Below are 142,864 nucleotides of genomic sequence, written 5' to 3'. Positions count from 1 at the left end.
AAATCCAATGGAAAAATCCCACTGGCTTGACTTCCGGGTTGGCCTACAAAAAATACGTCAGCCCTGCAGCACCCTGTTGTCTGAAGAAATGATCATCAGTCTTTGTCTTCCTGCCTCCACCTCGTCCTGCAGGTCTGGAGATCACGTGGGACGGTGACAGTTTCGTGGAGGTCGTGGCTGCCCCCCACCTGCGTGGACGCCTCTGCGGCCTTTGCGGCAACTACAACGGCCACAAGCGCGACGACACCATGGGAGGCGACGGCCACTTCAAGTTCGACGTGGACGAGTTTGCCGAGTCGTGGCGAGTCGAGGGGAACGAGGTTTGCTCCCAGCAGCATCCGCCTCGACGTCCGGCCTCCTTCCTGTGCCCCGGCAGCGTCAAAGTCAAGTTCCGCGCCCACCGGGAGTGCCAGAAGATAAAGTCGTGGGAGTTTCAGAAGTGCCACCGTGTGATTGACTTCGCCCCTTTCTACAGGTCAGAGAACAGAGTCTCACTCTGACACTGAGATGTAATAAATGTTCTGAAAATGTTCATTTATTTGGTTCTAGGCATGAACCTGAAGAATGGAAAGACGACACAACAACCCACCCATGTCCAATAAAGTGTATCATTTATCGTCCTGCTCTCTGTAGGTCGTGTGTGACAGACATGTGTGAGTGTCCGGTCCATAAAAACTGCTACTGTGAGTCCTTCATCGCCTACAGCCGAGCCTGCGAGAGGGAGGGAGTCCCCGTCCTCTGGAAGGCCGACACCGCCTGTATGGGTGAGTGACACCACTCATGATTACAATCTCATAAAGACGCGGTGTCACACATGAATATAATATCATTTAAAGTTACCTTACAGACCACAGATAAGTCTAGTAATGACAAGATAATAGTAACAATCATTAGTCCAGATTCACATCAACATTATTACAACTGATTGATTGGATTTTTTTCACCTTCTCTTCCTCCCTTCAGCCACCCAGTGTAAACACGGCGCGGTGTACGACACCTGCGGACCGGGCTGCACCAAAACCTGCGACAACTGGAACGAGATCGGACCGTGCCACAAGCCCTGCGTGGCCGGCTGCCACTGCCCCGCCAACCTGGTGCTGTTCCAGGGACGCTGCATCAAACCCACAGCCTGCCCCGGCCGGTGACCCTTGTGACCCTGGGGGGAGGTGGGGAGGGGGGGGGGTAGGTGGTTAGGTTGGGGACGGTCATTTATAGTATCACAATTAGGGCGCCAAACAAACCGAGGAGAGTTTGGGAGGACGCAAAAAGGGTTACAAATTGACAGATCAGATGCGACACGGTACTCAGGGTCCAGATCTATCTGACGTTAGAGATACAAGCTAAGGTGATAGTACCGGAAACTCCGTGGATGGGAGGCTGATCCTCGCATGTACTGTCACGATACCAGTCACCGCCACCGGAGGCGCTAATATCAGTCCTGTAGAGGAAGAACTGAACTCCCAGGAGAAAACTCAGGGGCCCTATTTGGAGATTTTCGACCTTCTGAGGAACATTTGTCCACGCTGCCATGGACCCTCAGGAAACTATTTGGGCCAGTGGACTCCAGCTGGAGCCAACACGGCGTCCAAATACCTCTCACAGACTCTCTAAAGTGAGAAACTGAGCATCTGCATTTGGAATAAGGAGATTCAAAGCGGAGAAACTCTCTGATGCATCATATCAAACTTCCCTCGTGTTCCATCATTTCATACTGTAAGCTAGCCAGATTTATATGAAAGACAGACAGCTTTTATATTATTATTGTTCTAATTATTATTATTATTATTATTATTATTATTATTATTATTATTTGTCGTTGATGTTAATTTATATATCGGTCGAATGACATGTCGTAGCAAGAGCCAGAATCATGAATATAATTGCGTTATAAATGATTTAAAGGGAAACAAAAAGCTATTTATGTATTTGTTGTGTACTTTTGTGTTACTGTTTGAAGAGAAATGCCCAAATGTGACTCAGTTGTTGCACCATCGCAGGGAAAAAGTACTGTATTGTAATATGCTCCGTGTACAGGTTGTTGTGGTTCGTATCAAACTGAAGGTGTTCAACTAAGCATATGTTTCACTTGACGATTAATTATTTAAGACCAGCAATATAATCTTTTATCGAAGTTCATTTCTGAGTGCTGTCTTTACTTTCCTCAGTGTTAAAACTTTTAATAATTGTCAAAGAAGACCCGAAGGTTGCTGGTTCAAATCCCCAAAGGAACTGGAGGCATCTGGAAGGCATCTACTTGTACCTTTGAGCAAAGCCCCTTGTCCTTTAATTTGATGATAAGAAAAAAAAGGAAACAACGAAATTCTCAAAATAATGTTTATTTTGCAGACTTTTCTCTAACCTTTGCTTTTATCTTGTGAAATACTGTTTTTCTCTTTCAGGCCTCTGAAAAGGATTCAAATTAAACAATCTGAGAGGTGGAAAATCACTCTTCAATTGAACTGCTTACAACCTACAGACATGCAAACTCTGACGAGGGGTTACGAGGAAATAGCTACGTTCCAAATTGCATATATATTTTTTTACTTTTAGTACAGACTGTTGCTGTCCTTACAAAGTACGTACTGTTGCATGCAGTATGCATACAATTGGGACATACTACTTCCTCATAACATACGCCTTGAATGTTGACCCTCTTGCTCACCGTGCGTTCCATTGACCTCGGAAATCAGAAGTCGGAGCAGGGAATGACGTCACACCGACGTTGACCGCTTTCCAGTACAAGTCAGGAAACTTAATGGGGTTTGCTCCAGCCAGGTTAGCCATTGTTAGCTATTGTTAGCTATACCAGTTGATAACAATGCATTACTCCTTTGTGCATACAAACACTGTAGCAACATGTCCAGAGATAGAAGTTGGCAGTAATGTATGTACGACTGATTTAATGAGACACAAATAAGTGCTATAAACAGGATATAACTCCAGCTTTTTTGCTGTTGATGTGTGCAGAGGATTGTGGGTCAGAATAGCCAGAAAAGCATGCTGGCTTGCATACTGGCTTGCATACTGCAAAATGTGACTGTATGTAGTAGGACATCCTGGTATCTTTAGCATACTGCATTTGACATGCTATGTATTTGGACATACTAAATATTTTTCTAGCATATTAAATAGTATGATAGTGTGAGCGTTGGAACGCCAAGATAGCTTCATAATAATGCCTCTGTACATCCACACAGGTGTTTTTAGTTAAGCTGGCTGATTAGTGGGCATGTATAGTATAGAGTGACATCTTCCTGAGTCTCCTGTTATCTTAAGGCGGGACAAATTACACCTTTATCATTCTCATTGGTAGATGAACAGAGGTCTAACCAACCCGAGCAGATGTCTAATCAGCCACAGTAAGTGAAAACACCTGTGTGGGTGTCCAGAGGCTTTGAGTGTTAGAAGCAAAAAGAAAGTTGGAAAACTCTGCCCTAAAGTTTCAAGGACCAGTTAAAGGTTGTTTTTTTTTCCTGCAGCTCCAGTTGAAAATATTGTAAAGCTGTATTGAAGATTATTTTGACATTCAGTGTAGAGAGTGGCAGGAAATGTGTGGAGAGACAGAGTTCAGGATGACATGCAACAAAGTATCCCGGCTAGAGAATTGAACCGTGGACATTGTGGTTATGTGGTATGTATTTAATTTACTTTCGGATTAACTTTATTCATGGACGACAATTGGAAGGCTCTCTACCGTCATTAGAAGCTTGTAGGAGTGAACACAAGCTGACCAAACTCAGTTCTTGTGGCCCCCATGTGACATTGATACGATGCTGTAATCTCCGTTATTAACGGCCTGTAAATTAAAGGGTTACCGAAAAAGTTATTCCTCCTTTTTCGTTCGCTTTCCTACGAATGTGCAGCAACACGTATCAATTTCCACTCATGACATGCATAGTCTTTTCAAAATTCACAGAAAACAACTTCCTTAGGTTTAGGCAACAAAACTACTTAGTTAAGTTAAGAAGGAAAAGATTGTGCTCTGGCTTAAAATAACTCTGTTACGGAAGTTAAGTGACAAATAAAGCAACGTTGACTTCTGGTTTCACAGGGGACATGAACGCCGGTCTCCTGGGTGAAAGTCCGGTATTTTAAGATCCACCCATCCACCCATCAACCCCAATCTCTCCTTACGTTCACTCTTTATATTTCCTGGTTCACAATTAAATGAATTACCCATAAATTGATTTTGATTGATTGATTTGATTGTTTGCAAACATCATGCTGTATAATCGTCGTACAGTCGTATGCTCACTACTTCCCAAACACATGCCCCTTAGCTAACATGTACGGCACTTTGTATGCGGATGTTTTACTGGAGTCAAGTAGTCGCTTTCAGTCCAAAATGGCGGAAGCGTAGCTCTGCTGCTGGTCACTTCTTATCAATATACGTTCTTTGCGAGGGCCGTATATTCTAATGAGCCTGCATGGTGACATAGGAAGGGCAGCCAGATCTGAATGGCTTGTTGAATCACATTTTTTTTTTATCTAGGCAGCCCACAAAAAACTGACTGGGTTGTCATATTTCACAGTTTGTGGGTTGGTACACACTCCAGATACCCAAATGTACAGTAGTGAGTTTTTCACGATATGTCCCCTTTAAGACAAAAGAAATTAGAGTTATCAGCACTCAATATGAAAAAAAAAAAAAATTCACACAATGAAGAGCAAAAACATCCATTTAAATACATTTGCACACTTTTAATACACTTCAAATTTGTACAAACATATTTCACATAAACATAGCACTAAACAAAAACATGAAAACTAAAGAACCAAATACAACAAAGTCCATTCAACAACACAAGTGTGTTTCAGAGGGAATACCAGAGAGGAAAATGAGACTGAAGTGCCTCTAGCTGATGGTTCATTTCCCATGTAGAAGAATACATAGTGAACTGGTACTTTGTGGTAAAAGTAGGATTCTTAAAACTGTTCTGGTTTTGAGTACTGTGTGGTGGGTCAGTAACTATTTACAGGCATCTTATAACTCACAATCGTCTCTTTTCTGTTCTGTGAGCTCATAAAGCAAAGATGAACGTCGTCTAAAGACACTTTGGAGAAACACGGCTATGATATAAAACAACAAAAAAAACAAAAACAACAACAACAGATACCTCTTGTACGATAGCAGATAATTTTAGCAATATGTTTCCCAAACTGAATATTTGACGTGTGATTGAAGGGTTTCATTCCAAAATGTTACACCATTTCATTTTTTTAAATGTATAATGTTCATTAGTAAATATTTAGAGAAAACACTTTCATACTTTAATTCAAGTATATTTTTCCCAGTGAACATTTCCAGGAGCGGATGTCCAATGAAGGATGCAGGTTGTGAGATACAGATATTTTGATATTTTTGTGATGCAGATGCCGATCAAGCACAATGATAATCAATTCTTTAAGTTATTATTGAATTAAAAATGACAATTTTGTTGTTGTTCACTAGCTACTGCTTCTTATATGTGAATAATTGCTGGCTTTCTTAGTCTTCCATGATGGTAACTGAATATTTTGAGTTTTAGACTGTTGGTGAGGGTGCTCTTTTTTTTTTACTATGTTCTGACATTTTTTAGACACACTAATCAATTAATAAAGAAAATGATCAGCAGATTAATGGATGATAGGGGTGGTGTAACGATACATCGATCTGGATCAATTCTATGATTAACGATCCAATATCATCGATGCAAAGTGAAAACATCGATACATATCGTCATTTTGAAGGTACGCCTTTATTTTTAAATTCTTCACCACTAAAAAAAACAAACATTTGCACTTAAACATGAGAAATGTGGCACATTATAGTGAACAACAGGGGGTCTATTTTTTATTTAAAAAGACTAAATTTTTTTTAATTTCAATTTCATTTAAATGCCTGGAAGAGTCCAGTAATAAAATTGTCAAATCATAATTTAGTTGCTTTTGTGAGTTAATATAAATGTAACTAATTGTGTTGAATATATATGAAATATGATATCGTCTCATATCGACCGCAGGCCTCTGAATTGAATCAGATCGAAATTGTGTCGTGGCAGACTTTGTGATACCAGCAAATATATCGTTGAACAAAACATTTATATATCGTATCATGATGAAACTTGTGATTTATACCCCCTAGTCTATAATGAAAATAATTATTAGTTGCAGCCTTACATTCTGTACACTCTCGAGAACAAAGTCCTTGCTACAAATAAACTAAAGATGTCTTCGTTGATCAGGACTCTAACAACAGATAAGTTGTCTAATTAATAAGGAGGAAACATCCTTTTAAATTTGATGTTTTGTAATTACAAAAAGTTTTTTACCAATCCTCGAAAATGATCATCCTTTGGAGTTTAAATTTGTCAGGATGAAAAAACATAAATGCTGAGATGAAGTCTTGGCATTTTGCAATGAAACTCTTCAGTAATGTTTTTGACCGTGGGTTTGTTGTGTTGCATTAATAATGATATACTGTTACAACCAGCACCAAATGATATTCACCAACACCAGTGGCTCCTGCAGGTAAGAGGAACAATCACTGACTTCAATACTCGTACACACAAAAAGCAAAATGAATACATTTAGCCGCCGACATGACACTGTTACACTGTTAACGGTTCCTGTTCTCTGCACGTGATGAGGGGCAGTTCAACTCTTTGGCATTTTCAGAAAATGACACATTCACCTTTATTTCCAAACTGAGATGCTGTAAGGCATGGAATGGTCCTATAATATAAGTATTATATGAAAATGTGGGATCAAAAATAAGATATTCTCTGTTCGATTGAAAAATGACATGACTGACAAAACAAACGTGACACAAATTGATTCTGAAAAAACAACAGGAAACTAAAGCTCCCTTTTCCAGAGTTAATCCTGTATAATTTGAGTTTCAGGTGTTTTTTTATTAATGGATATGTGAAACTGTAATCACCATCTTTGATTAACTTGAACTGATTAATGACTATGGGGGGCTTTAATATCAGTAATTCTCTGAAAAACGACTATGATACTGTAACCGGTTATACTGTGAGTCAGTGGGATTTACTATGACATGGACGAGAGCGAAGGAAATAATGACGGAGAGATTCCAACACACAGCTGAGAAAATGCATTAGCAAATCACTAACTCCTCCTCTTGTTTGATGCAGGGCATGTAGTGTTCAGTCAAGCTGCTGCCTTCTATTTCATTTGGTAACACGGCCAATAACAGCCAATACTCATTGTTTTTGATTCTCCAGCTACTAACTGACCGTATGTTTGAGTTTCTCATCTCTCATCAACAACTGTAGCCAGATATTTCTCTGAGGATCTGGAGGAGACCAAACTTACATTCAACTGTTTTCTAACACATTATAGCCATAACAACATTATTAGCTGATACATATCAGGTCTGTGTTTCTGTGGTCTTTTGTGCCCCCTAGTGGTAAAAAGATAAAATCACAAAATGCAGCTTTTAACACATTATAATGTGGCCCTAGATGCCAGAGGTTTAAATCAGATTAGAAACTAGCCAAATCTAAATAAAAGGTTATGGATTATTATAAATTGATGTCACTAAATGTCTAAACTGAACTCATACTGCCAAAACCTTGAAGTGAAATCATTCCAAAACTGCAACCTAAAAGTTAATTTAGGTCTCAGATAACTTCTTCCTTCTTGTCATCAAATCCCAAGAAAAGACCTTTTAATTCATTTCTAATAAATAAAAGTGAGATTCATAACTAAACCGTTTCAAACGATTATGAAGTTGAGATTAGGAAAGCACAGAGTACAGGTGATTGTTTTGTGCTCCACGCTGATCTCAACACACTAGATAAGCAGATGACTAAATGGATGTGTTTTTTCTTTGATTCCTTGCTGATGCGCAGGCTGCACAGGTTATCTGTGCAATTCTGCAATTTTTGTATTCATAGCAAACTGATAAAAACATGACAACGATGTGGAGAAGCTTCCCGCAGACAAGACTCTTCCTTGTCTTACCATAAAGACAAAACCCAACAAAAAACAGATGATACAAATAGATAAAACTAGCTGCTCTAAGTACAGAAAATATGTATGTGCACTCTAATATATAATCTTCCAAACCTCTCAAGTAAAAGTTTCTTTTACTAAAGTCTCGCTATACAAAACAAAATATACATCTAATAAAAAATACACTCTTAAAGTTCCAGGCTGGCCAGCTTTAAGGAGATACTAAAATTAAATCCAAAATACAGTCAAACCAAGATATACAGCTGGGGTCAGCTATCACAGCAAAGGAACAAGCGAACCAGGCAGAAAGGAGGATGAGGAGGAGTGTGGAGAGAGAGGGAGAGACTGACCAACAGAGTTCAGTCGTCATCACTGTCGCTACCCGACTCGCTGAGCTGGAGGTCGTTTCCTGTGAAGACAAACAGGTTAGAACATTGTTTATTGACGAGTTTCCTGCCATAATTGGAGAAATACTGACTCAGAGAACTGAGGTGGCATCTGGATGTCCACCACCAGCCTGAACACTGATGTGTGTTTACATGCTATGTAACTGGAAATGGGAGAAATGTTTAACTCATGTATGCCCTCCCTTCCCTGCCTCGCGCCCGATACAGGTTACGATACTACGAGGTACTCACGGAGTGTGTTCATGAGCTGGTTGTTGCCCTGCTGCTGCCGGTCGGCTCCTCCGTTGGCCATGGGTAGGCGGCTGGGTGAGGTCTGGCTGAGCGGTCGGGGGGCGTCGTGCTCGCCGTCGCTGCTGTCGTCGCCGCTCCCCGAGGCGCTGGCTGAGTCGGAGGAGCTGCTGCTGCCGCTGCTGCTCATCTGCTCGATCACCTCCACCTCCGCTCGCAGCTCTGCCAACAGCAGGGGGCAGCGTGGAGTCAGCAGGGTTCACATCTTTTTTAAATGTTCCATCCCTTCCTTACTCATCTTTTCATCCTAATATTTGTTAAAACATCATACGTAGGGCGCAAAAATTAATCGAATATTTAATCACGATCACGATTTTGACTTCCCACAATTAAATGAAGATGATCGACTGCCATATAGATATTTAAAATGTGTGCTTCACTCAAAGAAACCACACCACTAGATGTCTTCAAATGCTACACACTGTCCCTTTAAAAAATGTCCTTATATCTGCTAACAAATGTTTATATAGTGTTAATGTTCCATGTGTTATGATTATGTTGGGCTCTGGTCGTGGCTGGAGCTCTTTACCTCTCTTGATGTCATCGAGCTGAGGCTCTGGGGAGGGATTATCTTTAGAAGGAGATGGAGAGGTCTTGACCCCGGCTCCGGGTTTGGTGGGGGCCCGGAACTGAGCGCTGGGCTGGCTGGGCTGGCTGGGCTGGCTGGGCTGGCTGGGCTGGCTGGGCTGGCTGGGCTGGCTGGGCTGGCTGGGCCGAACCGACTGCTGCTCGATCCGTGCCTGGATCTTACTGCTGCCCTCCGCCCTGAAACGTACAAACAAAGACGATGTACCTACTGTTAGTCCTTTCTGAGCTTCAGCAGCTCTTCTTGATCTAAATGGGTCTTAACTGCAGGAATGTCCTCTTGGGGGGAGATTCTGAAAGTTTAATTTAAACGATTGTCTGTACCCCAAAATACATAGACTACTTTTTTTTCCCAGCAAATCTCTGTTGAAATCAGTGTAGTAATATTCAACATCCAAAAGATGGAGCCAAAGAAATCTAACAAAATACACAGACAATATAAAATTCTGACGACTAAAAAGTTGTGAATGGAATTGGTGAGACCAAACAAGATCTTTGACCTCTCACCTGGTTTTCTTCACTTGGATGCTGCTGCTCAGCTTCTCCAGTACAAACTCCCCGGTGTCGTGGTTAATGATGAGCACGCAGTCCTTCTGGTACGGACGCTTGTTTCCTTTGAATACCGTCATCGGAGGCGTGGAGCCCTGGAAGAACAACAATAGTCTGAAATTGAAATGTTTCTTTATCATAGTGATTGATTATAAGTGAACATGGAGTTCAAACATCAATCTTTTTAATTCACAAAACAATAAAATTCACATAATTATTTTCAAAACATTTCTATTTGCTTGTTTTTGGGGATTTTCTCTATTGCAATTAAAGTTAATGGGTTGGAGAAATAGTTTAGGTGTCCGGTGAATTTGTAACCACTTACAGGGGAAGAAAATAAAAGATTTCCTGCTCTGCTATCTTTACAGAAAGACTTTGCTCAGGCTGGTAAACAATCAGTGACCCAGAGGACGACAACAACAGACAGTCTCACCGGAATGTGAGGTAACGTGATGGTAACTTCTTCTCCTTTCCCAACTTGTAGCTCTCCCTCGCAGCTTGTGTCGATAGATGCTGGTTTGAAGTCATCTGCAAAGGAAAGGTGTTGGGTAGATGTAAATCAAGAGGACAAAAAACAAAAGTCCAATGCAGAGCAGCAGTGTAACTGGGTCAGGTGCTGGTCAAATGTAGACAATGCAAAATAACCCAAAAATGAAGAATGGGCTTGCCACGCATTTTTTAAAGTTTCTGGATAAAACTGCATATCTATTGTAACTTGTCAGATGTCAGACCGCAATGTCAATCCGATAATGATGTATCAGCCACTATTCTCTTTTTAACATGAACACAAACATTTTTTGATAAGAATTGTGACCATGATATATACTTATAGGGACATTTTGCAATTAAAAATAAACTCTGATGGACAAACTATGTAAAAGCATCCCTGTTCAAAGTCCATAGAAAGAGATCATATGACCACACCTGAGGCAGGGAGGATAGAACAAACGTTCCTGTCTGGAAAGGAACCGCCTCCCTCAGGTGCAATCGCTTCCACTCAATCAGAGGCTATACACTCACCGGCCACTTTATTAGGTACACCTTGTACCTAATAAAGTGGCCGGTGCTAGTACCGGGTGCTGCTGTAGCCCATCTGCTTCAAGGTTGGACGTGTTGTGCGTTCAGAGATGGTATTCTGCATACCTTGGTTGTAACGAGTGGTTATTTGAGTTACTGTTGCCTTTCTATCATCTCCAACCACTCTGCCCATTCTCCTCTGACCTCTGACATCAACAAGGCATTTCCGTCCACACAACTGCCGCTCACTGGATATGTTCTCTTGTTGGGACCATCCTCTGTAAACCCTAGAGATGGTTTATGCGTGAAAATCCCAGTAGATCAGCAGTTTTTGAAATCCTCAGACCAGCCCGTCTGGCACCAACAACCATGCCACGTTCAAAGTCACTTAAATCCCCTTTCTTCCCCATTCTGATGCTCGGTTTGAACTTCAGCAAGTCGTCTTCACCACGTCTAGATGCCTAAATGCATTGAGTTGCTGCCATGTGATTGGCTGATTAGCTATTTGTGTTAACAAGCAATTGAACAAGTGTGCCTAATAAAGTGGCCGGTGAGTGTATATGCTGCTTTCCTCCCTTTCTTCTCTCTTTTTGACTTCCAAAGTGATGTGTGTGGATTATGATTCACTTTACTATTTTTTCATGACTGCACTTATCTGTGTGTGTTTTGTATCAGTATGTATAAAGGCCTGACTGTTTTTGTGTTCAAGGCTCACTTGCCACAGCCCACTCATCAGGTGGCTGTGCTTGTGAGTCCATCTGCAGATCATTCTTATTAATATATGCTTTTTTTTATTACATTTACTTGAAAGACAAGTTGGTTTGTGTTTTGTTTTAACAGAAACTGCCATCACACTCACAAACAAGAAGAGGGGATTATGTTTTTTTAATTTCTATATCAAGCTACTGGTCCTTATTCATGCATCTTGTACATAAACCAGTGTCCTGTCCAAAGTGCACATCAAGCAACTTGTAAACAAGTATAGGCAGTAATGGCATGAATCAACATATTTGTGTCCAAAACCTGCAGTTAAGCACTAATTAGATAATTCATACGACACCTTCTCACACAAAAACACATCTTATACTGTATATGTTCTTAATATATGTTATTAATATGTCTTTGTACAAAGTATTTCCTTTTATAATTGTAATGTAAATGTAATATAACGTTTGTGCCAGTATAACCGGCGTGACAACAAACATCTTGATCGTGATAAGGAGCAGTACGCCCACTTTACTTATCCACAACTCGAGTTGCATTAGAGTACACAGTCGCCTTACAGCAGGCAGTGGGTGTGACGATATCTTTCTATGCAAATGACCACATTCACCACATAATCACAGACTCACATCTGATCGTGTGGAAGGAAGACTTCGGCCTCTTCTCGAAGCTTTCTCCGAGCTTCAACACATGCTCCTCTTTGTCCAGCAGCGGATTCGTGCTCCCGTTCATTGCTTCTTTACACGTGTTGAATATTCACATTTATGTCAAATATATTCCTTAAAAATCCGAGTTTTGAGGTGCAACTTCAGGGCCGATTAGAATAAGAAGTATAAAATAAACAAAAGTTAGCCTGCTGGTAGCTAACACGTTAGCAAAACATCCCTTGCGTCACTTCCGGACACTTCCTCTTTCGCTTTTTTCGGTCCGGCTATCAAATGTCACCGACAATTAATTTATTTATGAATGAATGACTGAAAGACAGATACAAAAATAATAACAAGCAAAACAAGAGTATTAGTGTCCGAATGGGAGTAGGAAGAAGTAAAACTTATATTTCCCTACCCCTTTCTCACTTCTCCTCTAATAACTCACATATCATAGAATAATAATATAATATAATATATAAATTATCCCAGATTTATTTACATCCTAAATTAAATATATGAACAGCATCCCAAGTTTATTTACAACCCACCTATCCATCCGAGGTTAAAAAATAGATATAACCAACCCTTATCACAACTCTACCTCAACCATATATATGTTTATATATGTTTGAGTATATATATATATATATATATATATATATACATATAGGTATATATATATACCTATATATATACACATATAGGTATATATCTCCCAAAAATATCTTTTTTGTATAGCTTTTTAGTGTGATTTATATTTGGTGCTTTGATAAACCCCAGAAAAAAGAAAAAAATTCTTGACCAAAACTGATAAATTAATGGACAGTCCCAAAATAAATGCAGCAATGTACCATCATTTGATTTACATTTATCACAAATTGGAGACACGATGATTACGATGAAATATTGAAAAGCTTTTTGAAAAATTTACTACACATCAAATTAGATAATTACGTGATGATGTGTAATGTATTTTAATTCAGTAGAGCAGCGGAACCAATGGAAAGAAAAGGAAAGAAAAGGAAACAAATAGCACGGACGAATTTCATTCACGGACAGCATGGACGCCAAATGTGGACACAAATGCAACCAGTCGCACGTTTTTTAAAACTTTGTTAATTTTAAGGTATTTTATAATCAAAATAACTTAACTTGTAAAGAATGTTGTTTCCCATGAATTAACCAGTACATAGTAACGTTACTGGCAGAAACTGGGAGGAAACAGAGGCTCTAAAAGCATCATGTCTTTGTCTAAGAATGAGAGTTGCCATGGTGATGTTAAAACAACTCCTCCTGAAGAAGATGACACCTCCAGAGGTTTATCAACCCAGCAGGAGGAGCAGCTGGACAGACTCAGAGGAGATGAGAGGACTCCTCTGGTGTCCGACTTCAAACTGATGAAGTTGGAGAAAGAAGCTCAGAAAAACTGGGACTTGTTTTACAAAAGAAACACCACGAACTTCTTCAAGGACAGACACTGGACCACCAGGGAGTTTGAAGAGCTCAAGGCCTGCAGAGAGGTGAGGAAGAGAGAGAGTAACGTCACACCTGTACAAGATCATTGGCCAACCTGTGACAGCCGACTTTCAAGCAGATCACAATAAGAGGATGCTCAGGCTGGCCAACAGCATCTCTTCTGATCCCTTACATCAGGGCTCAGCAACCTTTACGATCAAAAGAGACATTTTAGGAAGAAAAAAAAAGAAAGAAAAATCTGTGTGGAGCCGCAAAACATTTGCAGTGAAGTATGGGGCCACATTGAGGGAAAACAAATCAGAGATTTCGAGAATAAAGTCACAACTTTAAGAGAAAAAAGTCGTAATATTACGAGAATAAAGTCAAAACTTTAAGAGAAAAAAAGTTGTATTATTACAAGAATAAAGTCATAACTTTACGAGAAAAAAGTCGTAATATAACGAGAATAAAGTCATAACTTTACAAGACAAAAGTTGTAATATAATGAGAATAAAGTCATAACTTTACAAGAAAAAAAGTCATAATATTACAAGAATAAAGTCATAACTTTACGAGACAAAAAGTCGTAATATTACAAGAATAATGTCATAACCTTACGAGAAAAAAAGTCATAACTTTACGAGAAAAAAGTCGAAATATTACGAGAATAAAGTCATAACTTTACAAGACAAAAGTTGTAATATAATGAGAATAAAGTCATAACTTTACAAGAAAAAAAGTCGTAATATTACAAGAATAAAGTCATAACTTTACGAGACAAAAAGTTGTAATATAATGAGAATAAAGTCATAACTTTACAAGAAAAAAAGTCATATTACGAGAATAAAGTCACAACTTTATGAGAAAAAGTCGTAATATTTACCATATTCTATGGTAACAGTTTGTCTATTGTATGTGTACTTTTTCTCAAACTGAGCTGCCTATGGATGCAAAATGAATTTCAGTGCAAACTGACAATAAAATTGTATCGTATCGTATGTGCATGAGGAAACCAAGAACACTAAACGTTGCATCACAAGAGACCAACATGTATCGGATTTCGTCCTGTTAAATCCCACTTGTTTTTATTTTACCATAAGAGTTCTTTTAAGTAATGAGTTGTATAACTGTCATTTCTTCTTGTGGGTTAAAATAGCTCTGATGCATATGGTTTTTCATGTTTCGGAAAAAAACATCTCGCCAAACTTCATTCAAAAATATGCATTTTTGTGAGACTTTGCTCATCCACAAAATTACAAACTTGATGAACATAACATGAGATATAGCAAAAGCGTTAAGGTCTCCAGATAAATTCGGCATATAAATAATCCATCAATCAGCAATATAGTTCCTTACATTTCCAACTTACACATACCACTGTGAATTTTGTGGAGGAAAGCTGGAACAGTTACAAAAGATCCATTTCTCAACTTGCTCCTTTCAAAACACAGTTGGCAAAACAAGTTTCAATTCTGGATCAAAGTGTTACTACTCAGGCTCCCATCATTTGGAGCTGTGCAGGGTCAGACATGACTAAACTGATATTTGTGTGGTCATTTGTTAGTGATGTCTTTGTCCTGCCTGGTTTGCAGTTTGAGTCCCAGAGGCTGGTGCTGCTGGAGGCCGGCTGCGGTGTAGGAAATTGCATCTTCCCTCTGCTGGAGGATGACCTCAACATCTTTGTTTACGCCTGTGACTTCTCACCGCGAGCTGTTGAATTTGTCAAAGTAAGATATCTGTCCATCAAATCTATATCTAATATTTGTTTCACTTTTGACAGTCAAATGAGCTCCAGGCTCTTGTCTAGTGACACGTAGCTTAACACTCACTGAGAAGTCTCATACTGCTGGCTGATGACCAGTTCTGCTGGATGATTTGATGTCTTAATAATGACACAATGCTGTAATGATAATTAAAATAAAACCACTTTATCTGCCTTCTGTCGACAGCAAAATCCTCTGTACTGCCCTGAACGCTGCTGTGCCTTCCAGTGCGACTTAACTAAAGATGATCTGAGGGAAAACGTGCCCGAGGGCAGCGTGGACGTCATCACTCTCATCTTTGTCCTGTCGGCCGTCCACCCTGACAAGATGAAGCTGGTTTTGCAGAACATCAGCAGGGTAAGTGCATAGACAGCCAGGGGGGAAAACTCACTCTGGGGTTCCTTCGGAAAAAAGTTCTTAGTGACGTTAGGAGTTTTCTTCTCCCTAAAATACACAATCACATATATACATGCCTAATATACACACAATCTAGTGTGTGTACAAATAAATGTTTCGGTAGCCCACAAGCAGGTTCAAATGGTGCATGTAACATATGTGGCTTTAAGGTGCTGAAGCCCGGAGGCATCGTCCTGTTCAGGGACTACGGCCTGAACGACCACGCCATGCTCCGATTTAAAGCCGGCAGCAAGCTGGGGGAGAACTTCTACGTCCGCCAAGACGGAACCAGGTCATACTTCTTCTCTAAAGGTCAGTAAATTACTTCCGGAAAGTCATTTGTATGTTTGTTTGTGTCATTGAGATAGATAGATAGATAGATAGATAGATAGATAGATAGATAGATATTTTAACTACTTAACAGACAAAAGTGGAGAGCTTGCAACTAGCAGTAAGCTCGTCTACACTTACTTCTAGAGCTAACAGATCTTTGTCTGCCTCAGGGGTGGTGTATATGAAAATAGTATAAAGACAGCTACCTGCAAGTTCTTGATTTAATTATTCAACAGTTCACATATTTACTATGTGAATTTTACAGCTGTTTTGTAAATTGGAAGGACACAGTGACGTTTTCTTTTCTGGGTGTGAATCTTCTATTCATATTTCTTGATATTTATGACAGCAGGAAAAACCTCAACCTTCCTTTTGTTTCCTCATTCTGAAGTGTCTTTTTTCATCTTCTTCCAGAGTTCCTGGCTGAGCTGTTTGCGGAGACGGGCCTCCAGTCTGTTTCTAACGACTACGTCCTGAGAGAGACGGTCAACAAAAAGGAGGGGCTTTGTGTTCCCAGAGTGTTCCTGCAGAGCAAATTCACCAAGCCCGGCCTATCGCAGAGCTCCTGATCCGTGACTTGGACTGTGTGTGTCACCTCATACATCGTGTGGACAAACATGACACAAAAAATGTCTGGTTGACATTGGATAGCAAAAAAATATTATATTCCTTGCAGGACTTGGTAGCCTAAACGTTACCGAGGTGGCTTTTGGCTGCTGTTTCTGAATCCGTCAATTCATGAGGAAGATGCAGCCGATTAAGGAAGATTAATAATGCCTTATTGACTGATGTATTTTGCTCCTTCACCAACAGATGAGGACAGTGTTGCACTGGAACTCTTACAGGTGGAAATATGTGGAACTATATGAACATTGAGCCTGATTGTTCTGTAAGGACCTTAGCTGGATGAATAGTGAATCTCAGTGAGTGGTATTCAGTGATGAATCAGTTTCAACTCATTTCGTAGCCTTTGTCAAACTTTGACCAACCTGCATCACCAGGAGAAGTTCTCTTTGAGCCTTCAAACTTTCTTTCTCCTGTGAACAAACAGGCATTTTGATTACCTCCAGTATAATTTCTCTACCCGTTAATTCCCCTGTTAATGGGATTATTTTGGACGAGATGAGTACTTTTAATTTTGTATAAATTATTTTTTTTAAATTTCGCCACCTTTGCCTCTCTATATTTTTTTTTGCAAAAAGTGTTCACCTGCATTGTGTCATTTCACATTTTGTCTAAAATATGCTCACAGTGTTACATCCTGATTATTGTCCTATTTTAAAATAATGGTTAACTCTAAAAAGTAAACCACAGAGGCAGATAATAATCTTACATATATCAACATCGTGACTTGTTCAAAATAAAGATATTAAAATTTTAGGTGGTTTCCAAGTGTCTTAAAATCATACGATGATTGTCAGATCTGATCTCAAGCTGGTCTTTTTCCTGGACAAACTTTAAAGTAAAAACAGAAATTACAGATGTGCGTTTTTTCATGATACTCATTTTGGCATTTATGTCTTTATGTGATAGTTTACTGCATAGAAACAGACAGAAAACATCAATAGGAGGTGTTGTGGTTCTATGATATGTGTCTTAACCATTAGGCTACTAGGATGTTTCTACTGAATATCAAATGTCACTTCCACATGGTCCATACTAAAAAGACATTCAAAATCAACAGCAGTATTTTACAATTAGTAGGTTTGTAGCCATCAGCTGATAATATTTCACTAATGTATTAGCAAATTATTTTTTCATAAGAGTAATATATTCAGTATATATGGCAAGTTTGACATTACACAAGTCATCCAGAGGAGTGTGCTGTTTGTTCGCGGTGCATACAAGCTTAGGTTAGCTGGGAAGGCAATGTAGAGAATTATCCATGTTGTGTCCTTTTATCAGTCTATCAGACACTATCAGTGACTCATGATGATTATTCTTCATAACCTTCCTGTACAGTCAGTGGGCTCATAGCAGAGCCCCGATACAGTATCAGAGACTAATGGCTCCAAAATACAGTAACAATGCTCATTTTGAGGGCACAAAAAATTTCCTAATCAATAAATTGTTACTCAGACATTTTCTGTCCGCTTATGGAGTGACATTTCATTCCATAACTATCCGTCAGATATACTTGCAGTACCAATTTATGCATTGATGTCAATTGTATCGATGATTTTGTATTTTGATTCAAACATCCGCTGGTTAGAAGTCTTTCAAAATGCTAGTGAATGAAAGTAAAACACACAAATGTTGCTACAACCATCCATTAGCAGGATCCCTTGTGAAGTAAATGATTTGACAAGAACATAAGGTTTACATTTTGCCTTTTTGAAGCACACAAACGCCAACAAGCAGCATGTCTCTTGAGCAGAAAGCCTGCAGTTTCTGTGATACTGTATATAAACACTGCTGCACAAAAGCCTAAAAGAAAAAGCAGCATCCTCCGCTCATTGTTTGAGGTGATCTTCGGCCAAACCCCAGTTAGCCAACTGGATCAAGCAGGTGAAGGTTATTGTAACTGTTGGTGGTTAATTCTGAAAACGTTAATACATGGAAGACAATTGAAATTGTTAAACAACTGAATAAGGAATTATTTACTTTTTCACAGAAATACAAGGGATGTACTGTTAAATGAGACCATGTGGTGTGAATCGGTTGAGGCTCTGTGTCGAACATGCTCTGAATATGGCTTCCTGTTCAGCGAGTCTGTCACCCGCTGTTCACCTTCTGTGCAACACTTTCAGCAGAAAAGCACAAATAGAAAAGAAGGTGTGAAACTATCTCATAGAGAGATAAACACAACAGAGCGAGTTGGCAGTACCTCTCAGCACTTCTTAGAAATGCTATTTGAGGTTTGACCAAGTGCATTTTAAACATGTTATGAAAGATTTACATTGTAAAACAACCCAACATGTACATTTAAAGTAAGCAACCTTGTTTGACATTTATACGGAAGGTAAAAAGTGTTTTTCTTTAAATTAGAACTCACAGTGGGGTATTCAATATATCATAAACTCCTGTAAAATCTAATGCAAGTCAATACAACATTATTAAATCTGTATTAGGGGGACAAAGGGTTCATCTTAGTGCAATCTAACAACATGCCGGGCTGATAATTCAAAGGAAACCAAAGTCATTAGGATACAAATTTATCTGAACCACATTTTGTGCGAATCCATCTAGTAGACAATGTTGCGATATTTCACTGACGCTAGAGCAGGGTTATAGTAAACTAAAAACTGAAACTAAAGCCAAAATAAGCAGTTTATAGTAAACTGAAACTGAAAATCAATATGCTTTAAGAAAAACTAAACTGAAATGACATTCCCTGGTTAAAAAACAAATAAATAAAATAAAAATGAATGTAAATTAATTTCAGTTTTAGTTTTTAATAATGTAGTATTTAATATATTACTACCGAAAAAAGGAGATGGCATGAATTTCCGTCAAATTTCGTGACATTGAACCATATAAATTGAACAGACTTGACATTCAAGGACATGGCGCTATGCTGCAACTGCTTCACTAAAGTAGCGCAAAGGCTAAACATTAAACATGATGGCCATTCCTACACGGTTCTCCAACCATGTATTTTGTATGTATATGTAGCTACATACTTCTGAGACATTATACCTGGCCCGAACAAAAACAAACTAAAACTAAAACTAAATATATAAAAACTAAAACTAACAATTTTGAAAAACTGTAACTAAACTAAAACTAGCAAACGCACTCTGAAAACTAACTAAAAATAAACTAAAATGAAATTGAAAAGTCAAAACTAATATAAAATGAAAACAAATTTAAAATTTAAAACTATAAATAACCTTGTGCGAAAGGAAACAAATGGATCCACTTATGACCATGAATGTTTTTAAAAAATGTCCTGCTTAAGTTCTGGACCAAAGTGGTGGATCAACAGACTGACATTTCCATCACTAGAGCCACGCAGCGGGTATAGATACAAATTATTATTCTAATCTCCCTTAATGTAAAACTGGAAACTCTTCTCAGATCAGGGTCAAAGGGACAAACTGTTTATGAAACATAATTGTGAAGTTCCAACTAACTGCACTCAGACGTCCTTTTACACAGATAGAAAACCACGAACGAAGACATACCTGAATACGTGAGTGTTAGTTTAAACATAGTTTCGAAACCGTACACTGTAACTGATGCAGTTTCCTGTCCTGTGGTTTGGCCTCTATAGCCAGTTAGTGTGATGAAAAACAAACATATGTTTCAGTTGTTATGGCTTTTCAACAGTTGCAATCAATGATCGTGTGCTGAATTAAATGATTTGCACAAATAATAAAAAACATTGGTTCTCAATCAAAATTACTACAGCAAGTAAGGACTCATCATGTTTTGTGGGGATTATCATCATTGGTAAATGTGATTTGAAAATCTGAGTTTGTGGCTTTGTGCTCTCAAACAGTAGTGATGAGGAAATTGAATGAGGGCGGATTGCTCAGAGTGCTACAAACAAGTTGCGGCCTCGATACAAATGTTGTTGTTGATGGTTGCTGTGGCTTTTCACACCTTGACACAATCAGCTATTATGCATCTGATCAGTATCTACACAGGCAAATCAGCAGGTACTTAAAGAGTTTGTTTTCTCCGTTGAATTGTTGTTGCAGAAGCTCTCTCCACACTCGACACAACAGCCCAGTGACATAATCATTGTATATATAATATTATTATTATTATTATTATTTTGACTTTGGGCACAGAGCCAAATCATTTTGCAATCCTGTGTTTGTCCTGATGTAAATTAGGGGTGGGCAATATGGATCAAATCCTGTATGTATTGTGTAATACATCCATCCATCATCATCATACATCATCTGCAACCGCTTATCCCGTTTGTTACTGGTCACAAGAATGACTATTTTTGGCTAATTCAGCATTTTAGATTCCTGACTTATCATTATTAATGAATGGTAAATTGATAGTTAACTAAACTTGAGTTTATAGTTATTTTACTGTTAACAATGAAATGCTGATTAATAATGTTTACTAATTATTAGTAATGCTATAATTTATGTTATTTTATCAGTTTGTGTACTATGAAATATTAAGTTTATAAATTATATATTGTACCATAGCTGATAAGAGATAACAATTATATTCTGACTACATTAGTAAACTATTATTCACAGTTTATTGTTGCACACAGTATAATGTTTTATATACTATCTAAATATTAATATTGAGTATATAAACATTATTTGGGTGGCTATTGCTACTGATGTTATTTTATAATGTGTGCAACAATAAACTGACAAATTATAGCATTACTAATAATTAGTAAACATTATTTATTATCATGTCATTTTTTTAACATTAACAGTACTATTAACTAATGTTTAATTTATTAATGATGGTTATTATAAAGGGTTACCAAGCGGGGTACTTCATTACATTTATTCAAAATCTTACAAAAATACAATATTCACAAAATAAAACAACCTAATGCATACATGGCAAAATATCTGATGGTTGACACATTTATACTGTTTTGCAACATACATATCATCATATCACCCACCCTAATGCAAATATCAGTATATCCGAATTGGGATTCATGTTTCTGTTCTGCCAATAGTTGGCACTGTTAGACATTATTATATAAAGTGTAACAGTAAGAAACGGTCTGTTTCCAGAACTATTTAAAATCCAGCATGCCTCTATTATTAATATGAAATAATTTCTGAACCAGATGTTTCTTCCCTGTTATTAGAAATTTTAATAATCAGCAGATAACACAATTTGATGAAGATGTTAAATGAAGTATTAAAACTACTGCTTGGATTGTTATATGCTAAGAAGTCACTAACTTATACTTAAGTAACCTTAGTTGTCTTGGCTAACGTCTAGTCATATTGTCGATCTTTGATCTGCTGACAATAGATGATGAAACATAAAAAGACCAAACAAATGTTGCTTTGAAAAAAAAAGACATTGTTAAACTTCATCATTGTTCAATTTATTTCATTCACTTATACAGTAAAATAGAAGAAAAATTAAGTTTGTCTCAAGATGCTTTTGGAAAGTAGAGCCTGGTGCACTCAACTTGTTGGAAGATTTGATTCCTGTGTGAGCAGAGCCTACTCAGTCAGATGATCAACCTGCAAGAGAACATAACAGAGCAGAACAAGACGTCAGTGAGCATCTATAGTATAGAGTATAATAGAGTATAAAATTGCCTCCCTTCCACGGTATCTAGTTAAAGGAACAGTGTGTATATCTATTGGCAGAAATGGAATATAATAATAATAAGTATGTTTTCTTTAGTGTATAAATTAACTAAGAATGAGCCGTTTATATCTACATGGAGCGGGTCGTCTTCATGGAGCCGACCGCCATGTTTCTATAGTAGCCCAGAATGGACAAACCTAACACTGTTAACTTTTCCTGCTTTGGCCGGAGTCGATGGCGTTACTCGCTCTGGAGTTAACCCCCCCGTCACTCCACTCAGCCGCCGGGAAACATGACACAGGAAACCTCTACTGGTCTTAAGGAGCTGAAGCATTTATTCATGCACAAACTACAACTGTCTCGTGCTCCAATAGCTCACTTGTGGAGCTAGTGGAGCACAAGACAGCTGTAATCTTACTAGCCCACTTGTTCACCCTCACACATTCGCCACCGCTCTCTCTCTCTCTCTTGCTTCACCACTCACTTCCCACGTAAACACTAAACACTGGCTCTCCTCCAAATGAACTACGTAACTCTTACAACAACTGGCCCTAGATAGGGACATTCGTGTTTTCACATCGGCCACCGTAGTTCTCCTACACGTTTGGCAAATCCAACGCTTGGTCGCTAAATCCAACACACTGTTCCTTTAAGAAAGATAATATACATTCTACAGGAGCAATATAGAAAGTAAATGGGATTCATCCTCAGGGGAACATGAATGCATGTGCAAAATTTCATGGCAATCCATTAAATACTTGTTGATATATTTCAGTCACAGTACCAAAGTGGTGGACAGGCCAAGCTGTAACATGGTTTAATACCAGTGTATTTTACTATTTCCCTGTTTCAGATGAATTGCTTTTTTAGAGCCGACAAAATTGTATTCATGAGCCGAGGATATTGATGTCAAAACATAGTCTACTTAAAGTTCAAAGTTACATTAATGAGAGATAATGTAATGTTCCTCCTCACGACAATACCTTGGACAGTGATGTTGATGTAATGTCCCGGTGATGTCTCTCCACTATCACATCGAGCCTGGCATTGATATAGGCCGTTGTCCTCTGGTGTCAGGTTGAGAATCTCTGTCACGACCTGTCTGCGTCTCCGGTTGTCATCAGAGACCGTCTCGTTTACTGTGGTGAAGTACTTGCGGGGGTCAGTCAGCTCAGTGAGATTATACCATCCAACACGCAGCAGACTGCCGCAGAGCTTAAAGTCATATAATGCAATGCAGGATAGTTTGACTGATGAGCCTCTGGCAGGAGTGATGTGTCTGTTGGTGATGGTTTGCACCTCTAAGGTATCTACAGCACAAAGGAAACAAAATAGTTATTAGGCGGTTTGCAGCTTCTTTTAATCTTACAAAATCATTGATTTACTTTAAATAGATTAAAGGAATTGTTCAACATTTTGGGTAATACACTTAATCACCTCCATATTGAGATGTTAGATGAGAAGATTGATGCCACTCTCTATCTGTCCAGTATATATACGTCTACAGCCAGTAGCCGGTTATCTTCGCTTACTATGCTTAGTATGGAAACTGTGGAATAAAAAGCTAGCCTGGCTCTGTCCAAAGGTAACAAAATCCACCTATCAGCACCTCTAAAGGTTACTAAATAAAATGATATACCTTGTTTGTTTAATACGTACAAATACCGAAAAGTAAAACCCACAAGTTGTGGTTTTCCTGGAGCATATAACACACACAACACCATCTTTAATACATGCAATTACTATAAATAAATCAAGAAAACAAAATATATATATAATATATACTGTATATTTAAAAACAACAACTTGTAAGTCACACTATAATGATACTTTATAGGCTTTTTATAGACTATACTCATAAATCCAAGCTTGGTTTCCCTTCCGCCAGTGTCAACTAACAGACAATTGATTTTAACAAGCTAAAGCAGTTCAGACGAAACTTGGTCAACTGTATAATTATTGAAGTATTACTTGTGTCTTATAAGAATACCCTATGATGTATCCAGCATCTTGTACCAAGAAAACAAAAAAGTGTGAAGAAGTCCACATATAAAAAGCTGTCTACTAACCTTTCTCTTCCTTGGCAGACGACACACACAAAGTCACCCACAACAGCACCTTAAGTCCAGTAAGCCAAATCATTCTCCAACACACACACACACACTGTGGAAGGTTACACTAAAGATGAACACGAGGGCCTCAGGTCGAGTTCAAAATGGCAGAGGCAAGCTGAAAGCATCATGACCTGAGATGTATGATCTGCACGATGTGAGTGTGTCTGCTGTGGTGTGGGTGGAGGATACGTATCTCTGCGCTCAGTTATACAGCAGTGTTTCCATTCCCTTTGACCACAGACACTTTCAGTTGCACCTTACTTTGATCTTTGAACGTTATCTTTTCCATTGTTAAGTTTTTTTGCCATTGCATAATAACACTTTTATGTTGCCTTGAATGCAGCATTCTATTTCATTGATCAGTTTATAATGATTCAAGCAGTTGTCATCTGTCATAGGACATATAGCAATTTGGGGTCTCATGTAGCTTGTCTTAAAATGCACTTTTACTGTACGACATTTGGATCATTCTATAATTGGGGGTATATTTCACATGAACAAAAAAGTAAAAAGGCAATGTGCTTTCTCAAAAAAAACATCAGGGGTTTAAGTTAAAATATTCCTTCAGTGTAATATATACATTTTTTAATTGACAAGTAACATAGTTGACGATTTCCCTATTTTTGCCCATAATTTCTATGGTGGGCCTAGCATGGCTAGTCATTTTCTTTATCAGGTTAAGCTTAAATTTCAACATATATTTTAATTAAAATCATAAAAGTATTGTAAACCATAACAATGTACCCAACATCGTTTGATAGTCAATTAATATGCTCCTTGACAATGCGTTATTACAGATAAAATATTTAAAAAAATGAGAGGACAGAGAAATTACATCCTGTGATGCTGGTCACATGGTTTTGGAACAAACCATATCTTAGTTGCAGGGGGATGCTCTGTTAGTAACATAGTTGGCAGAACTTTTTCAAATATTAATAAACTAAGATATTTATATAATTTAAATGTGAAAGTAAAGTCATAAAGTATTCAGAATTTTTAAATAATAAACAAATAACGTTAACTTTAATGATTTAAAATCATTATTCTGAGGCTAAGAGCCACTCAATTGAAAAAATGGACATTGCAAAAACTCTATTTAGGAACATCATGACAATTTCAATCTAAATTAAACATAGTGTGTACAAAATGTATGTCTTATCTTATAATATGCTTTCCCTTAATCTGTAAAATATTATATTTTTGAAGAAAACAGTTAGAAAAAATATCATTATCATCAAAGGACATGGAATTTACCCCCAATTAGAGAATGACTCATTTACTGTATGTCTGTATTTAGTGAGAACATAGCTTTTTTATTAATTTTTAAACTGTGTGGACTCTGATTTTCCCTTTACATTTTCCTTAAGTTGCTATTTTAGAAAGTTAGAAGTTAGAAAGTCTCTATGAATATATCACATATATCAACTGGAAAAACAAAGTTCGGAAACTTGTGTTTCATCCAATCCAGTTCAATCATCCAATCCACCAAACAACTCAAAACAAGAGTCAATACCAACAGGAGAATACACTGTTTACCATTGACGGAGCATTTTGGCGAATTTTTCTTGGGCGCTCCCCACATAATCAGCTGTGCTGCTCATCCCACAAATGCATGATCCTTACAAGTTGGACATCATTGCGAAGGTAAATAAACAGGCTTTCCAACGATGTAAAATACAATGCCAATTAGCATTGTAACAACAGAGAAATAATCGACCAAACACAAGTTTCCGAACTTTGTTTTTCCAGTATATATATTTTGTATATGCCTCTTTCACCACTTTGTTGTACACTGAGTAAAATAGTCAAACTCAAGACGGAAAGTGTTTTCATTGCTCGGATTCAATTTGTAAACCATAACTGCTATGCAATTTCCAGAAATCACTTGACTTAAAGGAAACATGAAGGTGACATCTGTGACACCATCCTTTGTAGATTGCCCCCATCCTTCAGGTGCGATAGCCAGAAAATAGAGAAGTGGAGCCTGAGTTTGAGAAACTTCTAGGTCTTAGTTGCTTTAAGTATTTTTTATATCACTGGGGAACGATTCCAAAACAAACTCAACAGCTCATATTGAAATTGATTTTACAAAGTTACAAAGAATGTGACGTCACTGACGGCAAGTCGGACATTTTTGAAGGATAAAGGGCGAGAGTGCCATTCGCTGTCTGTTTACTGCAAGTGTCAAAGAACTGCTCAACTAACAGTAAACACTACGCAGCGAATAAGATTCAAAAGACGAAATGTTATATACGTATATAATAAACAGTCAGACACAAATTAGCCAAAATATTAGCCAAGGTTTTGTTTGCATTCAGTTGGCATATCATTACCTAACGTTAGCTTATCTTTGTCCGGGTAATAGGGTAGTGTAGAACTGCATCTGTAACACCTTTTGCGCTGGCTTAAACAATTAGTCGTGGCTTTGTTGTTAGTGTCATCAAATTGATCACTTTCTAAACCAAGCTATCTTTCACTGGAATTGTCAGTGAACCTGATGACCTTAACAACAGAGTTTTGCTTTTGAAATGATCTCTTATCTATAATACAATCATGACTTCCTGTGAGTGAGGGCATCCGGACACTAAATGTTTGGTTCAGGTTGAATACGCAATAGAGTTTACTGAACGGTCATTTGTGGTTTGATGACACAACTGTCATTGGGAAATTGGTATCCATAGATGGGCAATGATGAATTTATCTACACACCCACCAAGTATATAGTAGGCCTACATTTTGTAGGACAGCACATTGCCATCTCTTAACACATGATTCAACTCTGTCAAAGAAATGGACATGGAACTCTACGTCAATTCACCAGTTGATGAAGGGAGGAACAGTTTGGAGAAGAGAGAAAATTGCCATCCAGGTCTGAATATTATTTTTTGACTTATGAGCTTTGATTTCTTGTGCTTCTTTCTGTTCCACTTTTCTGTTATATTTTCATTTTAGGTTTCCTAAACTATTGGTGTGGCCTCTGACTTCTGAAGTGTTTCACACACACCTAATCTTTACTGTTCTAAACATTATATACACCTGAAGGAAAGGTATTATAATTTATCTGTGTCTGTTAATTAGCTATGTGTGTTTATGGGTTCATTTGTTGAAGCACTTTGAGATACAGCTCAATGAAACGTGCTTTAGAAGCAAATTTGACCTATTTAGAGCCACTGTGGGGAGTCAGTGTGCATGTTACATGTCATTTTATCTAGTCACATATCCAACTTGTGTGTGTATTGTCTTGGCTTGTAGCTACCAGTAGCTCACTACCTGTGTTTATGGGCTCACTAAAGGTTAAAAGAATATGGACATAAATGTGGTAACACAAAGTCACATTGTAAACCGGTTTAAATTTCTATCCAATCAAATTCACAGACATTATGCCCCCTTCTGACACAAAATGATTACTTGCCAATCAGTCGACAATTAAACAAGTTGCGCTGCTTTAAAATTTCTCGACATCAGTGCTGCAGTAACATTCGGCGATGCTAGCAGACCAGCAAGCGTACACCAGATTTGACAACGACCGCAGAAAATAGCCATGCCAATAAAAAGCAAAAAATATACTATTTTAATGAGGAATGGGTAATGACAAATGTGTGTCTCATTTGCGTTGCAAGCGTGTCAGTCGGTGAAAGATGTAACGTCGAGCGCCACTTCACCAAAGTTCACAGCATTTTTTCATGGGACTTTCTGCCTGGTAGCAGTCTACGAACAAAGAAGGTAAAGGAGCTGAAAACAACGCTTAAAGGACAAAAGTCTGTTTACCAAGCTGGCAAAGGAAGGCAACGCAGCAACAAAGGCTTCGTTCAGTGGCGCACATCCTAACGAAACAAAAAGCCCTTCACCTATGGCGGGATTGTAATAGAAACGATGACTGCTGTGGCTGCAATGTTATTAAAGGACCATGAAAGTAAGACAAAAATGATGTCTGCTATTGGCGATGTACAACTTGGTGGCGCTGTGTGTAGCTCTCGGCCACTTTAATTTTGTTAAATTAGCTCTCAGAAGAAAAAAGATGGTGACCCTTGCTTTAAATACTTTTTATGCAGGATGTCATAAGGGAAATAAAATAGTGTGGTATTGAGTGGTATGGTGTGTGAATGCTGTTTTTATAAGAAACTACCATCAAATGAATTTAATGAAATATCTGAGGAAATGCAAACTTTTGGTAATCCCATTACAGTGTTTAAAGAAAGTACTTCCCTGAAGAGTTCAACATACAATTTTCAGTCTCTGCATCATGAGGCTGACGCAACATTTAGCTGATGTATTTTTGGAGTAAGGAAGTTAGAAGATCCTCTTTCTTTGGTAAAAAGGATTCTATTTTCCGCCATGTCACCCTGCGTGGGGACATGCAGTGAGGCTCAACAGTGTCTTCACTAATGATGAATGCACATAGCTTCCCTTGTGGAGAATTAGAGAGATAGAATGAGTTAGAAATCAGTTGAGGACCAAGACTCAGATATTTAAAAATGTCAAATTTGTATTATTAGAACTCTGGTGTTGAAAATTGGTATTGGTAATTGGCAAGTTGACACAGGCAAAAATAGAATAATTTAAGTGCAAAGATTATTAATTAGTGTTCTTAACACTAATAAACGGAGCTTTAAATAATATTGTCAACACATGGGATGTCAAAGAGACAGTAAAATAATGTTGTTTAACACGAAAACATCTGTTGTACATTCACATTTATCTAAAAATAGTTTTGAAGATATTTGGTCTTAAACCAAAGTATTGCAGAAATTAAAATGTTGACCTATTCAGTGGATCACCAACGCTATTACAATTCATCCTGAGAGGAACATGAATGGTTGTACCAAATTTAATGGAAACCACTAAATACATTTCACTAAAAACCACGAATGTCAGCTTCATATTGGTGTTCGTAACCCCTCGGCATCGCCTACAACAGTTAGCGGTGGCGTTTGCAGCTTATTTGATCAGTGATCCCTTGTCATCCAACACGGAGTTATTGCCTCATCTCTTTAACACAATTTCCTGAGTGAATCTGCTGATGCTGAATAGCAAGTTCTTCTTTCTTCTTTTGTTTTGTTACCAATAAACCAGACACATAAATAGCATGACTTCCCATATGTTTTTCCCAAAGAAAGAGCTTCAACACACTCACAGAGTGTTTCCAGTGACTTTAGGTGGAAACACTTACTGTATGTTACATCTGCTGGTGATAGAAAGTTTGTTTACTGCAAGTGAAAAATGTCAATTTTGAGGAATATTTGTCAGTTATTGTACACACAAATGATTTTATTGGTTTAGTCAATACTGTCTTTTCTGTTGTCATCTAAACTCTGTGATTGGTGACAAAACTTTTATTGTTGCATTGCAACATAATCAGTCGGCATGATTAATTTTCAGCTGGCAAAACTGGGCTCAGTTTTTCAGTTGGATCATTTTTAACATCTAGTGTACTCTTGGTGGTTTCTGAAGATTGCCAACCGTACCTTTAAGTACTACGGTGCTGTGGCGAGTCCCTTGCTTTCAAATCAGATTGTGAAATCTTCTGTTTACCAGAGATGTGCTCATAAGTTTCTTGGAAATAAGTCATTCAGAATGAAAAAGCATAAGAAATTGACTAATCAACAAAAGAAATCTTCGTTGACTAAGACCAAAACGACCGATTAGTTACTTCTCAGATCACAATTTTTTCATCCCCTTCCTGTCCAGTGAAAACCATGTATCTCCAGATTGTTGTGTTGATGTGTTGATTGATTGATGTGTTGATTTTTAATGTTTGTGATAAACTGAAGGATCAAGTGTTCCCTTATGTGTTGAGAAAATTCTTTTACTTCTTAAGCTAAATAAACTATTTAAAAAGCATATTGGATCAGCTGGAAAATGCATCATCTGAACTGAAAACAGGGCTGTTTTTTGACCTCATGAACAGTTGACTTTTCGAGATACTTTGTTATCATAGGACAGCAACGCTAACACATGATGACCTTATAGAATATGATGCATTGCTGTATATTAAACTGGCCAACAGTATATAAAGGAGTTAAAAAACATCCACTGTAGTAAAATGCAACATACAGATTAATGCAGCAGTAATATTAATCCAGAAACATCATACATAATAGTAAAACACTGAACATTTTACTGCACAATCAGTACCTTTTCTTTTCATACTTTAAGTAAAGTTTGCTGATATACATTCTTTTAATTCTGATTGCAGGTATTTTACTTGTAGTGGAGTATTTGCACAGTGTGGTATTAGTACTTTTTCTTAAATAAAGGAGTCACATTTTGGTTAGCCTCTCTAGTGAGTTACTTTCATAAAGTTTGTGCATTAAATATGCGCATGTATAGTACTAGTGTCTCCTTTCAATTGTTTGAAAGTTAAATATTAGGTGCAGCAAGTGATCAAATACAAGGTTTCAACTCATATTTACATCAGTGATATTTTAGGAATTTTCATAGAAATCTTTAAATATAAACAATTCCTTTTAGTTTTTGAGGATGTCATCTCTTCTGCAAAACCTCAGTATAATCTATTTATTCTTCTGTAAGTCTCTCTGTTCTTTGGTTTAAGTTGGTTATTATACACACAGTGATAAAATACACAGTTGGAAAAAGTGCTAAAATATGCACCAGTAATCCACAGAGATCAAAATACAACTGCATTTTTCCTGATGTTGAGTGGTATGTGTGTTTTTACCTGTAGGAGGGTCAAAAATCTACAGGTTGGTGGGAGTCAGCTTTGGCCTGCTGTGCATCCTACAGGCCGCTCTCAATGTTTCGTTTCGACTACGAGCTGGTGAGTATCAGCCCCCACCTTCCACATGTCACCACAAAAAAGAAAAGGAAGTGAATCTTCTGTCCGGCAAATGAAAACCCATTTGAAAAACAGGAGAAAATGTAAACGTACTGTATATATTTCTATCATGTTGTGGGTAGCAAGGTAGACACAATAATAAGAATTGCACCAGAAAATGACAACAAACACCATTTTCAGTAATAAATTCTTACAGATATTTGTCAATTGTAACATTTTACCATGGACTGTGTATAAGAAGTGGACACCCATTGGAGTTTGACATTTTGGCCGTCACCATGTTGTTTTTTCTAGAAACGCTAGTTACACAAGAGGGTGGAGCTAAGTACAGTTGGTCTGGAGGAGCTGTACTATTTATTTCTGCATAAACGTCCAATGTACATTTACTAGATATTCTCAAAGCTTAACTAACTCTTCTGCAGTTTGCAGTGTGCGCGCATGCACGTGTGAGCGGAGCGAAAGAGCAAGCGAGAACGAGTGCGGTGTGTGAGTGAAGGCAGGCAGGCAGCTGAGCAGAGCACAGCAGAGACTCCGGCCCTAGAGACCAAAGCTACGGTCTCCCCTGCGTCCTCCGACCGCGGCCAACACTGTTTTGCAAGATGGGCTTCACTAGAGAAAACTTTGCGGTTTTGGTGCTTCCGTGTAGTTTGTGTTGGAGTCTTGTCTGAACAGCGTAGCCACACGCGAGCGCGCATGGGACATCGACCCGGATTGATTTATACGTTTAAGAAGTTACAAACAGTCCCTTTAAGTGAGAAACATCAGGGATCACAAACTTCTCATCTGTTTCCCTTTCTAGTTGGGTGTTCTAACAACGTCACGATTGGCAATTCCACCATGATGTCAGCTGGTGACATGGGAGTCCTGATTTTAGAGAGAGACCAACTGGTTCGAGAGAGAGACCAACTGGTTCGAGAGAGAGACCAACTGGTTCAAGAGAGAGACCAACTGGTTCAAGAGAAACCTCAACTGGCAAAGGAAAAGAAAAAGCTTCAGGCAAGTAACAGCCGCCTGATCGAAGACAAGAAGACGTTAAACAAGACGGTCATCGAACAACAAAATCAAATAAAGGAACTTGAAATGCGTGAGTTTGTTTTTTGAAACCTGTATTAATTCATATATTTTTAGGGGAGGCAATGTCATTCAGTCGGTATAAAGACTGACTTTGGTGATCCTCTGACTTTTCATCTAGTGCCATCATCAGGTCTTGTCTTCTCTCCTGTCTTCTCCTCTCCTCTACTTTCCTACCCTGTGCTGCCTCCTCTTATGTCCTGTCTTGTCCTGTTTTACTTTGACCACATCTCCTTGCTCATAATGTTATACCCTGTCCTGTCCTCTGTCTGGTTTTGTCCTCTCCGGTCCTGTTTTGCAATGTCTTATGTCCTTGTTTTCTGTCCCATCTTGTCCTTTCTTGACCTGTCTTGTCCTGTCCCCTCTTGTCCTGATGTGTCCTGTCCTGTGCATGTTCCTGAGCAGAACAAAATGCCTCAAGGTGTCCCCAAAGATGGTGGACATTCATGTCCACCTGCTACCAGCTTTCCTCTATGCAAAACATCTGGGAGAATGCCAAACAAGACTGTGCAAGCAAAGGATCTCATTTGGTGATTTTGAATGACAAACTGGAAGAGGTATTTATGATTTTTCTCATATAAACTTAATATACTGATATTACATTGCAGCCAGTTCATTTACGGTTGACCTCACTAACTAAATGAATAAAGTACACTTCCTTCCCACAGAGAATTGTCCTTAGTTTAGGAGGTACTGTCAGAATGTGGATGGGCTTGCATGGTGTCAGAGAAAGGTCAACCTACTCGTTGAAGTGGACATTGGTGGATGGAAGCACACTGTTTTATACGTAAGGCTTTTTGAATGTTTATGAATAAAATGATGTTCCTGATTAATAGCGAATGTACTGTTTCAACACATTGACATTACCATATTACATTGTGAAGTATGTCCTAATTACACGCTGACATTTAGTCACTGAAATTATATTGAAACAACAGTAACTTAATCTAAAAACTTTTCAACCAAAATTATGGGAAATTTCATCCAGACATCTTTTGACCTGCAAATCACCAAATAAATGCTAACTGGTTGGTTGCACAACCAACCTGGTACACCCTGGAGAGGTCACCAGTCTATCACAGTTCTAACACATATGTACAGTACATATACAAACAAACACAGTCAACCCACAACTGTCTTGCACTGTTCCACCCTCACGAAATCCATCAAAACACTAATGTTTGTGTTTTTTTCTAGTAACTGGAATCGTTGGTACTCAGATATTGAGGAATATTCCGGTTGCGCATATGTTAAGCAAAACGTCCGCGACTCGTCGTCCTCGGAGACCTGGTTTGTGGGTACCTGTCAAGAACAACACTATTGGATGTGTGAGAAGGAGCTGCACACAAGGTCTATCAGACCTAAATAAGACCCACACAACAAACACATCTGCAATCTCTCTCTCTCTCTCTCTCTCTCTCTCTCTCTCTCTATCTCTCTCTCTCTCTCTCTCTCTCTCTCTCTCTCTCTCTCTCTCTATCCAGCTGATTTGAATGTTATCAGCCGATTAAATGGCTGTTATTTGTTGTCATCGTGAGCTTAGATTTAAAGTGATATGGTCCCACCATACCCCCAAATTGGCTCAGTAAGCTGTTATCATCTATTGGTACAGCCCGGTCGTACTAAATGGCGTATGAATGACACTAAGTCGCCGTTCTTGCTTTTGTCGTGTCATTTGTAAGCCATGTAGTCTGTATTGACTGCAATGTAAACGCATCCATGTATGCTACGCTCAGAGTTAGTTTACATGAGTGACATTTGTGACGTTATTCTGTTATATTGTGTCCATACGTATTTTACTATTACTTTATTTTAAGCCCAACCATGAGATATTTCCTAAACCTAATTGGTTTTGTTGCCTAAACCTAACTGCATCCGCTACCGCTGTTTTGTTGCCTGGCGTAAATATGACACACAAAAAGAGGCGTATAAATGCCACGCAAAAAGGCTATAATGTATTGTCATGACACACTCCTTGTAATGTCCTGCTATTTATACGCCTCCCATGAGATTGGGTTGATTGGTAAGCTGGATCACCGCAGGGAGGTTCAAAATTGTTTGTCGGCGACCATCGTAGTAATTATGACAGGAGCAAAGGAGTAAGTCAGGTGACGTATTATAAAGAGTGACACAGTCGTGTTGGGAGGAAGCCGGAGTGGATGGATGAGTTAAACAAACAGGACTTTCACCCAGAAGACCATTGTTCGTGTCCCTTGTGAAACCAAAAGTCAACACGTGGAGTTATTGAAGCATTATAATGATAGTTATAACAACTGGTAACGGCCATTTAATGGGCTGATAACATTCAAAACACACAGGCACACATATATACAGCATATATACCTTTTATTCATTGTAATTGTTGATTTTAACGCACCCCTTCTGGACATAATTTTATGATTACTGTTTGTTTTTTACTGTGTTAAAAACATTGAAATCTTTTTTTCTATTAATATCCCTAATTCGATCATGTGTTAATATATGGTTTTGAAGAAAACCGACGCACGGATGTTGACGCCAAATTCAGGACGTCAGAAAACAATCTTGTTAAACCCTGTGTGACCTTGTAAAAGTATGTGTAATGAATGTGTAGGGAAATGAAAGAGCTGGTGGAAAATATGGAGGAGGCCGAGCGGACACAGATGGCTGACAAATTGGAAAGTACCTGAATTAAAATAGCAGGATTGATTTAATAATTTGGCAAAACATTGGTTTGTGACGTGGGATGACCTGAGGGCGTGACCTAAACCAATAGAATTTACAAGAAATGGGGATGATGTTTGATTGTTACATAGTTGATCAGGCCATCTGTAGCTCCACCCGGTCAGTCCTAATGGAGGATGTCCATATAGGGACAGTAAAATAGGACAAAAGAACCCTAGATTTTAGAGAAGGAGTTGCCATTGATTGCTGGGGGACAATACTCCGATGAGGCAAAGTCCACATGTTTTTTTACTTGTATTTACTATGTATTCCATTTCTATGACCGTGCTTGATCTGTTCTAATTTTTTGGAACATTTGCTTACTTTCTGTGTTAATAAAGAATGAGAAAATGTGAGCTTCAGAAGACCATTTGTTTGTGCAAACCTTCAGTTACAAACAAAATATTGCTACTAATGTGTTTATGTTACAACAGTTTAGATGTTTTCCATTCATGAAACTGATTAATCTCCAAAATGCTACGTTAGTGAGGAAGTAAAATGGAATGAAACCCTTCAAATGTAGAGGAAATAATGAGTTGTACCAACTGCTTGTGACCACTAGAGGATGATATTTTAATATCTTTAGCCATGTTTTGTTTTATTCCCTTCATGTTAATGAAATGTATTATCATGATAGTGAAGACAAGAATCAAACTCTGTGGAAATGCTTTGCAGTGCTTTAAGCAAATATCTATATTCAGTTTATTCTCTACATTTCTTGTATCTTAAGTATTTTCCTCAAGAGTTCACTTATGTGGCAATAAAGTTGGCTTTGACCTTGAAATATAGTGTTGATGTCATATTTGCTATGTAAAGATATAGAGTAATGTCTACCTGAGCAGAGAATGAAGTCTCTCTCCCGCTGTGTGTGTTGTCTTATTGATACATCTTCTTCCTCCGTGCCAAAGAGCTTAAAACATATCCTCATTAAACGCTTCGTATGAAATCTTAAGAAAAATGATTCCTTATTTTTCGTACGTCTTGTGTCTTATTCAGCGTTAGGTTGTACTTAGCTCCACCCTCTCTTGTCAGTTCTGGTTGCAAATAACCAAGATGGCGACGGCTAAAAATGCCGAACTTGAGGCTTCAAAACGACACTCAACCAATGGATGACGTCACGGTGACTATGTTCACTCCTTACAGTCTATGACTACACAGCAAAATGGTCTCTGTTCAACATTACTGTCAGTCTGATCACTGTATCATGTGATTAAGGGAATGTGAACATTATCATGTACGTTATCAAAACTCATTGTACTCTATTATGTGAAGACGCTCGATACGATAAAGGGCAACTTTTCACAGATTACAGGATGAATGAATTCAAATGAGTTTTGAGCTGCAGGCAAAGTAGATAACTGAGTTAAAGTTTGTGTTGCTAAGCACGTGAATATTTATTTTTTGAAAATGGCAGATTATGAATACCTCACCTAACAACTGATTATACAGCTGATTACACTGAAGGGTGACCTCATCATGTCATCAGTTTTGGTTTGAAATTGTATACTTGATTGATTTCTCCACTATCGCGCCATAGATATAATAACCCATGATGCACCACAGATGTAATTCATTCTACTACATGGTACTGTGGTTTTTGGCGGCAGGTACCTCAAAAGTTGATGGCCTGAAATAATAATGATATAGACACTGCTTTCTCATTTAGTATCTATTTATATCCACCTTAAGATCGTGTCTCTTTTATACCCTTGTCTTAAACTTTCCTGTCATATTGCCAGGGTGCTATGACCTCTGACTTCCTTAATTTTCCAAACCAGTAAAGCAGAACTAGATCTAATGCTGCTCTCAGTATGCTACAAGTTGCTTTGGACAGATTGCTCCTGAAGCTAAATGACTAAAATGTATGATGTGTATGTATTTGTTGCATCCTGAGTGGCTGTTCGTGAGCTGTGCCTTAAAATTAACTGCACGTCCCAGTTCCTCATCCTGCTGTCAGGGAGTGGAGAGGAAGTCAAAGAGATGGGGACAGAGAGGTCAGGTGCCCAGCCTCGCATCAAGGTCTACCTCATGAGCATCTGCCTCTATGCTGTTATGTAACATCCTGAGCAGCTCACACCCTCATTAATGTACAATATAGTACACACTGCACCCCATCTCATCTCCCACCAACACTTAAAGTTGTTTTTTATTAGCCCTGACCACGGTGTTTCTCTGTGTAAAGTGTAAAAGCGACAAAAGATGTGAAGGGAGGAGGTCAGAAGGGATGGGTTGGTCAAGAAAACACCTGACCTTTACTCAGGAGACCACTGTTCGTAACCAGAGGTCAACATTGATTTATTTGTCACGTAACTTCTGTACTTAAGTAACGTCACTTCCGTAGTTATTTTAACCCAGTCCACAAACTTTTCCTTAACTAAGTAGTTGTGTTGCTTAAACCTAACCAAGTTATTTCCTGTGAAGAGAGAAGTTTATTTTGAAAGAATAACTTTTCGTAAGATATGATACAAACAGTTGTATGCGGATATGTTTTAATGGAGCTCTATGGCACAGAGGAAGAAGATGTATCAGGTATTGGATACACAATACATAATGAATGTAAAATAGAGAATACTTGTTGGTAGCATCAAATCATGGTTGGTTTTGGTCTCTTCATGTGATTCGTTGACAGAATAAATATGTGGATTATCACCAGAGGGTTCATCCCATAGAAATAGAATTGGAGTAAAACAGACGTTCCCATTCAATTTGACGTAGCAGCATTTTTATGTGAACCATTGCCGTTGCAACCATTGTAGCCGTTCTCTTTAGACATCCATTGTTGTAGCAGGTTAACTTCCGTATAAACCGAGAAATCTTGCTTGAATATGACGGATTGCTAATTTCCCCACTGTGGGACTAATAAAGGAATATCTTATCTTATCTCTTATGTAAGATGTCCAGATAGCCATCACTCAGTTCATAATGCTAACTGAATATGATGGATTTATCCCCAGAATCTGAGAGAAATATTCAATATGTGTCATTATAACTGGATTATTCCCTAACAGTCTAGCCATAAAAAGGAATTAATTAAGAACTGAAAGAAAGCACTGACTGTCTAGGAAGCTTTCTGTGTAACACCAGATGCTTGGGGTTCAATTTCTCTGTGTTTTTCCTCCTCTACTATTAAATTTGGCACCTTTCCCTCTCAACTATCCAGGCATTTAGCTGACACTCTTATCCTGAGCCACTTACAACGGGTGCCTCAGGAGAGTAGGCTTAAATACATTTAAACAGACACAATCTGCTCCTGCTCCTCTGCTGCTGTGAATACAACCACTGTCTGGCTGGTGGTACGTTCAACACTCAACACATTGTTAGCAGTCCACATTGAGTTACATTCACTCTTTAGCCATTTAGCTGACACGCTTATCCAGAAATACTCACAATGAGGGCAGGAGTAAGTTTCATTTCTTAGATCACTAACATTACAAGGCAGACATCAGTTTGAGGAGGCAAATCAAATGAGGAGACAGTGGAGGGAGTGCCGGGTACACAGGCAGCGTTTTCTCAGAATTAGAAAGCGTGTCTTTTATCGGGACAAAACCTCCATGTTTTCGGTGGATATCAGGAATCCGCTGACAACGTCTGGTCCTGGCAAGTCCACATGAGGGCTGGAATTTTTCAAATATTTGACAAATTGCATCTTTGCATCTTATGCTGTGATATAAATGTTATATTTTGTGCAGTCGTTATCTATCGCCAGTAATGTTTTGTCTAATTTCAGTCTCAATCACTTTATAATAAGATCGTAACATGAATTAATGAATCAATTGATAATGAATAAATATTTAAATAAGGTATTAACTATAGACTGCAAAGAAACTAAAGATGTTTAAAAAATGTATGTAGTAGAAGTATAATATAGTATCTAATGGAAATACTCAAGTAAAGAACAAGTACCTCAAAATTGTACTTAAATTTAGTTACCTTCCATGACTGCTGACGTAGCAGCTCTGAGCTTTAGGTTTTACCACATGGAGAGTTGTTACCACATCAGGACAAGTATTTTATATTGTCCTTCATTTGTTTGTATCTTTGGTGTTTCAGAGTTCATCTGTGTGGTGTTTCTGTCTTCTGCTTATTTATGGAGATGTGAGTTATTTAGTTTTTACCAGCCGTGACAGCGGCGCTGGTATTATTTTCACCTTCTTATCTGTGTGTGGGTTTCATCATGGCAAAATGTGGTCCTAAAGACACCTACTGTAGCAGGAACTACCACAGAGGAGGTTTTGTGTACTTGCCAGGTGTTGTTCTTTCTTTTTGTGGACAGATTGTTTCACCACGATAGCATCACAACTGTGCAAGATGCAGTCATGAAACCTTTAAAGGCGTGTAGTTGAGATCAAAATGAAGGCCAAGTTAGAAGATGGGTGTGGTCAAAGCAAGGGCGCCGGAATTAGGGGTGTAACGTCATTCGCCCCCCTCAGAGGTCATCCTTACCATAATAACACTACTTTAGGAGCAACGGAAGTCAGACGGCGGCTGGCGTTACCACGGTTTTGCACTCTGCGGCTCACGTTACTGCAATTTCCCAAGCGTGTAAGAGATCTATACGGTGTCCTTCAGGTAACGTAAAAACGTGAAAGGTTCATTCTAGAGCCAGTGGTTGGTTTAACCATTCTGGGCTACTGTAGAAACATGGCGGAGCAGCATGGCATACTCTGTGAAGATCATTACTCTCATCACTATTGTGTTTTTATCAGTCCTTTATACTTCTTATTCACATATTTAAAAATGAGGGTGTAGGCAAGTCTTCATTACGTTCCCAGTAGCTTGCTCCAAATCTATTTTCCATACATCAATGCCAATTAACTTTCTGAAGACAGATCGTCCTGTCTGGAGGTAGCAATATATCATGATGACAGTAAACTAATAGACACATGGTCACGTGGTCACGTGGTCAGTGAGCCGGGGTTGTGACCTAGGTCTGGGAGCAGTGAGAGGACACTGCAGTATGTTTCTTCCTCTTTTTAAAGGGTTTGACATATCCTGTTATTCAGACAAATCACCAGCAGCCCGAGGAGACTCAGAACATGCTGACGTGACTCTGGATATCCTTCAGGCCCCGCATGGCGTTGATTGTCTTTTTCGGCAAACATATTGTTTTGCAGCCCTGCAGGGAGAAGTCTCAGACATGTGTCAGCATATCTGCACCGCTGAATGACTGATTGTATATGTATGTAAACATAAAATACCATTAAATAGATATTGTTTAAGTACATCTTCAAGGATTGAGAATGAAATTAAGAAAAATGTCTGTCTGGAAATCTAGACTTTCAACCGGGAGACCGGTGTTCATGTCCCGTGTTTAGCTAAAAGTAACGTTGACTTATTTTGTCACGTCAGTCTTTTGTCATGTGACTCGTCGTTTAGTGTCGTCAGCCCCGTGAGTCCCGTTAGTCAGTAAAGTTAACGTCAACCACGACCGTTTCCTAACCCTAACTACGTAGTTGTGTTGCCTAAACCTAACTTACTGTGAAAACAGAAGTTTAATTTGAAAGGACATTATGCATGTAACAAGCGTACATTGACACGCCGTCCCTGGTCCGTCCAAAAGTAACACAAGAGAGGTACCCCGTGCGTCGGTCTCCGATGCCGAGGGCACTGACCAAACAGCGGTACTTCACGGGTTGGGAGTGAGAATGTGTTCTTTATCTTACCCTGTAGATTTTTTTCAGTATTATTGTTTGATTTGCTCTTTATATTTTGTTTTATTTTGTGTGTTTATATGTCCATATTTTACATTTTTATGTTCTATGTGCTTTTGTTTGTTTCTTTTTTGGTGAATTTATGAAAAAATATGTTATGTGTTGTTGTTTTATGACATAATAAACCAAAGTGCCTTTCAGTATCATTAGTTCACATTCTTTATTATGAAAGATGGGGGCAGCTTGGGTTATGAAAAGCACCAATTGAATTGAGGCAGCTTTTCTGATGATGAGGAATGTGTTTATTTCATTCCTCACTGAAATATGCGTCTCCATCTTTATCTTCATCTGATCTTTGGATCTGAAGCAGTAGAAAAGTCACTTGAGCTTTTTTCTTTCCGTCATCGGCTGACTGTCTCTTCCTCCATTAGTGTCTCAGCATCTAAATGCTGTATGTCTGAGCCGCTCCATCAGCCTCCTTCCTTGAGATAAGCAGGCACATTGCGATGGTTATGCAACCTGTGTGATGCCACCTCAGGCCTCTGTCTCTTCAATCTGTGTGCTTTCAGTACTTTCTCCTCCGGTGAGCGGGAGGAATGAAAACAAAAGATGTGATGGGTGATGCCCGTATGCAGATAGAAATGTGCAGAAACCCTACATCCTTCTACATATCTGAAATATTTTGAGAGTGATATGAATGTTTCGTGTTCACAGCTGATGAAAGGCCGCCCTGAGGGCTCCAGTATATTTAGGTTGAAGATAAATTTGGTGTTCTCTGTGGTTGTTGAATATGGTGCAGGATGCAAATTCAGAGGTGTAGTATCTCGTCATGCAGAGTCTTAATTTGATATGCCAAGATTTTAATGCGCACTATAAGTTAAGTCCACAGACCGCACCTATGAAGTTTTCATCAGAACTGCCAACTAAAAATAACAGTCTCACAATAGCATGATTTTAGCTCAGATGTGGATGCTTTTTGTAGACAAAAAAATGATAAATATGTTGTCAGTTTTATTAAAACAAGACAGGAAGGGGGTTTTATGAGCCTTAGCTGTCTGGGGACAACACCAGGGTTCATTGGGTGCCTTCAGTTAAGATAAAGAGACAACTCTTACATCTCGACGAAGTTTGAGGTCAACAGACACGCTTTTGTTAAACTACAAATTATGGGGAACTGTGTTAACAACATTTACTGCTGCTTAAATTAGGACAATAACAGAGTCAAGAAAGAAAAGTCTTGATAATAATCTAACTTTGACAGAAATTAATCCGTTTGTAACATCAGACATGACATTAAATTAAAGTATTTACTACTTTAAACCGTAGAAGTGTTTGCAGTATGTGGTGCTTCATATCTAACCTAAAAAAGCCTATAATTAAATCGCTATACATAATTAAATTACATGGTGTTTCTCAGTCTGGTTTCTAATGTAATGAAATTATCTTTACATGCTTGTTAAAGACTGCTTCTAGGAAAAGTCCTGGCAGTATTTCCTGCATTAAAACAAAACATCTATTCGTGAGTCAGAGAAAAGAATATATTTTCCAGAACAGTAATTGTTGGGGAATTTATCTCTCTTGCACATGTGCAGACATGTGTGTCACAGGGCATGTTGACACACTTACAGAAGACAACATGACACACATTCAATCTTCTATCATGGTATATGTCATTTTAGAGAGATAGCATTATATATCCGGATATATAAAACGGGAAATTTAGTCGAGACAAATCAACTTGCAAATGCAACCTGCAAATCCAACATCACCATAAAGCACCCCTGCTCTTTTAATGACATACTATTGAATATAACATACAGAAGACAACAAGAGCTTGACATCGGAGTGTCAACAAAAGAAAAGCAGCAAATCTTCACATTTGTGAAATTGGAACCATGAAATGTTTTGGTATGAAAAATGACTATTATAAAACTACAATAGTCGCCAAGTCATTTTCTGTCAATTGACTAATTGATTAATTAACTAATCGTTTTAGCTGTACTTGCATAAACTGTTGGATAGTTTAATTTAAAAGACAGCATCATATTTTATAAGTCCTTTGTATGTTTTGCATGCACAAATCTTAATTTGTAAAGAAGTAAAGCTCTCAAATAATTGTAGTGAAGTAAAAAAAAAAAGAAAACAGTATTTCCCTCTGAATTGTAGTGGAGTGGAGTAGAACACTGGTGCCCCCATGTTTTAGCAACCTGTGGTAGATAAAACATGAAAAAGTGCCCTCTTAACACAATGCAGTGCAATATAGGCTGCCCTAAATGCTACAATAGTAGTATTTAACAGTTACACTTTAAAACTTGATGTTTGTTGTGTCAATAAAACAAACAAAAAAATAAAAAAAAACAATTAATAACAATATATTGCAATATCAAAGGATAAATGTACCTCCCCCCCCATGAAGTAGAGGAGTAAATAAAAGGCAGAGTGTGAGTTACATCTATTATGTGTTGTTGTGGTTGTCTCTTGGGCTGTGACATGCACTGACATGCACTCTCTATCTCCCTCTCTCTATCTATCTATCTATCTATCTATCTATCTATCTATCTATCTATCTATCTATCTATCTATCTATCTATCTATCTATCTATCTATCTATCTATCTATCTATCTATCTATCCATCCATCCATCCGTTTTCACCACTATCCGGCACTAATTACCCCTCATACTCTCTACAGCCAATCAGAAGGGGGCGTTCCCGGTCTGAAGCAGAGTCCGGACATTTGAGCTCCGTGCTGCTGCTGCTCAGAGTGAAGGGAGAGCTGAGCGGAGAGAGACGCTGCTGCTGCTGCTGCTGCTGCCGACCGGGGCCCGCGGTGGATACAAAACCGAGATGTTCCTCTTCGAAAAAAACAGTTCTTTTGAAATAAATCATTTTAATCTGTTGTCATAACGTAAAGCTCGTGAATCCGACGTGTTGTCGACCGGCTGAGACAGACAGAGACTGCGAGTCCTGTATAGTAGCGTCTCTTTGTTCGGTTTGTTCCATCTGTCCTTCACTTCAGCATGGATCAATTAGAGAAGGAGCTCAGGACGGACGACGAGGCTGAATATGAAGAGGAGGAAGTGGACCCCAGGATCCAGGTAACTACTATTAGCATGCATAGTATTGATTGATTGATTGGTTCATTGTAGTCCAGCCAACAACGCCTGTCTGTCTGCACAGCTATAGCTAACAGCACAGAGAACAAAGTCCTAGCATGATGCAAAAATAAAACATTTAAATAAACTAAAACTTGACCTGCTCAAGTTAACATGTTAAATCTAAAAACTCAATCCTACACTTGTGACAGTTTTGCTGTTGGTACAGGTGGTGTGAAGATTCAGGTTAATCTGATGCAGATGTGTTATTAGAAAGCCAATCCACTCCATGCTGATGATGTACCTTAATTCATTAAAAAAGTGGGTCAATAGTGCATTTAACAGAGAAACAAGCCAGTAATATAACTAAAAAATGTTTTGTTAAAAACATAAACACAATATTATAGATTAGTTGAAAATACATGTACCTGCAGACCTTTTCAAAGTAAAGTATATAGAATAAAGAGGTAAAATAAGTGATAAAAATGTATGAATCTCAAATATATGCAGTATGAAAAATGCAGAATAACTTGTATAAAGAACTAGGGACTATGGGACTTAGTATAGACTGTAAAAAGACTTTAAAAATAAATTTCTGTCAATCCATTAATTGATTAATCGACCAATCATTTCATCTTTAAAACAAAATAATACAGATATCCAGTAGGGCTGCAACTAACGATTTCTATCTAATCTGCAGATTATTTTCATCAATTCAATATTTGGTTAATTGTTTGATCTACAAAATGTCAAAATTTTGAATTGATTATCTTTAGCAACATTTATGTAATTTGTCTAATGTTTCAAAACATTAACGTATACATTTTAATAATTGCGTAAAAATTGAGAGGCTGGAGCTGTTTTGTGTAAATATGTATATATACTGTATATTTTGTTTTTGCTTGAAAAATGACTTAAATTATTAATTGATTATCAAAGTAGTTGCTGACTCATTCAGCTTAAAAAATCCTGAAAAACAGTATAGATAGGCTGCTGGAGGTAAGAGTTTTTACTCATACAATGCCCACCAGTGGGGTGTTGCTTTTAACTTATATCACAAATATTCATGTTAGCCATAAAAGGTTAGTAAACTGAGGTTAAGTAGTAATCATCCACTGTGACTGAAGTAATCAGTACTGCAAACTAACAATTATTTCCATTATCTGTGAATTTATTGAGATTTTTTTCCCACCTTTTCTGGCTTGTGATCCAAAATCGGTCAGACTAGGCAGCGCTGATCAAATATGAATCAATATTCTGTTACTGTAATGCCTATTTCTCGCATAAAATGTTTTCAGAAACATCTTGTAGTGTACTGTTTAGCTGTAAAATGAGAGCGTTGAGAGAACCAAGCACCGCCCACCAGCTGGAGTAATATTTGATATTTAATGTTATGTTAATCCACAGCTTCAGTTTTTTTATTCCCAAAGAACATGGACTAATGTAAACTGCAGACAGCTGCCTTCATTAAATATGATTTTTTTCTGTCCTGTGTTTCTTTTAATTCAGTCCAGATGTTGCTGGTTCCCCCTTCTAAACTTCCAGATATTATATCACCCCCTTTCTCCTCCTCTTTCTGTTGCTTCACCTCTCTGTGGTTCCCTCTCTTCCAGGGGGAGCTTGAGAAACTCAACCAGTCCACCGACGACATCAACAGATGTGAGACGGAGCTGGAGGTCAGTCACACACACACACACACACACACATGGAGCCGTGTGCATTGAGTGTGTCTGCGGGTTATCTCTGTGTTCGGGCAATGTGTTACTCGTTTGACTGATGGAGCATGTAATCACGCACACGTAACCACTGTTCACCTCTGATCTGACGGTGTGCTGACTGACAGCCTGTCGGACAAGTGTTGTTTTCAAGGTATCACTATGTGCAGATACAGCGGTTTCTTTCTGAGTAACAGCTGGACTTTTGCTCTGTCTTCAGGCCAAACTGTTTGTAAAAGTTCACATTTAGTTCTGTGTCAGCGGGTTTAAACGTACAAGGAGTTTGCGTGCTTTGAGACACTTGGCATATCGTGTTACAATAAACTAATTTGGGTGTTAAAGCGATTTTACTGACAGCTGTAACAGAGAGTTCAAAGTCTTCACTGCGCTGTAACTCCAGACAGTTCCTTTGGCCATCAAGGCTGCTCAACTTGCATAACTGATCTTTGAATCCCATTAAAACCCAGTAAAGTCTGATTGCTTACTTTTATGTAGGTCAGCAGTATTGTGTGAAGCTTTACGGAGGTGAAAGTCCAAAGTCGTGTTCAGCTCCACAGCTGTGCGTGGTGTTAATCAGGCAGCTGAGATGTTGAAGTGAACAAGAGTTCATTAGTTTATGTTTGCACAGGGTTTTGTTCTCAGTAACCCGCAGTTGCAACCTGAAAATGAGATGAGCAGAAGAAGATACGAAATGTTGCGGCAATTAGCGGTTATTTTTATCATTAATTACTCTGCTGATTTTATATTTTCTTAAATAATTGTTTAGTCGCAAAGGTGTCAGAAAATGGTAAAAAGATTTTCCACAGCCCAAGGTGATGTATTGAGAATGCTTTTTTATTCAGCCAACGGTCCAAAACCCAAATATATTCTGTTTACTAATATTGGGACTGTCAATCGATTCAAATATTTAATTGCAAATTATTCACACACTTTTTTTTTTATCAGTTCAAATGTACCTTAAAGGAAGATTTGTCAAATATTTAATACTCTTATCAACATGGGAGTGGACAAATATGCTGCTTAATTCAAATGTATGTCTATATTTATTATTGGTAATCTATTAACAACACAAAACAATGACAGAAAAGGCCGACTGTTGCGTCACCTCAGGTCGCCTTTGTCTTGGCCAACAAGTTGCATTTGAACATACTGCAAAGACTACAGCCGACGGACAGTTAGCACGGACGTTCTGCACCTGCAAGAGAGGAAATAACTCTGCGGTAGTCTGTATGTGTCATTCAAAAAGGGGAAACAAGTTTGTTGAGCGTTTTCAAACCACTCTCACTCACCACTTAACACACCACTTACAGACGTGGACAAAATTGTTGGTACCCTTCTGTTAAAGAAAGAAAAAACCACAATGGTCACTGAAATAACTTGAAACTGACAAAAGTAATAATAAATAAAAATCTAATGAAAATCAGTCATTGCTTTTGAATTGTGGTTCAACAGAATCATTTAAAAAAACAAACTAATGAAACTGGCCTAGACAAAAATGATGGTAACATTAACTTAATATTTTGTTGCACAACCTTTTGAGGCAATCACTGCAATCAAGCGATTTCTGTAACTCTCAATGAGACTTCTGCACCTGTCGACAGGTATGTTGGCCCACTCCTCGTGAGCAAACTGCTCCAGCTGTCTCAGGTTTGAAGGGTGCCTTCTCCAGACTGCATGTTTCAGCTCCTTCCACAGATGTTCAATAGGATTTAGATCAGGGCTCATAGAAGGCCACTTCAGAATAGTCCAATGTTTTGTTCTTAGCCATTCTTTGGTGTTTTTAGCTGTGTTTTGGGTCATTACCCTGTTGGAGGACCCATGACCTGCGACCGAGACCAAGCTTTCTGACACTGGGCAGCACATTTCGCTCCAGAATGCCTTGATAGTCTTCAGATCTCATTGTACCCTGCACATATTCAAGACACCCTGTGCCAGATGCAGCAAAGCAGCCCCATAACATAACCGAGCCTCCTCCATGTTTCACATTAGGTACAGTGTTCTTTTCCTTGTATGCTTCATTTTTGCGTCTGTGAACATAGAGCTGATGTGACTTGCCAAAAAGCTCCAGTTTTGTCTCATCTGTCCAAAGGACATTCTCCCAGAAGCTTTGTGGCTTGTCAATATGCATTTTGGCAAATTCCAGTCTCGCTTTTTTATGATTTGGTGTCCTCCTTGGTCGTCTTCCATTAAGTCCACTTTGGCTCAAACAGCGACGGATGGTGCGATCTGACACTGATGTACCTTGACCTTGGAGTTCACCTCTAATCTCTTTGGAAGTTGTTCTGGGCTCTTTGGTTACCATTCGTATTATCCGTCTCTTCAATTTGTCATCAATTTTCCTCTTGCGGCCACGTCCAGGGAGGTTGGCTACAGTCCCATGGACCTTAAACTTCTGAATAATATGTGCAGCTGTAGTCACAGGAACATCAAGCTGCTTGGAGATGGTCTTATAGCCTTTACCTTTAACATGAAGGTCTATAATGTTCTTTCTGATCTCCTGAGACAACTCTCTCCTTAGCTTTCTGTGGTCCATGTTCAGTGTGGTACACACCATGATGCCAAACAGCACAGTGACTACTTTTCACCCTTTAAATAGGCAGACTGACTGATTACAAGTTTGAAGATACCTGTGATGCTAATTACAGGACACACCTTAGTTTAATATGTCCCTATGGTCACATTATTTTCAATCTTTTCTAGGGGTACCATCATTTTTGTCCAGGCCAGTTTCATTAGTTTGTTTTTTAAAATGATTCTGGTGAACCACAATTCAAAAGCAACAGCTGATTTTCATTAGTTCATTTTCAGTACATTTTTATTTATTATTACTTTTGTCAGTTTCAAGTTATTTTAGTGACCATTGTGGGTTTTTCTTTCTTTAACGGAAGGGTACCAACAATTTTGTCCACGTCTGTAATTTCATTCGGCGCTCACTGATGGCCTCAAACTGTCCAACGGCCGACCGTCGCCTTTGTGTGTCATGGCCTTCAAAAAGGGGAACAATTCAAACACTTGTGTATTACACCGTGTGAACACTGAACAAACACATTCCCGAAAAAGGCCACAGGTCACAATAGGCTATAAAACGGAAAAAGCATCTCTTATGCTATCAAATTCAAAATACATAGATATAAAACTTCTGCATTAGGAGGATTGTTACAGTTAGTTCCACCTTGGCTGGGTCTGCGAAGTCTGTAGTGCCCCGGTGCCCCCCCGTCGACCTCCAGGCAGGTCGGCGACTGCCCATGTGCTGCTGAGGAGTTTGAATCCCTGATAAATATGAAATACTTAACTGATAAAAAAGTTTCCAGAAATGGCATACAGAGTGAACTTTCGGTCAGGGCCCTTGGTTTGTTTTGAGTACATAGTTTCCTAATCTAATCTTTACCTCCTTATTTGTGGTTTGGTGATCCGTTAGGTCAGTTTAACCTATTTCTATTCCTGGACATACCCGGCCATGTGCACGGTGTATTTAACACTGTGTCGATTGTTAAACCGGGACTGATTTACGTTTCTGCCCTTTCTTTATGGCTCCGCAAGCTACAAAATCAAGTCAAGTTGTTTTCATGTCCCAACAAAGACGTCTGCTGTTCAGGACTGTGACCGTCTACTGTCAGAAGCTCTAAAACGGTCACGGCACAGTCAAACCAAGCGACACCCACTGGATGTTTACTTCGACCTTTTCAGACGGAGCATGATTCAGCGTTAAGAATCTAGACCTAACAACAACAACACCAACAACACCAAGAGAGGCTCTTGAACAAAGTCTACGCTTAAATGAATGTTAAAATGTTAAGATGTTAAGAACACTGGCAAAAAAATAATTTTAGAAAAGGAAATCAAGAGCTGAAAGTGTTAGACAGTTAATTGATTAATCAATTGAAAGTTACCTGACAACAATTTTGATAGTTAATGAAACGTTTGGGGCATTTTTTAAGCACAAAGGGAAAAAAAATCTCTGGTTCCAGCTTCTTAAATGTGAAAATGTTCTGTTTTTTTGGCCTTCTTCATGAGTAAACTGAATATCTTTGGATTTAAGACGGTTGGTTTTTGACAAAACAAGACAGTTGAAAACTACATTCTAAAAAATGTATAAGCATAATGGGGAGTTTTTACTATTTGCTAGAAAAATCAATTAGTTGAGAAAATAATCAGATTTATTGATAATGAAAATAATCATTAGTTTGCAGCCTTACTGTTCCTGATCGACCAAACATTTTTGTACAAATTCTACTAATAATATTTAGCGTAGATTGCTGTAAAGTTTGGTGTATTCTACAATATGATAAGGAGGACATTAAATCACACATAAGTACAAAAATGTCCCGAATGACACAATAAAGACGTCCTGGTCCTTGACATGTTGACTGGATGTACAACATGGACTTAACTTCTTCTGACATGATGAACATGATGTGATACTCTTATCAGTGGTTCCGTTTTCATTTGGCCTCCTCTCTCGAGCTAAAAAGATTGCTCATTATTCAAGTAAAGAGGCATTTAATGGTCTGGTTCCAGCCGCTCAAAAGTTAATCTTTGCTAGTTTTCTTTGTCTTCTATGATAGTTCAATAAAAATGTAGGGTTTTGGACTGTTGTTGGATAATAATAAGCATGGGAACTCTGGGCTCTGGGAACTTGTGACGGTCATTTTTCACTATTTTCTGACATTTTATAGACTAAAAAATTACTCGATTAAACAAGGAAATCAAGAAAACGGCCTCCTCAGTCTCTAGAGGGAGGTCAAAGATTTTAGTTTCTTGCTCGAAGACGCTGAAGGAGGACAGATACTTGTAATCGTAGGACCTTGAACCTGGATATTCCTGTTAAAGTCCAGTGTCTGTTTCCTCTGCTCATCAGCTGCCCACACTTAAATATACAACGTGCTTAAACCTTTATTTTTGGGCAAAAATTCCATAATAACCTTTAAGCATATCCTAATTCATGTGCTCTGAGAGAAAACTCAGAGACGGCAGGACACCGGAGGACACAGAGGCACATGATTTTTTTTTCAGATTACCTGTCTCATGCACTACTGTCAGGATATAGTGACCGTTTTATAAAAACGTGCTTTTATCATTTTTGCTCCAATTCTACCTACTGCTGCTTTAAATCCGTTGCTGATTTCCTTCCAAGGTTAATCTCTTCTCTCCAAAATCGTTCCAAATAATGTCCCATTTTCCACAGCGCTCCCTGTAGTTTAGTTCCATGGATTGAAATCTCAGAAGAAGCGTTAGTGTGAGATCATCATTTAACCCAAAGAAGCGTTTGATGTGAAGCGTTCATACTGCTGATGAGAGTGACTGGAGTTATAATGAGTCGAGTGTCATGGGAACCTCGATGATGTGAGGGACGCTAATGCACTTTCATAGCGGTGATGCAAATGGAACTAAACGCAAACTAAATTTAGCGGATAATGACAAGTTCTAGACATAACGCCTCAGGGCACTAACGTGTTGACAAGGTGGAGTGCGTCACAGCGTGAGCGTCCGAGGCCTCAGTGGGAGGACAGAGACTCTGCACTGCAGTCTGCATCAACATCAGTATAATCACAGCGACAGTGAGATACAGAGGAGAGGACAGGGAGAGGACAAAGAAATGTCTGTTGAAATTAATTTATATAAGAAATCTTTCTCATAATTGTTAGCTGCGTAGCTTTACAACCTTTGTTCCATTTCATGCGTTATGTACAGTGCAGTCCGTTAAATATTTGCACAGTTTTGCGTTGTGTTGGTTTCAAAATGAAACGATGGCATTGAGATTAAACTGCTGACTTTCAGCTTACATTTTTAGGGCGTTTACATCCACATTTGACAAACTGTGGGGAAACTGTGGCACTTCTTTTATAGACCGCCATCAAGGGTAAAAAAGGGTCATGATTCCTTCCTTCCTTCCCATAAAGTGAGAGTCAGCACTTTAACCCCGACAGTCGTTGTTTCACATGAGATCTAGCGTGCTGGATTAAAGAGACAAAAAAAACTGTACAGTACGGTTTCCTCTTTTGTGTCTGTGAGGTAGTTTGTGTGTCTTAGGCTGCTTTTCAAAGGGGCTTCTGTCATCCGATCATGCCAACACATATTAACTGTCAAGTCTAACGGAAGCTCTGTAGATGTAGCTGATGGTGAAATCCAGCAGTCTATCTGTTGTGTTCTCTTGTTTGAGAGCCTCTAAGTTGCAGCCTGTTGTTGCCTTGAGGAAACACTAATACAATTTGTCAATAATTGGGTTTTGGCAAAGGATAAATAAGAAAGAGCTTTCTTTTGGGACTTTGGCACCAAGTGTCACGAGTGTCCTTTTTTAGCCTTTTAGTCTTTTAAGTCCAACAAATTAACCGGGAAACATTGTCTTTGATCTGTTGAAATTGAATTCAGCCTTCGATCCAAATCCAAAGTGGATTACCTTAAATGCCTTACAATGCAAACGTTTGCACAAGTCACAGTAAAAGCTAGCCAGCTTATTCACGTTAGCTCCAAGAGTTGGTTGGTTTTCCAGTTACCCAGATGCTTTATTTACAGAGAGAAACATGGCACGATGCGTTGCAGTAGTTATTTAATGCTCTACTAATACACATCTACACGTAATAGAAATATTGTCTCTAAGATGGTCACTGCCAGTTATGTAGTGTTCATTATTTATAGGCACAGATAAGGATGTCTTTGTTATGTTGCATACTTGCCTGAACTTGATCATTTTATTTCATAATTTATTGTGCGTGGAATATTTTTGGGCCGAACTAATACACCCACTAATAACTATAAATCCAGTGACTATTCAGTTCAAATGTTACAGACACACTATCTGGCATTAATTAATCTTCACAGTCTTGTTATAATGAGATCCGCCGTCGCTGGCCTCAGAGGGTTTCTCTGTTCTGAGTTTTAAAGTTCACCAAAAGGTAACAGCTGTCTGTCAGACGCATCAAATGTCCATAGAATATCTAATGAACATGGAACAATAAGCAGACATCATGTGCTCTGGGTGAATATAAAATACAGAAGCAGAGACTCTTTATTCTCCATGTTGCTGCCTTATTTAAAAAATTTACCTTTACACACTGACCTTTTTTTATTTACTCAGCACTTCTCCATTATGTATGATCTTTTGTACAGTACACAGGAACTTCTGCTGCATCAGTTTGGAGACCACTTTGTTTCTGACCCCCTTACTTCTGGTTGCTCTTGATTTAGGATCTGAACCTTTATTTTAAGCTGCTGGTGATTCGAGTGACAGACATGCTAGAAATGCTAATGTGAAATGTTTGGTAAAGGTCAAGTTAAGTGTGACTTTGTGGACCATTGTGGCTTTTAAAAACTAAATGTAACACCACATGTTACAAAACCAAACTTGCAAACCCATCATCTATAAAAAAAAAACACTGAAAACACCATAATAATGATCAGGAGGGGTTGAGGTTGTGTAATTGTATGATATTCTGACAGTAGCATAGATATTGATTAGTTAAGGGGAAATTGTCATAGCATAGTTTAGTTGAAAGGAGCTCTGTCTTGGATGGAAGCAGAGAGAGCAGAGCGGTCCTCAGTCATCACAGAAATGAATGTCTGTATTTAAATACTCCAGAAACGACAACAACGTGGAAGACGTAAAGAAAACCGAGACGATATTCAGCAGCCGTAAGCTCTTTGTATGCAGGGCGACAGCGGCCTGATAGCCTGGGGCCTCTTTCACCAGATTTGCAACATGCAAGCTGCAATTTGACTATTTTGACATGTTTCAAGAGTCAAAACAAACTCCATACTTGCGACCCGTGCATGAACATGCGAGAGCACTGAAGGTTTCACAGCTTAATCTGCAATTGTAAAACATGCCGTGCCACCAATTGTGTGCCTTTTTGACTTTTGTGAAACGGACCCCATACTGACTGTTTTTTTGTTTGTTGTTGGTCAGTTTTGTGGCTATTTTTCTGGTATTTTTTATGAAGCTAGTAAATCAGCTAGTACCTATGTAGGAAGATGATATCCTCATATTTATCCAGTTTACAGAGCTCTGATTGCTCAATTGTTTCTCCACCAGCGGAAACGTCTGCCGGTGATCGCACCACCAGACCTATAGAATGGTGCAGGGATAATGTATTTTTGCAGACCAACCAGGAAGTTAGCATCGCCCTGGTTCCCTCGACAAGGAGCCAATGGGATTTTTCCATTGGGTTTTGGATTATTGCAGAACATAATCTCTGTGGCAAACACACGTTTATGATACTTACACATTTTGTTCTGTAAAATAATCTCCCCAAACGAAAACCGCTTTTATGATTTTTGAAGCGTAAATACAATCCCTAGAAGTAAAAAGCTAACGTTAGGCTATAAACAAACTACACCGCGGTCGCATGAATGCGAGTATACACAACAAGGCTGTAAAGGTGGACGAGTCGGCGTGATGCCGTTTTGTAGTCTCACTTAGCCACTTGTTAGCAACCCGTCTTTTTAAAGAAATATAAAAGCTTCAAAATTCACGTGTATTTACTGATGTATTTTATAACGTAGAACAAAGTGTTAACATCTCTTCAGCTTGTGTTAACCACAGACCTTATTTCAGGCATCTAACTAAAAACCCATTCAAACAACCCATTGACTTTGAGACGAGGGAACCGGAAGTGCTTAAAAGTATGGCGCCGTTGTTTATTTGTCTATGAAAATAACACGTTTTTGTTTTTTTTAACAGAAACAGACCTTGAATTTTGAGCTTTTATCTCACAAGCAGCTTGTTTCCTGGACCGGGCTTTGACAAGTGTTCAAGCCACAAGATTAGACATTTTACTGGAAGGGAGGGATTTGACCTCGTCCTGTTATGACATGTCAACAACTATCTTCTGCAACACATGACCCAAGAGGTTAAATTGTCTGGAACTCCTCCCTATGCTGGAGTCCTGAAGAAGCCTCTTGGATGACATACCTTGTCTTGTTAGGACAAACACATTGACTGACATTCCTGATTGTTGCAAGGATCATAGTCGCATTTGCAAGGATGTCACAGATGTATTGCTTGCCCTGCTCTTTGTCTTCTTCAGCCTCCTCGACAGAGAGACTGTTTGAGGACAAGTGTGTTTAGCTTCAAAAGAAAGAAACCTGACACACAGTTTTTTCTTAAACTGAAGGGTACGTTTGAGGACAGCGAGGTGGAGCTTGTCTTTTTAACAGAAGAGCCTTGGGTTGAGCCCAGTGCTGCCAAAACATCCTTCCCTCTGATGTAACTTGTATAATTGAGCCCTGCTGAAGAAGGTGGGAAATTAAAGAGAATTTCCCTGCAGGGATCCGTAAAGTTTCTGACTTGTTTTTCTTCTTCTTGTTCTTTTTGTTCTGCCCCTCATGCCAATTAGACGACCATTATGAAATAATATCCGTGCTGAATGCTTATCGGTCTGAGAAACGCCCCTTGATGAGTACCAATGAACGAACAAAGCTTACTAAGATGGACCGAACAGTTTTGCTTCGTACCAATTACCAGAATTATATCGGACATTCATTTTTCAGAGGCGGCTGTCGACGGATTGGCCCTGATCTGTGTGTCAGTGTTTATTGGGACAGTCTTGTTCTCAGGATAGCTGTGTCAGCAGCTTTGTCTGGTACATGGTGTGAACGCTTTGCCCAGATTAGATTGAGTTTAATGGTTGGGAGTTAATGTTTGTTATCCATTATTTAGACCTACTTTTTTGTGGTTTTATGTTGGGGCTCTGGGGTTTTAGATGCTCCAGTTCTACGAAGAAGTGACTCATAGCAGAGGCAGCAATAGAGCGAGTTTCATTTCCTATCAACTTTACAAGCAGCTAGTGAGATGAAAGTCAAGGGTCAAGAGCAACAACATGCATGATCAGAGGTTGTAAAAGTTCAGTTGAGTCCTCAAACATTCAACAAGTTATGTTGGTATCCTTTCTTTTTGTGTTGACTTGAATTACTGACGCTTTTCTGTCTCTCTGTCAGGACGCGAGGCAGAAGTTCCGCTCGGTTCTGGTCGAGGCCACGGTGAAGCTGGACGAACTGGTGAAGAAGATCGGCAAGGCTGTGGAGGAGTCCAAGCCCTACTGGGAGGCCCGAAGGTTGGCCAGACAGGTCAGTGAACAATGCATGCATGGAGGGATGGTGGAAACATTCAGAACCGTTCTTAAGTAGGGTCCTGGATCCACTCAGTTCTGAGGAACCAGGTTCAACCCAGTCTAATCGGGTCTTGTTTTACTGCTCCAGATCTTGGGTCTGTGTGTACTAAATGTGTAATACCAGAATGGATCTGAATGGATCAGCTCTGATCACATGGTGGTTCATTATCACCGCAGGATAAATATGCAAGAAATTATGCTATTAATTGATAATTGTGACAAATGATGATCTAATGTTCATGTATCGTCCTGTTGGCTACTTTCAATTATTTCTGTAAATTGAGCTTTGAAGCTGATGAACAAATCATTTTTAAAATTAGTCTCGATGGCTTCACATTCGCTTTTAAACCATTATTATTATTATTATATACAGCTGCTTATTTCCACTGCTGCTGCTTGTTAATTGAGTAAAGTCTGTTGCAGATCTTTTAGGTCTCTGAATGCTGACAATTAAAAAAGCTTGGCATTTGATCATTTTACCTTCGAAGCTGCTACTAATATTTGTTTAACAACCAAGTTCTGTCATACACAGGCCTACTAATTACATATTCAGAGTGTTTAGCTCATTTATCTTTAATTGTTTGGGCATTTTAACAGTTCAAATTTGGAGAAATTTCGATGAATTACAAAAGGTCCAGACCTGAGTGTGTGTGTGTGTGTGTGTGTGTTTGAGTATGTTTTTAATGGGTTCCCTGCAAGTGTTTTGCATGGTTTAATCATCACTACTCGTAGATAACGTTTGTCCAGCTTTTACATGTTGCTTGTTGAAGATAAAGGTGAATTTTCATGCATGAACTTGATTCTGTTTCAGTCTAGTTAATCAGTAAAATGCAGACATTAGACAAAGCTTAAAATTGGGGACAAACTGCACAATCATTTCAGACCACGATCTCAGTTCCCTTTTCGGCCTCAGCACTCAGTGTGAGTGTGTTTGTCTGTTTGTGTGTGTGGCTGTAAATAACGGGGGAAGCAGCCACCTGCACGTCTCGATAAACGCCCACACAGCTGTAAGGGCTCAGTCAGGGAGCGCGGGGATCGACTGGGACTCTAAAAGGCTTCATTATGTAGTTTTCTTCCCTCCCCACCTTCTGATGGGGCTCCTATAGGACGGCTATCGGTGGCATTCAGGTTCTCACGAGGAGATAAATGATTGCTATAAATATGAGGGGGAATTTTCTGCTGCGTGCTGAAATACGGGGAATGGTGAAAGAGTTCCTGTGAAGTGATGCTGCAGTTCGACTTCTCCTTTTTTCAGCTTCAGCTTTTCATGTCCTTTTTTATTAACCCATATGAACAACATGCCACTGCTACTATTATTATGATTTAAGGATCACATGGAAATGTAAGATTACATTTCTGGCCAGAAATATAAAATCCTTGGAAGAAATCAAAACATTCAGACTTGTAAAGATTGAAATATACTGTGGTTTTGCTTGTTCTTCGGGGTTAACCCCTATGTCTTTGTATTTAATGTGAGATTTGTCACAAAACCTTTAAGTTTAGTAGATGATCTTATCCCAAAACTATTTATAGCTTTGTCTTTAGCATCTGGGGTTCCTATGGGGATTTGAGCCACCAACCTTGTTAGCATTAATTATTTAGTTTGAGACACCATGGTCATCACATGATCCATTAATTTATTCCTTATTCATTTATGGCATATCTTTCATGCAAGAAATGCTGCTTTACAATTAAGACACATCTACAAATCAACTGCAAATGAAGACCTAAATGTTAGAGACGGATGACTTCAGTGTTTGTTTGTAAAAGTATGGTGAGAAAGAATTGTCCCCTGTGGTTGTGGTGTACCGTGCGACGGTCCTTGGGGGAACTGAGATGAGGATGTAGAGCATGTGATCGTTGTAGTTCCTTCTACCTGTCGACTCACCTGCTGGCCTGATTTATTTCTCCTCTCGACGTTTAGTTTCACTTCTTAAAGCTTGTATCTAGAACAGCTTAACTTCAACTGTGAAATCTGCTGCAAGAAATAGGTTACAGCGCCCAAACAGCAGAATTACTTTATTTATTATAGGTGTTTTTCTTGTGTCCCTAGAAAGGTCATATTATTGTTGGGAAGTGATATGTTAAGGAAAGAGACGAAGTAGGAGAGGGGAATAGGCTGTAATTCTCCTCGCAGGGAGGCAAAACATTTTGAAATCGCCACCATTTTTTACCCTCCCACGCTCTTCTTGTCAGTTACACTGCACCATCCTATCCTGTTGTCTGCGACCAGACGGACTAATTTAACTCGACATCGGTGTGACAAAAATAATCCGTTAAAGTTCAGGAAAACATTTTGGCTCGTCTCCTCGTGCAGATGACCCACTTTTTGCTCTCTTTCCTAAGTTAGGGAGACTGTCCTGTAACTTGAATGAACAGCACAAGGTAAGTAGTCCTTGTGTTGTGATTCATCCTCTTGTCCTGTTTATTGTAGCGGCCAACCGAGAGATTTGATTCACAGCCCAAAACCACTTGGTGTCAGACTCAACCTGATCCAGGCCGGGTCCAATTCTACTTTACCTAATTGTTGTTCTTGATCAGTTGATATCATTTATTTGTCAAAATTAAGGCCCCATCTTAGAAGATTAGTCGACTTATTGGTCATTTTGGTCGTCTAAGATTTCTTTAGTCAATTGGTAATGTTTTTAATGCTTTTTCATGCTGAATTACTTATTTCCAATAAACGTATGAGCACATTGCTGGCAAACACCAGATTTGAAGAAGTAGTGCTTTTGTGTGATTATTTGTGGAGAAACTCAGTTTTACAGAACTATTGAACTATTGAACTAATCAATTAGTCGACAAAACTTGAAAATGTTATGGTAAGGATAAAGGTATCTGGACTTTGGAGTCACCCACCTACATTGGGTTTGGAGGTGAGCGTGTGGAGTGTATATCATTTATACCACAGTGATTACCTTGGGGTACACTGGAGGTAAAGAAATGTAGCTCAACTGTTGCCACAATGCAGTGTCATCCAACAAGGCATATTTCTGGTAGATTTTGTAACATGGATGCCATATTTCTACTGTTAACCTTGTGATTGTCACAACAAAAGATAAGATAATTGCTATCGTACCAGGAACCACACACCCTCACCAACGCAGTCCATTGATGCTACTGATGTTTTGCCATCTTGCCGTGTTGCCATGTAACGTCGTGAGCAGCCAGATGAAGGATGGGTCTGTTGCGTCTGTGCTTCAAAACAGAAAATGGATCTCCTCTCGTCTTCACATAACTGCAATATGCACCCCACTGTTTTCTCCGGTCCACAGATGCAGACTCTATTAAGCAGAGCCATTATCTGTTCTTAGTCTGAACACTGCTGGCTCAGTGGATAATTCATTGAAATGAACTTTGAAAGAAAGTATCGAATACTCCATATGGATAACTACAGCAGTAATAGTGTACTATTACACTTTGTAACATTGTACATTCATGTTTCTACCTGAACATGTATTTTTAGTTAAAGCATCTTGTTCAAGGACACTTTCCTCCTTTATCTCCCACATCCAATTTTTCCTCAGCAGGTCTGACATTTGAAACCAGTGACTTTGAAATCACAGCCAGCTCCTCTATCTTCGCCGTAGCCGAATCCACTGGCCTATATAAACGTTTCCCATCTGGTGTATTTATCTGTGCTCGCTCTCCAAATGCCCCCGAGGGCAGATTTAGCTTTTGTTACGCTTTATCTCAACAGAGAGGGATAAACGTCAGTTTTGGTAAGCCGGCCTTGTTCTGCTCTCGAATATTTTCATCACTCGCCTCACTCTCTGTCCTTCCTTCATACTCAGTGTCTTTCTCTTTGTCTTTCCCTTTGTGTTTTCCTCTCTCTCTGATGCAGTGGAGTTTTTATCAGATCTCTGCAGTCATTCTCTGCACTAGTCCAGCACCCGATCATTTATAGTCTCCCGGTCAGTAAGTCTGGGAAGGAACGTTCTGGATGAGATTTTTTGGAGTCTGAGTTGTGGTGGTGGCTGGTCGTTTGTTGGCGTTAGCGGACTCCATTTCTAACCGAACGTTAACTATGGTTGCACACGGTTGGCCTTGTATGTGGAGCAGAAAATAAAAGAAATTGCAAGCGTGCATGACGTCACATTCGTTGGATTTTCCTGGGAAAAAAACGACCCGCATTCTTTACATTAAAATCGGTCTACAGGCTGATAGAGGAAACCCAGTAGGTCGCGGAAGGTCTCATTTTTTAGGTTAGGTTACAATCTGTTCACACATTGGCAATAAAAAAAATATTAAAAAAACATTTATTTGTGTAATAACTTACAAACAATCCCTTTTAAATAATTAGTTTAGTCTATAAAATGTTTAAGAATAGTTGTCATGTCTTCAAATGTCTTGTTTTGTCCAACCAATAGTTCAAATTCCAAAAACATACAATTTACAAAGATATAAAACAGCAAATCTTCACTTTTCAGAAGGTGCAACCAACATTTGTTTGATATTTTTGCTTCATAAACCAGTGTAACTTTTTACAGTTTAACCATAGATACTGAGCGCTCATTACAGCAAAAAAAAAGCAAAAATCTGTTAATGCTTTTGGCATCATAATCTAGTTGCCAAAGGGGAGCAAGAAGGTTGGTGGTTTTAGAGACTGGTGACTTTTTTTGCAAGGTAACCATCCTGTTGCAACGTCCTCAAGCAAACTGGAGTTATAAAGCTGATCCTGCACTTTTGACTTGCTGGGGAGAATTACATTTTACAGCAGGGATCAATGAAGTTTAGTATCACATTATCAGGGTGATGGTAAAGCAAAATAAAAAATGTGCCAAGCAAGATATAATAAAAGTTTAAAAAGCCCTAAAACTTGCCCAGGTTGATCGGGGGACATTTGGATTTTTTTTTAGCCACGCTAGCAGGGATGGAAATGTTGGTCAGTTGTTGGTCCACCACTTTGGTTTCGAGTGAAATATGTCTATAAAGTGGATTGCCATGAAATTTGGTTCAAACATCCGTGGTCCCCAGAGGATGAAGCCTGCTAACTCCGGTGATCCCACCTACTTTTCGTCTAGCGCTACCATGAGGTTGACCTACTGTACAGACACGCAGCTCTACACGCAAGAAACAATGATATACATCTGAGAATAATTAATAAAAATTATTGTTGAATGTGAATAGTGTTGTGGGAAAATTCCTTATTTCATGGGCTATTTGAGATTTATACATTATTATTATATCTAAAACTGCAATTTGTAGATCAGATTTAGGGGACAGAGGAGGATCTATAAGAGCGAAGGACGGTCGGCTCTACTTCTTGCTCAGCATGAACAAATTGGCCCCAAATTCCTCGCAGGGATTTAGTATCTGTCCATCTTGTCTTGTTTTCCTTGTCGATCATATCTATCTCTAAATGAGCCGCTGTCCCTTCAGGGCATTCAGATCTTTAACAACACGGTGCAATCCTTAAACCCCCTGCAGCGCTGTAGACATTTATAAGGCACACGTCTGGTATATACTGTGATACCGATTTTTTTTTTTTATTAACAGATTGGGAGAAAAAGGCTGTTAGAACTGAAATAGAAATGGCTGAAGTCAAGTAAAGACAGTTGGTTGTTGGAGGCTGTGGGTGTTTGTAATGAAGCTGTTATCAGCTTTTGAGAATCTCGTAAATGGCCCCTGACACAATCAGGCAGAACTCGCATAAATCGCCTTCATGTCTTTTGCTTTAATGATTTTCCAGCTAAAAATATCTCAAATTAAAGACAGTCTTTTTGTCAGTGTCTCTGTACAGTGTAGAACCCAGTTTGCAGTCTATTTGCTTTTTGTTTGTTAGCTCACAGTCAGATTGACTTCAGCAGAAGTTTGATTTTAATGTTATCTTGCTGTGTTATTGACTGTTGGATCTGTTTAAGAGGGAGGGAAGGAAAGCTTGGCAACTCTCTTTCTTTCTTTGTTTTGTCTTGTTTTTGTTTGTTTATTTCCTCCTTTCTCTGTCCTTTTATTTGTTCCTTGATTCCTCATTTTCTTCTTTATTTCTTAGGACATTTGAAGCTTTTTCTTCCTTATTTCTATCTTTCCTTCTTTACCTCCTATTTCCATTGTTTCCTTTTCAGCCTCTCCTCCTTCCTGCTTTTATCTTTTATAAAATATGCTTTTTTGCTCCTCCTTCATTTCTTTAATTGGCTCCTTTTTACCTTCCTACCATCACTCTTTATTTTTTGCTTGCTTTCCTCCACTTGGAAATTTTTTCTCTGTTCAGTTTTGTCCTCCTTTCTCCATCGTAACAGTGTGAACACAATGTTTATCTTGACTCACTGTTTTGTTCGCATGCTTAGAAAATCCTTCCCGTGCTCCCTCCATCGCTCTCCCACTCAGTTTGATAAGAAACACATTATTTACGGTTGCAGATAAGCAGCAGGCAGCGCCCAGGGAGTGGTGGCAGCAGTGGGTGGAGACTCGGTTTAACCTTGACTCCAGGTAGAAGATAAAATACAGACCTATAACTCTGAGAGTGTGCGATAATCTACATTTGCATATCGGGCATCTCGCTGCCAGCTAATGATTCATGAGTGAGTACTTATGTAGGAGTATAATAAGGGTTTCCCCAATTAGCTCCCCCTTAGGGCCTTGACAAATAATTGAAAGGTTTGGAATTTGAAAAACAAAATAAGTCAGTTTTATGTCCTTAGAAGTACTTAATTCTAACAGGGCTGTACCGAGTAGTTCGAAACTTTGAAGCTTTCTAAATCAACATTTGAATGCTGCACAGCTTTTTTTTGGATGTCTATTCATTGTGTTTAAACTCAGCATTTCTGCACAGTCGCAGATAAAGATCAGGCTACACTAATATCAGCATTATACTATTTGTAGAATTAGATTCCAGTGGTGGCTGCGTAGGATTGTTTCCAACTCGTGTGATGCAAACATTCCCAATAAATCAAGAACATTGTAAAGTCCAAAAGTCACAATGTATTGAAGAAAGATAGATCGTCATTTCCAAAATTCACAACATGTTTTTTTATCTAACGAAATATTCGGCTTAAATCCATATTCGTTGGTGTTTAGCCTTTCAAAAACATTTTCACTGAGGTCAAAAAACGTTTGCTCTCCCGCTTGCCATACACAAAGTGAGACACGTATTAATGGGGTGGTCCAGCAGCAATCTGTCGAGGAAATGGGTCAGGGGTGACGAAGCTGAAAAGTTCGTGAAGCGATCGCTTGAGTGCACAGCGCTTGAAAGACGCACGTTTTTAAGTGCTGACTCCGCTGGGACGGAGCGGGGCTGCCGTATCCGAAGTTAAACCTTCAGCAGAAGTGTTTTTTTAACGTTATGAAGTATGCATCAGGCTCACTTTTCATTCCACCTCACCTCCCAAGACTCAAGGCTGGGGATGGAAATAAGGCAGTCAGGATGTTGGAGTGTTTTTGTGTTTTGAATCTCACTGCTAATACAGTATGTGAGGAAATCAAATTGTTCAGTGTTTTAAATTTCATTTTTGTAGCATGTTTACAGAGTCACAGACATGTCAATCCAGTTTGTGAAAGTGTTGTTATTCTGTTATTTGTAGGTAGTCCATTTTTCTATTTTGGAGCTGAATCACTTGAGGGTAGTTAGTATGAGGGTCAGGCGATTGAGCGGAGCAGCAGTGAATAGCGGTACTCTAAATACTGGTTTTGTATTATGATGGAGAATTAAAGTGAAAGTGGATGACTCAGTCCCTCCTCATCGATGTGACAGCTGCAGAAGCTGATTTAAACCAGCAGCCCACTCAGCCGGCAGCAGCACACTGTGAGTCTGCAGGTTAGCTGAGGCCTACTGAGAGAGAGAGGATTTAGAGTTGGAGTTTGAAAGACAGTAAGGCAGATTGAGTTCAAGATAAGAATGCACATGATTTGGATGGAGGATGAAGCAAGCGTGGAGCAAATTTGCAGATGGGATGATGATTTTTAAGGGATTTCTTGTAACAAGTCTGACGCATCGATGCAAGACAAATCTGGTTCCTGGAAGATGAGGAAGAAAAATGCACACAGATACAGTATAGTCTTTATCTTTGTCTGAGTTTCAGACAGAGATGCAGCTTATGCATTTTCAACCGATACGCTGACAGATAATTGCCTGCTTCTCTTGGCCGATACCGAAACAACACAACCAAATGTAACTGACATCACTATTGTTACAGTTCTGACTATTCAAATGTTCATTCATTTTTTCCAGCAAGGTACATCAAAAAACTTGTATTGCAAACTGAAAGCGTGTTGTTTTACTCTGAAACTGTATAATACATTGTATACATAGGTCATTAAAAATGACTGAATCAGCAACTAAATAATTGTGTATAAAGATATTTTTTTAACCTTTTTTATCAAACAAATAATGAATCTACTAATCATAGAAAAAAACAAAATATACAAATTTTGGCCCCATTTTAGTATCAGAATGAAGTACAGTTTGGATAGCAGTCTTTGCACCGTTAACATTCAACCCAAGCGAATAGAATATTACTCGAGAGGAGAGGATGGTACAGTGTGATATATTAAAACAAAAAGAATGTCCTGAAAGATAATACATCTCAAAACACTTTCCAAAGCGTGTTAATAGGATTTGTTTTTAAACCCTGGGCTCATTTCACATCTTGAAAAATGTGTGCTCTTTTGGGTTGACATTAAGCTCGACCACCTCCTGCTCGTCGTCCTCAGATGTTAGATGTGAGCTTGTCCTCCGTGACCGTGACGGTGGCCTGAGTTTGAGCAGACGTCAGGGGATTAGTCAGGACAAGGAGGGGGGGGAACGATGAGCAAATCCAAGCTGGTCAGACGACGATACGCTAGATTTGGAAGGGAAGATTTGATGCGGTAGGAATAGAAAGCTGTGAGTCAGGAGAGGAAGGATGGAGTGAGAGAGAGCAACAAAGACATGCTTAACTTAACGGATGTCATTGTTTTGGCTGGGTGTCAGTAGTGAATTCCAGAACCTCTGTAGTCTCCCATCCTCTCCCATCAGACAGATGGGACTGTGGCTGAGTGGAGGGGTGAGGTTGGGGGGCAGGATGCTAAGCTGATGAGGAGGTTGGGTGGGGTGTGGGTGTGGCAATATGGCAGAGTGCTGGGCCAACAAAATCAAAACGAGGCAAACAAATAATTACATTTAAAACACAGTTGTAGCTACAGTATACCAAATGCAATTTTCTACTTCTACCCTAATAGCTGTCCCATCTTCTTTCTATTTCCTTGGTGCTGTGCTGTCTAGACCCCATCATAACATTTTGTTCCCATGATTGTACATCAATTCATTTCGTCCAGTTATTGAAGAAGGAAAACGCTCCCTGAGCCAGTGAGTTTATTAAATGTCAGTTAGCAAGCTCCAACGGGACAATAAGTCCAGGCAGGTTAGTCAAAGGACGAGTTTCTACCATTGTCTCGTAACTGTCTGCAGTTTATACTCTAACAGAAGGGGTTAAACCAATAGATGGTTCAGCTGATAAGCTACGAAAGCTTTTTTATTTACATATATCCATTTTCTTTACATATGAATCAAACTTATTTCTCTTGCTTTCAGGTCGGTCTTTTTCTCTCTCTAGTTATTTTCTTTCCTTTCTCTCTCTCTCTGTTTATCTCCCTCCCTCCGGGTTTTGGCAGGCAGTGCACGTCACATCAGACACTAGCCACAGGGAATGCTGCTGATGGGTGGAGTGAAAGATGGATGGATGGACTGAAAGATGGATGGAGATGGAGGTTTAGGGGAGAGAGGCAGAGGAAGCTGCTGCAAGGTCGAAGCCATCTGGTTTGACATTGACCACCTGGGATGCTGTGTGTGTTTGTTTTGTGTGTTGTGATGCCACTGGCCTGTCAGCTGTTGCATAATATCTCTGGCAGGCACATCGTTGGAGCGGCTCTGACAGTGCTTTGCGGGTTTCCTTTTACTTTTGACTATGACTCACTGAGAACATTCAATTTGGGGTAAAGACAGATTCACTTCTCCTGTTTATGGACCAAATATGGTGTCACCAATGTCCACTATTGGACGCTCCTCTTGCCTCTGCCAGTTATGGAATGTGATTGGCCATTTTTGACACAACCATTTCTGTCACTTTTGATGTGAGCAAACGAGTGCAACACTTTGACTCTTCCGGGAGAAAGACTTCTGAAAATGTGTGCAGTTATCCCCTTATTTACTTACTTACGATTATAGCATTTCGACCCTCTATATGGCGGCTGGCTTTTCACTCCACCTGCAACACTTTCGCCTTCTGACGAGGTCAGACAACTTGTCGTACGAACGAGTCCTTTTCTAGCATTACCCGACCCTTACGGCCAATTCACTAACAGTCCCTGTGTGAGACTTGTATATGTAAATTGTATTTTCTAGTCTTAAAAAGCTTTGTTTGCCATCATTAAAATAATCAGGTTTTTAGTAAAACACCAGTACCAGCGGACTAAACCTTGCGCTAACTTTTCCTTTGAAGCCAGCAGTCCTACTTCTAAGCCCGGACGTATCTGGGTTAATTTCCCTATTAAAGACCGTGAAGAGGACATCAGAGGCTGAGGCTGCCTCCCTGCTGCTGAAGTCATGTTTGGTTCGTTCAACCCTGAAGCTCTCTCACATACAGTATCTAGGCCAGTCGCAGTTCGTTCACCTCTCTCCTGGAATACACGGCACATCAAATGTGGCTTTGCTGAAGGCTGGGGCTAGTGGGGCATGCTGGGACAGAAAGGACGCCACGTTTGCAGCGCTCGCATGGCGTCTAACCGCCGTGCGTAATAGACGTTATTGTCCCAGATTGTGCTTCTTCTTTAGAGGAAAACAATTACCAGACCTGATCGCGGAGCTGAGATATAGATAATCCAATTTCCTGGAAAATTGGCCAAATCAGGTCACTTTGAATACAGATACTGTCCCCTCCAACCTTCCAACCTTCTCTTTTGTTAATTGTGGCAAAGATTTAGGATTAGATTTAGGATTAGTCAGAATCGTTGGACTCACTAGACAACTTGTCTCCCCCTGGATCAGTCTGTCTTGGTACCTCTGAGCACTCCAGTTACTGCTTACCATGAATGTAAAGATGGGTATTCTCCCTGGAGGAAGGAAGCAGAAGTGTGTACGTGGCAGTGCATTTCATTTCCACACTTTGAACTGTGAGCGTGTCTCGTTGTTATCGTCATGGTGACGATGTGAAGGTCAATGGAAAGCCTTTTATGATCTAAAGGCTCATTTCCTCAGAACGTCTTTCTTCGACAGCTCTTGACTGATGATGACACTTCTAACTGTCCTCTCTGTCTGTCCTCCCATCTGTCTTCCTTTGTCTCTCTCTCTCTGCTGGGGTTTGACCGATAATAGTCTTTGAAAGCCATTATGAGTGTTTGACTGAAGTCAGAGATAATATAAATCAAATTTTTGATTGGCTATTATTACATTCTTCTGTACATACTTGTAACTTGTTTCTGTATCCGGAGGCATTGTGTTTTTGGGTTGTTCGTCGGTCCATCCATCCGTATGTACTATCTCAGGAATGTCTGGAGGGAATTTCTTCACATTTGGCACAAGCATCCACTTGGACTCAAGGATGAACTGATAAGCTTTTGGTCAAGGTCACTGTGGCCTCACAAAGCACGTTTTTGGCCGTAACTCAAGAATTCACAGGCTAATTATGACAGGTTCACACAAATGTCTAACAGGATAAAATAATGATGTCATGACATTTTGGATAGACGTAAATGATGTAAACTACAACTTGACTGGTTGGCGGAGGCAAACAACTGTGAGGCGGTAATTCTAGTTTCTCTTCCTACACCAGTAATAATTATTGTCTCAGTTTACTAGCTGTTTTTTTTCAGCACACTCTTTAATATCTCAGAAGTCTTGGGCATTGAGTCTCATGAGCTCAGCAAACAGTTTGAGTTCTTTGTGATTTTTTTTTATTATTTTATTCCACGATGACCCCTGAATGAATTATATGGACATAGTTTACATGTAAAAATATCAGAATAGTAACAGCGACACATGTTGTTAAGTAATGGGCAAATACCTTGCAATAAAAAGACAAATTAATATATAAACAAACAAATATACAAATGAGCATCAAGAACATCGTGGTCAATATTCAGTTTTTTATTTAATATTTATATTAATATTTAATATGAGTTGTTCTGGTGGCTTATGTCACGTGATTTAATTGTGCTTTGCCTTAATGCTGAGACGGAAGATGAATTTAGTTAACAACTAGTAGGACAAATGTTTCATTTCATTGCCCACGTCCCCCTGTAATATGAATCTTCTCCCAATGAGGCTAAAATAAAGATGTTTTCTTTTTTTTATTTCAACATATTTTCTAATTTCTTTTCCTACTCAAATATTATGACAGGAATTTCTTTTGTTAAGAATCGACGGAGTGAATATCAGGATTGGTAAAGTCTAATCAACTATGCTCACTCCATCTTTTCCTCCTCCTGCCTTCATCCTTCTTTTTCCAATTCTTCTCTTTGAGTTGATAAGCTAACAAAGCATGTTTTCTCTGTTTAAGGCTCTCTTGAATAATTGAAGCGCCTGTAGAGCCAAATTGCCTTTTCTCCCTGAGACGGAGAAGGAATCGCAGCTCGGTGTCTGAGGCTCTGCATTACTTACACATCACTTTCCCTCTGGAGGATCGTCTGTCTGAAAATTTCATGGGCCGCATGCAGAGTGATTAAAATATGAAGCAGCTGAGCAAATGAGAGAAAGATAGAGGGAGCGAGAGAGACGATGCTGAGAACAGAGATGGAGAGAGGTGTAGAGGGAAAGATTAGGCAAGAAATGGAGGGAAGGAGATGTAAAAGAGGCAGACAGAGAGGCAGAAATGCGTCAAGCAAAAGAGATTAAGTGGGATACAGAAAGTGACAGATGAAGAAGGGAGAGAGAAACTAACAGCACAGAGGAGGGAGAATGTGATGGAGGGAGGGATGGTAGCGAACGATGGAGATGGATGGAAGGAGACGGGTGGATAAAGATAGAAACGGAGGGGGAGAAAAAGTTGAAGCGAGATGAGATGAGAGGGCAGGAGAGAGAGAAACTGATGGGCGGAAAAACTGTTTGATGGAGGGAAGAGGGAGAGAGAGGATGATAATAGGAAAGAGTGACAAAAGAGATGGAAACTAAAATACCAGAAATAGAGAAATGAGACACTTGAAGGTATATTTTCTCGTCACACTGTGATGCAGCACTCACACCCTGTTAAAAGCAGAACTGGCCCGCTGTGGAACCGACACCTTTCTTGATTAAACTCAAACCAAAATGAAGAAGCAGTGACGTACGCTGTGAACTGTGAAGCCACACTGAGAGTAAAGGAAGATTAGTATTTAGAGAAATTGCTCTGCTCTCCTGTCTACTTTTGTTTACTGGTTTGTTTTCCATAGTATGGACTCCTTCCAGACAGTGTGTGTGTTTGTGCTACGTTAGCAGCTCTAGCGTTGCCGGTGGCTTCGCGCCACACACATACGGTCTGTCAGCGCGGCGTAACTTTGGCGAGTGTCCGACAGACTGTGTGTGCGTGTGGCGGCGGTGAGTGAGGTTGTTAATGGCGTTATTGATGTGAACGTAGCTGTAGCAGCGTGTGTACAGTTTATTTGTCGGTGAATAAATGACACAACTCCTCAGCTCAAGACGGGATCCAACTTCCTGTATCTTGCAAAGCCGACTCTCTCTTAAGGTGGGCCAGCTTTTCTCCTTAAAGTGACAATCCCCTCCTCCGAGTTTTGCTCAGCTTTTTAATGAATTGTTAATATTTCTTTTTACCGTTTAACCGATAGTGTTAATCGATGCTAGTTGCTCAATTAGCTAGATGCTTAATGTCGATTAACAGTTGATTATTAGCATTCCTACTGTGTAGGGAGGAGGTCGGGGTGGATGGTTGTGTCACAAAACAGGTCTTTTGCCCAGGAGACCGCTGTTCGTAGTCAAAGTTGATTTGCCACATGACTTCCATACATAAGTTACAGCACGTAAGCCGACAATGCGAGACGTTTTCATGTTTTATTCATCCATATCTTACTTTCTGCATCTTTTATTTCCTTCCACTCGTCTCTCTTTCCCTCTTTAATCCTCTCCTTCACGCAGCTGAATGATGACCGCATTGATGTTTTACTTGCCTGTAGTGGACATGTTGACACTGCAATGAAAAACTGGGACAGAGAGAAAAAAAACAGCTGAAGCTTTATTTTCAGGCTGTATTCAGTTGTTTGTCTGTTGTTGTGCTTCATTTGTTCTGTAGTCTCTCTCTGAAAATCCGACACGCTTCGCTTCAGTCGTCCTTTTGCTTTGTGCATCTTGGTTTCACTTATAAAACTCCTCAACCATGAAAAACATGACCAAACGTTGTGCTTTTCAACGAATACGCAGTACCAAAACCATATTGGTCACCGGTTACAGCTAAATGTGCGATTTATTTTTAATGAAGTTCGGTAAAGGGATTGCATTTTAAACAGGGTAGTGTTTACTGGGAAGACATTAACCTTGATTTTCTTTTGAGGCAGACCAAGCAGAGGGCTTAATGTTTGTGCTGACAGAGTGAGGGAGGCTGAGGGTGGGCTGGATGAAGAGGGAGTGAGCACGTGTTGGATGGCTTTCTCATGGGCAACGTGACAAGAAAGGAGGAGGAGGAGGAGGAGGAGGTAGGGAAGGAAAACAAGACTAAAACTGTGAAGCACAAGCGGCCCTGAGAGGCTGCAATCATTAGATGGGTGACAGATGGAAATACAACTCAGATCTTTTCTCAGATCTCAACTATAATCAGCCTCATCATTTCCTCTTTAGTTTCCACATGGTGGTAACAGTGGTAAAGAGAAAGGTGAAGCTGTCACCCAAGCCGGGTCTATAAACAACATGGATGCTGTTATTTAGCAAAACCTGCTAAGCGTATCATATTGTTATTTAGCTACATGGTGATGACATTGGTGTAGGCGTGTAGCAGCAGCCTGCAGTGTAGGTACAGGTTGTTAGTATGATGGGATGCAGCCGGTAGCCACGGTGACGGCGTTGATGCAGACCCCGATTACTGTCTGAAACCTTAAGCTGAACTAAACAACCTCAGCTGTACCTACTGTATGTTAACATACCTACAGACATCAGATGTTAACAGGTAGATGGTTAGCATGCCAAATAATTTGTTAGTATGTCAACATGCATTAGAAAAGCGGTATTGAACGGCGAAGTTTGATAAGACATCATCAATTGCGAAAAACATTTTTTTTTAATGCTCGCTTGAGGTGGTTTTTGCCTTTTTGTTGAAAAAGAGTTGATGCGTTAAATGGAATCTTGAAAAGCTTTTGCCAAATAAATTCTGACATAGCGAACATGACTGATCAGCTGTTTCTGCTGTTGGCGTCTTTTCGGATATATACTTATATTGTCTTTGTCTCCAGATAGCATGAAACATGGACAATACCAGCTGACATGAAAATAACAATTAAAACTTGCCCAATTGAAACTAATTCCTGAAGACCTCTCTCATAGATGGTTAGATGACCAAGCCGACTTGTTTTATTTCCAGTTTGCAACGTCTACTTACAGCCATGCATAGCCTATACCGCCAACTTCTGACCAAACTATGCTGTAGTTTTACAAACCAGTTGCTGAAAACACACCTAATTAGCATTTCTTTTTATGCGATATTTCAAAAGGTTGCTTAAAATTTAGCTTGACAATTGAATGGAAACGCGACTAATGAGTTCCCTCCATCGTTCCCTAGCATTGGTCTTAGCGTTAGCCTATCAGCATGCAAATCAGCATTAATACTAAGGTACAACTGAAGCTGACAGGAATTCATTTTTGGCGCCATCCTCTCAGGAACTGAAAGTCAGTGGGGGTTACAAAAGTCATTAGGATTCGTCCTCTGGAGGTCAGGAATGTCTGAAAAAGATTTCATGGCAATTACTCCAATAGTTGTTGGGTTAATGTCTTAGACTGGCTTCATCAGTAACCTTCGCCAGTCAGTCTCGGCTGTACTTTGAGGTAAATGCTAACAGCATTAGCTTGCCTAATCGGTGCTTTCAGCTGCAAACACGACTGCAAAGCTGCAACTGGAGCCTCTTAAACGCCACGATCAAGCACTTTGTTTGAGAACAAAACCGGGCGATGACTTGACTTTTGTTGCTCGAGGGACACTTTGAAAGGGGGACAAGGAGATGTTGGGTCAGCACATGTTGGCCGTAGCGTGGTCTTCATGTTAGAGAAAATGACCTACATTGATATCTGTTCCAAATACTGCTAATGCGACCGGGGCCTAACAGGGAGGACAGTAACACAGACGACAGGAGACATTACTGTAGTAACACATGGCTCTCTGTAGCACTCAGTCAACACGCGGACTCAGGCAGCGTGGAATACAAAGCCGAACACATGACGGCAACAAGGCAGAGGTTGTTTGCGTCTTGCTGTGCTGGCATGTTGACGACCATCGATAATGACATTACGGAGAGCATGTGGTGATGTCAGAGCGTCTGCAGGCTAGAGGTGGACCGAGAGAGCTGATGGAAGACAGATTCTGGATCTGTGGATTGAAACTGCTGATAACTGACATGTTTTTACAAATATTCAGTGTATTTAAAGCTCACTTTGCATCGAATGCATCAGTATAATGTAAATAAAACAATGATCAATACACATGCGTACTAATTATATAGGTTCTTTAGTCTGCTTCAGACGATAATGCACACAAGTAAACTCACTCCCTGATTATTATTTGTATCTAGAAGGTCTCTATATGGGTCCTTGCTGAACCCATGTAGACAGCAACCCAGAAACAAACAGCAAAGTTTGTACAGTAACTCAACTGGCATTAACTGGGTCAGTAGAATCAACTTCTGATTTAATATTCAGTAATCTGTCCTCAGCTGCTCCATATTCATGTTTTCCTCACCGAGCCTGAGAAATCTGTCTCCCTGTGCAGTTTTTATACAGCCTGCATTGGTTTATTTATTTCCCCACTTCTCGCTGAGCTCTTCCTCTGAGTCGACTTATTTGCTTCAAAACTTCAGAAAACTTGTCAAATTCTCAGAGAGAGAGAGGTGAGCTGGGATTTACTTACTGGGATTCATCACATTTACATGATGTTTTTTAGGGAAGTTTGACATCCTGTGCTGTACGTTTTATTTGCATACACACCGCTCTCACGCAGGCATCCTCTCTCACTCAGTCAGTCACATGGAAAGACCTTATTCTGGGTTAAAAGTCAACTCCAGTTTACACACCAACTTAGGTAAGGAAAGGGTTAATTTAATGTTGCTGACACCATCCTGCACACACACATACACACGCCTTCTTTGTCAAACACTCTCTGGTTGTGTCACTCTGTTCAGTGCCTGTGAGGTGTTGCCTTAGTAGGACTGTAGGCTCGTAAATAAGACATCTACATTACATACAGTAGGATTCATCACAACATCATTAGCATGTCCTACCCATAATTTATTTTTCATAAAAACTAATTTGTGTGGTCTCTTCTTTACAGTATGAGTTTCAGTGACAGAGAAGTGGCAAAAAATGTACCTGGTTGATGTAAAATTTAATCCCATAACTTCCACTTATTTATTATTAAGTTTTAATTTGGTTCACAACTTTAAGGTTTTAACAAACTAAAAGTAGGGATGTCACGGTGAGGAGATTTTCCCACCGGTTCATAAACTTGTGACAACACCGGTGTAACAGATTACCGCCTGGATATTTTACAAGAAAAGATGACAGTCATGTTTGACAATTTAAGAGATCATTTTGCAAGTCAAGAAAGTCGCATTTTGTCGTATCATTTAGTGTTGTGTGAAACCGCTCGGTGAACTACCTCCCTTATCTCGCACAATAAACGTCACCAACACTAGCTAGCTAACTTAGCTATGTTCCACGCATAAAATGAAACGTTATTTTACCTGATGTGTTTTATCCAGCGTCTCCTGGTCTTTTTATCGTCCGGGAAGCGAAAGAACAAGCGAGTCATGTTGGTGGTGTGAGTACATCCCAGTAGGAAACAAACAATTATCGCAGCTTCAGTGAGAGAGACTTCACTTACGTGACTTTTGAGTGTGTCGTCTTCCTAATTATGTATATTCACAGACTTATACTTCAACAGTTTTACAACAAACTGCAACTTTCTTGACTTGCAAAATCATGTTTTAAATGTACAATTGCGCAATTCAAATGGAATCAAAAAAATATTTGTCTGTCTTCGTTGACTACCGTTTATATTTTTTCCAAAATAAGGTCCCATGATGGTCTACCGGAAGGGGAGGGACTTTGCCTCTCTATACGGGTCAACAGTTAAAACATTTACAGGAGCATTTTGTCACATGATCATAACAGTGCCTGTAATCAGTAAATGTAATGCCACTTTAGAATCCCATGATTGCAGCAGAACATTTTGTAACTTTTGTATGCTACTACTTTAATGTCTGATTAAAATGTAGGCTAAATTGGCCACAAATGCAGGTTTGGAGTTCCTTTTATAACTGTGATTTGATTTGCAAAGCAATAGCATTAACATAAATGAACCACAGGAGGATCAAAGGATATAACGGTGTGTCCTTCAAAACGGGTCTAAACTCAGTCATGGTGACCTGTTATGACGTCTGCGCCCCTGGAATGAGTCACAGCTGGTGTCTTCGTCCTGTCTGTGTCTATGTATCTCTTCCACACAGACACACAGTCTGCAACAGCTGGAGTGAATGTTTTGTGTGAGTGTTGCAGACTGGAGGCTACAGCAGCAGCAGCAGCAGCACAAAGCCTTTACAGCCTCTCTGCAGCCATTTTTTATTGGCCTGCAGCGTTTTGCTCTGAGCACTGCAGCTGATGTGTTCAGGCAGAGCTGACATTAGATGCGTTTCCATACACCTGTTTTTATGTGCATGAAAAGGAGAAATGGCAATAATTTCAAAACTTTAGCTGAGGTGGAAAAGGTGGTGTATCGATAAAAGCAAAATGTGACAAAGTGCAATGGTCTCCTCATCGCTCAACACAGATCTGATGTAACCTTCCTCACATTAATACATGAAACAAACAGAAATGTCAAATTTCCATCCAGTGTTCTACACTGTCTTTCACCATTTGAGGTTCGACTAGCGCTCGTTTAATTACGTCATTGTGTTGCGCCGCTTGTGGGAGTGAATTTGCAGCTGTTGTGTGAACATTTAAGCTGTTTCGTAACTAAATGATGTTTCTTTATTATAGCTGAATCACTGCTCCATAGAGAACATTTGAAAGTGATATCTTCACTGCTCCATAAATCAAGACGAAGTTAAGATAGCTACACATGAATATACCGCGATATACAGTAGATGTAAAAGAGGCCTTCAGGCATAATGGAGACGATGTGTTTTCCTCAGGCAGCAACAAGCACAAGTTTATTATTACTGCATCTAAAAAAAGGATCCATTGCATTTCCAATAAAAAAAAAAAAGGTTGCTCCAGGTAACCTCACACATAAATGACCCACTATGACTTTAAAACATAAAGTACAATACAGAGAAATCCTGCAGAGAAACGCTACAACACAGCTGGTCTGTGATGCTCTATATACTAAAGGGGTCCAGGATGATAAAAATCCTGGAATGATTAATCACTGAATCGACTGACAACGAATGAATCAACAGTTTAGATAACGGATGATCTCCCCTTCTGTGTCTTCAGGCCCAGCTGGAAGCCCAGAAGGCCACCCAGGACTTCCAGAGAGCCACTGAGGTCCTGCGGGCGGCGAAAGAGACCATCTCCCTGGCCGAGCAGAGGCTCCTGGAGGAGGACAACCGGCAGTTTGACTCCGCCTGGCAGGAGATGCTGAACCACGCCACACAGCGGGTGAGAGGGGGGGGTCTTCTTCTTCTTCTTCCATTTTCAGAGGTTCTGGTTGACCGTAGTAACTATGTTTGGAATTATATTTAGCTGACATTGTGTGAATTAACACATGCATTTTTGGGACAGTTTGTGTAACTTCATGGTCTTCCTGCTCACTTATTTAAATGTTTTCACAGAATGCAATAGAAAGTTGATCGAACACTTGAAGGGCTGCGGTTGACAAAATATATTGAATCTCTGTGTGTGGCTGACAGTGAGTTCTGATTGGCTGTTACAGGTGATGGAGGCGGAACACACCAAGACGAGAAGCGAGCTGGTGCACAAGGAGACGGCGGCCAAATATACGGGAGCCATCGGCCGCATGAAGCAGCTGGAGAAAAAACTCAAACGCAACATCAACAAGTCCAAGTAAGAGACTCAGGCTGCTGTTTTACTGCTTATTAATGTGGTGGCAGAGAGGGAAAGAAAGTGGATTAACATGCACTCTGGCAGCCATATTGGAGCTCAGCAGCTTTAAACAGCTGATTTGTACTTGTAAAACCTAGTTGTTGAGTTTTAGGGAGATTTTGAGAATGAAGTTGAAATATTTTAAGAAAAAGTCAAGAAATTACAACATTAACCGCCTGAGAGCTGGAGTAAAGATATCATATGAAACTGGAAGACCTAAGTAATCCATTGGTGTACCAATCATGTCATGCTGGTCGGCAAGGAGGCTAAACAACGCTCCAAAGTTATGCTACATTTTAGTGAGGAAAACTGGTGGCATGTGTTCACAGCGAGGTGCCGAGCCTCTAAACCAGACCGCCCGTGCACGGCTGACTGCTGCTGCGTGATGAGCCAAATTCCCATCAATCCCATGACGTCATCTACCGTAGCTCTTTAGTCTCACTTACAGACTCTTGAGGATTGTAAGACCCTGGAGATTCAGAACATCTGTCTAGAAATTAGTCTCCGTCATTCCACCAGACCGGAATGAAACACAGTCCAATGAAGTGAAACGTTTGTTACCAGACGGTGTGGTTTCTGGTTTCCCAAGCAGCAGATCCAGCTGTTCAACCCTGATGTGGTCTGATGACTTTTTCTTGAGTAGTTTTTTTAAAAAGCAGGTTGCTGTTCTCTATTCAGTTGAACAGCGGCTTCTCTCTGAAGCAGTGAAACCTGCTCTCAGTCAGAACCACATCCAACTTCTCGGTTTATTTTTTTACAGTCAGGTGTTAAAGGGGAAGTTTGGTTACTAATCTGATACTGTCACAAGGTGATGCCTTTCTGTTACATCACAAGATTATGGAAATGATTTGGCTGCCGTACCAAAACCTCAGAAATAATGACGATCTGGGTGACATTTTTGAAATTAAAATATCATTAATCGAAACTCCAGGAATTTCCCTCCGCAATATATTCTGAGCTCATGTCTCACGAATTTCTAAAATTGAGAGGCAAAATTACCATTTATTCATAGAACACTTTTACTGTTGCCATTCACAGAGCAGCTCCACCGATTAACACTTGTTTATCACACATGTTTGAGTTCTTCACTGATTTGACACTGAAAAATACACACATTTTGTTTTAAAAAAAAAAAGCTGCAGATAATTAAAAGCAATTTTCACCTGGATTTTGTGTCCATACGCATCCAAATTAGTTTTGTTTTCTGCTGCAGAAAAAAAAACACGGATCACCGTCATCACAATCAATGTAGCTCAGAAAATTATTCTGGTATTGAAAATAGAAAGATAAAATGCAAATGAGCAGCCAGATTCCCTCTAAGTAAGCTAAAATATAAGAAACGGCACATTGTTTGCACTGCAGGGTATTTATTTTAATAATTTATATATATATATATAAATATATATATAAACCACCAACACTATTATCTGGACACAGATGGAAGCAGTCTGAGCTCATTGTCTGTTAATGAAGGTACAGACCAGCACTGAAGATGACATCATCACATCTCCTTGCCTGTTTTTAGCTCTTTTTCATTAGCGCACTGTCAAGACCTTCGAAGTTCATTTCCCTGTTGAGGACGAGTGTGTTTGGAGCTCAGGGGAACTGAACTCAACCTTCAGTAAAACTTTAATTTAAATAATGAGAAGTTACATAAGACCCTCCCTCAATCCCCACGTCTATAGCTTATCGCTCAGAGCCTGTGGAAGGCCGCGGCAGCCTCCTGCTGTTACAGATGCTTTCAGGCAGAAGGGCATCTCTGGCCAACAGAGACTGTACAGATGCCTTATAGGCAGTGATACATAAAGAGTCACTAAGAAGTCTGAAAAAGTATTTAAAAGTGAACTCATTCTAAGCCAACAAAAATAAAACGATTCTTAGTTTCAGGTGATTATACACAAATGAAAACAGTTATGTATATTATATTCCATTTCTACAAATAGTCCCCCCGAAATCCTACACAATGGACCTTTTAAGGACAATGTTGAGACGCTTGAGTATTTCCATTTAATGCTACTTTTTATATATTTATAATCATGCTGCTTACACATTGATTGACAATAAACTTAAACTTTATTTATTTATATAGCCCCCTTCAGGCAAAATGCAATACAAGGTACTTATCAATATAATAAAAATACAACGATACAATGAACGTAACACAGTAAAAGAGGGTAGATTAAAAAATACAAAAAAATATATATAATTAGGGATTAAGAGAATGCCAAACTAAAAATATAATATAAACCATAATAATCCAATAATCATCTATAATAATAACACTCACAGGACAAAAGTACTTTTGGCATTTTGCTGACATTTACATACTTCTATCTAAAAAATAGTACCTGTATTGTATTTTTTTTTTTTACTTTGTGGGAAATTTAAATAAAGGATCTGAATATTTCTTCCACCAACTCCATATTTGTTATATTGCCAATTCTGTACTCAAAACAGACGAGGTGACATCTTTTTATAAAGTATAAAACATACATTTCTTACTCGTAACTTAACAACCAGTTAGTTCAGCATATCGTTTTTTTCTGGCTCCAGTCTCAGTGAATTATGAGCTGCTGCCTTGCTGTGTTGCCTCAGCAGGGTGCTAATCCGCTCTGCATCGTTCACTCATCCAACATCACAACCCCTTTATCTCCCTCTCCTCCTCCAGGTTGCCATGGTGATGATGTGGGTACTGCTCTTTTTCTGGGTTACTCTGTATTTTTCCCCTCTGATCTAATTGTCTCCTCTCTCTCCTCCTCCTCCTCCTCCTCTTCTTCCTCCACAGGCCCTACTTTGAGATGAAGGCCAAGTACTATCTACAGCTGGAGGTACGTGACGGCGGCTCAGCTGTTTTACTTCCCTCTCCACCCCACTGATCACCTCTTGAAGGTTGTGAGGTTCTCGTTTGCCACCATTTATGTAGCGGTGCTAGAGCTTGATAAGGAGTTAAATATCCATACTCAAACATTCAGAATCTGTTGACTGGCCATGTCACGGCTACAGTGTAGATTTCCCTCCCCTCCCTGTGAGCTGCATGCCGTATTAAGTCTATGAGCTTCAGGCTGTGATCAGATTTGAGTTGTTTTCCTCTGACTTGAGCACAAATTGCAGCTGTTAGCGTTCAAAGAAACAAAGAGCACCATGACCGTTCACATCAGTGTGGGTGCTGTGCAACACAAAGTTTGTTATCTAATTAGCATTACCTAAGAAGTAACAGAGGCAGCATTGCTTTAGATTTTGGCTGCCTACAGGCCCGTCCTCAGATTTTTGTTAGAGTTTTCCTTCAAGTTGATATATCTTTTGAGAAATGTTTGTACTTGAGCATCTGTACAGTCTGGTTGCGTTGTTCTCCGACCTTCATCATCATCCTCCTCTCACTGATCGTCTCCCCACCAGAACCTGAAGAAGAACGTGGACGAGCGGCAGGCCAAGCTGTCTCAGGCCAAAGGCGAGTACAAGACGGCCCTCAGGAACCTGGAGATGATCTCCGACGAGATCCACGAGAGACGACGGAACTCCGCCATGGGCCCCCGGGGGCGCGGCGTGGGCGCCGAGGGGGACAGTGTTTCCGGGGACGACATCTCCAGCTTTAAGATGGAGTCAGACGGAATATCCAGTGAGTACAGAGAACCACAGTTATTCTTCCTTCTTCCACTTTAATGTATCAGTCTGAAATTTATCGTAGTACTCAGACGATTGTTCTGACGAGATAAAAGGCCAAATAGTAAATGTTAAAGCTTCCCATCTCGCTGCTCTGCTGACGACCTTCACAGTAGCAGCTACTCACCAGAGGCCTGTACTACAAAGCGAGTTCAACATACCCAGGGTATCTTCTCGTTATCTGGTTTAACTAACCCTAACGAACGAGATCCCGCTGAGCGGTCCTACAACGGTGGTTATCAACTCGGAAAATCAACCCAGGGTTTCTCTATCTGGCTATGAGCGCGTTCACATGAAAGGGGCGGGGTTTTGCAGCATATGACCAACCACAGACATGGACAAGTCTACAGACTTTATTATTACATGTAAAATACATGTACAGTATACAGGTTTTAGGAGCATAAGAATTATAATCGGCATATCCCACATGTCTTAATCTGAAAATGCTCCATTCAGAACGCCTAATTCGGAATATTCAAACAAAATACGCAGTTTACATTAACCCGTATCAAATTCAGAACGCTGTCATATTTGGAATAATTGTGGAATATTAGTGTGCATGTGAAGGTAGTCGATGTCTCTGGGAAAAATGAATGGGACTGGGGATCAGTTGAAGGTCTGAACATGCAGAAAGAAAAGAAAAACAGTTGAAGGATATAAAATGTAAATGTGCTCCCTGCATCGTGTTGACTCCGGAATAAATAGGGTGGCGTTACCATGGTAACGGCAGAGCAGTGGAGGCATCCAATCCCAAAACAGACGCTGTGATTACAAGTTAACCTTAATGAGCTGCTGAATATAACAACAGACGCTGGATGGTGCCTTCGTGTGCTTTGATTTATGTCAGGGGAAAATGAAACGCCTCCGCTGGGAGTGATGTGACAGTTTAGTCCTCTAGGTTCTATTCATATCTCCGTTTGCAAATACTCACACCTTACTTCCCTTCTCTACATCTTTCTCTCTCTTTCTTCCTTCTCTCCTTGTCCATCCTCCCTCCATCTTCCTGTCCTCTGTTCCCTCACCCCTTCCTCCTTTGTTCCTATCCTCCTCTGATCCATTTCCCTCCCTCTCTCTCTTTTTTCACTGTGTACTTTCCTTTAACTGTCCACCTCTTTCCCTCCATGTCTTTTCTCATTTTCCCTCGATCACTTTTTACCCTCTTCCTTCGTTCTTTCATCACACCATCTTTTGTATACCACACTCTGTTTTTACATCCTTCTTTCCTCCCTCCTTTCTTTCTTTTCTCATTACTCTTTGGCACTTCTTGCTCTTTGTCTCCCTTCATTTCCCCCTTTTACATTTTGCCCTCTCGCTCTATACCTTTTCTCCCTTCCCCCTTTCTCTCATCACAAATGATCTCAATCAACAATTTTTCTCCTCCTCCCTCCCTCTTCCTGCAGTGGCGTCTGTGTGTTTCGACGACGAGGCTTGTGGCGGCAGCAGCATCATGTCGGAGGAAGACTCTGAGACTCACTCCACCTGCAGCCTGGGTTCGTCTCCCTGCAGCCCTCAGGAGCTCCTGTCGCCCTGCCCCTTCGCCAGCTCCTCCTCCTCGTGCACGTCCTCCTCCGCCTCTCCATCGCCCACTCCCTCCTCGTCCTCGTCCTCCCCGTCTCCTCTGTCCAGGCCCTGCAGTCTGGACCTTCCCAGCACCGTGTCGCTGTCCGACTTCGGCCTCATCTCGCCGGTGCTCGGGCCTCGCAGCGAGTGCAGCGGAGCGTCGTCACCAGAATGTGACCTGGAGAGAGGTGAGAGATGGGAAAATGAATTGTGCGAGTGTGTGTTTCAGCATAATAAATGTAACATTTAGGAAATAAGTTAAAATTCAGCAGGACTTATAGTAACTTTTCCCCCCCTTCGAAAAAGTTTCAAATATCTTTTGCAGTGTTGCAGATATTTTAGATGAAAACAAAACAGCCTTTTCTCATGTTTTCATGAATATAAATAAGCACATAAATGCAAAGCTGTTTTCTCAGAAGTATTTTCTTTAAGCACAACATAAAATCATCCAGTCTGTTCTAAAAGTTGGTGTTTGAGAAGACAGTAAACTTAATATTATATATTACTATATAAATATTTAACACAATAAATCATATGGAAATTACACTGAAGGTAAAATATCCCAAACTATTTTCTGGAAAAAAATAAAAAAGATAATTAGAGTAGTGTGTTTTGAGTAGTATATAAAAAGGGCTTTATTGTAGAGCTGAAACGATTAGTTCATTAATCTTTCAACAGAAAAATAATCCGCAACTATTTTGATAATCAATAATTATATATTATAATTATTATATAATTTGCAGATTAATCAATAATGAAAATAATCTTAAATTGCTTCCTTACTATAATTTAAATATAAAAACAACACAAATTTACAAGAAAAAAGAGAGATGGATGTTAATCTAAATTAAGATGCTTGAGAAAACTGAGAGCCAACACGTGCTGTTACACAAGAGACAAAGGCAAACATAAAAAAAAATGGGCAAGTGAGATGGATGATGTTTTGAGAATCTATTTTGGGTAAGACATACGATCTCCTGCTACCTGCTCGAATCCCACCTGCTCCACCAGAAAAGCCTATTAGTCAAAGTGACAGGGAGACAAAACACGTGCAAATCCTCCAGGTGAGGAAGTAGTTCACCACACTTAATGAATAACAGAGCTGTGTGTGTGTGTGTCCACCTGTTAAATCACATGAATAAGATTTCTTAGTAGCTTATTGTTTGTGTATTGTTGGAATGATGTATTTCCCTTGCCAATGTGGTTTCAATATAATATGAATTATAAACTTATAACTTTTTTTCGACAGTTTACTTTTTTTTCAACTTATTATACTACGACTTTTTTCAACATACTATGACTTTTTTTTTTTTTAAATTCAACATACTATAACTTTTGGAAATGTTTCGACATACTATACTATGACTTTAATTTTTTGCAGCATGCATTTTTTATGACTTTTTTTCCACATTGTTTACTTTGACTTTTGTATTGTTTGACATACTATACTATGACCTTTTTTCATTTTTTCAACATATTATACTAAGACTTTTTTTCGACATACTACACTAATCCATTTTACTATACTATGACTTTTTCATTTTTTTTGGCAAACTTTACTTTAAAAAAAAGTTAACCATTCCCTGACCTCCTGTGCTGCAGGTGACCGGGCAGAAGGTGCAGAGGGGGATCTGGACAACGCTCCGGCTTCCAACAACAACAACAACAGCTCGAATTCCAGCACCAAGAAGAGCTTCAGCCTGGAAGCACGCTTCAGCTTTCTTAACCTACATCGCCCCCGCACTAACAACGCCAAAAACACGGACAACTGTTCCCAGAAGTCCGTGCAAACTGTGGTATTGGTCAAAGGAGTCTGAAGAACAAAAAGAGAATTTGTTGGATGGATTTTGGCTCATTCTGACCCGAACTCTCTGATAAACTGAGATGTTTCTAAGCTACCAGCCACAACTGCACTTCATTTAGAAAATCCACATTCAAAGAGAGACGTTGAATGTCATAGTTGGTGTGTATAAAGTTTCCTGTAGTGTACATCATGGCAGCATTGTTACTCCTTTTTTCCTTTTATGAAGGACATTGCACATTTGGACTATCATGCCTGATAAAGAGCACTGTTGTGTTGAAAATGTGTTGGTTAAGGGAGATGAAAGAAAAAGATTCTACGAATTATTCACTTTATTTTTTGTATGTTTCCACTAAAAGCTGCAAAAGCTTCTGTCACAAAAGCAAAAGTACATTAGCTGCCTGAGTACAACCACTGACTTGGGGATCATTTTGAAAGTGCTTCATCCATTAAATAATTGGCACAACTGTGTATCGAAATTGAGAATTTATTACTGTTAAATGGCACACTGTAAATCATCCAGAGCCGAGGTGAATTGAAGTCACGTGGAGATGTTTAATAAATAACTGGTGTCTTAACCTACGCTCCTGTACTTGATATATGACTATGATGTATTTTCTTATGTTATGTATGTTATTTATGTATGTAAATGTCTTACAATTGTATTTGTAGGTAATAGAATAAAATGACAAACAATTCATAGTGTAGTATGTCATAAAAACAGTTTAGAATTCAACATACTATACTGACAATTTTTGACAAGCTATGACTTATTTTTTCGACATACTCCATGACTTTTTTCCAAATACTTTACCATGAATTCTTTAAAAAAATGTCGACATATAAACCATGACTTTTTTTTTTACATACTATACTTAGACTTAAAAAAAAAAAAAAATTGACATACAATGACTTTTTTATGTTTTCAACATTCTAGAGTATAACTTTTTTATTTTTTCGACATACTATACTATGACTTTTTCTATTTGTACTACACTGACTTTTTTCGACATATTACACTATGATTTTTTTTTCAACAAGCTATACTTTGACTTTTTTTTTCTTTTTTTAGACATACTACACTGAATTTGTTTCAACATAATATATTACTTTTTTTAATTTTGTTGACACTAGGACTTTTATTTGACATACTATACTGACTTTTTTTTTTCGACATACAATACTATGAATTCTTAAAAAATATATACCAATACTATACCATGACTTTATTTTATTGTCTGACTTACTATACTTTGAGTTTTTATTTTTTCCGACATACTATATGACTTTTTTTCGGCATACGATTTTTTTTCAACATACTATACTATGAATTTTTTCAAAATACTATACTATGGCCTTTATTGTTTTTTCGACATACTACATTATGACTTTTTTCCGACTTATTATACTATGACTTTTTTTTTTTTTCGACATACTATATCAATACTTTTTTTATTGTTTAACATACTATACTATGACTTTTTTTTCGACATACTAGAGTATGACATTTTTTTATTTTTCCGACATACTATATGACTTTTTTTCGGCATACTATGATTTTTTTCAACATACTATACTATGACTTTTTTTTTTTTTGACATACTACACTGACTTTTTTTCAACATACTAGAATATGACTTTTTTATTTTTTCGACATACTATACTGTAACTTTTTTTCGACATACTGTACTATAGCTTTTTTTTTTTTTTTCGACATAATATACTGACTTTTTTCTATTTTTCCGACATTCATCTATTTTTTAAGCATAGTATATTATGACTTTTTAATTTTTTTTCGACGTGCAATACTATGACTTTTATTGCGTTTTTTTTTTTCTTAGTAACTTAACTTTGGCGACCCATCACTATCAGAATAGATTTGAATGAAGACTTGTATTTTAAAAAGGCGTTCATTTCGAAACTCAGAGCATTAATATAACAGCAAACAACTATTTACTATAAAGATATGGAGGAGTAATGTCTACTACTCAGACTGTGTGCCAAGTCCTAGTCTTAAATCACAAGTAAAAATTAATTATTAAATGTATTAATTAATTTGGCACCAAACCACAGGTTTTGTAGTTTTTTTTTTTTACCACTTGAGAATTGAGGAAACCTATCAAACTCCACAGAACCCATTTTTATTCACATATATATTGAGATGATAGGGCACAATGGTTTATTTACTTTTTGCTTCTAGCATCATGCCACATTGTGAGGTATTTTAATCACCTTTCCTTTCTTTTTTTCTAGCACAGCGGTCGACGTCAGTCACCATGTTGTAAGATGAAGATGAATGACATCTAAAAATGGTAGTAAAGTAAGTAAAAAATCAAGAAAGATCGACTTACCACGCTGAGTTTTCATGGCTGCAAGTTCCCTGGACAAGCTGAAGAAACCACGCTGCCTTTGCGCCATCAGATTGTACTCTTCACACCAGCTGCTCACACAAACAGACGGTTTGGTGCATTTAATTAAAACATATTGTAGATTCATTTTAGACTCAGAATGAACCATCATCAATCGATGTTGTTCAGGGGATTGTTGTGGTTGTTTTTACCTCCGCATTTTACATTTCTTAAGTGATAAACTTTATGCAGGTTGTACAATGAACTGGCACGCACTTGGTGGCTAGAAGGGAGACCACATACTGGGGAAACTCTCGCGAGATTGTAAAGGCTAGGCAGTTGATCTCGATAAAAGCCTTAGTATAGTTTTTCGGGAAAAAAATCAAAGTATGCCGAAAAAAATTAACAGTCATAGTATAGTAAGTGGAAAAAAGTCATTGTATCGTAGGCTATGTCTATGTTTAAAAAAAAAAAAAGAAAATCTGAAAAATGTCTGAAAATAAAGTTTGAAAAAAATAGTCCGAAAAAAGTCTGAAAAAATGTTAGAAAAAAAAAGTCTAAGCAATGTCTGAAAAAGGTAAAAAAAAAAAAAAAGTCTGAAAAATGTCTGACAAAAAAGATTGAAAAAAAAATCTGAAAAATGTCTAAAAAAAATGTCTGGAAAAAATGTCTGAAAAAAAAAGTTTGACAAATGTTGGAAAACAAAAGTCTAAACAATGTCTGAAAAAGGTTAAAAAAAAAAAAAAAAGACTGGAAAAAGGCCATCCAATCCCTGTACGCCCAAAGCGAGAGCTGTGTTCGGATCCTCGGCAATAAGTCGGACTCGTTTCCGGTGGGGGTTGGCCTCCGCCAGGGCTGCGCTTTGTCACCAATCCTGTTCGTGATATTCATGGACAGGATATCGAGGCGTAGTCGGGTGGAGGAGGGTTTGCAGATCGGTGTGCTGAGGATCTCATCGCTGCTTTTTGCAGATGATGTGGTCCTGTTGGCATCATCGGTCTGCGACCTCCAGCACTCACTGGATCGGTTCGCAGCCGAGTGTGACGCAGTCGGGATGAGAATCAGCACCTCTAAATCTGAGGCCATGGTTCTCAGCAGGAAACCGGTGGTTTGCCTACTCCGGGTAGGGAATGAGTCCTTACCCCAAGTGAAGGAGTTTAAGTATCTCGGGGTCTTGTTCGCGAGTGAGGGGACGATGGAACGTGAGATTGGTCGGAGAATCGGAGCAGCAGGGGCGGTATTGCATTCGCTTTACCGCACCGTTGTGACGAAAAGAGAGCTGAGCCGGAAGGCAAAGCTCTCGATCTACCGTTCAATCTTCGTTCCTACTCTCACCTATGGTCATGAGGGTTGGGTCATGACCGAAAGAACGAGGTCGCGGGTGCAAGCGGCCGAAATGGGTTTCCTCAGGAGGGTGGCTGACGTCTCCCTTAGAGATAGGGTAAGAAGCTCAGTCATCCGTGAGGGACTCGGAGTAGAGTCCTTGCTCCTTTGCGTCGAAAGGAGCCAGTTGAGGTGGTTCGGGCATCTAGCACGGATGCCTCCTGGGCGCCTCCCTTGGGAGGTGTTCCAGGCACGACCAGCTGGGAGGAGACCACGGGGAAGACCCAGGACTAGGTGGAGAGATTATATCTCTACTCTGGCCTGGGAACGCCTCGGGATCCCCCAGTCAGAGCTGGTTAATGTGGCCCGGGAAAGGGAAGTTTGGGGTCCCCTGCTGGAGCTGTTGCCCCCGCGACCCGATCCCGGATAAGCGGTTGAAGATGGATGGATGGATGGAAAAAAAGTCTGAAAAAAAAGTCAGAAAAATGTCTGAAAAAAATAGTCCAGAAAATGTCTGAAAAAAAAGTTTGAAAAATGTTAGAAAACAAAAGTCTAAACAATGTCTGAAAAAGGTAAAAAAAAAAAAAAAAAAAGTCTGAAAAATGTCTAAAAAAAATGTCTGAAAAAAAAGTTTGAAAAAAAAGTTTGACAAATGTTGGAAAACAAAAGTCTAAACAATGTCTGAAAAAGGTTAAAAAAAAAAAAAAAAAAGACTGGAAAAAATGTCTGAAATAAAAGTTTGAAATTTTGTTTTGACAAATGTTGAAAAACAAAAGTCTAAACAATGTCTGAAAAAGGTAAAAAAAAAAAGACTGGAAAAAATGTCTCAAAAAAGAGTCTGAAAAATGTCTGAACATTTTTTTTTTGACAAATGTTGGAAAACAAAAGTCTAAACAATGTCTGAAAAAGGTGAGAAAAAAAAGACTGGAAAAAATGTCTGAAAAAAAGTCCGTTAAATGTCTGAATTTTTTTTTGAAAAACAAGTTTGACAAATGTTGGAAAACAAAAGTCTAAACAATGTCTGAAAAAGGTAAAAAAAAAAAAAAAAAAGTTCATAGTATCATATGTCGAAAAAATAAAAAGTCATAGTATAGTATATCGAAAAAAATTAAATAAAGTCATGGTATAGTATATCGACGAAAAGTCATAGCTTAGTATGTTGAAAAAATTAAATAAAGACATGGTATAGTATGTCGAAAAAAAAAAAATCATGGTATAGTATTTAGAAAAAAGTAATAGAGTATGTCGAAAAAATAAAGTCATGGTATAGTATTTAGAAAAAAGTAATAGTAGAGTATGTCGAAAAAATAAATAGTCATAGTATAGCATATCGAAAAAAGTCATAGTATAGTATGTTGAAAAAATAAAAAAGTCCTAGTATAGTGTGTCGAAAAAACAATAAAAGCCATTGTATAGTATGTCGAAAAAAATAAAAAGAACATAGTGTAACATAGTGTAATGTCAAAAATCTTTTAAAAAAAAAAGTCATGGTATAGCATGTTGAAAAAAAGTCATAGTCTAGTATGTCGAAAATATAAAATAGTCATAGTATAGTATGTCAACATTTTTTTTTTTTTTTTAAAGTCATAGTATAGTATGGGGTCTCGCGAGAGTTTGCCGATTTTTTGCAGATCTCAGATCAGAATTCGCGGTTTGCCGGCTCCCTTCTAGACACGACCCAATGGAACGGAGGGGGGAGAGTGCGACACCTAGTGGCTGGATGTCAACTTAGCTCAATGAAGTCAGCAAGTTGGCAGTTGTGTAGGAGGAGATAAGGTTTGTCTGGAACTGTTCAATCTTTCCTAGTCCATCAATTATGTCTTCAAACTTCTTTTTCGCTTCAGCACAACAGATAACTGTTAAGGAGCTAACTTTTTTTTAGATCACTTTTGTGTTTTAATGTACAATAATGTATCCGGCAAGTTCTTTTTAATAAACGTCCCAAGGAATTAATATTAGCCTTAGTAGCATGTTGAGATCAAATAACCTTTTACAGGAGTTATCTGACAGAAAAAGTACAAAATCTGATGAATGTTGCAAGCTCTATCAAAATAAAAGCCCCTCCCTTCCCAAATAAATACAAAATAAAAGAGCACAGACAGAAGCAGATATCGTTTTCTGTATTCAAAGTCTGAACACGTCAGTCTACCCAACATTTAGTGCAAGTTCTGCAAACATTACAACATCATTCATACAACAGGTCGCTGCAAGAGATTGTCCCTCTGCATATTTAAATTAGTCGGCTTGTTGCCAATTAAAAAGACAAAACCGAATATGGTAACAGAGAGTCATGAGCATTCGTAATAATAATATAATGATTCATCATCATTCAAAAAGTGGATATTTGACAGAAATACTTGGCAATGGATATTTAAAGCTATATTTCACTCCGAACAGAACATTGCAACCTTTTAGCACACCAGCATTTATAGTTCATTTACAGTCAACAACCAGTCAGCACTGGCCTTACTATGAATTATTGTTAACAGTAATTATGAGTGAAAACTGTCACCATGCTCCCCGGAAGCATTACTATGAACCAGGTCAAGTTTATCACATACAAAATTTGCACATGAAATATTGTGTACCGAGGCAAGTTCTTCACGGGATAAACACAAATAAATAAATTGAAAGATTGTAAAGCAAAGCCAAAGCGTGGGGTTAACATAATGAAATCATCTAAAAAGTCTTGTGGATTATATTATGAAAATGTTTTTGTAATATCGTTTAGTGCACAAGTGCCCTGTTGATGCAGTCTGCATTGAAATGAGAGCCACGTGCACACAACACATGCCGCACTAGTGCTGAAACAATTAGTCGATTCCTCGAATAGGCAAAAAAATATATCAATAACAATTTTGATAATCAATTAATAGTTTGAGTCATTTATCAAGCAAACATGCAAAAACATCACTGGTTCCACGTTCAGAAATGTGATGCTGATTTAATGTGTTTTATATCGCTGTAAACTGAGTATTTGTTTTAGTTTTTAACTGTTGGTCGGACAAAACAAGCGAAATGGAGATCTAGCCTTTGGCTTTGTGACCGTGTGAGGGACATTTTTTAAAACATTTTATAGGCTAAACAAACAATTAAGTGCAACAATAATGAAATGAAAATAATCATTGGTGTCAGACTGTTAAGCTTTACATTCACTACAGCAGCTTACAGTTGTGAATGGTGCTCAGTAGTGTGACAACATGCACAGTAACCTCAACACTAATACAACCCTGTGTAGTCCGCTGCAGCCACGTTCGTGTAAACATTTTCAACTAAAGGGCATTGCAAAAGTGTCAGCTGTCTGTCACTAACTTCTCATTTGAATTTTGGAAAGAAAAACCTAAAAGTAGTTTGACATATAAACAAACTCAAGGTCACGCAAATGTCAGCACAGACAAATACTTAAAGTTACAGTCTCGAAGATCTCCGTTTCATTCCCTTTGGCGGCACATATGGCGATAAGCAGCAATTGCAAGCGTGCTTTTGGATCTCACTTCCCAGAGATACAAACAGTGTCGGGAATTCCCGGGAACGTCTCCACAGACACCCAGTTAATAGTACTGCAAATGCAAGGGCCTTCATCAGTGGACCATAGGCTCAATCGCCACTGTGTTACCTGACTTAACAGTCATTTATTTAAATGAAAATCTTCGAGATTATTACTTTAAGTGTGAGATTGGCTGAGTGCTACCACATGATGCAACATGACCTCTTTTGTTAATTTTAACACTTAACGTTGCTGGATGGGCTCAAACCACAACATGCAGCCTGGATCTCATTCAGCAGATCCACCACAGCATACCCAACTGCAAAGCTTTGCTAGCGTTGCAGAGATAAGCAGCACAGAATATAGCAGCTACATTTGTACAAGACAGACTGCTGATGGGTGGAACTTTCCACACTGAAAACAAGGTAAAGAAAACAGGGTGATGGTCAGATGAGCCGCTTCCTAAAAACTGTTTAAACGGGTTGCGTTTAAGAAACAAAGTGATATTTCAATCCAATATATTGTGTTTGGCAATAAACATAATGAGAAATGATGAAAAAAAAAGTGCAGTATATCAACAAAAAAAAAGTAAACAGAGGATGTGTACTTGGCAATGCATTTACATTTTTACCTGTTGAGAGTGACAAACATTTACACACACACATACAGCGTGTGATACCTGTCTCAAGCTGAGTGCTGATGTGAGGCCTGTCAGTGAGATCAGGCTGATATTTCATCACTCAGCCGTCACATCCACAGACAGCATGAAGACACATCATTCAACTGCTGCCATACTGGTTTCCCTGTGGTGCTGCTCTGCTGCACTGCTCCTGAGAATAAAAAGAAACCTTCACGGTCATTTAAGGAAACTAACTGTTCCTTCCACCTCACAGACTTTCAAACAGCTTTTACTATTTTGGCCGACACTCCGGACTATTTAAACCTAACTCATCAAGTCTGATCACGGTAAGGTCGAGTAATAATTAAAGAAAGAGACAACTGAGGCCTAATTTTGTTGGAAATTCTCAACACTGGAGAATAAAGTTTTGTATCATGACATCAAGAAACATCTTCTTCTCAAGTTGTTTCGCAGTAGTGAGCATCTCAAGCTTGAGTTGATTTTTCACTAGGAGTTATTGTGAACCTAAATGTTTCTTTGTGGTTTCTACTTTTATCTACTATTACCTTATTTTATTGTATTTAAATCTGGGACCAGCTTGATCTCTACAACCGCTCCCATGTTTGGTTGCAGATGAAAGGATTCAGTGAGTGAAGATGATGCCACAGCAGTTTCACACGATGTCGCTACAGCAATCACTTGAAAATCCCACCTACACTGAGGGGGAACTATTTGCAGTGGAAAACAAAATAGAGAACAGGACCTAGTACCAAAAAGCGAGTCGAGTGGAGGCGAACAATACAGTGGAAATGAGGCATTAAAGATTACTGTATGCGGTAGAATTAAGATATTGTTGCCACTGGAATTAAGGGGACTAAACCGTGAACGAGTATGTGGACAGATGCCCTCCTAGTTCTCTGAGGAACTTCCTTTCCCTTCCTTTGAGAAACAAATCTCAAAACAGCCGTAAAAATTTAGATATTCCTAAAGACTCTACAACTGGACTGCTGAGGTGCTCACTGCAGCAAAAATAGAACCTGAAAAGAATTTGCTGCTTCCAGGCAGCCATGGCGCTTATTTTGCAGCTGGCGTTCATTTTAACCCTGTTACATCTCTGCATCCTGTCGAGTCCAGGATGTGGCCGTATGATCACCGTCATCTCATGAGATCCATCAGATTTAACCGTCTGATCAGAACGATGATGTCAATGCTCAATAGATACTAAATCTATTTTATTATGGCAGAAGGAGGTAAAGCAGCTCTCTGTCACTATTATTTTGTCTGTTTAATTTTTGCTGAAAGGGTTTTTTATCCTGTCCCAAAACGCCTTGACTGTTGATGGGTTTCATTCCATACTGAAGTCACCATAACTGCGTGGTACCATCATGCCAACATTGAAGTTCAAGCCCACAATCTGTCCTCTTTCTGGGGTCTCTGCGTTTTATCGAGGCCTTGACACCTCATGACATCCAAAGTACAGTTTCAGCGACATCCCATGATACCCTTTACGAGTACCTCTCTCCCAGTCCCTGCCCCGTCCTGTCTCCCAGCTCCATCTTCATTGGAGCTGGGAGACCTTGAGGGACGAGGTGCTGGCAAAGTCCAAGAAGAAGGGTCCTTCCTGTTTGGGCAGGAAGGTGGAGGGGATGACGTTGTAGAGGCCTGCTGGGACGTGGTCCGCATCCATGAAGCAGAAGCCACACCTGGAAAAAGAGAGAGAGTCTTTGAGGCTCTACAGAAGTTAACATACATTAGTTCAGAGGGGGAGACAACCCAGCAGCACAGGTTCAATGCCATCGTATCTGACATGTTTGATCATTTAAAAGAAACAACTATAATCACACTTCAGACATTACTATGACACAGTTTCCTCATAAACAACTTTAGTGGAACAATACTGACAAGTAAATATCATGAATTTCATAACAGCTTGACCCTAAATGTCTCCTCAGTGTGGTTCATAATAATGTTATGTAAATTACTGGGTTATTTGAAATTATGAATACCCTCTTTTAGGTTTCACCCCATGCATAATATGTCATTACTTGTTACAAATCAAATCATTGACAATCATTTCCTTTATCTATTGTAACATTACCATGTCCATACAAAATTAATTTCTCGTTATTGTTCTGTTCTGTTTGGACCAGACTGTGAAGTTCAATTAGTCTGACTTCTCCAGTTTCTGTGTCAATGAGTGAGTCAGGATGGAGTCCAGCAGACCCCCACTGTACTGTAGGCCTGAAGAAGACCGTCAACAGGTATATTCTACATTAAAAGTGCTCCTGCAAGGCTACCAGTGTGCTTTTGATGCCTGATCTGTGGTCAGCATTTCTTCAGCTCCACAGTTTTTGTTTTTGTTAAACCCACAGCACCTGTAATCTCCACTGGTCCTTTTCTGGAGGGCAGTCGGGCCTGGATCCCCCACCGTCGACACCGTCACCATCTCAAAGCCAACACTGTACTGCCTGCAGACACACAGACAGAAAACCGGAGACAGGGTGTTACTACCAGCTTCAACACAGATTTATTGTTCTTCAGTGCTGGGATAAAATCTCTGGTGAGGCAGCTTTTGGCTCAAGTCTTTGAAAGAGACAGCCCAGAAATATAAAGGTAGCTGATCTTTAAATGTTAACTTAAGTTTTTTTTGTCTTTTCATTTTTTGTTATTTATAATTATGTTATTTGCATAATTTTTATTCCATTTTTTTAATTTTAGCTCTGCATTTTTTAGTTATATTTTTTCACTTGTGCATTTGTAGCATATTTATTCTTGCATGCCATTTAACCTCAAACATGTGTCAAACACCCCACTGTTTTACTGTTTATCATTCCGTCTAATAAAGTTTGATTGGGCTGAATCTTCGACTGTATATGAGGAGTGGACATCATTTCTGTGACGACCCATTGATTGTGGACTGCCATTTTGAAGCCTCGAGTTCTGCATTTTGGCCATCATCATCTTTGTTTTTGGCCGTCGCCATGTTGGTTTTTAGCAACCACAAGTGACCCGAGAGGGTGGAGCTAAGTACAAGCTAAAGAATAAGACATTTTTAGGTGACCAAAATGTCACAATTAACTTTCATGAACTGAAAACACACTGGGTTAAAATTCTAAGTCGAAAACATGGACAACTCCCAGACCTGACAAATGAGAAAGTTTGCTCCAGCTGGTGGGCGGTGCTTCGTATTTCCTCAACTGATCTCAACATGGCTGCCGGGTCACAAACTTTCTCATTTTACAGCTAAACAGTACACTAAAAGATGTTTCTGAAAACATTTGAGGTGAGAAATAGGCATTACAGTAACAGAATATTGATTCATATTTGATCGGCGCAGCCTAGTTTGACTCTTTGATCAGAGTTCGCGAGTGATTGACAGCCGGCTCAGAGACGGCAGACTCCAGCTCAGCTCTGATTGGTTGTTTTCCTCCGGTCTGTGAAATCTTGCAGATGCCATTAGGAGCACCGGAGGACACCGGAGGACACAGAGGCACATGATTTTTTTCAGATAACCTGTCTCATACACTACTGTCAGGATATAGTGACCACATAATGAATCATATTTGCTCCAATTCTACCTACTGCTGCTTTAATTACCTACTCTGGTGGCCCGCCATAGTCTATTTTGTCCCACCAGTTTCATAATGCACTGAAAATATTTTTACACTTCTCTACGGGTGGGCTGGCAGGCCCACGTCGAGCGTGATTCCTCCGAGGTGGTGCGCATATTGCGCAGCAGGTAGTGTAACTGTATTATTAATGCTGTCTGTATATAGCCTAGGAGATAAAACCTGGAGTAAAAATCATTTGCTTCTGTTCTTTAAGTTTATTGCTTTGAGCACAATGAAATAAGAATCTGAAGCTAACTCAGATGTAAAACTGTATTGGAGCTTCTTCTGGACTACAAAATTGCCTTGTCATTGTCAGATATTAAGGTTCAGATGTTGCCTAATATATGACTTCATCAGTTCCTGGTCTTATCGGCCTGACCTGGATCCTCGGAGCTCGACGAGCAGCGGTCCAGGCTTCTCCAGGTTAATCTGATAGATCGGGTTGTGTTTGTATGAATCCTTATAGTTCCCACAACCTCCAGCGCTGGCACCTTTCCACTGGCCGTTGATCTGAAGACAGAAGCAGAGACCCAAACACAATAATGACATTATGTATGGCTAGTTACTTGTACATACAGTAGGTGTGTGGATAACATACCCTTTTGGTTTGAGTAAAGGGATTTGGGATCTTGGAGAAGGTGAATTTGCATCCAGTGTACACCTACAGAGAGAAACACAACTGTTATTTTACACTGAAAATGAGCTGGTCTAACAAAATAAATCTGGTTGGCAGTCGGGGTTTAAAAAATATACAGAAGATGGATGTTGTGCGAGTTGTAAACCAGAAAGCCAACACGAAGCATAGAGAAATATAAAAGCAAAAGCTGGTGAGTTAAAGATCATAAGAAACAACCTATGAAGCATACAACAATAAGACTACCTAATACTGCGTCTTCGTAATCTGCAAATTTGTAAGACAAAGTGTAACATGGTGATATCTCAATTTGTAACAAAGCTGTTAATTTATTCATGACTATCTGCGCACAAAAAAAGATCTTTCATATCAGCGCCGCTCTGGTGAAAGAAAAATCACATCTCCTGCTTTGATCTCTGGTGGAAACTCAGCGAACAACAGAGAGTTGAATCAGTTATTCTCAAGACGATTTTCAAAGAGAAAGGCTGATCTGAGCTGAGGGGGGAGCGTTGGCTTGGTCGAGAGACGGAGAGAGAAAGAGAGAGAGAGAGAGAGAGACGGAGAGAGAGAGAGAGAGAGAGAGAGAGAGAGAGAGAGAGAGAGAGAGAGAGAGAGGGAGAGCTTGCAGCGGTTACAGGAGATCTGATGCCATTACACACACATACTACATCACCACACATAGCAGCAGACATGTGTACAGGCAGGGTACATGCTTTATTTTTAATGAGTGATTTCAGTATAAACAGTTCTCCACAGTCCTCGCTGCAGTTAGCAAGAGGAGTCCATGAATTATAAATGACTAAAAAATATATTTGGGTCACACACACATACACACAGAAGAAGAGAAGTGAAGAGGAGAGGAGTCGCTGTTCTCAACTGCAACCCTGCAATACGCAAATGTGACAAAAACAAAAGCAGACATGCTCACTGCAGCATGGATGACCCATCTCAAGCAAGTTTACTTCCCAAGTAGATTTTTACAATGTACTTTGTATGTGTATTTTTTATAGATACTGTACTGTACTATTGCAAAAAAAAAGGACTGCTTGGAAGACACAGCAAATATGCTCATCTATAAACCTATGATCTGCTTTGTAAAATAGTTGGCATTGGTTCTTCCTTCCACACCGAACAAACGCACACAGTTCAAGTATCGGCAGGGTCTGAAATTGGCTTGTAAAATCATCAGGCCAACTTCACTTCCTTACGTTTCACGTAAAGAATAGCTTAGTCAAACAGTGGAAGTCTTTTTTGTGTAAATATACATCTAACATTGAATAACAACATTCTAAATGTTATTCCTGTATTTAGTGCATAGATTTCAAAAGTGGCAGACAAAAACTAGAATAACACCCTTGCGGTCGTATGCCTCTGCCAACCAGTCAAGTTGCAGTTTATGTCTGTCCAAAATGTCATCACTTCATAATTTTTTCCTGTTAGACATTTGTTTGATATTGTCATAATTAGCATATGAATTCTTGAGTTATGGGCAAAAACGTGTTTTGTGAGGTCGCAGTGACCTTGATCTTTGACCAACACATTCTATTCAGTTCATCTTTGAGTCTAAGTGGACGATTGTGCCAAATTTGAAGAAATTCGCTCAAGACGTCCCTGAGATATCGCGTTCACAAGAATGGACTGGATGGACGGACGGACAACCCAAAAACATATCGCGTACAACATAACATAATGCCTCTGGCCACGGCTGTCGCCGGCATGGAGGCATACAAATGACTAATAAGGCCCAGAGTATAAAAGGTTGTACACATGTACATGCACTTCATTTTCCAAAAAGCTTTCTGTGGCTGTTCTCTAAAACTGGAGATTAAAAAAGTTTATATGAAAGTCTTTCTCACCCGCAGTGTGTAGTTGATGGTGTTCTGTTTTTCATACTGGGAAACCACCAGTGTGAAGGTGTGTGTCCCTGCGCTCGTCAGTCTCATCTTGGTCAGGTAGTGTGGGCTGTTGATACGGATGCCGTCGATGTAAGGAGGGGGGTCCGCTGTGGAGGGAGCCAGGGGCGTTCATTAATAATGAATAACCAGAGGTTAGAAGAGCTGACAGTTAAAGTGGACCTGCTGAATTTATTCTTAAATTACAGAGTTTTTCATGGAAGTAAAAAGTTTGTTTTATTTTAAGTGAACAATTTCTTTTAAAGTCTGCTGCTGTCTTTGTGAATAGAGTAACGTATCAGAGAAGTTGGGGGGTTGTGACCTTGTTGTGTGTGACTGTGTGCCAGAAATAAAGACCTTCCATCTCCTGCTGCCACTCATCTACGCTTACAAATCTCAAAGCTCAGTGCCACAGGGAGAAAATGTCTTCGAAAGCATCTGTCAAACCTTACCTGGGTAGTAAACCTTCTTCCCATCTGTCTTGTAAACAACAAGAGTGATGAACTCCCTGTTTTGTGCAAAATCATCCTGGACAAACAAACAGAGAACGTTAGATCATTAGATAAAAGTGAAGCCTTACAATATCACATCTAAACATTGCTGGAATTGAGGTGTGAACAAAATACAAATACAGGATACCCCCCTTTGTCAATATCTCCCCGCTCTGTATCCCTACCTTGTCGGTGATGTGTCTGGTGAGCAGAACCCACACAGCAGCTCCCCCTGTTGGACACTGGACCTCCAGCTTGTACTGAGGATTGTTGGCCAGACTGTAGACGTCCTTCACCGGGCCCTGCTTCCCATCCCAGCTACTGCAGACGGCACACACACCAGAGCACTGAGCACATGTACTCACAATACAACTCAATTTTAACAAATTGTGGGAAATATACACACACCTGTGAATACAGGAGGAATCTTTGAACAGGGCGGGGTTCCAGCTCAGGTAGATGACATCATAGTACTGACAAAGGTCCTCCCATGCGATCCAGAAAACACCTGGAGAACATATATGTTTGATTTGTATTTGATCTGCTAACTTTTCCTGCTTGGGCCGGAGTCGATAACGTTACTCGCTGCCGTCGCCACTGTTCTCTCTCTCTAGCTTCACCACTCACTTCTTATGTACACGCACACTCTACGCACTGGCTCTGCTCCAGATTACCTACAACTGGCTCTAGAGAGGGCCATTTGTGTGTTTGCGTCGGCCACCATAGCTCACCAACACGCTTAGCACACAGGAGAGGCTTCATTTGGTTACAATCCCCTCACCTCACTGCTAGATACCACCAGATCCTACACACTGGACCTTTAACATTAATGAAAATGTCTTCTAATGACGAGCTGAATGTCATTCCCTCCCTAATTATCATGCGTAACCTGACGCATCTGGTGCCCCCGGCCACCATTGTTCGCATAGAGTACTAGCATTTTTCTGTCCATATTGTAGGCATTACATTTCGGGAAAAAGAGAGTGAATACCATTGTCAAACTTCTGTGCTGTCTTGGGGTCAAAGTTGAGGTACTTGAGGAGTTCGGGTGTCCAGTTCTTCTCGTCACGCTCGCTGTAACGGCCCTTCCACCGCAGGTGACTCCATGGATTCTTCAGCTGCAGGAAACGCATTCCCTACAAGTACAACACACCCGCAGACATGATGGCAGTTGCAACAGATGCAGGACAAAAAATGTATCCACTGGCCATACAAGCTGTGGATTTTACTGATTGAATGGCAATCATTTGGGTGACACTGAATTAACCATCATAACTGCACGTAAAGCCAATTGAGCAACTTACATTCACCAAAAACACCCATAATGTTTAAGACTTCAGTTTCATCCAAGGATAGGTGTGCTACAAATGAATCATTAAAGCTTATGTTTTCCATATCCGCTCTCATGATAAATATGAGTGTGTATGATGACACGCTAGCGCTACTTTAATTACACTAACCTTGTGATCCCTGATGTCAAGAACAGCGTAGGCGTGTGTTGGCACTAAACCCCATCGCTCCCCTTCTTCCTCTGTCATCACTCCCGTTGCTGTGGTAACGAGGACGTCACCCCTGTGAAACCTGGCAACGGAGAGAGAGAAACAAATGAAAACAGAGATGAAGGACAAGAAACCCGGAGATAGGCAGAGACACAAAAAGCAAAACATAAAGTGAGAGGGGGAAGGTGAAGAGTTCCTTTTGAACTAGGAAATAACTTTTGCTGTGTGTGATACTCACCTCTGATAGAGCATACGGAAAGTGTCGTCCTTGCTGAATGACTGATTGTCTGAGTGCATAGCGATGCGTTCGGGGATCCAGCCGGTGAGCGCGTGCAGATCGATGTTCTGTAACACACAACAAATATAAACAATTCAGACTATTTCCACAACCCAGTTTCTTGACAAACATCAGACTTTTGTTTGTATTCTATATCATGTCTGCTGACAGCGATTGGGCAAATTGGTTGCCAATATTTTTGAGAACTTCTTTTGCAGATTTTGTGTAATTTTAAAACCATTCAAGACCTGGAAGTGACTCAGATGTTTTTTATTACAAACTCCCAGACTTGGCAAGCCTGTCCAATTCAACATGAAGGGATACATGAATGACTTTCTCAATAAAAAAATATTTGAAACTTTAAAGCTCTGTCAAGTTTTTGCTGCTCATTCTCAGCAAATCCATGCTCCAATTTATGTATCTGGGTCTTCTAGTGTTGGACAGTTTCACTGTAGCAGGTGAAATAACTAGTTTAAAAAATAGTTGCATCTCCTGGTTTCTCCACCTTCACTCACCGAGTTTGAGCCGGGGAAGTCGTAGCCTCCCATCACCTTCATGTAGGCCTTCTCTATCAGGGAGACCCAGAGCTCGTTCCTGTTGCTGGAGTAGGAGCACAGCAGCTCTCCGTTATGATCCACCGGCAGGTAGTCGTCTATAATCACCTGCAGCGAGGACAGAGGAAGGATGTACAGGTGAGTTTGAGTGATGATAAAAAAGATCATCACTTTAACTTCATTACTAGTTCCTCTATATGATGCCATTTTCTTAAAAATTTTTTATAGTAAATTTAATAATAAATCAATGAAAACAGTTGTTAACTAAAAATACGGATGTTTTACTTTGTATTTTGAATTAATTAAGCATTCACATTTCAGTGAATTAAGCCCATTCTCACTGTTGGATTCATCTTGTCCATGTTTTATTTTATTAAAAGGGACAGTGTGTGTCGGCTAATGTCGTTGGCCTCGCTCAGAGGCCATCCTTACTTATAATAACACTACTTTAGGAGCAGCGGAAGTCAGACAGAGGCTGGCGATACAATGGTTTTACATTCTGCGGCTCACGTTAAAGCAGTTTCAGCAGTAAAAAGGTCAAAGGCTCTCTCTAGAGCCAGTGTTTAGTTTGTCTGTTCTGGGCTACTGTAGAAACATGGAGAAGCAACATGGCGTGAAGAGGACCCGCTCCGTATGCAAGGCTTATTGAAAGAGGCTGGGACACGGTCTTGAGATCTGGGGTATGACAAATGCGCAGTGCAACTGGAGATGCAGTCTTGGCTCAATTTTGGCGAGTGCAGAACAGATTTCACAACGCATGCGTTGTACCACCAATTATAGGATGCATGACATCTCCTCTTTTCAGCCTCCTTGTCCTTATGTAGATATAAAGGGCTCATTCTAAGCTAACAAAAACACAACGATTCTTAGTTTCAGGTGATTATACACTAATGAAAACATAGTTATGAATATTATATTCCATTTCTGCTAATAGATCCCCAAAATGCTACACACTGGTCCTTAAGTTTATCACGTCCACTTCTTGAAAAAACTATTTTGACAGCAACAGAGATCTCCGTTATCCTTTCCATTCACAAACTGGAAAGCAAGAATATTTGCAAACCAGCACATTACTGGTACTTGTAGTCTCCAAAATGTGTATGCAGAACATGCATTTATAATGTGTTATATTCTGCTGTGTGTTATGTGTCTTGTAGTGCCCCCTTAGTGTTTTATTTCTACAGGTGAACAGGCTGTGGTGATTTGTCTTTTACCTTCCTGGGAACTCCGTTGATGTGAAGCTTGACCATGTACTTCCCACAGGGGTTATACTCTGGGTGCCCTCGTCTGTTCTGAGGGTAGATGACGCTGTAACACAAGAACACAAACACTCAATTAAGGTCTCATGGTTGAATCTCATCTAATTTTTTCAGTAAGCATATGCTAAGCACATGTTTGCCTTTATTTAAAATGGTTAGAAACTGCAATGGACAAATGCAGATATACAGTGTGGCTTTGATGACATTGACTGATAATATTGGATTTTGATTGAATATTTAATATAAAGGCACTCAAGGTCCCAAATGTAATGGATATGGATGCAGGTTTTTTTTGTAAATGTTCTTCAGTGTAATGTATTCTGTTCTACTCTGGCTGTCTACATAAGATAAGATAAACCTGTATTGATCCCCAGAGGGGAAATGCAGGTGTTGCAGCAGCACAAAGACAGAAATAAGTACAGAAAAGTTAAGATAAGTATAAATAAAATAAGAGGTTTTTATAACTAGCATACAAGTAGAAACTACACAAGAATTAGGGCTGTCAAAATTGGCCAAAAATGGCATTACCATGTCCGTTTTGAGCTGAACTTTTGTCGGACGCCCTGATTCTATTTATTCCTGTTGCTTGCTTTGAAGGTGCCGTAACGAACAAGGAGCGGCTGATTCGTGACGTTGAAATGAAGAGTTATTTATACGATACTTCCTCCTCTTAAATAAGGTGACAGCTGGCTGGAAGGTGATCGCCAGGGAGCTAAAAGTTTCCTACTTGCTGTTGGTTATGTTGTAAGTCATTTCCATTAAATATCAAATATAAAAGTTTTTTTTCTGTTTAAAGAAGTACAAACTACTCCCCCATCTTTTAAGAAGAATAAAACATAGAGCTTAATTTAGTACCTGGTAATGAGTTTCTTGTTGTAGCGCCTCTCGTAGGCCGCACTGATGGCAAGCGACGCCACAAACGAACAGTCAGACACCACCGTCTGGGCAAAAGGAGAGAGGATCACATTAGTTTTACAGGTTAAAGTTAATTTTTTGATATGTGTATGCCAGTAATAAAGCTGGTATTGTATGAAGACGATATCCCTACATATTACCACATACATTTACATAAAAAACACAAAATAAGTTGACAGTTAAACATATAAACTGTGAGAGTGCTGAATGTTTATACACAATATTCTTACCAAAGTTTAACAAGGTTAAGGTTTAACATGTCTACCATAAAGATCTGTGAGAATACTGCGCCCTCTACTGGCTGATTTTAGACAAGTTCATACATCCAGGAAAAGCAGAATGTACAATATCAGCACTCACACTGACAGGACTGAAACGTACAATATAGCTACAGTATGCATTCTGGGTAGAGTGGACGACCTAATCTGACCTGTTTGATGCTGAAGCTGGACACAGACATGATCATGGTGGGGTTATTGCAGATCTCGTCTGGCCGGACCCAGCGGGAGAAGATGGCTTTCTGTTTCGGTGAAAGTGCCAGTTTCCCTGCTTTGTCCCTGGTGAAAAGAATTAAAAAAAAAAAAAAATTAGTTAAGATCTACTGACACATCCGGCAGCCACTCATTCTGTTTACTGTGTGTACTAGTCCTAGTAGAAACCCTTTTCCTTCAATGCAACAAGCATTTGTTAAATAAAAACAACCATGTAATTAAAAATGTAAATCCAATCCGTAACTGTCATGTGACAGCTTGAACAGCATATTTTGGCTTTGACACTGTGCACAAAAAAACCTGAAATCGAAAGCAACTCACGAGAATGGGACAGGAAAGGCAAATCGTTCCCTCAGGTCAACACTCATGAAGGGCACAAAGGCGATGCCGTTGATTGTAGATGTACTCCTGAAAATTAAGAAGGACAAGGTCAATGCAACAGAACAGCTAATAGTTGATTTTAGTCAGTACTGTGTCTTGTGATGAAAATTTCAGACTTGTCTTTGGTGTGATGAAAACTTTACAGGTTGCCCTTTTTTCAAACACTTCCAGGACATTCTCACTGAGCAAAAACTTTGGTTGAAATGGGTTAGTCTATGTTAAAGATGCCACCAGTGGAGTATTCCACAAAACGGGCGAAGGATGTCCTGAACAAAATTTTAAGACTAACATAAATTTGGTTTCTTTTCCCGTTTAGTTTCAATATCATAATTCAGGTCACGTTGATCCTTTTAATTCAATGTCACATTTAAAAAGAATTTAACAGTCACATATTCAGGCACTAAAATTCCCCTGACTGATTATGGTAGGTCTCCACAGGATCCGTCCTTTCCACGCTCCCCATTCATTGTCTATGTAAGCAGCCGTGAAATGCATTCTGGTAGCGTGGCGGCGCGATACGAGAGACGGAGAGCGTCACGACGCCCGCTCCTCATCTGCATAAAGTTGAGGTCTAGTCTACTTTATGCAAAAATCACAGGCGTCCGACGCGACTCGCCGCCTCTCGAAACTCTCTAGAAACTTTTAAACTAAGCCTTGTTGATCCAAAATAAAGACAGATTCAGCAACTGCATGGCTTATTTCTCGCCTCAAATGTTTTCAGACACATTTCAGTGAACTATTTTCGTGAAATAAGAGAAGAAAGTTTCCAAAAGAGCCTCCATATTGTTTCCGGTTTGAAAGCTGGGAGCAGCAGCCCATGGAGGGAAAGCGTTCGTCCAATCAGGTGGGGAGATCCTTGAGTCTAGTGACAGCCCACCAAGCGACCAATGCTGGGAAGCGGTGCGTCCCCTCGCGATAAACACCGTGACTGCTCATATAATTTCACTGCAGATCAAAAACTTGTTTTCTAAGACGTTTATATCAACTTTGTCTTTTTCCAGTGCTTTTAGACTAGTATTAAAAGTCCAGTGTGTAGGATTTAGGGATCTAGCAGTGAGGTTGAAGATTGCAACCAACTGAAACTTCTTTAGTATGCCAAACATGTAGGAGTACTATTGTGGCCGACGCGAAAAAAATAAAAATAACGACAAAGACTCTCTCTATAGGACCAGTGTTTGGTTTGTCCGTTCACGGCTACAGTTTCCACCAGCCGGCTCACCTGAGCACCTCGATCTCCTCAGACGTGTAGCGCTGACCACTGGGCTCGCTGGACTGGACCGCCCGGACCGGCTGGGGTTGTTGTCGGTCATGGAGGCTGAACTCTGGCCCGAGGGGGAAGAACTGGCGAACCGGTCCCACAGAACCAGCACCACTGCTGGGCTTGGCTCCAGGAGGCCCCGTCCTGTCCTGAGTTGGAGTTGTTCTGGACTGGGATTCTTTAAGACCCTCCGCCCTGACAGAAAATAGTGGAGAAGTTTAATTTAATCTGGAAAATAAAGTCATTTTCTTTTTCTTTTTTTTTTACTAATTTTCACATTTACCTGTCTAAAGCTTGACGTGCCAGCTGCTTCAGCTTATTCTGCAGCGCCTGCTCCGATGTCTCATTGGACTGTTGCAAACACAGAAGGAAAACAAATGTGTAAGCAAGCAGGGATAATAATGTGACGGAATGAAAGTTAGTTACTGTTATGACAATATATGAGAGAGAGAGAGAGAGAGAGAGAGAGAGAAAGGGGGAGACCTACCGTGTTTATGCACAGCTCCACAGCCTGAGTGTACAGTTCAATGGCTTCATCATCATTTCCCTTCTCGTCTTCTTCGAAGGCCTGGGTGACCAGGAAGTGGGCACGCTCCAGGCCCACCTGCTGACGGGACTTCAGCGGGTCGCTCTTCTGGGCCTGGCCTGGAGTCATAGGTCAAGAGGAGGAACGGTTAGGACACAAAATAGATACTTTGTCAGGAGATCCCATGTTCACTACAACTACAAACAGGAAAACTGATTCATTTTGGGCGGCCCTGTTGCATCTTTGCAAGCAACAAAGTAGTACATTTAGTATTAGGTGCACAAAGGTAACACAGCAGCTTTCCAACAAACCCTCCCTTCATGAAAGTTATAATGTTCACTTTGTGTTGAGACTGTTTTAGAGAGGTGCTGCTTCAACTGAATTTGCATTTTGCAGGCTGCAGTTTGTGCTGCTGTCAAACTGGATTTTGTTATATTGAGAGGTTGTTTGTTTCTGATATTCTGTCCACCCCATTTCTATCAATGAAGTTAGACTCATTTGGATTTAAAGGTCAGGTTCAAATTTGGGTTATTCTTAAAGGGTAACTATTATTTTACAAACTGAACCCTATTTTCCCATGTTTTGTGTCCAAGTAACTAATGGGGAAGACTTTCTGAAACTGGTCCAGTATTGAGGGAGAGTGCTGTAGACAGCAGCCGTTCACAGGTCATTAAAATTCCAGCCAGGCAGAGTTTGTTGTGTTGGAGTAAAGAAAGCGTAGCTTAGTGTTATCTAAAAGTTTTTTCAATGGCTTAACTGAATATTTAGATGATTTCTACAACGTGGACGAGGTCATTGAATTCGTTCACCACAAGACTTCTCCTTGAGCGGGACTTGGAAACAATAACAAACAGACCGGATCACGTGAAAGATAAGAAAAAGGTTTTATTTCTCTGTAGGGTCCTTTCCATAATGTTGTCAGACACTTATAATAACAATCTGAGCCTGTCAGTGGCAAAAACAAGCACTTTTAGTGGACATAATATTACATTGATGCAGCTTACTTGATCCTCGCAACTTGTTTCGCGGCTGCTGGTTACAGCGTTATCCCTCAATACTGGACCAATTCCAGAAATTGTTGTCCCTGTTTGTCACTTAAGCACAAAAACACGGGAAAATAGGGTCCAGGTTGAAAAATACTGAAGTTACTATTTAAGCTACAGAACTTTCTGTAACCTGAGAATTTTTTTTATTATTGTAGGTATACTTTTTCTGTATGCAATAAAAAAAAAAACCATATGAACAATTGTGAAAAAGGTTATGAGTATTAAAAAAAAAAAAAAAAAACTCAACTATACTCCTCTCTTTAGAGCTGCTGTTACAGAAATGTTTGCCTTTCATCTCACAGAAAACAGCAGGAACATGCAACAGATACACTCTGTTCTAAACATCATGCACTGGCTGTCCAACAAAACAGGACACTCCCATAGTATCTGTGGTCACACCCATGTGCACGCACACACACTCACACACGCATGCACACACCCATCGTGTGAGGGAGAGTCATGGAAAAAGGAGTCAGAAAGTATGTCCTGAGGGCCCATTCAGTAACAGCCCTGAGCAATTCCTGACATATTACTTGTCAAAAGCACTTCACCTCTGCAGGACTTTTGATCAGGTTACATTAACTTCGCGTGAACAGTAGGGAGTGATGAATAATAACATGTAACGCATTAGAATCTGCCAAGCGCTGGAAACACAGTAAACCGAAACCTTTTCAATTCAAGACACTGCCGACGTGTCCATGTTGACTTTTTGTTTATCTTCTGTGTTTGAGTTCCCAAAAGCATGTTTTGTGAATGCAATGCTGTCAGTACAGTATCACAAAACATAATACCACAATATTAGTTTTTTTCTATTTTTTCTTACACCCCTAGAAGCATCATGATTCTAGAAAAAAATAAAACAAATGGTCCCCTAGGTTAATAAAGGTAAAACCACTGAAACCCCAGTTTCTTAGTCACTCTTCATATGTCACTCTGATGAAGAGTGAAAAGCAGGAACAGTAAAATGAAACAGTGGATCCCCTGAGTCTCTTCTCATGTGAGCTTACCAGCGTTGTGGAGGGCTTGGACTCGATCCAAGTACTCATTCACTTTGTCCTGGATTCCCTCCAGTTTGGACTCTGCCATGCCAGCATATATCAGGGCCTGAGCTGCCTCCTATAGTAAAAACAAATCCCAGAAGATGCAGTTTCAAGTTATTGTCATATGCACAACAATTAGAAAGTAGAAAACAAGTAGAAAAATTAGAATCTAAGACATAAAATAGTGCAGAAATTAAAATATTAGAATAAAATACAACATATATAATAAATATATAGATAACATAATAATAAAATAATATGTGTGGTAGACAGTAATTGCAAATGCAATGTAAACAGGAAAGAGGTAAATGTATATGCTTAAAGTAATAAATAAATAAGTAAATAATAAATAAATATAAACGGGTGTTTTGTTATTGAAGTAGAAAACATGATCGCTCAGTAGTAGGCTCTTTAGAGAATGGAGAACACAATGTTAACAGAATTATAACTTAAGAAAAGCCCAATAAAAATTAAAATGATAAAATCAAATCATCAAGACATCAAGACATTCCCTGTCTGAGTTGAACACATGCCATGTAAATGTGCAATAACACGTTGGTCACTTTTGTGTCACTTTTGCAATGTAAATACTGTAAATCTACTGTTACGGATATGTGCAATAACATGCTGATCACTCTATGCAATAATTATATAATTATCTGACAGACACTTTGTGCAATAATCTGGCAAAACTGCAATCTCATCAATATACATATTGTATTTTTATATTTTATATTGTATTATCTTTTATATTTTGTATATTTATATTGCACTCTCTTTTTTATTGTATTATCTTTTCATTAGCAACTATGGGATTGTCACAATCTAATTTCGTTGTACTACACAATGACAATAAAGGGCTTGAATCTTGAATCTTGAATCAATATTGTATAGTTTTTTTGCTGTTTTCAGTGACTACAGTGCTAGTTCTCTCATAAAAAAACACCAATAACAAAAAATACCCATACAAAATGAAAGCATTCAACACAGACATTTAGTTTTCTTATCCTCAGTAAGTAAAGTATATAAAGGTAAAGTATGAAGGTAGAGGTTATACAAACATATAACTCTATTAACTAGTGGTCTGGGACAGTCTCAAAGCTTTAATATACATTCAATGTTACTGTAATGTCACAGAGATGAGGTACAATCCAAGCTGGTAAACTTCATCATGAAAGTGAAAGTGAATGTTTACCTCTATGTGAGATGAGCTAACAGGTAGCAGCTATAACACACCGGTCAAGTCAACAATGTGTTACTTTACTTACCTTATAGTAAAACACAGCCTCGTTATATTTGCCACTCTGGTCGTAGGTGACCGCTGTTTTGGCAAACTTGACAGCATCGAGCTCCAGCGCCGTGCAGTCCATCTGGACACAACGTGTTGACACAAGTGTCTCTGAGTTAGATAGCTACCTGTGAGCTAACTGTAATTAACTAAATATGTCTTTCTCTAGAAACACGGCTCGTTTCATCAACTCGGATAAAGCATAGTAAAGGTGATCCTGACCAGCGTCCTTAATCCAGTGGTGTAACCTGGCTGGTTAAAGGTTTTCTTTTCCTTTTTGACAGATGAGTGCTGCTAACACAACAAGCGGATACCAAAACAACCATGTTGTTGTTTCCGGGTCAGGCAAGCCGCGCAGGCGCAGTAGAGCGAACTCTGACCTAGTGTGTTGCATTCACGTGCAGTCAGAAACAAAATAATTTAATCTGAACAAATGCAAAACAAAGAATGTATAACAGACAAATTAGTTAATTTGTGGAATAGTGGTATAGGAAATTAAAATATGAGATAAAATTGAGAAAAAAGAGATTAAATAAAATGATTAACAAATATAAAACTGAGGTATGAACAGTATAGGATTTTTTTGTTTGGGACTTTTGTGTAGGCCTATATAAATTATATATTTATCTCATATTTTCATTTCCTATACCACTATTCCACAAAATAAACTAATTCGTCTGTTATACATTCTTGTTTTTCATTTGTTCAAATTAAATTGTTCGGAGAAATAATCGACCAAACAAAAGTTTCCGAACTTTTTTTCCCCATAAGTTTCCCATATTTATAATGCTGAACTCAATAAACACGTTCACAGTATTCAACCTTTACATTCACCTTTTTTAAACACACTTGCTTCATAAGACTTTGAAAAAATCAATTATCTTTATATGTTTATTTTTAACAAAATACAGCATGTTCTGAGTCGTCTTAATTTACTAACTTTTGCCAGCCAGTTGACATTACCTTAATGTAAATCAAGTATGGGCCAGGGATGTGCAAGGTCACGCTAAAGTTGACCGGGCCACAGCCCATTTGCCTTCTTTGGCTGAGCTGCTCCTCTGGAGGGAAAAAAATATATATTGTTTTATTTCTGCTGTTGGTTGCATAAATATGAGTAGTCCATAATTGTAAATTGTAAAAGTTAGACCATATTAAAACACCATATCATCCAAACTTGTATTACTTTTTGATAGGCATGACTCCGTGGGAAAAGACATATTCATTTATTTATTTATTTAAAAATCCTGTGAAAATTCAATCAAAATGTATAGTCTTGAAACTTGAAAAATGTATTTCTAATACACTTTAAATGTATTTCAGTTGACGTGCATTTCTTGATTTTATTTTCGAGAAAGAAAAGTATTTTTAAACTGCGTTCAGCTATTTACAAAAAGATCACATCCTCATAGGCCATCACCATAATTCCCACAGTGCTCTCATTACCTGTTCCTCGGCACCTGTTCCTCAGCACTTCCTATAACAACCCAGTCTGCGTTTCATCCTCTGCAGCTGTTTCGAGCCTCTTCCCAAGTTCTCTGACCATCAAAGTTATTAATAGCAGCTGAACTGGAAGTGTTTCTGACAAGTCTTACACTGTCAGAGACCAAGTGATACATTATGGGATACTATTGGTTATGATTATTTGTTTGGACCAGACTGCAGAGATTGTATCTCTACTACTCTCTCTGTTTTCCTTTAGGCCAGTGGGCATCAATACTCCACTGAGCTCCAGTCATATTGAGCTAACTGAACAATATGTAAGAAAAAGACAGTAACAACAATCTGTGGCAGCATTTTTATTCAATGCTGGTTTCAGTAGTCAGATCCACAGTATTTATAATCTAACTGTGTGTATACATTAGATCTGAGTGTGAAGTGGAAATCTTGATATTTGTAAGCTGGCTAAACAGATAAAGCTTTCTTTTTGCAGGACCATCGGTTTCTGTTACTACAACTCACTGATCTCCATCTTAAGTCCAGGACAGAAATTGCACAGTGACCGTCAGTAGGAGCTTCTATCCAGGAGCTGAGGGAAGAACATAAATGTTTAGATAAAGGCTGATAGATTTTGTGATTCAAATTTAAAGAGTTAAGGGATGTGTCTCTTACATATTAGTTAGATCACTTCCATCGACCCACTTCCATTTCCCATCTTCAACTCTCAGGCCAATCCAGTATCCATCGGTTCCTGAACTTCCCCAGCTGTAATGACTGATTATGTTCTGACAAAAGAAAGACAGTTAAATGAACACTACACTTGAATAAACACACTGTGGCCTACAGACTCAAACCTACATGAAATTAATTTTCATTTCACATATAGGCACGTTTTTGTTTTTTTGTTTTTACCTTTTCTGCAGCATTATCTATAACAACCAAATCTGAATTCTTTCGTCTGCAGCTTTCTCAAGCTTCTTCCCAGGTTTTCCATTTATGAGAATTAGGGTAAATCATCACATAACAGCTGACCTGGAAGTATTGCCAACCATCCTGACAAGGTTTACACTGTCTCTCTGAAACAACAACCAATACACAACATTACTGCATTGTGATACTATTATAAGTATTGGTTATTTTTAGACCTAGCTAATGAATTCTGAACATACCTTTATTTACTTTGGGGCAGTAGGCATCAATGCTCCACTGAGCTCCACTGACGTTGCCGCTTGTCTCCATGTCTCGTATTTGTTCTGTTAAGTTGTTCTTCTGTATCTCCAGCTCCTGGTTTTGTGTGTTCAGCTGCTGGATTTGTGTTGTCAGGTTCTGTATTTCTGCATTTAGCTTGGTGTCGTTTTCAGAATTGACAGAGGTAACTACAGTGACAGACAGAGGAAGGTTTTGGGCTTTGACACATTAAAATATGGGTTAGTGTAAGTTTGTTAAATCAAGTGTTTATCTCCCAAAGTCTTTTTAGTATAAAATGTCCTCTTTGTGTTGCAATCCCTCTGCTACAGCTCAGCACAGAAATACTGTTCCCAAAGAGTGCATTTTGTAGTAAAAGGTTGTAACTTGATGATACACACTTTATTTCTCTAACTCAGACTGCTGAAGCCTCATATTAGCTTCACATACACATTGTAATGCATCTTTGCACAGGGTCAGTATGACAGACCTGTCCTTTAAATGGGGACTAACAACAACAAGCTAAGAAAAAAACAAACAGTGGTACTCACAGCGGATACGAAGGCCCATGATGACTAACAGTATCAGCCAACACACTGCTATCGGTGGAAAAGACTGAGTGAGGAAGCGAAACCTCTGGTCTGAGAGAAAAATAAGAACTCAGTTGAAGCACCTCAACAAGGTGATTTAACACAGTCACAGGTGTTTTGTTTCAACTTTCATCACCATCACATTTTTACATCATGATTAATAAATAACTCTCGTGCTTAACAATATTACATTTGTTAAATGTATTGTGTTCATAATGCACCTGGAGGGGCTGTCATTTTCTCCACAGTGCATACAGGTTCACTAACATAGTCATAGTCAGCTTCTTCTGTGATTTCCTCTGAAAGATAAACAGATCAAGCACAAATGTTTATATGTTATATGTAGTTTCATTTGCAACATCTTCTCACTTTGCTGCAGTTCACCTTTCACCAACAGCTGTTCAACAGTGACTATTTTTTATCACAATCAGATATTTTTCTGTTGAAGAGCCATTAGATAAACTTAAACATTGTACTTCTTAAAATACACTATTTAATTTTTCCTTAATGCTATAATTTGTTAATGTTCGTTTTTTTTTTTTTCTGGTGAGAACATGTTGTTAACATACCTGCGCTGGCTGCCATTCTACCCACAGTCCTGTTAAGATAGGCAGCTTCTTCCTCAACTTTCTCTGAGAAAAAATATATTAAATAAATTAATTAAAAGAATAATAATGCAAAAAATGGAAATTTAAATTGATTATTTTAAAACCCCATGTTACATAAAAAGACACAGTAATGTCTTACATGCAAACACATAAACATTAAAATATTTACCAGTTTCTTCCAGTGGTTTTCTGTTCACCCTGAACAAATGTTTAAAATCCTGCTGCAGTTCTTTATGAGGGCTGTTAGGAGGACGTCTGGTCCGCTGTGATGGTCTTCACTTCTGCTTTGAGGTTATGACTGTCTGTCTTTTTTTATGACGTAGCAGCTAATAATACCACGTTTTTGTGAAAGAAAGTCTAGTGGTGTGCATTACTATCTGCACAATGTCTCTTTCGATATTAAAAAACATACATGTTTGATTATGCCATAGGGTATAAGGGAAGGACCCACATGCAGACAATAGAGGCAGGTAGGTAAAGCTCAGTGGTTTATTCACAAAAAAGCCAGTAGATTTCACATTCTCCGTCCCCCGTTTCATTGCATTCACTTCACAACAAGTAGTTGCCAGGCACTCACTTCAATCTCAGCCATTTATCTGTTTTTTTTCCCACACTAACTGTTGACCTAGAGACACCACGTGATACCAACGTCATTTTACTATTGGCTCACAAGCCTTGTTAGAAGTGGGAAACCGAATGTCAGATATCTTCCACAGAGATAAACAAAACATTCACTTTGGACCTGCCAACATTTTTAAAAAGATGAATTCACAATCATAATTCTTTTCAGGAAAAGCCATACTTTTATTTGAGACCTTTCTAAAAGCTCTGCGGTTGTATTCTTATTTTTTTTTATAACTCTCATCTTGACATATTGATATTCTTTACATCAGATGCTTAAGAAAACAGCTCTGGGGACATTCTGTTGAAAACAACTGAATGCGTTTCATCCTCTGCAGTTGTTTCGAGCCTCTTCCCAAGTTCTCTGACCATCAACGTTATTAATTGCATAGCAGCTGGACTGGAAGTGTTTCTGACATGTCTTCAGAGACCAAGTGATACATTATGTGATATTATTTCCGTGGTTATTGATTATTTGTTTGGACCAGACTGCAGAGATTGTATCTCTACTACTCTCTCTGTTTTCCTTTAGGCCAGTGGGCATCAATACTCCACTGAGCTCCAGTCACATTGAGCTAACTGAGCAATATGTAAGAAAAAGACAGTAACAACAATGTGCGGCAGCATTTTTATTCAATGCTGGTGTCAGTAGTCAGATTCACAGTATTTATAATCTAACTGTGTGTATACATGAGATCTGAGTGTGAAGTAGAAATCTTGATATTTTTAAGCCAGTTGATATTATCTTGCAGAGTATCCAGTAACCTCCTCAAGTATGACTTCTCTGTTTAAACAGATAAAGCTTTGTTTTTGCAGATCCATCGGTTTCTGTTACTACAACTCACTGATCTCCATAATCTCCTTGATGTCCATCCTGAGGCCTGGACAGATATTGCACAGTGACCGTAAAAAGGAGCTGCTATCCAGGAGCTGAGGGAAGAACATAAATGTTTAGATCAAGGCTGATCAATTTTGTGATTCAAATTTAAAGAGTTAAGGGATGTGTCTCTCACGTTTCAGTCAGATCACTTCCATCGACCCACTTCCATTTCCTATTTTCAACTCTCAGGCCAATCCAGTATCCATCAGTTCCTGAACTTGACCAGCTGTAATCACTGATTATGTTCTGACAAGAGAGACAGTTACTGGATATATGAATACTATACGTGAATAAACACACTGTGGCCTACAGACTCACACCTACATAAAATTAATTTTCATTTCACATAGGCTAAAAAATATTTTTTTTCATTACCTTTTCTGCATCATTGTCTATAACAACCAAATCTGAATTCTTTCCTCTGCAGTTTTCTCGAGCTTCTTCCCAGGTTTTCCATTTAGGGAGATCAGGGTTATTTATCAAATAGCAGCTGAACTGGAAGTATTTCCAACCATCCTGACAAGGTTTACACTGTCTCTCTGAAACAACAACCAATACACAAGATTACTGCATTTTGATATTATTATAATTAGTGGTTCTTTTTAGAATTCTGATACCTTCAATTACTCTGGGGCAGTAGGCATCAATGCTCCACTGAGCTCGACTGACGTTGCCGCTTGTCTCCATGTTTCGTAATTGTTCTGTTAAGATGTTCTTCTGTGCCTCCAGCTCCTGGTTTTGTGTGTTCAGCTGCTGGATTTCTGCCATCAGCTTGGCGTTGTTTTCAGAAATGACAGAGGTAACTACAGTGACAGACAGAGGACACTTTGTTTCAAGTCAAGTTCATTTTAAACAAAACACAATTCAAAAGTGTTTGACATGATCATAAAAGACATTAAAGTATGGGTTAGTCTAAGTTTGTTAAATCAAGTGTTTATCTCCCAAAGTCTTTTTTAGTATAAAATGTCCTCTTTGTGTTGCTATCCCTCTGCTGCAGCTCAGCACAGAAATACTGTTCCCAAAGACATCATTTTGTGGTAAAAGGTTGTAACTTTAGATGATACACACTTGATGTCTCTTACTCAGACTGCTGAGGCCTCATATTAGCTTCACATAAACATTGTAATGCATCTTTGCACAGGGTCAGTATGACAGACCTGTCCTTTAAATGGGGACTAACAACAAGCTAAGAAAACAAAACAAAACAGTGGTACTCACAGTGGATACGAAGGCCCATGATGACTAACAGTATCAGCCAACACACTGCTACTGGTGGAAAGGACTGAGTGAAGAAGCGAAACCTCTGGTCTGAGAGAAAAATAAGAATTCAGTTGAAGCACCTCAACAATGTGATTTAACACAGTCACAGGTGTTTTGTTTCAACCTTCATCACCATCACATTTTTACATCATGATTGATAAATAACTCATGCTTAACAATATTACATTTGTTAAATGTATTGTTTTCATAATGTACCTGGAGGGGCTGTAATTTTCTCCACAGTGCATACAGGTTCATTAACATAGTCATAGTCAGCTTCTTCTGTGATTTCCTCTGAAAGATAAACAGATCAAACTCAAATGTTTATATGTTATATGTAGTTTCATTTGCAACATCTTCTCACTTTGCTGCAGTTCACCTTTCACCAACAGCTGTTCAACCGTGACTATTTTTTTTTATCACAATCAAATATCTTTCTGTTGAAGAGCCATTAGATAAACTTAAACATCGTACTTCTTAAAATACACTATTTGATTTTTCCTTAATACTATAATTTGTAAATGTTTTGTTTTGTTTCTGGTGAGAACATGTTGTTAACATACCTGCGCTGGCTGCCATTCTACCCACATTCCTGTTAAGATAGGCAGCTTCTTCCTCAATTTTTTCTGAGAAAAAATACATTAAATAAATTAATTAAAGGAAAAAAAATAATTAAAAAAATGGAAATTTAAATTAATTATTTTAAAACCCTTGGTGCTAGGGTGTTGTCAAGCATCAGCAGCATCATTACAACATCATGTTACATAAAAAAGACACAGTAATGTCTTACATGCAAACACATAAACATTAAAATATTTACCAGTTTCTTCCGGTGGTTTTCTGTTCACCCTGAACAAATGTTTAAAATCCTGCTGCAGTTCTGTATGAGAGCTGTTAGGAGGGCATCTGGTCCGCTGTGATGGTCTTCACTTCTGCTTTGAGGTTATGACTGTTTTTTTCCCACGTAGCAGCTAATAATACCATGTTTTAGTGAAAGAAAGTCTAGTGGCGTGCATTACTGTCTGCACATTTTCTCTGTCGATATTACCAGGGAGAGCAAAGTCATAAATGTACTGATTCTAGTGGTCTAAAAAGCATACATGTTTGATTATGCCAGTGAAGGGTATAAGGGAAGGACCAACATGCAGACAATAGAGGCAGGAAGGTACAGTTCAGTGGTTTATTAAAAAAAAATACAAAAACTCATGGAGATGGCTAGCAAGTCTAAACAGAAGCTATATTAAAGGTGCTATTGATAACATTATCGGCTGTGGCTCAGAGGGTAGAGCAGGTCGTCCACAAATCGGAAGGTTGGTGGTTCGATCCTGGCTGCTCCGGGTCACATGTCGATGTGTCCTTGAGCAAGACACTTAACCCCAAATTGCTCCCAAAGACATAGCCATCGGTGTGTGAATGAGTATTTAGATTAGATCCTGATGGCCAAAGATGGCACCTTAGCAGCCTCTGCCATCAGTTTATGAATATGTGTGTGAATTGGTGAATGCTGTCATGTAGTGTAAAGCGCTTTGAGTGCTCGGAAGACTAGAAAAGCTCTATATAAATGCAAGTCCATTTACCATTTACCATTAAGCCAGTAGATTTCACATTCTCCCTCCCCCGTTCCATTGCATTCACTTCACAACAAGTAGTTGCCAGGCACTCACTTCAATCTCAGCCATTTATCTGTTTTTTTCCACACTAACAATTGACCTAGAGACACCACGTGATACCAACGTCATTTTACCATTGGCTCACAAGCCTTGTTAGAAGCGGGAAACCGAACATCAGATATCTTCCACAGAGATAAACAAAACATTCACTTTGGACCTGCCAACATTTTTACCACGTGATACCAACGTCATTTTACTATTGTCTCACAAGCCTTGACCTGCCAACATTTTTAAAAAGATAAATTCACAATCATAATTCTTTTCAGGAAAAGCCATACTTTTATTTGAGACCTTTCTAAAAGCTCTGTGGTTGTATTTGAATTTTTTTTATAACTGTCATCCTGACATATTGATATTCTTTACATCAGATGCTTAAGAAAACAGCTCTGGGGACATTCTGTTGAAAACAAGTGAATGCTTTTCATCCTCTGTAGTTGTTTCAAGCCTCTTCCCAAGTTCTCTGACCATCAACGTTAATAATTGCATAGCAGCTGGACTGGAAGTGTTTCTGACATGTCTTCAGAGACCAAGTGATACATTATGTGATATTATTTCCATGGTTATTGATTATTTGTTTGGACCAGACTGCAGAGATTGTATCTCTACTACTCTCTCTGTTTTCCTTTAGGCCAGTGGGCATCAATACTCCACTGAGCTCCAGTCACATTGAGCTAACTGAGCAATATGTAAGAAAAAGACAGTAACAACAATGTGCGGCAGCATTTTTATTCAATGCTGGTTTCAGTAGTCAGATTCACAGTATTTATAATCTAACTGTGTGTATACATTAGATCTGAGTGTGAAGTAGAAATCTTGATATTTTTAAGCCAGTTGATATTATCTTGCAGAGTATCCAGTAACCTTCTCAAGTATGACTTCTCTATTTAAACAGATAAAGCTTTCTTTTTGCAGATCCATCGGTTTCTGTTACTACAACTCACTGATCTCCATGATATCCATCCTAAGGCCTGGACAGATATTGCACAGTGACCGTAAGAGGCTATCCAGAAGCTGAGGGAAGAACATAATTGTTTAGATCAAGGCTGATCAATTTTGTGATTCAAATTTAAAGAGTTAAGGGATGTGTCTCTTACATTTCAGTCAGATCACTTCCATCGACCCATTTCCATTTCCTATTTTCAACTCTCAGGCCAATCCAGTATCCATCGGTTCCTGAACTTCCCCTGCTGTAACCACTGATTATTTTCTGACAAGAGAGACAGTTACTGGATATATGAATACTATACGAGAATAAACACACTGTGGCCTACAGACTCACACCTACATAAAATTAATTTTCATTTCACATAGGCTAAAAAATATTTTTTTTCATTACCTTTTCTGCAGCATTATCTATAACAACCAAATCTGAATTCTTTCCTCTGCAGTCTTCTCGAGCTTCTTCCCAGGTTTTCCAATAAGGGAGATCAGGGTTATTTATCAAATAGCAGCTGACCTGGAAGTGTTGCCAACCATCCTGACAAGGTTTACACTGTCTCTCTGAAACAACAACCAATACACAACATTACTGCATTTTGATATTATTATAATTAGTGGTTCTTTTTAGAATTCTGATACCTTCAATTACTCTGGGGCAGTAGGCATCAATGCTCCACTGAGCTCTACTGACGTTGCCGCTTGTCTCCATGTTTCGTAATTGTTCTGTTAAGATGTTCTTCTGTGCCTCCAGCTCCTGGTTTTGTGTGTTCAGCTGCTGGTTTTCTGCCATCAGCTTGGCGTTGTTTTCAGAAATGACAGAGGTAACTACAGTGACAGACAGAGGACACTTTGTTTCAAGTCAAGTTCATTTTAAACAAAACACAATTCAAAAGTGTTTGACATGATCATAAAAGACATTAAAGTATGGGTTAGTCTAAGTTTGTTAAATCAAGTGTTTATCTCCCAAAGTCTTTTTTAGTATAAAATGTCCTCTTTGTGTTGCTATCCCTCTGCTGCAGCTCAGCACAGAAATACTGTTCCCAAAGACATCATTTTGTGGTAAAAGGTTGTAACTTTAGATGATGCACACTTGATGTCTCTTACTCAGACTGCTGAGGCCTCATATTAGCTTCACATAAACATTGTAATGCATCTTTGCACAGGGTCCATATGACAGACCTGTCCTTTAAATGGGGACTAACAACAAGCTAAGAAAAAAACAAAAAACAGTGGTACTCACAGTGGATACGAAGGCCCATGATGACTAACAGTATCAGCCAACACACTGCTATCGGTGGAAAAGACTGAGTGAGGAAGCGAAACCTCTGGTCTGAGAGAAGAATATGAACTCAGTTGAAGCACCTCAACAAGGTGATTTAACACAGTCACAGGTGTTTTGTTTCAACCCTCATCACCATCACATTTTTACATCATGATTGATAAATAACTCATGCTTAACAATATTACATTTGTTAAATGTATTGTTTTCATAATGTACCTGGAGGGGCTGTCATTTTCTCCACAGTGCATACAGGTTCATTAACATAGTCATAGTCAGCTTCTTCTGTGATTTCCTCTGAAAGATAAACAGATCAAACTCAAATGTTTATATGTTATATGTAGTTTCATTTGCAACATCTTCTCACTTTGCTGCAGTTCACCTTTCACCAACAGCTGTTCAACAGTGACTATTTTTTTTATCACAATCAGATATCTTTCTGTTGAAGAGCCATTAGATAAATTTAAACATCGTACTTCTTAAAATACACTATTTGATTTTTCCTTAATGCTATAATTTGTTAATGTTGTTTTTTTGTTTTTTTTCTGGTGAGATCATGTTGTTAACATACCTGCGCTGGCTGCCATTCTACCCACAGTCCTGTTAAGATAGGCAGCTTCTTCCTCAACTTTCTCTGAGAAAAAATACATTAAATAAATTAATTAAAGGAATAATAATGCAAAAAATGGAAATTTAATTTAATTATTTTAAAACCCCATGTTACATAAAAAGACACAGTAATGTCTTACATGCAAACACATAAACATTAAAATATTTACCAGTTTCTTCCGGTGGTTTTCTGTTCACCCTGAACAAATGTTTAAAATCCTGCTGCAGTTCTGTATGAGAGCTGTTAGGAGGACGTCTGGTCCGCTGTGATGGTCTTCACTTCTGCTTTGAGGTTAAGACTGTTTTTTTCCCACGTAGCAGCTAATAATACCACGTTTTTGTGAAAGAAAGTCTAGTGGTGTGCATTACTGTCTGCACATTGTCTCTGTCGATATTACCAGGGAGAGCAAAGTCATAAATGTACTGATTCTAGTGGTCTAAAAAGCATACATGTTTGATTATGCCAGTGAAGGGTATAAGGGAAGGACCCACATGCAGACAATAGACGCAGGAAGGTACAGTTCAGTGGTTTATTCACAAAAAATACAAAAGCTCATGGAGTAAGTCCAAACAGAAACTTTATTAAAGGTGCTATTGATAACATGAAGCCAGTAGATGTCACATTCTCCCTCCCCTGTTCCATTGCATTCACTTCACAACAAGTAGTTGCCAGGCACTTTCTGTCAATCTCAGCCATTTATCTGTTTTTTTCCACACTAACTGTTGACCTAGAGATACCTCGTGATACCAACGTCATTTTACTATTGGCTCACAAGCCTTGTTAGAAGCGGGAAACCGAACATCAGATATCTTCCATAGAAATAAACAAAACATTCAGTTTGGACCTGCCAAAATGTTTAAAAAGATTAATTCACAATCATAATAATTATTTTCAGGAAAAGCCATACTTTTATTCGTGACCTTTCTAAAAGCTCTGCGGATGATTTTTTTTTTTTATATATATATATGTATATGTAACTGTCACCTCGACATATTGATATTCTTTACATCAGATGCTTAAGAAAACAGCTCTGGGGACATTCTGTTGAGAACAAGTGATGCAGCACCACCTGTTGGCCAAACCAGAAGCAATAACCTTTATAATGTCACAGGAAATAAGACAACTGAGCAATCTTGTTGGTCCCTTTCATCACTCTATCACTATATGGTGATAAAAAACATTACGTCACTGCGTCTATTAAAGTAGAAGAAAAACACATTCAATGTCATTGACAAATGTAGAGCACACACATACACACAAAGCACATACAGTTGATATTATCATACATGTAATTAATCTTTACAGAGTATCCAGTATGACTGCAGTTATTAAAAAGATAAAGCGTTCTTTTTGCAGATCCATTCTTGTCTGTCATCGCAACTCACTGATGTCCATCGTCTGTACGCGTTAGAAATTGCACAGTGACCGTCAGTAGGAGCTTCTATCCAGGAGCTGAGAGAAAAACATGATGTTTAGATCAAGGCTGATAGATTCTACGATTCAAAGTGTTCAGGAACGTGTCTCTTACGTTTCAGTCAGATCACTTCCATCGATCCACCTCCATTTCCCATCTTCGACTCTCAGGCCGATCCAGATTCGAGTGTAACGACTGATTATGTCCTGACAACAGAGAAAGAGTTTTATAAACACACGGTGGCCTACAGACTCTAATGTTCAAACCTACAGAATATCCATTTTTATTTCATAATTGTGTCATAAGAATACCCACAGTTTTTTCATTACCTTCTCATCTTGATTATGTACAACAGCGAAATCTGCATTCTTTCCTCTGCAGTCTTCTCGAGCTTCTTCCCAGGTTTTCCGATCAGAAGGCCTAGCGTTATTAATCGCATTGCAGCTGGGCTCGTTGTATTCCCAGCCCTCCTGACAATGTTGACACACTCGCTCTGAAACAACAGATACCAACCAATAAACATCATAACTGCTTTGAGATATTATCATTATTGGTTATTTTTGGACTTAATTAATGGGATCTGAACATACTGTTTTTTATGATGGGGCAGTAGAGATAAATGCTCCACTGAGCTCGACTGGCGTTGAGCTCATTCCAGTTGTTCATCTGTGACTCCAGCTCCTGGTTTTGTGTTTTCAGGTCCTGGATTTCTGCCGTCAGCTTGGCGTTTTTTTCAGAAATGAGGGAGGTAACTGACAGACAGAGGAAGGTGTTGGGCTTTTAGACTTTGTTTCAAGCCAAGTTCATTTATATAACACATTATATACCAAACACAATAAAAGAAGTGTTTTACATGACCATAAAAGATATTAAAGTGTGGAATCTCATGTTTCAAATTTATCTTAAAACAATAATAACGTGATGATATGAACATGGAAACTGTGTTTTCTTGCTCTGACCATTCCTCCTGTTCATACTGGTGAATAAGAGATCCCTTTGTAATGTGAGAGATTGGGGACAAAGTCCACAGTCCTTTGTGCAAAAACCCATTTCAAACTTTAGCTGAAGCCAGTATGAGGTTCCAATAGTCTTAAGTTTGTTAAATCAAGTGTTTATCTCCCAATGTCTTTTTATTACAAAATGTCCTCTTTGTCCTTTTTTTAGAAATACTGTTCCAAAAGAGTGAATTTGGTACTAAAAGTTTGTAACTTTAGATGATATAAATTTGATTTCTCTAACTCAGACTGCTGAAGCCTCATATTAGCTCCAGATAAACATTGGAATACTTCTTTGCACAGGGTCAGTATGAAGAGGAGGAAGGATTACACCAAGCAAAAACTGTCTCTATGTACTAATGTGAATCTGACCGGCCTGTCCTTTAAATAAGGACTGACAACAAGCTGAGAAGAAAAAAACACAAACAGTGGTACTCACAGTGGATACGAAGGCCCATGATGACTAACAGTATCAGCCAACACACTGCTATCAGTGGAAAAGACTGAGTGAAGAAGCGAAACCTCTGGTCTGAGAGAAAAATAAGAACTCAGTAGATTAACCCTCAATAATGTGATTTAACACAGTCACAGGTGCTTTGTTTCAGCCTTCATCACCATCACATTTTTGGACAAATAAACATAGGTAAATCAATTTCATGCTTGACAATATTACATTTGATAAATGTATTGTGTTCATAATGCACCTGGAGGGGCTGCCATTTTCTTCACAGTGCACACAGGCCCATTAACATAGTCAACTTCTTCTTTGATTTTCTCTGAAAGACAAACAGACCAAACACAAATGTTTATGTGTTTATATGCAGTTTCACTCCCAATATGTTGAGCACACCGGAAGAACCATGACACAAAGGATGGATTTCATAATCAATTTCAACATTGTGAAAGCAGTTGTTGGCAGTCATTCAAAGCATCAGAGGCAGCAGCTACAGTATATACGGGAACTGCCTAATTTATCTATTTTCAAAGCCTTGACTTTTTTAGCGCACACTAATAATAAGGTATCTTCGCGTTTGCTATGCGGCTAATAAACCACTGTACACAACTGTAAAATGAAAGAAATCCCATACTTGTGTCAATGGGAATTCCCAAGTGATGTCAGTGATATGTAATATTAAGGTACGTATCCCCCCAGTAATGCTTTCATTAGGTTTATTATACTGAAAGTACTTGGCTCTGTTGTGGAAATTGGCGGCTGCATTTATTTTTTAGCAACAACAACGTTGACATGCTGACGGTTAAAATATATGACCACACAACTTGGTCTTACTTCCTGACAGCCTGTCTTTACAATGCAATAAGGCAGTGGTTCCCAACCTGGGGTCTGGGCCCCCCTTAGGGCGGCGGCAAAGATCACAGGGGGGGAGCCAGGATTTGTCTGCTCTGAGGTTGTCAAAATTATGTATAACTAAATTCATAATAACTGGATGATTTATACAACAGTCTGTATATAAAATTCTTTAAAAATATATATTTTTTTGTTACTTAGTAGCAAAATCTAACGACATATTCTGCTTCAATCCATATTTGTTAGCATTTAGCCTTTCAAAAACATCAGATCAGATTTTCATAGATACAAGTACAGGGGACTTCAAGGAAAATAGGTTAGGAACCATTGCAATAAGTGATACTAATGCTAAATACTCAGTAATTACCAAAGTATTATGTTCAGGCTGTTCTCATACACCATTGTAATTATACCTACAAAACGTAAATGTGCTGTAATTTGTATTTATCCCACAAAATAAATTTGTATGTAATACACGTAATTGTGAACGAGGAAGTATAATTAGCGGCGAACACCACCTGTAGTGAGGAAGTCGGGGTGGATGGATGTATCTAAAAACACCAGATTTTCACCCAGGAGACCAGTGTTCGTGTCCCCTGTGAAACCAGAAGTCAATGTTGATTTATTTGTCATGTAACTTCCATACTTAAATTACGCCACTTCCTGTGTTATTTTAACCCTTTAACTTCCAGTGTTGTGTTTATTAACTACAATCTTTCCTAAACCTAACAAAGTTGTTTCCTGTGAAGACGCAAGTTTATTTTGAAAAGACTGGAGCGGAAATTGACGCTGAACACGCACGAAAAATGAGGAATAACTTCGTGAAATATCATATGAACCGTTGTATGAGAATACGTTCAGACTGTTTTCATACACCGTCTATGGTAGCCTATACACGGAAACCACCCACCTGTCTTACCCTGTATGTGGGCTATACTACTTAATGTAATTCCCATATAATTACAGACCAAACCTCTTTCAGCTTTGATTTTACACAGTAATTACCCTATAATTTACACCAATTCCCGGTAATTCTTCTACAACTTGTCATTATAATGATTTTACTTATTTACTATTACTAATTCAACTATTTAATTTTACTTTACTGTCATTTCTTGGCAATTTCTTCACATTACTACGTAATTAACGGCCTGTAAATGAAAGGATGTTGTAAAGCATCAGAAGCATTATACATAGAAAAATGTAGACAACGGCAGAGAAAATAATATTGTAGGTAAACACATAATTATTAGAAAATTTTAAAGTACCAATTTCCTCCAGTGGTTTTCTGTTCATCCTGGACAAATGTTTAAAATCCTGCTGCAGTATGAGGGTTGTTAGGAGGGAGTCTGGTCCGCTCAGATTGTCTTTAGTGGACTTCTGCTTTGAGGTTGGCACAGTGTGGAATTTTCAATTGCCGCCTCATCCTTTTCAATCATGTAGCAACTTCCTTAATTACGTCGTTTGTTCTAAGTGATGAAAGCTTACTGATATTTTCAATGAGCAATATGTGGGAAGATGCTGTGGCAGCATTTGTAATCAATGTAATGGACTAAAACTGAAGTAATTTGCTTCTAGATAGATGGATACTATCACTTAAACGTCACCTCTACATATTAATATTCTTTACATCAGATTACAAATGCTTAAGAAAACAGCTCTGGGAGCATGCTGTTGAGAACAAGTGGTGCAACACCCCCTGTAGGGTTAGGGTTAGATGGCCGCCAGACCAGTCCTGTGTTTGTGTGTCTGCATGTGAGCTCGGAATTTATGTTTTATTTATGTTTTATTTTGTCTGCTGATCTGGCTGTTGTAACGTGTAAAGTGTCTTCAGCTTGTACTGGACTGAGAGCATAGTGCCTATTTATTGGTTTCTTACAAAATCCATAAATTACAGCCTAGCCTCCTCTGCTAGCTATAGCCTGGGCCTCTTCAACCTGCTACAGCCTGACCCCCTTTGCTGGCTACAGCCTAGCTTCCTCTGCTAGCTGTAGCCCGGGCCTCTTCAACTTGCTTCAACCTGCTACAGCTTGGGCCTCTTCAACCTGCTATAGCCTGGGCCTCTTCAACCTGCTACAGCCTGGTTTCCTCTGCTAGCTATAGCCTGGGCCTCTTCAACCTGCTACAGCCTGGCTTCCTCTGCTAGCTATAGCCTGACCCTCTTCAACCTGCTATAGCCTGGGCCTCTTCAACCTGCTACAGCCTGGTTTCCTCTGCTAGCTGTAGCCCGGGCCTCTTCAACTTGCTTCAACCTGCTACAGCTTGAGCCTCTTCAACCTGCTATAGCCTGGGCCTCTTCAACCTGCTACAGCCTGGCTTCCTCTGCTAGCTATAGCCTGGCCCTCTTCAACCTGCTATAGCCTGGGCCTCTTCAACCTGCTACAGCCTGGTTTCCTCTGCTAGCTGTAGCCCGGGCCTCTTCAACTTGCTTCAACCTGCTACAGTTTGAGCCTCTTCAACCTGCTATAGCCTGGGCCTCTTCAACCTGCTACAGCCTGGCTTCCTCTGCTAGCTATAGCCTGGCCCTCTTCAACCTGCTACAGCCTGACCTATTGGTTATTGGTTTGGACATGTTTCATCCACTAAAACCTTCCTGGCCTTTTTGGCTCACAATCATTTCTATTTTCTGGATCACATCAGCTCATACAACCTGCCTTTCTAGCAGGTACACACAGGAGACTGCCATCATTTCTAACGGTGTTGGTACATTGGACTTCAGTTTATCAACCAGGGACATTTCATCCTTCTGGATTACAAAGACTTTTGGACTTTCTACTTGGTGTGTAACAAATCTTATTCCTTTGTACTCTTACATGTTATTGCAGCAGTTCCACGACTCCTCCTCTTTAATTTTGACCAAACCGTCAATGAAAGATAAACATATGCAACATTTTAGCACTGTCCTCAGACGTGTGTTAATCATTCTCATGTTGTTAATCTCTGGAAATGTTCACCCAAACCCAGGGCCCGCTATTCATGGTCCCACTGTCTCTAATCTGTCGTTTAATGATTTTTGTGATCGTAAATCATTGGGCTTTCTACATGTCAATATCTGTAGTTTGTTGCCAAAACATGACTATTTAAAAGCCTGGGTGCACACTGCAAACCCTGATGTTCTGGCTGTCTCTGAATCATGGCTTAAGAAAGGTGTCTCGGATCTAGAAATTCGAATACCGGGTTACAACGTCTTTCGTCAGGATAGATCCACCAAGGGTGGCGGCGTGGCTATATTTGTAAAAGATCATTTGCAATGTTCTGTTACGCTGTCTAAATCAGTCCCCAAGCAATTTGAACTGTTACTGTTAAAACTTAAACTGTCAACAAATTTCACTCTGTCTGTTGCTGTTTGCTATAGACCACCCTCTGCTCCAGCATGCACATTAAGAGCTCTCGGTGAACTGTTGGCCCCTCACATTTCCTCTGAGTTTGTCCTTCTGGGTGACCTAAACTGGAATATGATGAACCCCCCTGATTTAGTTACACAGCAATTTGATGCTTTAAACCTCTTTCAAATTGTATCTGAGCCAACCAGACATAATTTGAAATCACCGTCATCTGCCACACTGATCGATATTATTCTCACTAACACTCCATCAAACTACCGATCTGGAGTCTTCAGTCAAGACTTGAGTGACCACTGTGCCATTGCATGCGTTCGCTCCGGCCTCTCTGTCAAACGTCCACCGGTGATTGTGACCAAGCGCTCACTGAAAAACTTTGACAATCAGGCCTTCTTGCAAGATGTTGCAGCTGCAAACTGGGAAAGAATCAATCTTATCCCCTCAGTGGAAGATGCCTGGTCTTATTTCAAAAACACCTTTAGCCTAATCATTGAGAAACACGCCCCATTGAAACGATTCCGGACGAAGAATCGCTACAGCCCCTGGTTCAGTCACGATTTGGCGGCTCTGATCCGCCTAAAAAACACCTCATGGCGGAGAGCGAGGTCTTCTCAGTCTGCTGCCGACTGGCTGGCCTTCAGACAATGCAGGAACAAAACAACACAGGCGATCAGGAAAGCTAAAATCAGTCATTTCAAAGAAGAATTCTCAGCCAGTGGCTCTGATGCCAAGAAATTTTGGAAAACAGTCAAATCCATGGAAAACAAACTTGCTTCTCCGCATCTACCCACTTCTTTGATTTTTGATGACATTGTTGTTACTGATAAACAACGCATGGCCACACACTTCAACCAACATTTCGTGAACTCATCTAATTTCTTTGGTGCAGCTGCCCCTGAAACAGATTCATCTAACACTCCCACTTCATCACCCAGCGTTAACAGCTTCTCCCTTCAACCTGTTAAGGTTTCGGAAGTCCTGGATGAACTCATTAAGTTAGATTCAAACAAGTCAGCTGGATCTGATGGGCTTGACCCTGTGTTTTTAAAATCAGCCGCTCATATTATTGCTTCCCCTATTACAAGCCTGTTCAACCTGTCATTTCATCTGTCTGTTTTCCCCCCTGACTGGAAATCGGCTACGATTCTCCCCCTCTTTAAAGGAGGCTCTGGCTCTGACCCGAACTGCTACAGGCCGATTTCCATTTTGCCCTGTCTGGCCAAAGTCATAGAGAAACTGGTACATAAACAACTAATTCACTTCATTGACTTAAATCATATTTTGTCTGACCTGCAGTCTGGGTTTAGGAAAGGCCACGGATGTACCACCGCTACACTGAAGGTCCTTGATGATGTCATCACCGCCATGGACAACAAACAGACTTGTGTAGCTGCCTTTATAGACCTAGCCAAGGCTTTTGACTCGGTCAACCATAACATTCTCCTGCAAAGACTTACCAGCATTGGCTTGTCCAGTAGATGTTGCAACTGGTTTGCTAGCTACCTGGCTGATCGTGTCCAGCGGGTGAAGACCGAAAACATCATGTCTGAACCTCTTACCATCTCTAAAGGTGTGCCTCAAGGCTCCATCTTAGGCCCTATTTTGTTCTCCATTTATATTAACGATGTAGCCAAAGCTGCTGGAAATTCCAGGATTCATCTGTATGCTGATGACACCATCATATATTCAGCTGGTCCCTCACTCCACTCTGCTGTGTCCACTCTTCAACAAAGCCTCACCTCCATCCAACAGTCTTTCCACAACCTCCACCTGCTCCTCAACTCCAAAAAGACCAAATGTATGCTGTTTGACCGGAAAAACCTCATCATCCCCAGCCCTCCCAAGATCTACAGTGCTGATGGCTCGGAGCTGGAGTTTGTCAGCTCCTACAAATACCTTGGCTTCTGGTTGGACTCATCTCTCTCATTTAACACACACATCAATAACCTTCTGGCTAAAGTCAAAGCTAGACTGGGTTTCCTGTATCGAAACAAGGCCTCCTTCACACACTCTGCCAAATTCACCCTTGTGAAAATGACCATCCTTCCTCTATTTGACTACGGCGATATAATTTATAAAATGGCATCAAAGACCACCCTCAGAAAACTGGACACACTCCACCACTCAGCAATCCGTTTTGCCACATGTGCACCCTTCACCACCCACCACTGTGATCTTTACAGATTGGTGGATTGGCCCTCCCTTCACACCAGGCGGCTACAACACTGGCTGCTCTTGGTCTACAAATCCATTTTGGGAATGACCCCTCGCTACCTCTCCAATCTTCTGCACATTTCCGACAGCAATCGCCGTTTAAGATCCAGTGACTTCATAAGGCTCATCATTCCAAAAGTCCGTACTGTGTTTGGTCATAACTCCTTTCATTTTGCCGCTGCAAATGACTGGAACTCACTACAAAACACGCTCAAACTAACAGCTCTCACCTCTCTCAACATGTTCAAACAAAAGCTGCAACAAGTCATAGTTGACTGCTGTACTTGCTGACCAGCCCTCACTTCTCTCTCTCCCTTCCATTTTCACAAAGTACATCCAGTAATCCGCCTTTTTTTTTTTTAACATAGTGTTTGTTAATTTACCTATGCTGTTTTTAGCCATTTTCTCATGTATTTGTCATACTGTATTGTATCTGTGCTGTTTGTGTCACTTGTGTGGACTGTGCTACTGCCTCTTGGCCAGGTCATCATTGTAAATGAGAATTGGTTCTCAATTGATTTTACCTGGTTAAATAAAGGTCAAATAAAAAAAATAAAATAAATAAGTAGCAACTCATAACGTAATAACTGTGCATAACGTAATTGTAGTGAGCTTTTGCCCTTCATGTGGTGGCTGATTGAGTACTTTTGTAGTTTAACACTGACGGCTTTGAGCAGTAAAAATAGGAAATGAGGAATGTCCAAAAATGAGGTTAAAGTTGAACTCAAAATGGGTTTAATCCAGATTGTTTAAATAAAGGTACCGAAATCAAAACAGAAGGCAGCAGCAACAAAGACCAGACGTTTAAAGCTGTGTGCCTCCAATCAGCGGCACACTCCAAGCCTGTAGAGAGCGGCAAAGCACACTGGCAAAGAAATGAGAATCATCTTCTACAGTAATAACTGTGCATAATGTAATAACTTAAATGTCACAAAAGCTCATAATATAATAATCAGCACATAATGTAATTAAACCTTGAGCGCATAACATAATAACAGCTTTGTTCATAATGTAATAACTTATATTATGAGAACATTATAACATTATAAACTTAGCAAAATAAAAAGTTAATTAATATAATAAATTCAGCACATAATGAAAAAAAAAAAGAAAAAAAGAAGAGTACTCTACTTGTCTCTTACAGCACAGGAATCTTCTAGTTTTACATGACACAAGTGGAGTATAGTTAATTTAAAGCAACTGGACTTTGTCTGTTTGGTCAAGAGTACATTTTCATCAATCAGATCCATATTGATGAAGCCTCTTGGATGTGAGACTACAAAATATCCAGTGACCCGGACAAATGAGAACCTTTACAGAGATTATGCTGATTTTAATATACTAGTGATTCTCAGCATGTAAAATAATTGTTCCATACATAATTATTCCAGTTACTGTAATTGTTAGCTGATCCAAGCAGTGGATCATTTTAGGTAACAGTCTACAAAAATGCAAAAAAAAAAAAGAAAAAAAGTCTGTTACCTCATGTGAACTCTTTTATATGTAGATGACTCCACACTACTGGTTTCCCATAATGACACAAGCATAGTTAGAAGTACGCTGAGTGCAGAAATTCTTAATGTCAGCAGGTGGATGACAGATAACAAGCTGTCACTCCGTTTAGGAAAAATGGAATCCATACTGTTTGGTTCAAAGATAAAATTGAAAAGGCCCCCTGGTTTTAATCCCCCTCCAGCCAGTTTTACTTCCTGTTTTTTGGTTAACGTTCTTTCTCAAACAGAGAATGGGTGTATAGTTAATAGACGTAATTCATTACCATGGCAACCAGATTGCGTCATTTTTCAATCCAGTTTTTTTTTTCCTGTTAATGCTCTACGTCTCTACTTGGTGGCTGTAAAGTTGCTAGGATTATCCTAGAGGTCACCACAGGTCATTTTATACAGTGAGGTCAAGTTTAAAAAAATGGTCTCACTACAATGAAATGGCTACTATGGGAACTAACATCATCACACATGATGACAAATGGGCTCATTGGATCCACAAGAGTCTCAGCATTACAGTGATACCCAATTTATTTAATTCCAAGACTGTTTAGGGACCCCTATGCAGAAATATTCAGATTAATTTTTAGTATCGGCAAACATAACTTTTTATTTCTATTTATACTGCATGAAAAAAAACTGCATGGTTTTTGCCTAAAACTGCATGTGATTATCATAAAGCGGGCATGTCTGTAAAGGGGAGACTCGTAGGTACCCAGAGAACCCATTTTCATCCACATTTCTTGAGGTCAGAGGTCAAGGGACCCCTTTGAAAATGGCCATGCCAGTTTTTCCTTGATAAAAATTGTGCCCAACTTTGGAGCGTTATTTAGCCTCTTCCCGACATGGTTGGTACCAACTGATTCCTTATGTTCTCTTGTTCATATGATGTCTGTAGCTCACTCTAGCCCTAAAACTGAACCTGCTAGCCTCTGAAAGACAGTAAAGTCAGTCAGGGTCGCCCTGTTTGAGAGTATTAATGCTGGACCATTGAACTTCTAGCTGGGATGCACATTAAACATCAGGATCCAAGAGCTTGTTAACCATTTATTCAGAGAGGACAATGGGTGGAGGTTGAAGGATGGATAAGGGATGAAGGTATAGATGATTTTTTTGCACAATAAACAAATTAAACCAATAGATTACCATTCTTACCACAATTAGTAAAAAAATAAAAATAAGAGGTACGTAGTCATCTTACATTATTAACGCATCGGCTTCTTAAGGGTGAAATACTTTAACATTCTCCATCCGGTACCTAATTATAACAAACATAAGTTAATACAATTCAACAAAATATACAAACACTTCCTTCTTAAAACTAACAGATTGCCTTACTTACTCAATCTGACTTTAGCTCACAGGTATGTGGCCTATATTACGCCACTCCAGAACAGTACCAGGATATATCAAGAAGGTGACGACACACATTAAATTAAGATAGAGAATATGTTGAAATAACTCAAAAAATAAACCATATGTTGTCTAAAGCTTAAATTATCAAAATAATACATTTCCAGAATCTGGAATATTTTGTTAAGAACAAGTGGTGCAGCGCCCCCTGCTGGCCAATCAGTAGCAACAATATAAAATGGCACATAAGAAATAAGAAACTCAGCAGTCTTGTTGGTCCCTTTTTTCAATCTGCTGATATAGAATTATAAGCACTGCATCTCTAACAAAGTAGAAGAGAAAAACATTCAAAGTTATTAATAATTAACAGGTCACTGCCCCTTCAGGCCCAACACACCATACCTATATAATCCAATATCTAATTGCATTTATTCTGAGAGTCTGTTTTTTCAGACACACACAAAAAGCTTTATTTTTTTTTACCTTTTCTACATAAAAATAAAATTCCTTGATTTTTTTTTTTATCTTTGAAAAACACAATTGTGAAGTAGAAGTCTTCGTGAGTCACTTGATATTATCTTACATGTAATTAACCCTTACAGAGTATCCAGCAACCTTCTCAAGTATGACTGCGGTGTGTTTAAAGAGATAAAGCATTCATTTTGCAGATCCATTGTTGTCTATCATCACATCTCACTGATTTCCATCCTTCGTTCTCGACAGAAATTGCACAGTGACCATCAGTAGGAGGAGTAGGAGGTGGAGGTTGTTCCCAGTTGCTGAGAGAAGAACATGATGTTTAGATCAAGGCTGATAGATACTTGATTCAAAGTGTTTAGGAATGTATCTCTTACATTACAGTCAGATTACTTCCATCGATCCACTTCCATTTCCCATCTTCAACTCTCAGGCCAATCCAGTATCCATTGGTTCCTGAACTTCCATAGCTGTAATCATTGATTACGTCCTAACAACAGAGGGACAGCTATTAGATATGTAAACATTATACATGAATAAACACACGGTGGCGTACAGACTCACAGTGTGTTCAGACCTACAGAAAATACATAATTGGTTCATACAAATACCCACAGTTTTCTGATTACCTTCTCGTTTTGATCATGTATAACGGCGAAATCTGCATTGTTTCCACTGCAGTCTTCTCGAGCTTCTTCCCAGGTTCTCTGTTCGGGAGGAGGAGGGTTATTAATCCTATAGCAGCTGGGCTTGGTGTATGCCCAGCCATCCTGACAAGGTTGACACTGTCTCCCTGAAACATCAGAGACATACCAATAAATATCATTACTGCATTGTGATATTATTATTGGTTATTTTTGGACTTAATTAATGGGATCTGAACATACCATTATTTGTTTTGGGGCAGTAGGCTTCAATGCTCCAGTTCCAGTTTGTCTCCATGTCTCGTATTTGTTCTGTTAAGTTATTCTTCTGTGTCTCCAGCTCCTGGTTTTGTGTTGTCAGGTTCTGGATTTCTGCCGTCATCTTGGCGTAGTTTTCAGAAATGACAGAGGTAACTACAGTGACAGACAGAGGAAGGTGTTGGGCTTTTAACCTTTGTTTTTATTTATTATTCATATAATAGATTCATAATTATTTATAAAAAATCAATTCAATGGGGCTTTATATTGGCAGGAAAGTTTCAAGAACAATGTTGCCAAAGCATTAAAATACAATTTGTCCATATTCTTCGACAGTACACAATAACAGTAATTTGATCATTAATACATTAAGATTGATATCTGTCTATCTATGTATATATCTGCCAGTGTGCAGTAGTAAAAGCTAAAGCTAAAAGGAAAAGTTAAGAAGAAGAAAACGTGGTACTCACAGTGGATACGAAGGCCCATGATGACTAACAGTATCAGCCAACACACTGCTATCAGGGGAAAAGACTGAGTGAAGAAGCGAAACGTCTGGTCTGAGAGAAAAATAAGAATTCAATTGAATTAATGAGGCTGATTTAAGGTGCTTTGAATGCATTTCAATAAGAGAACAAAAGGAGCTGAGCATTTAAACATTCACATTTTCAGCCTTCACATTTTTTGACAAAAAAACAATTCTCATTCAAGAATTGAGAAATGAGAAAAACTGTAATGAGTGAAACGTATTGTGTTCATAATGCACCTGGAGGGGCTGCCACTTTCTCCACAGTGCATACAGGTTCATTAGCATAGTCAGCTTCTTCTTCGATTTCCTCTGAAAGACAAACACATGAAACACAAAAGTTTATATGTTTGTATGCAGTTCCACTGCCAATATGTTGAACACACTGGAGGAACCATGATACAAAAGATGGATTTCATAATCAATTTCAACATTCAATGCTGATTAGTTGTGATAGGAAAACATCTTAAAGGTTTTAACCCTCAATGGTCGTCTGCAACATCTTCTCACGCTGCTGCAGTTCACCTTTCACCAACAGCTGTTCAACAGTGACTTTTTATCACAATCAAATATCTTTCTGTAGAAGAGACATTAGATAAACTTAAAATCCTACTTTTTAAACTACACTATCTGCTTTCTTCCTTAATAAGTCATTGTTAAATCGACAGCTTCTTCTTCAGTTCACTCTGAGTGAAAAATACTATAAATCACATCATCCCTGATGTGTTGAGCAGAGTGGAAAAATCATAATGCAAAAGATGGAATTTAAAAATGAATTTGGACATTTTAAAACCCTTTGGTACTAGGGTGTTATCAAGCATCAGAAGCATCATACACTGCAAGAAAAAAAAATTAAACGACGGCACAGAAAAATATACATGCAGACACATAAATATTAGAATATTTTAAAATACCAGTATCCTCCCGTGGTTTTCTGTTCATCCTGGACAAATGTTTAAAATCCTGCTGCAGTTCTGTATAACGGTTGTTAGGAGTCTGTCTGGTCCGCTCATATGGTCTTTAGTGGACTTCTGCTTTGAGGCCATTACTGTGTGTTTTCTGTCTCATCCTCTTCAATAATGTTGCAACTTCCGCAAATTTCTGTCTGACGTGATATAGCATTTTTATTCAATGTAATAGACTAAAATATGAATTTGCTTCTAGATTAATGGATGACCCCGTCACCTCTACATATTAATATTCTTTACATCAGATGCTTAAGAAAGCAGCTCTAGGAACATTCTGTTGGGAATAAGTGATACAGCACTCTCTGTTGGCCAATCAGAATCAAAAATATAAAATGTTTCATGACAGGAAGCTCTGAATAGTTTTGTTGGTCCCTTTCATCACTCTATCACTATATGCTGATATAAAACATTTGATCATGGCATCTCTAATAAAGTAAAAGAAAAGCACGTTCAAAGTTATAATGAACAGTTTTTGGGGCCAGGGACCCCTGACAGGGGAGACAATTTTCCAAGGACCCCTCATAATCCTAACTTAGATTAATCATATGCTTATTACCATTTGTACTCTTAGATGCTTTTTTCCAAAAGGCCCCCATTTGATTTGCACTTTTTAATGATACAACATAATTTTAGAATTTATAACAAAGTATTTTGCGGACCCCCTGACAGAGTGCCACGGATGCCTGGGGGTCCCCAGCCCACACTTTAAGAATCACTGCTATAGGGGATGCACAAACACACATTTGATATTTATAAGCCAGTTGATATTACCATACAGGTTATTAACGTAATTGTATATCGTGTATTAATGTTTACAGAGTACTAGGAAGGTGTTGTTTACAAGAATGACAGAGGGAATTACAGTCAAACATACAGGAAGGTGTTGGGCTGTGAGCTGTCACTGTGCAACAACTTGATAAGAAAAGAGTAACTGAAACTTCCTTCCTTGTTTTACAGAAGAAGTCTGGGACAGGAATCATTGCAGCTGACTATTAACAGAGATATATACTGTACATGTTTACTTCCAGATGACAGAGTGACTGTTGAGTGTATACTCACAGGGGATACGAAGGTCACCTGAACCAACTCACAGCTTTTGGTGGAAGAGACTGAAAGAGAGGACGGAAGTAGACTTCTTATCTGACAGAAAAATCAGCTGAAATCTGACAACAGTGTGCTTTGTCACAGACAGTAATGTGAACATGTTACAAGGAACTTCTTAAAATACCACACAGTGTTAAGCTTTTCAACCTTCGTCATTATCACATACTCTTTCAACATTTTGATGATAGCTTTAAAAAAATCTAATGCTTAACAAAGTTAATTTCTACAAAATAAATTGTGTATATAATATACCTGAGGTGGCTTGCATCTTACCCACAATGCATAAGGCTTGCTTGGTTGGCTTCCTCAATTTCCTCTGAAACGGTGCAGATCAAACACAAATGTTTCAATATCTGCAGTAAATGAACCCATATTTGCAGAATCACTTCCAATATGTTGAGCAGACTGGAAGGATCATAACACAGGAGATGAAGTAGAAAGTTACAGCAATGGCTGCCAATGTGTAGTCATTGTGTTGTCCTGCTTAAAAAGCATCATACATTATGAAAAATAATAATACAACATATCGTTACACAAAAGATGAGATACCTGTAAAGTTTTAAAGGTTCTTTATACGATATCCAGAGCATTAATATAGCAGCAAACATGTAAAGACATAGAGGAGTAATGTCTACCTGAGCAGAGAATGAAGTCACTTTCCCCCTGTAATCCGACCTTCTTCGTGCTTTGTTGACTTTGCCGGGCCGACCGCCTGTGCTATTAGTGCATGTTTGTGCATGTGAGTATGATCCACAGGCTAGCTCAGGTGGTGTCTAGAAGGTACAGAAATACACAATATGATAGTTCCCTAATAAATTGTCCCTCTCTGGAGCTCTGCTGATGCAGATGTTGACAGTGTGACTGATTAATGAGGCCAGATCTCCTTCTGTCCCATCTTCATAAACACGTCATAGCATCATGCATGAGGTTGTTCTTCCTGACTTTATTAAAGCTTACTGACATTTTCAAGCAAGAAAAAGATAATAACAACAATATGTGGAAGCACATTTATTCACTGGTGACTAACACATGAACTTGCTTCTAGATAGATAGATAACACTTAACCATCAGCTGTAAAAGTAAGTATTTTATACATCAGAATACTACATGGAAACAGAATCTGGAATATTTTGTCAAGAACAAGTGGTGCAGCGCCCCCTGCTGGCCAATCAGTAGCAACTATATAAAATGCCACATAAGAAATAAGAAACTTAGCAGTCTTGTTGTTCCCTTTTTTCAATCTGCTGATATAGAAATTATAAGCACTGCATCTCTAACAAAGTAGAAGAAAAACACATTCAAAGTTATTAATAATTAACAGGTCAGTGCCCCTTCAGGCCCGACACACCATACCTATATAATCCAATATCTAATTGCATTTATACATTTAATCTTAGAGTCTGTTTTTTCAGACTCAAACAGCTTTATATTTTTTTACTTATTACTTTATAAAAATAAAATTGCTTGATTTTTGTTATCTTTGAAAAGCACAATTGTGAAGTAGAAGTCTTCGTGATTAACCTTTACAGAGTATCCAGTAACCTCTCAAGTATGACTGCGGTGTGTTTAAAGAGATGAAGCATTCATTTTGCAGAGCCATTGTTGTCTGACATCACAGCTCACTGATTTCCATCCTCCGTTCTCGAAAGAAATTGCACAGTGACCGACAGTAGGAGCTAATATCCAGGATCTGAGAGAAGAACATGATGTTTAGATCAAGGCTGATAGATACTATGATTCAAAGTGTTTAGGAATGTGTTTCTTACTTTTCAGTCAGGTCAGTTCCATCGATCCACTTCCATTTCCTATCTTCAACTCTCAGGCCAATCCAGTATCCATCGTTTCCTGAACTTCCCCAGCTGTGACGGCTGATTAAGTCCTGACAACAGAGAGACAGTTTTATATTTAAACACCATACATGAATAAACACACGGTGGCCTACAGACTCACAGTGTGTTCAGACTTACAAAAAATACATTTTGATTTCATAACTTTGTCATAAAAATACCCACAGTTTTCTCATTACCTTCTCCTTTTGATCATGTATAACAGCCAAATCTGCATTCTTTCCTTTGCAGTCTTCCCGAGCTGCTTCCCAGGTTCTCCGTTCAGAAGAAGCAGCGTTATTAATCGCATAGCAGCTGGGCTTGTTGTATTCCCAGCCCTCCTGACAAGGTTCACACTGTCTCCCTGAAACATCAGAGACCAACCAACAAACATCATTACTGCATTGTGATATTATTATTGGTTATTTTCTGGACTTAATTAATGGGATCAGAACATACTATCAGTTGTTACGGGACAGTAGGCATCAATGCAACACTGACCTTGAAGGACGTTGAGCTCATTCAAGTTAGTCTCCATGTCTTGTATTTGTTCTGTTAAGTTGTTCTTCTGTGTCTCCAGCTCCTGGTTTTGTGCCTCCAGCCCCTGGTTACTTGTGTTCAGCTGCTGGATTTGTGTTGTCAGGTTCTCAATTTCTGCCGTCAGCTTGGTGTAGTTTTCAGAAATGACAGAGGTAACTATAGTGACAGACAGAGCAAGGTGTTGGGCTTTTAGACTTTGTGTTTATTTATTAGTCATATAATAGATGAATAATTATTTATAAAAATTCAATTCAACAGGGCTTTATTGGCACGGAAGTTTCAAGAACAATGTGTTGTGTATTCAGTTACTGTTTACCCACTAGAGGACGCTGTAGACCACATGACCCTGTACTGCATGATTTGAAAGGAGAATTGAGAGAAGAAGAGAAGCAGTGAAGTTCAGAGTTAAGTCCATGCAAGTGTCTCGCTCTCTTGCTTTGTTTGGATTACCTGGGCTACAACAAATTGGCGACGAGGATGGCGATTATTGGCGTTGCATGGCATTGTTTCTGCCATGCACGGGACAACCTGCAATCCCGTTTGATATGTGGATGAAAATGTTCGACAATTATCTGCTTGCCATTCACGCGAGGGGGGAAGACTGGCCCGATATGAGGAAACGTGCAATCCTCCTACACTGCCCGGGCACCGAAGGCCAACGTATATTTGATACACCCACAGATGCAGGTACGACTTATGATTCAGCAGGAGCTGCACTGCTTGCACACTTCAACCCTGCAATTAACGTTGTGTTGGAACGATACAAGTTCAGACAGAGAGTGCAGAGATCGCATGAGACTGTGACGGAGCACGTGGGCGCGCAAGCTCGCCACTACGTGCAGGTTTGCTGGAAATACAGATGAAATGATGCGTGACCAACTCATTGAACATGCTAGCTGCTCAAGAGTACGTGAGAGACTATTAGTGCAAACAGATGAAAACCTCTCTCTGGATAAGGCAGTTAGGATGGCGTGCCAGGTGGAAGCGGCCATCGGCCACGTGCAAACTCTTTCTTCGGAGCCTCAAGCGCCAGTACATGTGGTAAAAGTAAAACCAAAACATCCATTCAAAAACAAAGCAAGGAGTAATTTCTCTGCCGAGCCTGCAACAGCACCGAAACAGGATCGAAGTTGTTTTAAAAGCCTGACTGGCTTAACGATTATGAACATTAATCATTCTCTCATGGCCTTTGGGGGGGAAATGTTGAAGAGGGAATGACAATGACTTTGAAAAAAAAAATGCTGGACATTGAAAAACGACCTGTGGCCGTTAAGTCAACGAAAGTCAGCGTCGGGCTCACGCTTGCTCGCTCTAAATAGACATGAACGAGCATCGTTAAAACAGTGAGGCAACACACGTCAGCTAAAACCACAATATCTCTCTATATTTCAACTGCTTGGCAGTAATGTTAGCTGACCAGACGAAGGTCTCTCCATGAATCAATACTGATCCTAGTGTTGGCTTTTCATGCTTCAGCCTCCCGACCGCGGTCGGAGGGAACAGGGGAGACACCGGCACCCGGTCGGAGACGATAACGCTTCTCACTGCGGAGCCCCGTCACTTCACATGACACGGAAAACCTCTGTTGGTCTGTAGGAGCTGCAGCAGTTATTTCTGCACAAACATCCACTGTACATTCACTAGATATTCTCAGAGCTACGAAGTCTTCTGCAGTGTGTAGTGTGCGCGCATGCATGAAGGCAAGCAGGCAGAGGAGCAGAGTACAGCAGAGACTCCGGCCCTTGAGACCAAAGCTACGGTCTCCCACGCGTTCTCCGAACGCCGCCAACACTGTTTTGCAAGACGGAATTCACTAGATAGAACTTTGCGGTTTTGGTGTCTCTGTGTAGTTTGTGTTGGAGTCTTGTCTGAACAGCGTAGCCAAACGCGAGCCAGATATATGCGAGCGCGCATGGGACACCGACCCGGGCGATTTATACGTGTAAAAAGTTACAAACAGTCCCTTTAAGTTAAAGCTATATGTAGGATTAAGTTTCCATGCTGTTAGTAAAGTTGGCATAGACGGTAATGCTGTTTGTTATAATCACAATAACAATATTTTTTGGAAAATTTTGGGTTTATGCTACGTGGGATACGGAAGACATTTAAGGTTGCATTATTCTACAGCAAGGTCTTAAGTAATTAACTTAAGTAAAAGAGACTGTATTTACCTTTATTTTACAGGGTAAGCTTACTAAGCTATGGGGGAGATATGTTGTGTATTCAGTTACTGTTTACCCACTAGAGAGCGCTGTACACCACATGACCCAGTACTGCATGTTTTGAAAGGAGAATTGAGAGAAGAAGAGAAGCAGTAAAGTTCAGATTTAAATCCATGCAAGTGTCTCGCTCTCTTTCTTTGTTTGGATTATCTGGGCTACAACACAATGTTGCCAAAGCATCAAAATACAATTTGTCCATTGATTTTGACAGTACACAATAACAGTAATATGAACATTAACACATTAAGATTGCTATCTATCTATCTATCTATCTATCTATCTATCTATCTATCTGCCAGTGTGAACAGGAGGACGAATTACACCAAGAAAAACTGTAGTAAAAGCTAAAGGTAAAACCAAAAGATAAGAAAAAAAACCCCGGTGGTACTCACAGTAGATATGAAGGCCCAAGATGACCAACAGTATCAGCCAACACACTGCTATCAGGGGAAAAGACTGAGTGAAGAAGCGGAACCTGTAGTCTGAGAGAAAAAGAAGAATTCAGTTTAATTGATGAAGCTGATTTAACACAGTCACAGGTGCTTTGACAAAAAATAAAGATAGTTAAATAAGTTTCATGCTTAACAATATTTACAGTTTTTCTCAATCGCTTTGGCTAATTTTTTTAAACAGTTAACAATCTCTAAACTGTATGTGCAACTTTCACACCTGTTTGATGGGACATCACAACTCTACAGCATGTTTGCAAAAGGTAATAACTCACCCAGAACATTTCATTAGTTCATCAAAGCCTGTTGTTGTGTCAGTCAATTGTTGACAAAAGTTGTTTTGTCATCATGTGAGCCGTACTGGTCAAAAAGATGTTTTGTTCTACTTTTTGTTGACACTGACTACTTGCTGTACTATACCAGAAAGTCCGTTTTATCTGGCTGAATGCTGTTGTGTATCGCATTGAGCTTTTTAGAAGCACATTTCAACAGCAGGTCAAAGTTTACTGAAAGTCAATAGTGCACAGCAAAAGGATGTGCACATCTGTATGTATGATGTACATTTATTTGAGTAGCAATGCATCACCTTTGGTCTTTCATGTAAAAATACTCTATATAGAGTGAACAGAAAATTAGCCACAAAATGACGTCAAAGCCAAAAACAAGTAGAGCACAAAACAACAAATTGTAACTCATCACAGTACATAATCATGTCATAGATATTTATGGCATATACATGTATGTCTGACAGATTTTGATAACTGAAAGGATCATTTTTCTGAGATGGCTCAAATGAGGAAATGATGTTTAGAAGTTTAGAAGATGACGACAATTTCACTGAGAATCAACTCATCAGTCTTGATCAGCAAGACATGTGCAAGTGGTTATTGTACTTACTCTTTTGGACATCTGCTAAAAATCGTGCAGTTTGCTTGAATTAGTAACAAATTCTAATCTGTTGAGAACAACAAACTACTTGTTCAAAGATCTGAACTTCAATTGAGCCAAAGAGAATGAGAAAAACTGTAATGAGTGAAACGTATTGTGTTCATAATGCACCTGGAGGGGCTGCCACTTTCTCCACAGTGCATACAGGCTCATTAACATAGTCAGCTTCTTCTACGATTTCCTCTGAAAGACAAACAGATCAAACACAAATGTTTATATGTTTTTAATGCAGTTTCACTCCCAATATGTTGAGCACACTGGAGGAACCATGATACAAAAGATGGATTCTATAATCAATTTTAACATTCTGGTCATTCTGACAAAAACATAGTTCACCAGAAGTCCTTTGAGGACTGTAAGGGAAATGTAAAAGCTTACAATGTACCAATTCTGTATTTCACAGAAAAGTGTTTGGTTGTTAGTTCTGCTTTGACGTTGTGGTTTAGTTGTTTGGTTCGCAGCTATTGCTGATTAGTTGTGATAGGAAACCATCTTAAAGGTTTTAACCCACACTGGTCGTCTGCAACATCTTCTCACACTGCTGCAGTTCCCCTTTCACCAACAGCTGTTCAATAGTGACTTTTTATCATAATTAAATATCTTTCTGTTGAAGAGCCATTAGATAAACTTAAAATCCTACTTTTTAAACTACACTATCTGCTTTTTTCCTTAATAAGTCATTGTTAAATCGACAGCTTCTCCCTCAGTTTACTCTGAGTGAAAAATACAATAAATCTCATCATCCCTGATGTGATGAGCAGAGTGGAAAAATCATAATGCAAAAGATGGAATTTAAAAATGAATTTGGGCATTTTAAAACCCTTTGGTACTAGGGTGTTATCAAGCATCAGAAGCATCATACACTGCAAGAAAACAAATGTAGACAACGGCACAGAGAAATATACATGCAGACACATAAATATTAGAATATTTTAAAGTACCAGTATCCTCCCGTGGTTTTCTGTTCATCCTGGACAAATGTTTAAAATCCTGCTGCAGTTCTGTATAACGGTTGTTAGGAGTCTGTCTGGTCCGCTCATATGGTCTTTAGTGGACTTCTGCTTTGAGGTTAGTGTGTTTTTTTTTACAACTCTGTTTCCGTCTCATCCTCTTCAACAATATTGCAACTTCCGCATTTTTATTCAATGTAATAGACTAAAACATGGCTTTGCTTCAGACAGATGGATGACCCTGTCACCTCTACATATGAATATTCTTTACATCAGATGCTTAAGAAAGCAGCTCTAGGAACATTCTGTTGGGATCAAGTGATACAGCACTCTCTGTTGGCCAATCAGAATCACAAATATAAAATGTTTCATGACAGGTAGCTCTGAATAGTTTTGTTGGTCCCTTTCATCACTCTATCACTATATACTGATATAAAACATTTGATCATGGCATCTCTAATAAAGTAGAAGAAAAGCACGTTCAAAGTTATAATGAACAGTTTTTGGGGCCAGGGACCCCTTACAGGGGGGACAATTACAAGGACCCCTCATAATCCTAACACAGATTAATCATATGCTTACTACCATTTGTAGTCTTAGATGCTAAAGGAGCTATTTGTATTCTGAAACATTTCCACTTAAATACTTCCGACATGTTTCATAATAATAAACAGAAACGCACTTCAATTTGAATCATGTTAAGATAAGATGAAATGATCCTTATTTGTCCAAAAGCGGGGACATTTCCAATGTTAATAACACTTATATACCTTTAAACAGAGTGATTTTATTTAAATTGCATTTGGACTCAACTTGACAGCATTTATAGTCTACTGTACATTTCAGGTAAATGATCTGAAAAGCTTTCAGAAAATAATTAACAGCAAGACTGACATAGTGCTAATAAATCCAGATCTGTAATATTACCAGTCTAAAACTGACTTTTAGTTAGTGCTTCAAATTAAAAATAATGAACTTATTGTTATGTGTCACAATCATATCA

At 39.2% G+C, this 142,864-nt stretch overlaps 11 protein-coding genes, 1 long non-coding RNA gene and 1 pseudogene across 15 annotated transcripts in view; 4 read left to right on the top strand and 9 right to left on the bottom strand.

Moving 5' to 3' along the window:
* bmper (BMP binding endothelial regulator) overlaps window positions 1-6,354 on the top strand; it is a 37,937-nt gene extending 31,583 nt beyond the window's left edge. Inside the window, exons 14-16 of the mRNA XM_074652977.1 lie at window positions 133-475; window positions 634-764; window positions 964-6,354. Coding sequence (XP_074509078.1) covers window positions 133-475; window positions 634-764; window positions 964-1,145 — 656 coding nt within the window. The 3' untranslated portion in view covers window positions 1,146-6,354. The remainder of the gene's footprint in view (window positions 1-132; window positions 476-633; window positions 765-963) is intronic.
* eaf1 (ELL associated factor 1) lies at window positions 4,687-12,449 on the bottom strand. Its single transcript, XM_074652983.1, has 6 exons — window positions 12,161-12,449; window positions 10,225-10,319; window positions 9,750-9,886; window positions 9,187-9,422; window positions 8,601-8,819; window positions 4,687-8,371 (listed from the first exon to the last, which is right to left on the bottom strand). The coding sequence occupies exons 1-6, from the start codon at window positions 12,261-12,263 to the stop codon at window positions 8,322-8,324; spliced, it is 840 nt and encodes a 279-aa protein (XP_074509084.1). The 5' UTR covers window positions 12,264-12,449; the 3' UTR covers window positions 4,687-8,321.
* A 767-nt stretch (window positions 12,450-13,216) lies between these two features.
* Window positions 13,217-17,610, top strand: mettl6 (methyltransferase 6, methylcytidine). The gene is made up of 5 exons (XM_074652961.1): window positions 13,217-13,701; window positions 15,229-15,363; window positions 15,586-15,756; window positions 15,966-16,107; window positions 16,543-17,610. The coding sequence occupies exons 1-5, from the start codon at window positions 13,423-13,425 to the stop codon at window positions 16,695-16,697; spliced, it is 882 nt and encodes a 293-aa protein (XP_074509062.1). The 5' UTR covers window positions 13,217-13,422; the 3' UTR covers window positions 16,698-17,610.
* Window positions 17,611-22,101: 4,491 nt separating this feature from the next.
* On the bottom strand, window positions 22,102-24,629 carry LOC141778597 (uncharacterized). The gene is made up of 3 exons (XM_074652959.1): window positions 24,405-24,629; window positions 23,319-23,645; window positions 22,102-22,265 (listed from the first exon to the last, which is right to left on the bottom strand). Exons 1-3 carry the CDS (start codon window positions 24,475-24,477, stop codon window positions 22,261-22,263), a joined length of 405 nt encoding a protein of 134 aa, XP_074509060.1. The 5' UTR covers window positions 24,478-24,629; the 3' UTR covers window positions 22,102-22,260.
* Window positions 24,630-27,059: 2,430 nt separating this feature from the next.
* Window positions 27,060-35,424, top strand: LOC141778596 (uncharacterized). The gene is made up of 6 exons (XM_074652958.1): window positions 27,060-27,318; window positions 31,135-31,227; window positions 32,045-32,329; window positions 32,722-32,873; window positions 32,985-33,103; window positions 33,514-35,424. The coding sequence occupies exons 1-6, from the start codon at window positions 27,240-27,242 to the stop codon at window positions 33,683-33,685; spliced, it is 900 nt and encodes a 299-aa protein (XP_074509059.1). The 5' UTR covers window positions 27,060-27,239; the 3' UTR covers window positions 33,686-35,424.
* Window positions 35,425-43,427: 8,003 nt separating this feature from the next.
* On the top strand, window positions 43,428-83,384 carry sh3bp5b (SH3-domain binding protein 5b (BTK-associated)). The gene is made up of 9 exons (XM_074652957.1): window positions 43,428-43,767; window positions 45,378-45,440; window positions 55,413-55,541; window positions 75,177-75,341; window positions 75,616-75,746; window positions 78,571-78,613; window positions 79,182-79,401; window positions 80,846-81,193; window positions 82,608-83,384. The coding sequence occupies exons 1-9, from the start codon at window positions 43,690-43,692 to the stop codon at window positions 82,820-82,822; spliced, it is 1,392 nt and encodes a 463-aa protein (XP_074509058.1). The 5' UTR covers window positions 43,428-43,689; the 3' UTR covers window positions 82,823-83,384.
* Window positions 83,385-88,582: 5,198 nt separating this feature from the next.
* Window positions 88,583-108,091, bottom strand: capn7 (calpain 7). Of its 4 annotated transcripts, none has more exons than XR_012596107.1 (22): window positions 107,726-108,091; window positions 106,425-106,533; window positions 104,333-104,490; window positions 104,129-104,196; window positions 103,807-104,040; window positions 102,528-102,614; window positions 102,146-102,272; window positions 101,656-101,741; window positions 100,756-100,849; window positions 99,503-99,649; window positions 98,949-99,055; window positions 98,672-98,792; window positions 98,203-98,347; window positions 97,620-97,719; window positions 97,397-97,532; window positions 97,173-97,248; window positions 96,685-96,830; window positions 94,793-94,855; window positions 94,574-94,704; window positions 92,959-93,051; window positions 91,354-92,286; window positions 88,583-91,281 (listed from the first exon to the last, which is right to left on the bottom strand). XR_012596107.1 is itself a non-coding variant. In XM_074652956.1 (22 exons), the coding sequence occupies exons 1-21, from the start codon at window positions 107,825-107,827 to the stop codon at window positions 92,142-92,144; spliced, it is 2,475 nt and encodes an 824-aa protein (XP_074509057.1). In that variant the 5' UTR covers window positions 107,828-108,091; the 3' UTR covers window positions 90,701-90,812; window positions 92,093-92,141. The 4 variants fall into 4 exon arrangements, 2 of the variants coding, with proteins under 2 accessions (XP_074509056.1, XP_074509057.1); XR_012596106.1 differs by having other exon boundaries at window positions 90,395-91,295; window positions 91,386-92,286; XM_074652956.1 differs by having other exon boundaries at window positions 90,701-90,812; window positions 92,093-92,286.
* A 1,472-nt stretch (window positions 108,092-109,563) lies between these two features.
* Window positions 109,564-112,345, bottom strand: LOC141778586 (CD209 antigen-like protein C; annotated as a pseudogene).
* Window positions 112,346-112,817: 472 nt separating this feature from the next.
* On the bottom strand, window positions 112,818-119,097 carry LOC141778587 (dromaiocalcin-1-like). Its single transcript, XM_074652950.1, has 8 exons — window positions 118,994-119,097; window positions 118,786-118,848; window positions 118,434-118,511; window positions 118,176-118,265; window positions 117,575-117,760; window positions 117,333-117,496; window positions 117,091-117,203; window positions 112,818-113,116 (listed from the first exon to the last, which is right to left on the bottom strand). The coding sequence occupies exons 2-8, from the start codon at window positions 118,799-118,801 to the stop codon at window positions 112,975-112,977; spliced, it is 789 nt and encodes a 262-aa protein (XP_074509051.1). The 5' UTR covers window positions 118,802-118,848; window positions 118,994-119,097; the 3' UTR covers window positions 112,818-112,974.
* On the bottom strand, window positions 113,612-115,228 carry LOC141778593 (uncharacterized). The gene is made up of 4 exons (XR_012596105.1): window positions 114,890-115,228; window positions 114,543-114,620; window positions 114,285-114,374; window positions 113,612-113,869 (listed from the first exon to the last, which is right to left on the bottom strand). It is a non-coding gene; the product is annotated as an uncharacterized LOC141778593 (long non-coding RNA).
* A 242-nt stretch (window positions 119,098-119,339) lies between the features above and the next one.
* Window positions 119,340-123,928, bottom strand: LOC141778592 (CD209 antigen-like protein C). The gene is made up of 7 exons (XM_074652954.1): window positions 123,808-123,928; window positions 121,938-122,009; window positions 121,673-121,762; window positions 120,829-120,990; window positions 120,568-120,731; window positions 120,353-120,444; window positions 119,340-120,276 (listed from the first exon to the last, which is right to left on the bottom strand). Exons 1-7 carry the CDS (start codon window positions 123,833-123,835, stop codon window positions 120,153-120,155), a joined length of 732 nt encoding a protein of 243 aa, XP_074509055.1. The 5' UTR covers window positions 123,836-123,928; the 3' UTR covers window positions 119,340-120,152.
* A 7,498-nt stretch (window positions 123,929-131,426) lies between these two features.
* LOC141778589 (CD209 antigen-like protein C) lies at window positions 131,427-133,887 on the bottom strand. Its single transcript, XM_074652952.1, has 7 exons — window positions 133,769-133,887; window positions 133,095-133,166; window positions 132,799-132,888; window positions 132,314-132,484; window positions 132,056-132,219; window positions 131,804-131,916; window positions 131,427-131,728 (listed from the first exon to the last, which is right to left on the bottom strand). Exons 1-7 carry the CDS (start codon window positions 133,794-133,796, stop codon window positions 131,590-131,592), a joined length of 777 nt encoding a protein of 258 aa, XP_074509053.1. The 5' UTR covers window positions 133,797-133,887; the 3' UTR covers window positions 131,427-131,589.
* A 1,962-nt stretch (window positions 133,888-135,849) lies between these two features.
* On the bottom strand, window positions 135,850-142,062 carry LOC141778588 (asialoglycoprotein receptor 2-like). Its single transcript, XM_074652951.1, has 7 exons — window positions 141,853-142,062; window positions 141,023-141,094; window positions 139,907-139,996; window positions 137,254-137,448; window positions 136,953-137,116; window positions 136,693-136,805; window positions 135,850-136,616 (listed from the first exon to the last, which is right to left on the bottom strand). Exons 1-7 carry the CDS (start codon window positions 141,878-141,880, stop codon window positions 136,493-136,495), a joined length of 786 nt encoding a protein of 261 aa, XP_074509052.1. The 5' UTR covers window positions 141,881-142,062; the 3' UTR covers window positions 135,850-136,492.
* Between the last annotated feature and the right edge of the window lie 802 nt (window positions 142,063-142,864).

This window comes from Sebastes fasciatus, chromosome 12 (genome assembly GCF_043250625.1).
Source record: "Sebastes fasciatus isolate fSebFas1 chromosome 12, fSebFas1.pri, whole genome shotgun sequence".
Taxonomy (NCBI): domain Eukaryota; kingdom Metazoa; phylum Chordata; class Actinopteri; order Perciformes; family Sebastidae; genus Sebastes; species Sebastes fasciatus.
This window is presented reverse-complemented; position numbering and strand designations above follow the sequence as displayed.

Coding starts and splice junctions, on each gene's coding strand:
- eaf1 (XM_074652983.1), bottom strand. CDS start 12,263: ATGAACGGGAGCACGAATCCGCTGCTGGACAAAGAGGAGCATGTGTTG. Junction 9,887..10,224: donor TCACGTTACCTCACATTCCG/GTGAGACTGTCT, acceptor TTGTTCTTCCAG/GGCTCCACGCCTCCGATGAC. Junction 9,423..9,749: donor ATCCAAGTGAAGAAAACCAG/GTGAGAGGTCAA, acceptor TGTACGTTTCAG/GGCGGAGGGCAGCAGTAAGA.
- mettl6 (XM_074652961.1), top strand. CDS start 13,423: ATGTCTTTGTCTAAGAATGAGAGTTGCCATGGTGATGTTAAAACAACT. Junction 13,702..15,228: donor AGCTCAAGGCCTGCAGAGAG/GTGAGGAAGAGA, acceptor CCTGGTTTGCAG/TTTGAGTCCCAGAGGCTGGT. Junction 15,757..15,965: donor TTTTGCAGAACATCAGCAGG/GTAAGTGCATAG, acceptor TGTGGCTTTAAG/GTGCTGAAGCCCGGAGGCAT.
- LOC141778597 (XM_074652959.1), bottom strand. CDS start 24,477: ATGATTTGGCTTACTGGACTTAAGGTGCTGTTGTGGGTGACTTTGTGT. Junction 23,646..24,404: donor GTCTGCCAAGGAAGAGAAAG/GTTAGTAGACAG, acceptor TTTGTGCTGTAG/ATACCTTAGAGGTGCAAACC.
- LOC141778596 (XM_074652958.1), top strand. CDS start 27,240: ATGGACATGGAACTCTACGTCAATTCACCAGTTGATGAAGGGAGGAAC. Junction 27,319..31,134: donor GAGAGAAAATTGCCATCCAG/GTCTGAATATTA, acceptor TTTTACCTGTAG/GAGGGTCAAAAATCTACAGG. Junction 32,330..32,721: donor AATAAAGGAACTTGAAATGC/GTGAGTTTGTTT, acceptor GTTCCTGAGCAG/AACAAAATGCCTCAAGGTGT.
- sh3bp5b (XM_074652957.1), top strand. CDS start 43,690: ATGGATCAATTAGAGAAGGAGCTCAGGACGGACGACGAGGCTGAATAT. Junction 75,342..75,615: donor TGAACCACGCCACACAGCGG/GTGAGAGGGGGG, acceptor TGGCTGTTACAG/GTGATGGAGGCGGAACACAC. Junction 75,747..78,570: donor CGCAACATCAACAAGTCCAA/GTAAGAGACTCA, acceptor CTTCCTCCACAG/GCCCTACTTTGAGATGAAGG.
- capn7 (XM_074652955.1), bottom strand. CDS start 107,827: ATGGACTGCACGGCGCTGGAGCTCGATGCTGTCAAGTTTGCCAAAACA. Junction 104,491..106,424: donor CCAAGCCCTCCACAACGCTG/GTAAGCTCACAT, acceptor CTATGACTCCAG/GCCAGGCCCAGAAGAGCGAC. Junction 102,615..103,806: donor GAGGAGATCGAGGTGCTCAG/GTGAGCCGGCTG, acceptor CTTAATTTTCAG/GAGTACATCTACAATCAACG.
- LOC141778587 (XM_074652950.1), bottom strand. Junction 117,761..118,175: donor CATGGGCCTTCGTATCCACT/GTGAGTACCACT, acceptor CTGTCACTGTAG/TTACCTCTGTCATTTCTGAA. Junction 117,204..117,332: donor TAGATAATGCTGCAGAAAAG/GTAATGAAAAAA, acceptor CTCTCTTGTCAG/AAAATAATCAGTGGTTACAG.
- LOC141778592 (XM_074652954.1), bottom strand. CDS start 123,835: ATGAACAGAAAACCACTGGAGGAAATTG. Junction 122,010..123,807: donor AAAACCACTGGAGGAAATTG/GTACTTTAAAAT, acceptor TTTGTCTTTCAG/AGAAAATCAAAGAAGAAGTT. Junction 120,445..120,567: donor TACATAATCAAGATGAGAAG/GTAATGAAAAAA, acceptor CTCTGTTGTCAG/GACATAATCAGTCGTTACAC.
- LOC141778589 (XM_074652952.1), bottom strand. CDS start 133,796: ATGAACAGAAAACCACGGGAGGATACTG. Junction 131,917..132,055: donor TACATGATCAAAACGAGAAG/GTAATCAGAAAA, acceptor CTCTGTTGTTAG/GACGTAATCAATGATTACAG. Junction 131,729..131,803: donor GGAAGTAATCTGACTGTAAT/GTAAGAGATACA, acceptor TTCTTCTCTCAG/CAACTGGGAACAACCTCCAC.
- LOC141778588 (XM_074652951.1), bottom strand. CDS start 141,880: ATGAACAGAAAACCACGGGAGGATACTG. Junction 141,095..141,852: donor AAAACCACGGGAGGATACTG/GTACTTTAAAAT, acceptor TTTGTCTTTCAG/AGGAAATCGTAGAAGAAGCT. Junction 136,617..136,692: donor GGAACTGACCTGACTGAAAA/GTAAGAAACACA, acceptor TTCTTCTCTCAG/ATCCTGGATATTAGCTCCTA.